This window comes from Ailuropoda melanoleuca, chromosome 12 (assembly GCF_002007445.2).
Source record: "Ailuropoda melanoleuca isolate Jingjing chromosome 12, ASM200744v2, whole genome shotgun sequence".
Classification (NCBI taxonomy): domain Eukaryota; kingdom Metazoa; phylum Chordata; class Mammalia; order Carnivora; family Ursidae; genus Ailuropoda; species Ailuropoda melanoleuca.
Genome location: NC_048229.1, coordinates 12,941,555 through 13,066,407, shown reverse-complemented (window position 1 = coordinate 13,066,407; position 124,853 = coordinate 12,941,555). Strand labels below are relative to the sequence as shown.

The 124,853-nt window shown below is 44.0% G+C and overlaps 1 protein-coding gene and 1 long non-coding RNA gene across 5 annotated transcripts; one reads left to right on the top strand and one right to left on the bottom strand.

The window, feature by feature from the left end:
- Positions 1-5,146: 5,146 nt before the first annotated feature.
- FBXW8 (F-box and WD repeat domain containing 8) lies at positions 5,147-118,761 on the bottom strand. Its single transcript, XM_034639303.1, is given in 12 exon segments — positions 5,147-6,385; positions 6,913-7,023; positions 8,463-8,636; positions 19,598-19,725; positions 39,346-39,552; positions 42,507-42,703; positions 71,286-71,443; positions 84,482-84,570; positions 87,385-87,549; positions 104,492-104,596; positions 118,360-118,591; positions 118,593-118,761. Coding segments are annotated over 12 exon segments (1,782 nt in total). The 5' UTR covers positions 118,676-118,761; the 3' UTR covers positions 5,147-6,252.
- On the top strand, positions 5,617-24,301 carry LOC117795275. Of its 4 annotated transcripts, none has more exons than XR_004619196.1 (3): positions 5,619-5,704; positions 8,924-9,006; positions 23,430-24,301. It is a non-coding gene; the product is annotated as an uncharacterized LOC117795275 (long non-coding RNA). The 4 variants fall into 4 exon arrangements; XR_004619197.1 differs by lacking the exon at positions 23,430-24,301 and adding an exon at positions 14,250-15,258; XR_004619195.1 differs by lacking the exon at positions 23,430-24,301 and adding an exon at positions 14,060-15,258.
- Positions 118,762-124,853: the final 6,092 nt, after the last annotated feature.

The following is a 124,853-nucleotide window of genomic DNA, read 5'->3' as shown; positions in this document are numbered from 1 at the left end:
GTCCACCAGGCCCTGGCTTGCCCTTTCCGGAGGCAGTCAGGTCAGCCCATTTCTTCGATGTCTTTCCGGGGCTGTTTGTGTGGACCCAGGCGACTACAGTGCTGACGATATGCTTTGTGTCACCGCCAAAGTGAGTAGTTGAAACCGAGCAGGGAGGCGGGTTGAAGGGGACCGTGGCCGTGTGTGGTGCAGGTGGTGTGCGCGGCACAAGTGCCGAGGCTGGCCCACCTTGGCGGTGGGGTGTGGCCAGTGCTCCTCATTCAGGACCTTGGCGGTGAAAGCAGACCCTTGCTGGTGTCCTGTCGGTAGTCGGCGTGCAATAGGACTGCCCAAGGGTGCTGACCTCCACTCTCCCAGGTCAGGGTGGACAGCTGTCAGGCAGTGTGGCCCCACCCGTGCAGAGGTAGAGAGCGGTCTGAAGTCACTTCCAGAACTCTGCTGCTTAGACTAGCACTTTCTCAACAAGTGTCTTGACGTTTCCAGAGCGGTAGGTGGGGAGCGAAGGCAGAGGCCTCAGCTTCCTCCCCCCCCCAGGTGCCAGCCATCTGGTGGGACGCGGAGCCCAGAAGCGGCCAGCCAGCAGTTTCCTGGCTGCTCGGCGATTGTCCTGCTCACACCCCTGGTTTCCTGCCAGTGAGAAGGATCTAGCATCGCTGGGATCCCAGCAGTGTCTCTGCTGGGGGAGCCTCCTGCAGCCTCGCGGAGGCGGACGTCCTCCCCTCCCCACCCCCCGCACATGGGATGGGGACTCACTGTGCCTTCGAGCAGCAGGACGGTTGGCACGGCCACCATAGGCCTGGATCTTCTGGGACTCTCCCAGTTTGCTTCCATGTTGTACTTCTCAACAGAGGCAGTTCACGAATGGAAAGTGTTTTCATAAATAATGACTCTTCCATCATCAGCCCCCATGCCCTGAGTTTTAGTCTGGGAGGCGTGGCCACAGTGGGCACACATCAGATGTTTCCTGTGCTCCGAGCGCTGAGGGCTGCAGCTTACCCAAACTGCTCAATGAGCTTGACTTGCCACCAGCCCAGTCCACGCTGCTCCAAAGAAAGCAGAGTTGTTCGCAGTCACCGAGGGTGTCCTCCGATGAGCAGGGTCAGGGCTGATGCTCACCAGACGGTGGCGGCCCAAGGAGTTGACCTGGGCCCCTTGCACGGGCTCCCAGGGTGCTAAGGGCACGAGGTGGTGGTTTTGCCCATTCGGTCATTTGGGGAATGATCAAGGCTGCCTGTCAGTTGGTGTAAACCTGCTTCTAGAAAGGGCAGGTAATTCCCCACAGCCTAGCAGGGCTGCTGCTGGCCTTTGGTTCACAGAGGCCGAGAGTCGCCACTCGGGCACAGGGGGACAGGTCTTGGGATGGCGGTTTGGGCAGTGCAGTCTGTGCAGGGAAAGGAGGCTCAGAAACTGCCCCTGGTGGCTGCTGGGCCAGTGAAGGTGCCTGGGGGCGGGGGCTTTCTGGCTGCACAGCCCCTGAGCAAGCGCCCCCCCCACCACCCCGGGGCCCTCGATGGGGCACCTCTTCTGAAGCAAGTGAGGTTTGTTTTGAAATTTGTTCTGGAACAGGCAGGTTGGTGAATTAACAGCTAAACTTGTTTAACAGCCCTCCCTCTAACAGGAGTGATACCCGCGACTAAGAGGAAATGGGCAGAAATCAATGCTAAGTCAAATATTTGAGGGAAGTGCGGTCGTGCGTGGAGGGCCTCGGGCGGTGGGTGGAGGGCGAGCTCGGGGAAGGCGCGTGCCAGCAGTCAGGTCACCAGTGGGGCCCAGTCCCCTGCCGCCGCGTCACCAGGGGGAAACGTTACCGGAACTCAGCTTTTGGATGTTAAAATATTCTGGCAATTTTGACACAAATGCATCAGTTCGGGAGGTTTGCCAAAGGGCTGTGTGATGGGAATCTAATAGGAGAAGCTCGGGGACACCTCGTGCAGCCACCCTAAACAGGAATTACGGTAAGGGAATAGCGTACGATCACAACAGTTTCCAGTTCTGGCCAAGCACCCTCTTGCTGGACTTGAACAAAGCAACTCCATTCTTCTCTGGTCCGAGGGACTAGAAAGTTCTTTTTGTGCTCTGCTCATGGGAGGCGGGGCACGCATGCCCCTGCCCCCACCTGCCTGCCGAAGCTAAGCCCCAGCGCTGGGAATGGCAGGGACTTCCGTGGGCTGACAGTTAAAAATACAAGTCGCCTTGGCAAGGGTTTTGCAAACACCTGCTTTGCAAGCTGTCCTCCCACACGGTGACCTTGGGAAGGCCTTGGAGAGGGGAGCCGGAGGAGCCAGGTTTGGTGTTTTTTGTTTTTTTTTTTTTTACTGCAACTTCCCAGGGCATCAGCACTGCCTGTGTCTCTGGGCTCTTCCGGAATCGGGAGGCGGGTGCCAGCCGGGGTTCGGTGGTGGATAATCTTGGCCCTGTGGGGGCTGCTCACCCCTCTAATCCCACCAAGTCAGCAAGGGACCAGGCTCCGTCTTCTGCCCCAGAGCAGCAGTCAGGGCGATGGATAGGCCAAGCAGCAGCTTCTGTCCCCCCTTTCTCTTAGAGGGGGGATAGGGCAGCATCTGTCCTGGCAGTGAGCAGGGGAAAAGATGGGCCAGGCTGTGGGGAACGGGAGCGTTCCCTCCCTCCCTAGGGAAGAAAAGGTCCTTGGTGCCGAGCCAAGCCGGCGTGGCAAGCGCGCACTGCTGGAAGCCCACGGCGAGCATCAGAGGCCGAAAGCCTGCCCTGCCTGGCAGCTGCCGGAGCCCAGCGAGAGGGACACTGCGGCCACACAGCGGCGGTGGCCCCGGGCAGACCGAGGCCGGCAGGGCCTGCCGCAGCAGCCAGGGGCGGGCCCGCCTCGAGGGCGAGGCGGGGGGGCCTGCGTGGCTCCCAGGCCCCATCAGCTCCTGGCCGCCGCAGCTGCTGCCCGAAGTGGAGGCCCCTAGTCGGGAGGCGAGACAGCACCTGCTGAAGCCCATTGCCACAGACCTGCCCATAATGGCAGGCCACCAGATGGTTTTAATGAGAAGGCTGTGCCCTCACGAGGGGAAGCCGTTTCTCCTCCACGGTGGCAGAGTCCGTCTGCAGTGGGCTGGTGTTTGTCATTTAAACGCAGAGGGGAAAGGGCCATCCGCCTAAATGTGGGGCCTCTAATTCTGAAGTGGGGGGCTGGGGTAGAGGACTTCAGCTTAAGGGCTGTCAAATTTCCCTTTCAGAACAGATTCTTGGGGGGCATTGTCAGCCAGGGTGCGATTTCTCCCTCTTGGGAAAGGTGATGCCATCCCCAGAATATCTTTTAAACACAAATTGGCTGGGCAATGGCCGCACCAAGTGGCTTGGCTTAAAAGGCACAATCTAGTAGCAGAGATGACATTTCTCTGCGGTGAGAGGGCTGCAGTCCCCTTCGAGAATCTGATGAAAGCCAACCTGACTTCTTCCCAGAAAATGCTCTTATGTACAATTTCGCATCTAATGTGGGTTTCTTGGATCCCGGGCCAGGAACCCCTGGACGTGGTGGTGCTGGGTGGTTCCACATGAAACAAGGCTGCTCTGTCACCTGAGCACTCCAGGCGGGGGGCGGGGGGCGGGGGGGGACAGAGCAGGTACCGTGGTAGGCGGGGCTCTGTCACAGGACCCCTGGACAGGGAAACCAGTAACTAAACAAGAAACAGATTTTAAAAATTTATTAGAACCAACAGACATTTTATAAAGTACAAGCAAAAGGCAGATGATGTTTTAAGATACGAGAGCTCTGATGCTGGGCCCTCTGGCTCTCCCAGTGACACGGGAGTTTCCTCTCTCTCTAGGGTGAGACAGAGGAGGGAGAGTGAGCAGCAGAAGAGCTGCAGAAGAAAAGGAAATGATACCTCTGCTCACCGCTCAGAACTTGCGGGAAAACTCCCTCAAACCAGCCAGTGGGGATGAAGGTAAGGTGGGATGACTGGAAGGGGTGGACGGGGGCCAAGCTGTTTGTCACTGGGTAAATGTTGATTTCTAGAGGAACTCTTGTCCTTTCCCCTCCTTCCGGGGTGTAAAGTTTGCAGCAGAAAACACTGCCTGATAAACCCTCCTTCACAAAACCGGGCAATTTTCCTTTAGGGGAGAGGTTATAAACGGGGAGGAAAGAAAACCCCTATGACTGTTGGCAGTGAATGATAATAGTTTAAAACTATTTCTAGTTTTGGTAAAATTTTCTGGGTTTTCAGTGACCTTTCATGGTTGGGAAGGGAGAACGTGTCTGTAAAATGAGTGGTGACATCAAACTGGAAGGGCCTGTTTCTTAAAAATGTGCTTCACTTAGTGGTCCAGTTGCACGATAGCTACGAGAGATGCAAACCTTACAGAGCGAGGTCACGAGGGGGTCAGAGCACCACATGACAACAGGAGTAAATAAAATACTTCATCTGCTGACTGCAGACTAGTTTCATTTAGGAAGTAATTTGGTTGAAAGGAAGCAGCAGACCGACCGTCTGAAAGCGAGAATTGCTCTGGGGGGTTGAGTGATGGTTCCCAGGTGCGGCTCTTTCTCTGGTTCCACTGTTCTATCGAGTTTCATGGAAGTTTGTGATGGACTGTCTTAAGCAATCTGAAAATACTTCCAAAAACTTCACAGCACTTCCCCATTTCATATACTCACGTAGAGTAGGAGAGCTTCGTTTCTCTCCCAGATCAGTGTGGGCATATCATCCCCACCCTGAAAATCCCATGTGCGTAATTACCTCCTTTTCCGTTTCTCAGAGCCTCTTGTGCCTTTTTGTATCAAGAGTTGTATATTTGAGGGGCACCTGGGTGGCTCAGTGGGTTAGGCACCTGCTCTTGATCTTGGGGTCGTGGGATTGAGCCCTGCATTGGGCTCGGTGCTCAGCAGGGAGTCTGCCTAGAATTCTCCCACTTATCCCTCTGCTTGCTTAAAAAAATAAATTTTAAAAAAATTGTATATTTTGGCTTTCCAAAAAAAAAAAAAAAAACTGGTCCAGTGTAAAATGGGGCGAACATAGGGTTTTGGTGGTTTTCTATTCCACCAATGGGTGTTTTTAACCCTCCTTTAATTCCTTCCTTTGGGGTCACTATGTGAGGTAACAGCTATCCATTTATCTTTGGTCTGTTTTCTATTCAAGCCCCATTTCTCTTTGTCTACTCTGGCCTCACCCCTGGGGTTTTGATATTGTTTTCATGGCCCAGAGGGTTCACATTTTCCATTTTTCTTTGTTATCTAATTTTATTGCATTAGGGGGTCAGTGACTTGGGCCTGGATCTATCTTTGTGCAATCTGAGATTGCCTTGTCTCAGTGGTCTTCAGACAGCCATTTTCTGTGCCTGGTCTATGGATATTTAAAAGGGCACAAAACTGTTGGATCATGCTTGTAACTTCTATTAAGTAAATCCTCTGAATCCTTCCATATTTTATTTTACCGGTTATATCTGTTGATCGCCCACTATGAGCGTGGACTTTGTAGTTCTGCGCTACTATTTTCAAGGGTATTAGTGGCTGCTGCTCAGAACAGCCTACATCAGGAGTAATGCAGGGGTTCCCCCTCTTAATCCCTTGGAAATGGGAGCTGGCTGGCATGCAGAAGAGCTCCCCCGGGGCTGCCCTGCTTTAGCCCAGTGGTTCAGGAGAACCGCTTCTCCCCCAGCTCTTCCGTCCTAGGTGCAACGAATAGGCAGAAAATAATCTACTTCGTATCACGCGTCGTGGACACACCAGTAAGTCTTTAATGCGGTAAGTGTATAAATATATAATTATAAATCGTGGTAAAAACTATGAGAAGACAGTTACTGCTCACCTGGGTTTATACTGGGCGGTGGTATGAATGGCCACCAGAGTGAATACGGGATCTCAGATCCAGGGGATGTGAGGGCCTTGTGAGCTCAGAGACCACAGCTCCCCTGAGAGGAAAGGGCCTGAAGACTGGAAAGATGGCCAGCGGGCCCTGCACGGTAGTGTACAAGACGGCAGGGGAGACCCACACTGCAGGCAGGAGAGAGCAGGTGCAGGAGGAAGGAGGGGTAGTGTGTCGCCAGTGTGTGGTACTTGGAGCAGAGGAACAGTGTGCAGGGAGAGAAAGCTCCAGAGGAGCGAACTGGCAATGGAGGAAAGCAAAAGCAGTTGCAGAACCCGGGGGGTCAGACAGGTGCACCCCAGGCTGGCTTCCTTCCCCCAGACCTTTAAAACCTGGGGCGAGCTCCTCGGGAGTTTTACAATTCATCGGCTTGGGTTTTTCCCCTTTTCCCCCTGCTCCCCCACGAGGCGCGCCTCTAACCACGGTCCTAGGGAAAGGCAAGTGCGAGATCGTAGTTGTAGCCTGGCACACTGTCACCGGACGCTCGGCAGATAGGAAGCGCGCTCTGGAAAGCCAGCCGGTCCACGGCAAACTCATAGGCGTGGATCAGCCCACGGTGTCTAGAGGAAGCACAGGGACAGCGAGTGTCAGTACAGCGCTGCTGGCATGCGCCCCACCCAGGACAGTGCTTCCTGTACCATGTGTGTCCCTTGGGCCCACGGGGTGCTGGACACTCAATCTCCGGACTTGAGCCCAGTCTGGCAGAGGGAACGGTATGCTGGGAGGCCCACAGGGGTGGAAAAGTGTCAGCATCAGGGAAGAGGCCAGGTCTACAGTCTAGAAGACCCACCAGGGTGGGAGCAGAGTCACCCCATAGACTAAGCGTGAGGACTCGGTTTTGCCACCAGCACCAGGAGTCCAGCCACAGTGGTTCCGGGTGCTCACGGCCAGGCCCCTGGGCGCCTACCCCACGCGCTATCCTGGAGAGGCCCTCACAACAGGCATGCTCCTGAACGGCCATGTAAGCTCACAATTTCTGTGAAAAGAACGGCCGTGCCTGAGAGAAGACCCTGGTGGGATTCTCTTCACAAACTCAAACTCAGATGGGCTGCTCGGAACCCCTGCAGCCCCAGCGCAGCCCACTGACCTCCTGTGAGTGGCGAAGTTGTCCAGGTCTGTGTTGCGCACCACCCTCTCATAGGGCACGTTGGCCGTGATGAGGCTGTGGCTGTTGAAGGACAGGTGACGAACGGGGTGCCTGGAACACGACAGGAGAGAGCCGTGGGCAAAGGAAGCCCCCTGAAACTGGGCAGACCCTAGTTTGGAAGTTTAGAGTACAAAGGACTCTAGAACCCTCGGCTAAGTTTCTCATTGACAGGACAAACCTGGGCCCACAGAGGGACGAAGTCTTGCCTCAGGTCTCTCCCCCGCCCATGCCCCCGGTTGACCACCCTGCGACAGGGTGTTTCAGACATCACGGAGGTGAGCAGCCCGCCGTGCGGAACAGCCCCATCACTGGCTGGCCGGCCTTGAGTAAGGTCTCTAAGTCAGGCTCCCCCACTGCAGGCTGTGGGGCTGACCCAGCAAGGCCCCCTCCTCCTCGGGTTGAGAGGGCGACCGTGGAGTAGCGCTCAGGACTGGTTGTAGGTTTACAAATGAGTTAGGAAGACGAGTGCTGGGACAGGAGAATTCTGGGGAAGGCTTCACCTGAATGATGAGGGAGCAGAGCTTTTCAGGGAGAGAAAAAGATCTGCTGGAGCGCTGGCCTAGTGAAGTAGCCAGAGCCGCAGGAGAGCGGGAGAGGGGATGGCCCACGGCTCCTTAAGGCAGTAAAAAGGCTTTCTTAACGAGCAGGTCTGGAATGGCTCCATGGAGGAGTTTTAGTTGCCTCTTGGCACCACCTGGTGGCAAGTCCACGCATCACCACAGAAAGCAGAAAAAAGGGGTTACACACCGACTTGCCGAATACGGCACGGCTGGACGGAGTCCCTGTAGACAGCACCCGGGGCTCAAGTCTGCGTTGAAGGGAGTGAGCACTGGCTCCCACTGCTTTCTAAGAAGCAGTCAGTTCCTCTTTTAACCTTGCCTGCTTTTGCACCTGACCTGGGCTGCCCTGCCTTCTCTTAGCCTGACTTGCAGGTCCTAACATCTGTCTATGTCTGTCTTTTATCAGGCTCAGTCCTCACAGGGTGTTTGTTGAGGAACATGAGGGACAGCTGTGAAGGCGGCTTCCTCCCCACCTTGCCCCAGGAACAGGGTGTCCGGCCGGAGGCATGCAGGGTGGGGTGAGGTGGAGAGACAGCCCCGGCCCCAGGCAAGATGGCCTCAAGTCTGTTCCAGGAGGGCTGCCTCTCCTGGTTTGGCCTCCTTAGCATCCTATGCCTGCGTCGGTGAGGCTGCCCACTGACACTCGGGATGATGACGTTGACATGACAAATCCTCCCTCCTCAGTGAACCAAAGCCTGAATACTTTCTGTCCTATGTGCCCTTCTCAACAGAGACATCAGGGTCATGCACGTTGGGGCCCTGGAGTGGGGGACCCGAGCTGTGCAGGAGTCATGGCCGCACTGACACTAAGAGAGTGACTGGGGTTCCTGGCCTGAGAAATGGAACCCCTGCAGCCAGCCCAGGGGCTGCACAGAGGACCATGCGGGGAGCTGGCTCAGAGGCAGCCTAGCACCATAAGTGCCCCGTTACCTGGAGTGCACTTCCCACAGCTTCTGGCTCATCCGATAATCCCACACAGAGACCAGGCCTTCCTCGCCTCCGCTGACGATTTTCCAGTCATCCATCTGCACTGCAGAGACTCCCAGTTGGTGAGCAGAGAGCGACAGGGCGATTTTGTCAGTGCGGAGGTCGTGGATCCGCACCCTGGAAGGCCCAAGATGAGCACAGAGAAGGGAAATGGGATGCGAGTTAAAGCCTGAAATGACACCTTCATCCTCAGTGGTGCTAGTCTATGCACAACAAACCCCTTTGGTTGCAAGCGTCTACACACCGGCAGAGAAGTTTATGCCCTTGTACACATCACAGGAGGCTAAGATGCACAAGGAATGCGCTTGCTTACAGTGCCTACAACTGTCTAGTCAGAATGACTTAAAAGCCCCTGGAACAAGACAGACTCAAAAGAAACATCCTGCTCTTTCTCTTCTTGACAGGAAAGACGTCTGCCCTGAGCACGAGTCCGCTCAGAGGGAAGGTGAGCCAGGACTGGCATCCGAGCGTGCGGGCTCTCCCGGTGGTAAGCGGGGCGCCCCTCTAGTGTTGCTGGCAGTCTGGGATTCTGCAAAGGGCCGGAGGTCAACCAGCCACACTTGTCAGCAACCCAGATCCACACCTGGTGGGGAAATTAACACTTTTCTGGTAGTTAACGCGACTCTCTGAGCTCATCACCCTCTTGCTGAAATGTGGAAAGGGATGTGGCTGTAGTTGACTGTGTGGGCACTTATCTGAAGTCTCAAAACAATTACTTGCTCTGTCAAGCTGAATTTAAGAACCTCTTTAAAAACTCAAGTATATGCTGAATTTCTACCTATGGACAAATTAGATAATGAGACAGAAACTTCTCCAGCAGAAACACCAACATAGTTCTGGAAATAAGCCACAAGAGCAAAAATTAAATGTAGTAAGATTTCAGTACAGGTGGGTTTAACAGCCCCTGTGCTGCAAGTCCAAAAGGGAAAGACTCTCCACCAGCCAGCAGGGGAGCCGGACCTACCCAAGGCTAACATGTTAAATGCGGTCCCGACAAGTGGTGAGGAGAGATGACCTGAAACACATTCTGTGTCCTAAACGCTCAGTTACGAGCATGCACACCCAGATCTGTTGTTTTTAGCGTTCTGAGAAACAAACAAGAATTTGAACCGAAACTTCTATACTCAGTGTGGCTACCCAGTTTAAATGCATAATTGTTTGTTTTAAAAAAGACAGGGATGTAGTACAATATTGGCAGCACACAGGCCACGGAGCGACGAGTAAAACGCTCAATGTAGCCCCAGCCCGCCGGCTCCAGACCTGACGTGCTTGCTGAGCCCCGGATGCACACAGCACAAACGCACCGAGTAACAGGAAGCGCTCTGAATGGATCACAGAGTAAAACCCAACGTACGTGACACAGGAAGGGTGGACTTCAGGACAAAAAGCTTTATAATGAAGGGGACAGTTTAGTAAATGTTTGGTAAAACTGCCCAGAAAAAAAAAACTTACATGGACCTAATTTTTGTAGATTTTTTTTTTAAGTCAGTTTCTTGGGTCATAATCTCAGGTTTAAGCTGATTTTTTTTTTTTTAAAGATTTTATTTATTTATTTGACAGAGACAGCCAGCGAGAGAGGGAACACAGCAGGGGGAGTGGGAGAGGAAGAAGCAGGCTCCCAGCGGAGCAGCCTGATGTGGGGCTCGATCCCAGAACGCCGGGATCACGCCCTGAGCCGAAGGCAGACGCTTAACGACTGCGCCACGCAGGCGCCCCAAAGCTGATTTTCTTAAGTCTCCAAATTTGAAAACCTAGATGAAATAAACAACTTTCTAGAAAAATGTGAACTACCCAAACTGACCCCCAAGTATAGAAAAGGTAACAATGAACAGACTGGGAAAGCTATCAAGAAAGCAACAGTCCCACAAACCAGCTAACCAGGCCCACGCTGGAGGGAAGAGCCCCCAGGGCTATGCACACCGCTCCACAGCCAGCCCAGCAAGGACGGACGACAGCTTCCCAGGTGTGTATGTGAAGCCAGCATTCTGTCCTCCCCAAAATTGACAGAGCAGAGTGTCAAAAACAACACTAGATCGGGATCTGTGCTCAGACCTGAGTAACATACAGCAGGACCCATCGAAGATGTCTATTGTTCACCAAATTACTACAACAAACCATGGATGCTGAAAAGAAATGGGATGAGATAGAACACTTATTTCTAATGAAGGCTTTAAAAACAGTGATCTACATTTACGGTTACTTCACATTGTTTTAAAAATTAGGTACAATTAGATACAAGAAAAAATGAAGTGGACAAGTTTATTAGAGATGACAGTCGAAGATAATTCAGTAATAACTCAGACTCAAATGAAATTAATATGTCAAAATCAATAGCTATCTTAGGTACAAACAACCACTAGTTTTAAAAAAATGTACTCAAAGAAAAGATCCCACTTAAAGACAATACCCTATAGTAATTTTTTCAACTTGGAGCTCTACCAGTTGGAGCTCTAGCATCAAAATAAATGCTAGATGGCTCAAAGAGTTAAATATAATTAGCTACAAGAATATTCAGAATAGGGAAGTCCCTTCTAAACAAAAAAACCCCCAGAAGTCAAAAAGGGGAGAACATCGATAAAAGTGTTTAAAATTTTCCCACGGTGGGGGGGAATCAAAGTCAAGGCAAATGATAAACTGGGGAAAATGTCTGCAACAGAGATAACTGGCTAATTTCTTGTAAAAACAAAATTCCTTCAAATTGAAAGATCTGCAACCCAATATTAAAATAAGAGAAAAGCTAAGGAAAAAAAAGTTCACAAGAAAATACTAATGGCTTTTAAACACGTGTCACGTGTGTTCACAGGCAATGAGAGAAATTATGAAATAAAATTACAGTTGGATAGCACCTGTCACCTATCTACCTGGTAAAGGTTAAGTTTGGCAGTAAACACCCTCCACGCTGGACAGCCTTGGACAGACAGGTACTTACGTACGCCTGACGAGAGCACAAACGCTTCTCTGGGGCGTGATCTGGAAATATCCAACAAACAGTATACTTTGACCTAGCAGTTTCTCTTCTAGGAATTTATCTAGGCTGTACCTACTATATGTATACAAAGGGCATACAAGGCCATTAGCCACAGCACTGTTTTTAGTAGCAAAGGATGGGGTTTCTGTTTCAGACAACTTACTGACCCTCCCACTGAAAATCACTTAATACTGCTGGGTCCACGAAGCAAGCGACTGTCCCAGGGCCCAAGCTGGAAAGCAGCCCGGACAACCTGGGGTGAGGCGAGGCTGCTGGCAGCTGCCAACCTCAGGAACCAGGGGCCAGATGTTAAGACTTGGGCCCACCCAAAAAGGAGTGGGGAGTGGGAGTCGAGACGCCTGCCTTAAAATAAAAGGCAGCCATATAAAACTTCCGTAAATGAAAACATGGCTCCTGAAATTAAAATCAGAAGAATTTGTGGATTAGACAGTAAATCTGAAAGATGACCTAAAATGCAGCACAGATAAACAGATGAAAAATGGGACTGAGGGGTTAAGAGATGCAAATGATAGAAGGGGACAGTTCAACATGTATCCAAAAGTTCCAGAAAGAGAAAACAGTGTATGGCAAGGAGGCAATATCCAAACAGTTAATGGCTGGTATTTTTCCTAGAATTCATGAAAGGCATGCACACTCACACTCTATGAGCACTAATCAAAAGAATTATGGGGGCGCCTGGGTGGCACAGCGGTTAAGCGTCTGCCTTCGGCTCAGGGCGTGATCCTGGCTTTGTGGGATCGAGCCCCACGTCAGGCTCCTCTGCTATGAGCCTGCTTCTTCCTCTCCCACTCCCCCTGCTTGTGTTCCCTCTCTCGCTGGCTGTCGTCTCTGTCTCTGTCAAATAAATAAAAAATAAAATCTTTAAAAAAAAAAAAAGAATTATGGGGGCGCCTGGGTGGCACAGCGGTTAAGCGTCTGCCTTCGGCTCAGGGCGTGATCCCGGTGTTATGGGATCGAGCCCCACATCAGGCTCCTCCGCTATGAGCCTGCTTCTTCCTCTCCCACTCCCCCTGCTTGTGTTCCCTCTCTCGCTGGCTGTCTCTATCTCTGTCAAATAAATAAATAAAATCTTTAAAAAAAAAATTATGGATTTAAGAGTATCCTACTGAAGTGAGAAAATGCAGAAGACAAAAGAGGTCTTAAAAGCAACCTGACAGAAAGATCAACCCCATCACCTATTGATGAATGGTAACCAGAGGGGCTGGAAACACTAGAGAGAGGGTCTGCTGAGTGCCCGTGAAGGCAGTGTGGGGGTCTTTACAGGAGGCAGAGCGGTGCAGGCTGATGGGCGGCGGCCACCAAGCCGCTGCTACACATCAAGGGCGCGGGCCGGTGGTGTGACAGGTGTGGGGGTGAAGAATCAGTGTGTCTGTGATGTATGCGTACAGATACCCTCTGGAGAATGCTAACAGGAAGTTCAGGAAGAGAAGTGCCCAGAAGCCTCGCTTCTCCGTTGTGCTTTTGAATTCAGTTTTGAATGTGTAGGTTACCTGTGTAAGTAAAGTTGAAAAATTTGAAGATTTTGGGGGCGAATGAGTGGCTCAGTTGATTAAGCGTCCGACTTGGTTTCAGCTCAGGTCTTGATCTCAGGGTCATGAGATCGAGCCCTGCGTTGGGCTCCGAGTGCTGGGTGTGGAGCCTGCTTAAGATTCTCTCTCTCCCTCCCCAGGCCCCACCCCCCACTCTCCTTGAAAGAAAAAAAATGGAAAAGAAAAATCTTACGATTCTCAAAGGACACACTTGAATTGGTAACAGCAGTTACCCTGGGGAAGAGTGGTGATAGCAGAGTGAAGGGGATAAAGGTGCCCTTTACTTTTAAGCATAGACACTGCCTTGTTGTTTCAGAAACAGGAACTCGTTCATGATGGGGGGGGCACCCCGAGGTCTTCAGAGGTACCAGCCGTCCTGTTCCTTAAGCTGGGGGGATGGGTGCACAGCCAATCCATGACAAAATTGTACACATAGCTAACATACACTCCTGGATGTATGCTTTGTTTCAAATAAAACTGGATTTGAGAAATACATAGTCCTAGAACACGGAAGAGAGATCCATTCATTCTTCCTGGCCAGCGCACGGAACCATTAGGCCACGCAGGGCGCTGACGAGCTCCGTGAATGGCCATGCAATCCTCCCTCCCCAGTGAGGGGTAGGGGGCTTCAGATGCAGGGAGAGCACAGAACAGGCTTGAAAAACAAAGGTCGACCCTCTCAGTATTTAGGGCCACTTGAGGCTTTTGTGCGAAAGCGAAAGCGAAGTGAGAAAAGGTGTAAATGCTGTGAAAGGAGTGATGCCCGTAGGCTGCAGCTACATTGCTCACTAACGGCAACTTGTAAAGGATGGGGAAGGGGGGGAGGAAGATTCTAGCCCAAGTACTTTCCAGCGCATATTTGGTTAATAAGGGTCTATTTTGCTGTGGTGATTTTCATAAAGAGCTCCTCTGTTGAATATTTATACTCCATAATTTACAGTTTGGCTGTTAGGAAGACAAAGGCAAACACAAATTTGGTCCAGAAGTTCAAAGTTTGCCATCTGTTTTCCTATTGTATTTAGATGATACCAGCATGGATAGTTCCAAACAAAACAAACAAATACACCAAAAGATACAGCATTTGTGAATTTTACGTCACTAAGGCAAACAAAAATGGGCCAAAAGAGACTTGAACTTCTCCCCCCAGGAAAAAAGAAAAGCATTTATATGACATCTCCTTAGAGAGGCATCACTCTGCTTTCCCGTCAACAGACAGAAATAGCACACCCCACGGTGCACGAAGTCCACACGAGCCATTCAAATCCACATTAAGAAACCGGTGTCTGCCTCGGACATCTGACAGCGCGCGGCACCAACCTGAACCGCGTCCCTTGGCCAAGCGTGCAACCTCAGCACTCCGATCAGAGACTCGATGCGGGGAAACAGGTAGCACGACAAATGGGTACAAAATCCTGCCTACACCATGGATTCCAGGGCCAGAAAGAAGCCAATGGAAGATATTGTGAATTCCTATCTATCGAGTATTCATCAACTTTGCCCGTTGAAAAGAAAAATCAGTCCGAGAGCTGTAATTGTATTATGTTTAATATTCATGGTTGGGTTTGGAGGGCTGTTCCAACACTCCCTCTCTCCAGCCCCTCTCTAATGAAAATCACACCACAGGAGTCGGCTCTAGCCCGCCAATTAAAATAAAAGACACCAGAACCTTCCAAAGCGTCCAGCAGAGGAGCATCCATCTGATGGGCAGGAAAACGTGCTGGAACTGAGAGGGAGGCACGCTCTGGTTGGTCCTGTGCTAAGAGCTTTGAATAACTTATTATAACACTTGCAGATGGAGCAAACACAACATTTACGCCCCACTCACACTCTCTGACAGCAGGCAGCAGCGCACCACAACCTCATATCTGTCGGGGCCAGAAGTAAGTGCCGAGACTCTATAACTGGGGGTCATCACTCAGGGCCTACCTCCCATTGGTTTGGATTCAAAAGTCCTGAATGGTAATAAGGCAAACTGTATTTGATGGCAAAGACGAAGCCTATTCAGACTCTGGCTCAGCAGTTTCATTTAGAAGGACCTGACCTAAAGCTGTATTTCTATCCAGGAAATAGAGGGAACAAATAAGAAAACATGAAACTTTTTTTTTAAAGACCAAATTAATCAAGAAAGTTTTGTGTTGTTTTTTTTTTTAAACAAATCAATACATGATTCTGTTTTGTCTTGCTGAACCTGGGCTCTTATATTAGAGAATCTTAAATATAACCTTACATGCTAAAATCAATAGCTTTATCTCTGTAGCACTGACGATGGCCTCTGGTGAAGGATTCGCTGTAAACAGCAACTAGAAGAATGTACAGTTTTAAGTAGAACGACCCAATTTAATGATCCAACTCTAGGCTCTGCTTGGAACACTGCGGTTTGAAGCTGCATCCTGAGGCTTGGAGTTCTCCCTGTGTTGCCCATAACGAGCAGGAGGCCCTCGGACTGATCACTCGACTTTTCTGGCGTTTCCTCAGTGGGGCCAGCGTCGGATGACCGTGAAGAGCTCTGTGAACATCCTGCCATCCCCAGCAAGCCAGCCCGTGATGCCACCTGCAGGCAATAATGGTGATGTACATAACACCCCTCCCCAAATGAGGCCCACGATCCCAAACTGGAAACACGGAAATATTTAGCTTACTTTAGTATCCTTTTCGATTTTAATTTTAATCAGACAACTATACCTAGAATAACCACTCTATTTTATGGTCAATTGATTTACACCAATGGTGCTGAACAGTTCAACGGGGCAAAAAATAGTCTTTTCAACAGATAGTGCTGGACCTCCACACAAAAGAATGCTGGGCTCCCACCTCACAACACACAAAAATCAACTGTAGCTGCATCGGGACCTCAATGGAACAGCCAAATGTAGAAAAATTCTTGGAAGAAAACAAAGAGTAAATCTTCATGACCCTGGGCTAGGAAATGGCCTCTTCAGTGTGACACCAACAGCACTAGTGACAGAACAAAACAGATAAACTGAACTTCATCGAAATCAAAAACTTCCATGCTTCAAAAGACACCACCAAGAGAATGGACAACCCACTGACTGGAAAAAAAATACTTACAAATCATATCTGATAAGGGACTGGTATCTGGAATCTATGAAAGCCTCTTACAACTCAATCAATAAACAGACAAGTAACCCAGCTAGAAGAACAGGCCGAGGATCCAACAAGGCCAAAGAGCACACGAAAGGATGTACGCCAGCGTCAGCCGCCAAGAGAATGAAAATCAAAACCACCATGAGCTGCCACTTCACACCCGTTAGGCTACAATTAGAGACAGGAGTGAGGACTGGCGAGGACGTGGAGAAATGAGAACTGTCGCCCACTGCCGGTGGGAATGTCACATGGCGCAGCCAACTTTGAAAAGAGTCTGAAGTTCCCGAAAAGGTTCAACAGAGTTACCATATAAGCCAGCAATTCCACTCCTCACTATATAGCCAAGAAAACTGGAAACCTACATCTACACAGAAATCTGTACTTGAATGATTCAGCAGTGTTCGTAAGAGTGAAAAAGTGGAAACAACCCAGATGTTCATTAGCTGATGAACGCATAAATGTGGTGTATTCATACAGTGGCATACCATTTGGCCATAGAAGGAATGAAGTAGGATTCACGCTACAGTGCAAGTTTGCCTTGGAAACATCATGCTAAGTGGAAGAAGCCAGTGATGAAAGGTCACATTTTATAGGATACCATTTATGGGAAATGTCCGAAACAGATTCATAGAGATAGAAAATAGAATAGTGGTTGCTTAGAGCTGGAGGGAAATGGGGAGTGGCTGCTAGCGGGTACAGGTTTCTTTTTGGGGTGATGGAGATGACTGCACAACCTTGTGAACATCATACAATTCAACCCTGTGAACTGTACAATTGGCAAATTGTAGCATGTGCATTTATGTCAATAAAGCTGCTAAAAATTTAAAAACTAATCTTGAGATTCCAGGGTGAGAAAGGCAGTGAGAATTGTTGGTGCAGTGACTGTTGCCTTGGCAACCCACTCCCATCCTGACAACCCACTCCCATCCTGACATAGGCCCTTACCACCAACTCCTATTTAGATTCTCCCTGCAGAGCACTGATGAGCTGCTCTGTTCCAGATCCCCAGTTTCATGGTGGGGAATGAGCAGGTCACCGATGAGGAGACTGAGAACAGACAGAGTGGAAAGGAGCCTCATTTACACAGCTCCCGACTGCCAACTATTCATTTATTTAAATCACTGAAGAGAAAGTGGGAGTTCTGGTTCTGGCCAAGAGGAATGGAGTCCATTACTGCCTGTCTCCTGCTGACCGCAACCAAATCCTCTGGACGAAACACAAAGCAAACACCAGAGGACGCTGAAGAGTCAACTCTGGATGGTGGGCTGTGGAGGCAGTGGCCACATGGGGAAAGGGTTTCCCATTTTCTCCCTCTTCCCTCCCACTTTTGAGATGAAACATAAGCTGTAAGAGCCTGCGTGTACAGCTCTAACAAGATCTGACTCCTAGCTATTAAGCCTTTGGGAAAACACACGCACACCCCTTCCCTCTACTAGATTTGAAAGTCTAGATTCCTTATTCTTTCCTTTTTCCAGACGTATAATTTTTTAACCCCCATGCTTCCAATTCATTTGGCTTACACTACTATTCTGATTCATAAGGACGACCTCTTATACGATGGTGAGCCCCTGATGTCCCAGCAGCGGTCAAATAGCTGGCTCAGATCGAGGACTGCCCTGATGGAACGCCACTCTGAATACCCTCTCTCAACTCCAAGCCACTAGTCTGTTCTTTACATCCACAGAGACAGAGGATTAAAAAACAACAAAACCAAAAACCCACACCATAGCATTGGTTTCTTAATGACACAGACTTCACATGGTCAGATCTGCACTTGAACATGACCAGAGAGCCGTTTTACACAGGGCCTTTAGCTCCTCTTCTGGCAGCCCTGCTCCCGAGGACAAAGTCAGCTTTACGGAGTTTGTAGGTCTGCTAAGACAGGACACTGTTGGGCTGACAAGGGTCAGGACGGTCTGGCTTTAACTGTCCCCCTGCAGCCGACTCTGGGGCTAAGTATTGCAGGCAGCAGAGGCCTCTCCCCTGGGACACCGCTGTGGTCGAACACCTAGATGCTCATGCTGTAAACAAACTCTGAAGCGTAAGCCACGATCCTAAACCCTTCCATTTGGATGCCCCCGAGAGCCCCTGCATTTGCTCTCCTGGAAAGAGAGTAGTAGCCGCTCGGTCCCGGGGCGCGGGGGGGGGGGGTGGGATCCTATCAGAGAAGCGTGGAGCCTTTCTACAGCTCAGTCTGGGAAGTACAACATGGGAATAAACTGCAAACTGACTGGATTCATTTGCTGTGCCACATGTGGGGCCACTTATCAAGCCTAGTTTTTGTTTTGTTTTGTTTTTAGGGAAAAAACTGGACATACACTGAGGAGTTCAATTCTCGAGTCAAAAATTATCAGCCATTTTAGGAAGCCTTGAGAAACAATTTTCTTTCAATAGTGCACACTCAAGCTATCTTTCTGCTCTAAGGGAAGGGGGCAGTAGAGGGGCGAAGGTCAGGAGTTGAGAATATTATTTGACACGATAATTATTTTTGCAAGCTGCCGCACTGGTGACTGGCGCGGCAGAGGTCTGAGACTTGGCACACAGGAGTGCCTGCCTCGCGATCTGATCCCCCCACCGAGCAGAGCAGCCCACCACCTGCAGCCCGGGACCGGGCCCGGGGGAGGGGGCGCCGGCAGACCCTGGCCTCCAGCCATGCTACCTCTCTTCGGGGCACTGGATCAGACAAGGCAGATAACCAGCNAAAAAAGGAAAAAAACCAGCAAAAAAAAAAAAAAAAAAGACAAGGAAAAGACAAGGGGGAGAGGGGATGGGGAGGGAAAAAGACCTAAAATTTGGACTCAGAGGGTCTTTTCAAACACTTTAATCCTTTCGTGCTGATGGTTCCTGGAGCGTCCGTGGTTGGCACTGGACCCTGTAGCAGGAAAATCCGACTCCCTAAGCCAAAGCGTTAAAGAGAAGACTGCTAATCAGCTAAATAGAAACGGGAATCTGTTCCCATCAAGTCCCTTCCCCGCCCCCCATCACCAGAGGGACACCATAGTGTTCTGAAATATACTCTTGACATCATTTGGCAGGCAACCCTATTCTGCTGAACATGATTCAGCCCTTAGGTTATTGTTTTTAATATTAGAAAGTGAGCTTTTAAATGCCAAACAAATTTTGCAGCAGGGGGACAAAAGATATTCCAAGTGGTCTCACTGGACCTTCTACCAACTGTGTCCACCAAATGGCTTAAAAGACCACCTTCCCATGGTGTTTCAGAAACGAGGCAGAGACATAGCTCTGTCCAACTATTACCTAATGCAGCACTTTGTTCTCCAAGTTCACAGAGACGGTATTTAAGGATCAGGCTGAACTGAGGCGGGCAAGGCTGTGGAGTGAGAACAGAGCTGTGTGAGCAGCAGAGGGAATGAGCGAGCACGGTGGAGGCAGAGGGGCAAAGCCCTGGCAGAAGTGGTTGTGCCTGCAAAACGTGGCTCTTCACTTACACCTACCTCCTGTCCATGTTGCCACTGACCATGAGGTTGGGAGGGCTGTCCCTGAGGTTGACGCAAGTGAAATCACCAAGTGCGTTGCCCAGCTTCGAGAGGCAGCGTTCTGCTTCCAGGCTGTACACCAGGATCTGGGAAGGAAGGAAGACACGTGGGTGTGCAGTTGCATACAGCAGGCCTCCATCCAACACTTCTCATTCTGGCATCGTCACCAGCTCCCCTTAAGGGAGATGTTCTGCCAGGTAATTTCCTGACCTTTTCCAGGATAGGGATATGGCTCTTAGAATGACAAAAGGAAATGCAAAAGAAAACAAAAGAACATCCAGAGAATTCCTCAGGCCAAGGTACAAAATCATAGGACACAAAGGAAAATGCCAAATGGGGACATTAAGTATCCCAACTTCCTAACCCAGAAAGAGCAGCATGGAAACTAAGGGTCGCTGACTGCGTCAGATTTGGAAGCTGCTTTCTGATTTTCTGATGTCCGCAGATGAGCTAGCCTGTGTTCTCTTATTTTTCCCCTCTCTCTATTGCTATCCCAGAAGGTAAAAAAAAAGAACGGTAAATATTTCCAGAAGGATAATCACTACATGACAGATGATTCCTTTAGACTAAACTACAAACCAGAACACAAAGTCTTATTCCCAAAGGTTTAAAAAAGTTTTTTAACTGAGGTATAATTGACATTCCCAAACATTTCTCTCTCCAGCCACTTTCCACTTGCTAATTTTAAGAGGTTCTGTTCTAAAAGGTATGGAAGCAAATAAAGTATCCTTGATCTCTAGACAACGTACTCATTATGATTGAACATTTCTGTGCTTTCTCTCCAGCAAAAAGGAAAAAAAAAGGATTTGTAAGGAACTTTCTAAAGATTATTTAAGTCATTTACTAAAAAAAAATCTTAGTAATTCAATTAATTAATGTTAAATGCTTGCTATGGGGGTGCATGGGTGGTTCAGTCGGTTGAGTATCTGCCTTCAGCTTGGGTCATTATCTCAGGGTCCAGGGATCGAGCCCCGCAGCAGGCTCTCTGCTCAGTGGGGAGTCTGCTTCTCCCTCTCCCTCTGCACTCTCTCTCTCTCTCTCAAATAAATAAGTAAAATCTTTAAAAAAAGAAATGCTTGCTATGGATTAGTCACTGTTGTAAATACTTAAGATACAGCCCCTGTGCCCCAAAACTCACAGTTCAAAAGCCCCCTCATTCTCTCTCTCCCTCCCCCCTTCTCTCTCACTCTCTCTGTCTCTCACTCACACACACACACACTTCTCAGCATGCATTCTGTTGATCATGTGGTTAAAATGACTGAACTCAAGTTTTAATGTTAATATTTTGTAGAGAGGTCCGCCTCCCTTCGCACACACATGAAAATGATGTGCTTTTTCTTCTCAACCTTACATTTATCAATTTATCACGATATAGATTCTTATTTCAGTATTGAGAGGTTGATGGTCTCCACCTTGAAAACCATGATCTTGTCAACACACGTTTCTAACAAGTGAATCTTCGGAAATGCTTCACAGTTAAAACACGACTATCACTTTTTTTTTTTTTTAAGATTTTTATTTTATTTATGTGACAGAGAGACAGCCAGTGAGAGAGGGAACACAGCAGGGGGAGTGGGAGAGGAAGAAGCAGGCTCCCAGCGGAGGAGCCCGATGTGGGACTATCCCGGAACGCCGGGATCACGCCCTGAGCCGAAGGCAGACGCTTAACGACTGCGCTACCCAGGCGCCCCACGACTATCACTTTAATTGACTGTTGCTAGCAGCACCTGAAAGGAAAATAAGCTATTTCAAATTTTAAAATGCCTTCCTAATCCGTTAAGACTACAGAAAACAAGCTAAATTTTATTTTTGTTTTCATGCAGTTGAAAAAAAGTTTGAAAAAATTCAAACAATTCTAATAATTCTGAAAAAATTTCAACAATTCTAAAATATCCAGAAAAAAAGTTATTCTACTAAGTAAGAACATAGAAATAATCAAATCTTCTATCTATAGTAAATAACCTAAAAGCTGCATAAAATCAGCTCCTGGAGGGAGAAAAAAAATTAACAGCAACCTCATGGTCTCTCATAAGGGTAATTTTCCTCGTTTCTGTATAATAATAGAGCTTTTGGTAGAGTTCTTGGACTCAATTTCTTTTTGTTTTCAACTTTCATAGTAGGAAGCCTCTAATGTGCAAATGTCCACAATAAACGTAAGAATTAAAATCTGATGCTGAGTCTGTCTTTACTTTTTCTCGTACTTTTTTGACAAGTGGATGGGTCACCTATGAGTGACACAGGGAAATCTGATTCCTCTTCAGAAAGACTGCAAATTCATCATAAAGGCATCAAAGTTCATAGTCAAAAGAGTCAAGTATTTTCTGAAATGTTTAATAATTCAATGAATCAGAATATCCGAAGAGTACCTTTACCATTAGGGTTAGTTAAAGACCACAGAGATTAGAAAACACATTACCCATCTCAGAGGCGGTTCTTTCCATGTTAAAAGTCCCTTAACGACCTTTACCATTTCTCCCTCCCTCCCTCCCACACTCTCTCTCTTTTAATAAGGTTGAGCAAATGGGACTTCATTTTATCTGATTGCCACAGACGAGTGAGATTAATTATTCATGCTCACACTCCCCCTCTTGTTAAGACCGTGCATTAGACTAATTTTTCTCTTTATTGCCCCAGTTGGGTGAGTATCAACCCATGGCCACTTGACTCCCTCTCAGAGGTGTATGGATACGCTGGAAAGAAGGAAAATACTACCCAGAGCTAAAATCTCAAAGAAAATGTTCTGCACTAATGTGACCGCCAAATCAATAGATATTGCTGGGGATTTTTCCCTTTAAGTACCAAGTGCATGTTACAAAAGAGCCTACATAAGTGATTACAGAGCAAAGTTTTATTTTAAGCATGATCTCAAGTGACAAGGTTAAGACCGGCGTCTATTGTGCAGAGAGAACTACAGGAGATGCGCGGGCCATCAGAGGACACTGGGTGCGCCTCGCTCTTTGGCTGCCAGGGAGAGATCTATCAAGAGCGCACCTGATGGAAACAAGCATTGTTTAAGAAGAACTTCAGCAGAAAGTTCCTTCTTTTTTTCCTTCTTAGAAACCTTAAAGTATTTTCATAAATCCTAGTCTTAGAATCCAAACTTTCGGGGCACCTGGGTGGCACAGCGGTTAAGCGTCTGCCTTCGGCTCAGGGCGTGATCCTGGCGTTATGGGATCGAGCCCCGTATCAGGCTCCTCTGCTATGAGCCTGCTTCTTCCTCTCCCACTCCCCCTGCTTGTGTTCCCTCTCTCGCTGGCTGTCTCTCTCTCTGTCCAATAAATAAATAAAATATTTTAAAAAAATATTTAAAAAGAATCCAAACTTTCCATTTCGGCAGCTATTCAGATTTCTTTGAAATCTTTTTCTTAAACATCTATTTTTTTTCCTTATTTCAAGCGTAATATAGCTTGTAACAAATTCTAACAGAATTACAAGAAGTGGTAACATTCTGTAGATCTCAGAAATAACCACACTTCAGCAGTTCAGCGTATATACTGCTAGACTTGTTTTCTGACGTAGGTTTGCCTTGTCTGTTTCTGTGTGTATAAATGTTTTTTTCCTCTGAATGGGATTATATTGTTTTACAACTTGTTTTTCCTAAACAACATGAGAGTCCTTTCTTCATTAGTATCTATAGATAGATCTTGTTCTTTTTAATGGCTGCACAGAATTTCTCTACGGACATGTAATTTCATACTGATGGCTACTTGGGTTCTTTCTAATTTTTTAGATCAGTAATGTAATTCGTTCAACAGTTAAGTCAACATATATTTATTAATCATCTTTGCAGTAGGTACTGGAATGACCAGGGATGGCAGACAATGTGCAGAAGCGTCAGCCTGCTGCCAAGCCAACTGAAACGACCAACCTCTTCACCAGCTGCTGCACGGCCCCCCGCTGTCTTGCTCCTCCATACGTGGGACTTGCCTCTCTGAGGAGAACCACCTTACAGCCGTGTCCTCGCATCTGGTGTTGTAACGGCAGGAGTGGCAGGGTATAATCAGGAAGGAGGTGGCAGCCACAGGGCCAGCATCGGGGATGCCCTCGTGCAGATGGGCCCTGTACCTTCCAGGGGTGACCCAGAATATTTAGTGTACCCAGGACTGGCTTTCCAACCAAAACATGAAGGAAAGAGCTGAGAAACGGCTACTGTTCCTGCAGTGGGGTGAGGTCCTTCGCCCACCCAGTGAGAACTGAATATCGCACTGCAAGTGTTTCCTAAATCTGGGACTGCTGTTACCTTCAAATGAAAGGACCCGGTTGCATATAGAAATCACTAAGAAGAGATTATAGAGCCTTGGAGTCCCAGACTTTTGGTCATTCACTGATGAATGAAGAAGGGAACTCCATTTCTGTTTTGATTTTAAACTTACCCGTCAGTAAGTCCTCCTCATACTCCTCTATCTGCCAAAGGCATCACACCAACAACCTGAGCAGCTGGCTCACCTCCTCAGGACCCCAGCACTGCCTTTCCAAAGGAGTAAGGAGTGGTCAGAAGGCTTCCTTAAAAGATGGTGGCATTTAAAAAAGCACGGTGGGGGACACCTGTGTGGCTCAGTTGATTAAGCATCTGTCTTCGGCTCAGGTCATGATCCTAGGGTCCTAGGATCAAGTCCCACATCGGGCTCCCTGCTCAGCGGGGAGCCGCCTCCTTCCTCTGCCTGCCACTCCCTCTGCTTGTGCTCTGACGAATAAATAAAATCTTAAAAAAAAAATAGAAAAGCACAGTGGTTTAAAGATGACTTGTCTGCTGCCATTTTAAAAAAGAGAAGTGACAAAGAGAGCTAAAGGTTGAGAGATACTGGGTTGAGAGAGTCAAAGATAAAAGGCATGGTGTGGGGGAGGATATCTGAAATCCTTAGAGATGACAAAATCTACCTATTTTCTTTCTGGATTCCCTAAGAAGCCACCCCCATCATTACCACACATACTTTGCTCTTCTGAGAGGGATAGTCATGGTAAGAAGCCAAATTCTAGAGAGTAAAGCGAATAATCCTCATGTTCTCTCCTTTTCCATCCCAATTAAGCTTATTTTGTGCTCTCTCTGCCCTTGGCTGAGTTCAATTTGACAAGTTCCCCTCTTGTCAGTACTGAAGGTATTTACTGTCTACACACTTCAACTGGTGTTCCCAAGGTGCCATCTTGAACTGCACATCAGGTTCTTTTACAGACCTGTGTTCTCAAACACTGGAGACAGCTTTGGGCAGGCCACCTGAGGCTCTGTTACTAACCAGCATGCTACATGCTATAAAACACTGCTCAGACTTAGACTTGAAGTTCCTTGGGGCAGAAATCCTATCGTTCATTCCTGCAGCACTGATCAAGGACCCATGTGCTTGGAGATTAACTGATCGGTACACGGTATCCGGAAAACCCAGAGCTCACCACAGTCTGGTTCATAATAAATACCCAGAGATGCCTTCTTTTGCTTGACACATTTTCCCCCCATTTCGGGATGCCTAATTTTGCTACTGGCTTATACAAAGAATCACTTCATCCTACTCAACATAGGAGGTTCCATAGATCTCTCTCCAGAACATCCAGATTCTAGAACACCCTAACTGTATACAGGCTAAGGTTTTACCCTGACAACACAGCAGACTAGAGTATGTGGGAAACCCTCCTATTTACAAACACTGAAAATGCTGGATAAGTTTCAGTCTATTAAACGTTCTTCAGACATTCTGTTTAACTCCTAAGAAATCAGAGAAATTCTGAGGAGCCAAAAATGAAGAGGGCGCTAAAACCAGAAAAGGAAGTGGCACTCATGTCAGGGGCTGCTCGGAGGACATCTGCCAATGTCAGGAGACTAGAACTGGGGAAAGAGGAGGCAAAGTTTCCAGCCAGCACCAAATGGAATACTAGAACCGAGATGTCTGCCTACAACTGGGGCCGTTGTATGGACAGGTACACTCAGTAAAAAGCAAAGCAGGGAAAAGGCCGATCTACTGGCAAAGAGAGCCTACCTGGAAACCTGCCTGCCTCAGGTTCAGCTCAGGATGAAAAATGTGGGCTCTGGGTCTGCCCTCGCACAGCTTCAGACTTTGGATTTATACTACCTGTAAGGCCAAAAATCCCCATGCCTAGTAATTAAGGTATTTTCAGGTTGGTAACATGTCTCCTGGTACCTGAGTTTTCTCAGGAGGAAGACGCTCTCAACCCAGGCCCCTTAGGAAACCTACAAATCAAGATCAGCCAAATATGAGCTCATAATAATAAAAAAAAAACCCAATACAGAAACAAATCATAAATGAGGTAGAAAACAAACAGAACAATTAGACTTCCAAGGATATCAGATATCTATTAGATAAAACAAAAAATGTATGCTGAAAATGTTTATAGAAATAGAAGAGGGTGAGGGATCAAAAGCAGCAAAGTAGCCTTGGGAAAAACAAAACAAATAGAATTTCTAGAAATTAAAAAGGCAATGGATGAGCTAAACAACTAATGAGAGTCCAAGAGAATTCTGTGAACCGAAGATAGATTTGAAGGCATCACTCAGAATGCAACACGGAGAGGCAGAGATGGGAGGTGTGAGCGAGCGGTGCACAGCACAGATGAGGAACAAGCTGGTCCAACATACACCCACCTGAGTTCCAGACGGGAAGAACAGACAGGACGAGGGAGACAAAGACTCTAACAATGGCTCCGAATGTTCTACAACTGGAATTGAGGAAGCACAAGAAATCCCAAACGGGAAAAATAAAAGTACATGCACACCTACAGACATCAGAGAGAAACCACAGACAAGTAAGGAAAAGATCTTCAAAGCAGACAAAAACAGAGAAAGAGTCCCGAGAGCAATGGCCATTAGACTGACAGCCAAGTGCCCAGTGGAGTCAAAACCAATAATCTCTTCAAAGGGATGAGAGAAAAGAACTGTCAGCCTACAATTAGAAAGGACCAGCAAAACTACCTCAGACTGAGGTGAAATAGAGAGACTTTTGGGATAAAAACACAGAGAACTCCTGTGCCTGAGAGACCCTCACTAAAGGAACTTCTAAAGAATGTACTCTTGGAAGATGGAAAATCATTCCAGAAAAAAGGCCTGAGATGCTGGAAGGAACAGTGAGCCAAGATTCAGGTAAATGTGCTTAAAAGTATGCCAATACTGACTATCTACCACAACAATGCCGATTTGGGGTTACATAGGTAAAACAGACCGAGTCCAGTCCTTATTCCAAACAGGGCAATGCACCACGACCACAGAGATGCCAGCAGCCCAGGGGACCCTCCAGCAGTACGGTCTGCAGTGGACAGGTATTTCCTGCAGACCTGTGCCGTGTTTGGCACATAGGAGGGACTCAGTACGTATCTGACGAAAGAATGAGTAAGTGCTACCCGTCTCTGCCTGTATCTATCGATCACAGGCCAACGGCAGGCCTACAGTAGAGATCCGCTCCACGCATACAGATGAACACATTAAGTCGATTTGCTTTTGCACTCATGGTACCGTATTTATCTGTTTCAGAAGTGGGAGGTACAGTTTCATTCTGTACAGATCTTGAAGTGCAAGACTAGTAATGCCCATTAAAAAAAAAAAAAAGATACAAAAGAAAAAGGCTTCTCCTTCTTTGGGGTAGAATTTACTCATATGAATGACCCAAGCTGCTCTTCTGACCCAACATAAACATGACCCGCAAAAATGTGGTTAAAAATTTCACTATAAAAAAATGCAGGGTCTGCATATTCATGTTCACATACAAAGCTAAGTGAACAGCCTCTATAAATTCACAGATGAGCTAAGATTTAAAAAAACGATGAGAAAGACAGACAATTGGGGAGGGAGGGGGAACCTAGTGAGAAAAGAGTAAATCATACACAAAACAGCCAATAAAAAAATAAAAAAGCAGTTAATATACATGAATAATGGATGTCTGATTTAAAAGCAGTTTACTCCGATATGATGTAATTTTTGACAATCAGCCAGAGAGACTATTTTCTAAGTCCTTGCCAGAGAGAAGTCCGAGCAGGAGGCTTGGTAACACGGCATGTCTGTGAACGTGTGCACAATGGCTCTCCCCACCAACCCAAAGGTGACTTTCTGTTGGCAAACAGAAACTTGCCTCCCAGGTGCACTCAGCAGCAGTGACCAGCAAGACGCAAGGCTTGAAGAAACAGAGCCCCGACACGAGCGCAGATCCCTGAAGTGTGGCACCCCCGCCACAGTCTCCATGACATGCTGCTGGCACAGGCCACACTCAAATGCAGCACAAAGGGAGCAGCAGCCTGGGCTGCTTTCATGTTTAAGTTTTAATTGGAGTGACAAGCCCACAAGGCCAAGATATTTCAGGGATGGGACGGTGTTGCTGAGTGTCGCCAGGCGCTGGGTAGGCAAAGCCCGTGTGCGCTCCCCACCAGCACGTGCCAATGCACCTGCAACCCCCGCTGTTCCAGGACTGGACTCTGCCTGGGAAGGCGCTGCCAATCACCGCGGTCCGTGCCAAATGTGGGGGCTTTGTGGTGTGGGCAGATGTCTACAAAGGACCAGAGCGAGGCCAAACCAACACCTATTGTGACCTAAACCTGAAAAGAACCCAGACAGCAAGAGCATGCTCGGGTGAAAATGCAGGCAGACGTAATCCCAATCCCTCTCCCGCTCTCTCAACCCTACATCCGGAGATGCTGGAAATAATAAAGGCCGGCAGGTCTGCTCTGTGGAGTGAGGCGAATAGGGCTCTCTGCTTTGCTGCAGGGCTCTCTCTAGACCATCTCTGTCCTCGGGCTAGAATAAGGAACAGAGATGTGACAAAGAACCCGTGAAGAGGTACCTAAAACCAAGAGGAAGTGTTCCTCATCAGAGCGCTCAGCCCAACGAAGAGATTATACTTATTATGCATACGCAGCACCGAAAGCTGAAAATCCTCCCATCCCCCTGGTAGGCTCCCAACACACCTCACGGTAACAAAGAGCACAGCGGGTCTCAAAGTGCTTCACCAACAATAACCACAGGTAACTGCTCACTGCTGCCACGAGAAAGTTCATCCATCGCTTTCATACAGGGAGGCGAACGGAGGCTGCAGACTGCGTGACGGTGTCTGCAAGCCTGCAGACTTAACACTGGACCTGACGCGCAGGCTGTCACGCTGGCCGGGCTCTTGGCTCCTGTTTGACAAGGCTGATGACTTTGAGCTTGGCCTCAGGTTAGACCGGACAAAGGCTTAGAAGAGGACAAAGTAAGGCTAAAATCAGACCACGGACACACAGAAGAGCTGACAGGGGAGAGTGAACAAATGCACTGAATAGTCAGGGCCTTTGGTGTCGGGCAGATGGTCCACCCTGCAGCTGTGGTTCATGACTGTACCCACACACACATGCACATGAACTCAGACATGCTTTTATAGAAAGAATACTATAAATAGTAGCTCTTAATAATCCTGATATTCCTTCACATAAGTCCTTTCAGAATATTCCATGTGATTCTCATACCCACCAAGTGGAAGACAAGTACTACTGCCTACATTTTATGCACGAAGAAGCAGAGGCCTAATAGCTTGCCCCAATTACATAGGTGACAAGAGTCGCCAAGGACACAGCAGGCAGAGCCCAGCCAGTCCCATCCCTATGTCAGTGTCTGCCACCATATCACAATGCCTTTCTGGTTTCCAAGAAAATGGTTCTTAGTAGTGGCTGATGTGTATAGTGTTCTCTTAGGTGCAAAAGACTACCATGATGCAGTCTCTCACCTGTTCCCCACAATCCCATATGGTGGGGGCACATCTGTTCCCCACAATCCCATATGGTGGGGGGCACGTGAATCTACTCACTGTGCACATGAGGAAATGGAAGTGTGGAGAGGCTGAAGCAGCACTGACACAGTGATGAGGTTTTGCAACCAGGATTCAAACCTGGGTGGTTGGCCTCCAAGCCCACGCTCTTTAAACCTCTACCCCATGGTGCGCACAGTGTGGCCCCAGGACGAGGAGCATCACAGCACCTGCCAGATATGCAGATTCTCAGGCCCACTCCAGACCCCCTGACTCAGAAACCTTGGGGCTAGGGTCCAGAGATCCACATTTTTCTATGCCCCCTGGCATTGGAGAACCCTCACTATACCAATACTGCCTCCCAAGCCAAAAATGAGTCTCCACCATGACAGAAGTATTACTCAGCTATAAATGCTCACTTCCTGCCTCCCAGTTAATGCTAATCTAGTTAGGAAGAGTCCTAGGCAGTAACACTACCAAAAGGTGAGATTTAGACCGTGTACCACACAAGTCAGAGAAGAAGGGTATTCACTGAGAGCCAGCGAGTCAGTAAGGCTCCTTCTGGTAAGCGGGACCTGGACAGACCTTTCCTGAAAGGATATGGAGAGACAGGAGGGAAAGAGGGAATGTTTCCACATTAGTTAGTAATAGACATGTCATATTGTGGACTGAGTCAGCCTGGCTGGAGGAAGGGACTCATTCTGGAGGTGTGGGATGGAGAGCAGGAATTTGACTGCCACAGGTCTTGAGGGCCAGGCTGAAGGCCAGCACCGGGGCCTTGCCCACAGTCCTCAGCATGGAGCCACTGCTCTGATAAAGCCAGATGGGACCATGAGGAGGTATGCTGACAGGTGGCATAAAAGCGCAGAGGTGGGGCAAGAGCAGGGACCACTGAGGGAGGGGGGACTGGGGAGCAATTATTTTCATGTCATTTTTGTGAACATAAGACAAGAGTTCACACCCCAGGGAAACACTGCAACGTGGCCACCCAGGGGAGTAGATGGAGCCTGAACCAGAGGTCCTAACCTAGAAAGATCCAAAGGATCTGGGTATTGAATTTGGTCCAGGTCCAGTCAGTTGGTCCTGTATCTGGAGCAGGAGAGGTGAGCAAGGGCTGGGGCCCAGGTCCCAGAAGACCTTTCTGCATGCCCCACAGTTCAGATTGCCCACCTCTTTTTTGTTTGTTCTTGTTTTGAAACAAACCATTATCATCTTACAATCCTGTAGATTGGAAGCTTACTCTGGGCCTCATTGGCTAACACCCAGGTGTCAGCTATGCTCCCTGCTGAAGACTAGGGAAGAATCCGTTTCCTTGCCTTGTCCAGCTTCTGGAAGTTGCCCGCATTCCCTGGCTCTTAGATCCCTTCCCTCCATCTCCCAGCCGTTGATAGGGCATCAGGAGTTTCTCACACGGCACCACCCTGGCCTCCTCTCCCGCCTCCCCTCTTCTACTTTGAAGGACCCTTGCGATCACACGGGGCTCACCCAGATAATCCAGGACAATCTCCCTATTTTAAGGTCAGGGGATTGGCAACCTTACTTCCTTCTACAACCTTCATTCCCCTCAGTCATGTAACCTAACCTGTTCACTGGTTCCAGTGACTGTGGACATTTGGTGAGGGGCACTCTGTTGGATTCCTGGCCTCATTGTGACACACTGTAAACCTCATTACTCATCTCAAACTCCTTAATCTGGAATATGATCGCTCAAACTTGGACTGAGCTGGAGTTTTCCTTTACCCTACAAATTAATAACACACGGAGAGAATGCTTAAAAGAGTAACTTTGTGTCCATTAGGACTCATCTGCAACTCAATAATTTATAATTATTAACCCACTCTAACGTGATGCCTCATCAAAACTGGAGTGCTGAGTAAATGAATAAATCATATTCCATCTATGTATTGAATAAAAAGCAAAGTTCTCTAACTTATAATATTTTGTCTAAGCTGCTACATGTATTTGAAAACAATAAAATGTCTTAAATACCCTGAAATTCCATTCACACAGGTCATTTTCGGTGTGCTTTCTTTCTCCTGCTCTCTGCCAAATTACCCATGTTTCAACTGTCTGGACATCTATATACCAGAGCATGGAGCCGATTCTATAGTGTTACTGTTTTTACTTCTAGAGCAAAGACAAACATTTCCCATAGGCCCGCCCCCTTGATTTTTATCAACTGAAAAACAAGCTAATTTTTAACCCTAACAAAACCTAGTTGCTGCTTGGGCCATATTGATTCCAAGACTCATCTGTCACAAAGAAACCAAAGCCATAACTATTTGTGAGGTGACACAAACAGAAAGGTCAACTCCAAGTTCACACTCTTCCATGGGTATGGAATGGTACACCAGGATGGAAATTCCACATAAATAATCAAAAAAGCCATTAGAAAAATTAGTCCCTATTAACAGGCCATCTGTAGATCTTCTTTGGATAGGTGAAGGGGATTAAGAGATACAAACTTCCAGTTATAAATAAGTCATGGGAATGAAAAGTACAGCATAGGGAATATAGTCAGTAACACTGTAATAACACTGTATGGTGACAGATGGTGACTACACTTACCATGGTGAGCGTAGCACAACGTATAGGACAGTCAAATCACTATGTCTGAAACTAATATAACATTGTATGTCAGCAATACTTTGATTAAAAAAGAGAGGGAAAAAAATAGGCCCTAAATAAAATCCTAAGCTAATTTAAGAGGCAAAAGAGAAGAAAAGCAATGATCATCATATACTTCAGTGTAATCGTCTTGTAATCTTGCTCAGAGCTTCAAGAATACGGGTCCATGTTTTTAAAAATTAGAAAATGACACAAATGTCATTGGTATACAAAAATCATGGAAATGTGAGTGAAGACAAAAGATGTTTAAGACACAGTGCCAGCCCTCTCCAGTAAGGCTTCTCGTGTCAGAGACTTTGACACAAAGTGACTCAGCATTCACATTAACTTACACTATGAGTTGTGCAAGAAGCTAAATTGACCCATCCCTTCTCTATTCTAAATGTATTCTTCCAAAACAATTCTAGGGAAAATGAATCTTGTGAAGCACCACAGACTGCTATCCCTACAAGCGTGGCTTTAGCCCTGCCCCACACTAGTCCCTGTGTTCCAGCTGGCCTGCTTCTCCGCACCCCCGCCCCCAACTTCCTCCCATCCAGGACTGCTGCCTCTGCCTGGGCTTGCCCCCTGTCCAGGCTTTCCGGATGAACTCCAACTTGACCTAAAGCTAGGGGGCGGGGAGGTGAAGGAGGAACCTTACAAGTGCTGAGCACCAGCCCTGTGCGAAACGCATGACTGGCCTTTCCCAGGTCCTCTCCCTTTCCAAATGGGGAGCCTGAGGCACGCAAGTAACCCACCTAAGGTTTATCTGACTCCAAAACCTACTTGACTGGAGCTGAAAATACTTTCCCCTATATCTCCTTCCTCTGACTTTGTCACTCCCTCTCAGGAGTGGTTCAGGACCGCCAGAGGCCCTACGGCCCTCTCAGCTTCCATAAGCAGCAGCGGTATTCCAAGAAATGCTCTTTGTGGAGTCACCCACTGTGACCACTGGCATATCAGAGGTGGTGGGGTCCTGAAAGGTCCCTAAAGTCAGAGTTTCCATGCTCTGCCCTGAGAGACCCTAGAGTCATGGAGGTGCTTCAGGGTTTCCACAGCATGTGAGAATTTATTATTATTCATGAACAATACAGAACGATTATCTCGCCTCCTGATACCATTTTAGTGCTAAAAGGCATACAAAATGCATTTGAATGTTCCATCATCACCTATTTACCTGTATAACTTTTCATTGCTCTGAAGTTCAGCAACTTCAGTAAGAAGGCCTCCACATGGCCTCAGGTCCATCTTGATGGGGAGAAAACCACTTTGGTGTTGCTAAGTTGCTGGTAAGGCCCATAAGGTAGTAAGCCCCACACAGGGGTTGTGTTTATCTCCAATTCCAATTCTGATCAGAAATTTGGCACACGGGGATGTCTGGGGGGCTCAGTCAGTTAAGTGTCCAACTCTTGGTTTCGGCTCAGGTCATGATCTCAGGGTTGTGAAAGTGAGCCCTGCATAGGTTCTGTGCTCAGCAGGGAGTCTGCTTAAGAATCTCTCTCCCACTCCTTCTGCCCCCCCCCCCACTTGTGCACTCTCTCAAATATTCTTTTTTTAAAGATTTTATTTATTTGACAGAGACACAGAGAGAGAGAGACAGCGATAGAGACAGAGAGAGAGAGTACAAGCAAGGGGATCAGCAGGCAGAGAAGCAGACTCCTCACTGAGCAGGGAGCCCAACATGGGGCTCAATCCCAAGACTCCAGGATCACAGCCTGAGCTGAAGGCAGACGATTAACCACTAAGCCACCTAGGTGCTCCAATAAATAAATCTTAAAAAAAAAAAATAGTATACAGCATGTGTTCAATAAGGAGTCACTAACAATGGCAGCAACCTCAGCAGCAAAAATGGATCTTTTTCGTAGTCCACATCAACTCAGTAACACAAGAAAACTGGTCTCTAAGAGCTATTTTCCTAAATTTCTCCAAGAACAAAGAATATATAAAATTTTAAAGGTTTATGGTGAGAGTAAAAAGGAAATTAGCCGTTTACTTTGTGAACTTTCAATTTTAAATTAGTCATCCTGCTTGTAAAATACCAAGTTTTTGTGTTCTGGAATAGAACCTTGAGCAAAAGATGGAGTTCATATTCTGGTGTAGGTATGGGGGGGGGCAAACTCACAGGTGCTGCGTTTCTGATTCCAAAGGCTCTCTCTGACTGATATTTCAACTCGTGACGAGCACAAGCCACCAATCCAGAGTCCTTTCACGTTCATGTATAGGGAGTGATTATCATAGGAGACGTTAGCAATTATTTTCCAGCGTGATGTAAGCTGAGGCAGCAGCGCCAAGCAAGCGTCCTTGTCAAACACATTCCAGCCTTCTGGATTACTTCACTCACATCTCCCTGATTAGGATGCATGCCGCGTGCTGCTTAATACAATCTGCCATCGAATGCCAAGTACTTCAGAACTAAATTAGGAAATATGTCCAAATACATAGAATGATGCTGAGAGCCCTAAGTGGGTCTCTCCTCTTTCCTTTATGAGGCATGAGACTTATCGTCAACATAATGCTCTTAAATGAGGCAATTCTATCTTCTAACCCTCTACCTCTGAGAGCAAAATTTAATTCAAGCAGCAAAAGAATTAATAAAGATAATACGGTATCATAAATACCATTTTCATGGATGAAGTGCCTTTGACAGATTCAGGAAATGTGAGACATAAAAACACATTTTAGAGGGTTGGTCACAGAGCTGACACTGATCTCCGCACTGCGGCACAGTGCAGGCGGGAGTAACTGCAATTACATTGCTTTCCCTCACCAGCACATGCCACTCAACAGCGGCCACTACTCAGGTCATTTATGCCACTGAAGTCCAGAGCCCAAGAAGGCAATATCAAAACTCTGGAACCTGTAAGCCTGGGGATCCCTGCACACAGGCAAACCAAGAGGCACCAGAGCTCGCCTTCTCTGATCCTTCCTACCTGAGCTGGAAACAGCTGAACCACCAGCTGTATTTGCAAGCCTTTTCTTAAGACTAAATACATTTCTTTTCTTTTTTGAGAGAGAGAGGGAGAGAGAAAACATGCGTCCACACATGAGGTGGGGGAGGGAGAGAGAGAATCATGAGTAGGCTCTATGCCCAGCACGGAGACTGACACGGGGCTTGATCTCACGAACCTTATTCATGACCTGAGCAGAAATCAAGAGTCGGATGCTTAACCGACTGAGCCACCCAGGTGCCCGGAGATTAAATACATTTGTGCTATATCCTTGGCTTCATTTCCTTAGGAGACTATGTGTATTAAAAGGGCTAGGTTCTGACAAGTGCCAGTTTGCTGAAGTCTATGCAGAATGGTGTTGTAATGCTCCAGTGCCAGAAACACAACTGGTGTCTTGTAACTCTGCACCGAACACACGTCTGGCTGGCTGGCTAGATGTATGAACGGATGGATTCGAAACCATTATTACTCGATGCTCAGATAGCTGTGGTGCCTATAAAATGCTAACGTGAATCATATGATGCAAGGATATTCTCCACCTAAACACACAGAACACCTCTGGACTACTTCTGCAGGTGAGGGAAATTTTGGTTGCTGACTCAAATTCTGTATCAACATTTTGACTTCACTGTCTGCTTTGATCACAGTTCATCAATAACGGATTATAACTAAACCCCAGTTCTGTATCAGTACAAACGAAGATAAACCAAACTCTCTCTTCTCATAAAGCCTTCATCTGAATCCTAAATACACAGGCCAGAGGCACAGACACAAACCCCCACGTGTACATAGCTGCAGGCAAACTCTCCTGCTAATAGTCTCACACCAACCTAATAAAACGTGCTGGGCAACATGCTGCTGGGTCAAAGCGGATATGGCCAAAACATGGTATTCACAAGCACAGTGACACTGAGCACCGCACATGAGACTGGGAATTATGATGTTACATTATAGGATAGCGGGATGATACTAAAATCTTATAGAGCCACCCACGACATGGCTTTATTCGCCCAGAAATGTTACAGGACAATTATATTTCCTAAAAATGCAGGTTTTTCTCAAACAAGCAGAACTGAACACAATCAGATGGAAAGTGGTGCCTCCTCAAAACCGAGGGAAGTTTCATAGATAGAGCTTGGCCTCCCTCACGTTCCAGTGGGTGGCATTCATGTTGGAGAAACATTTCAGTGCAAAGTTATCACTGCACTACTAACAACAACCAGACATCCACCCACAAAAGTGTTGGAGGGTTTGGAGCTGCACTCACAAAATATCTGGATGACTAATGGTACTGTCAGATTCACAGAGATCATGAAACACATGCTTGTAGCAAATTAACTTCCACTCCTCATTTTAAAACACCAATGAGAAATACCAGGGAACGACTTATTTGAGGGAGAATAAACTTTTAAAAGTGAATTTTCATAAAATCAGCGGATTAATCACCTGATTCTAATAATTAATGCTTTTAATTGCATTGAAAACGCAAGAGACATCCAAAACAGCACTTCTTTTTTTTGTTTTTGTTTTTTTATTTTATTTTATTTTATTATATTATGTTAATCACCATACAGTACATCCCCGGATTCCGATGTAAAGTTTGATGCTTCATTAGTTGCGTATTAACACCCAGTGCACCATGCAATACGTGCCCTCCTTACTACCCATCACCAGTCTATCCCATTCCCCCACCCCCTCCCCTCTGAAGTCTTCAGTTTGTTTCTCATAGTCCATAGTCTCTCATGTTTCATTCCCCCTTCTGATTACCCCCCTTTTCTTTATCCCTTTCTTCCCCTACCGATCCTCCTAGTTCTTATGTTCCATAGATGAGAGAAATCATATGATAATTGTCTTTCTCTGCTTGACTTATTTCACTTAGCATTATCTCCTCCAGTGCCGTCCATGTTGCAGCAAATGTTGAGAATTCGTTCTTTCTGATAGCTGAGTAATATTCCATTGTATATATGGACCACAGCTTCTTAATCCAGTCATCTGTTGAAGGGCATCTCGGCTCCTTCCATGATTTGGCTATTGTGGACAATGCAGCTATGAACATTGGGGTGCATATGGCCCTTCTCTTTACTACGTCTGTATCTTTGGGGTAAACACCCAGTAGTGCAATGGCTGGGTCATAGGGTAGTTCAATTTTTAACTTTTTAAGGGACCTCCACACTGTTTTCCAGAGTGGCTGTACCAACTTGCATTCCCACCAACAATGTAGGAGGGATCCCCTTTCTCCACATCCTCTCCAACAATTGTTGTTTCTTGCCTTGTCTATTTTTGCCATTCTAACTGGCGTAAGGTGGTATCTCAGTGTGGTTTTGATTTGAATTTCCCTGATGGCTAATGATTTTGAACATTTTTTCATGTGTCTGTTAGCCATTTGTATGTCTTCATTGGAAGAGTGTCTGTTCATATCTTCTGCCCATTTTATGATTTGTTTATTTGTTTCTCGTGTATTGAGCAAAACAGCACTTCTTTGCATCAATATCTAAAGGATGCACCCAGTCTAATTTTGTGCTGACCTATCCCTTTACTGGTTTCTCAAATACATCCACTCAGGTAAGTCAAAGAGAAAGAAGACTAGCCTATGAAAAATTTATTAAAATAGGACAAGTATAAGTCAGACTAGCGTTAAGTATAACTATCACCTCACTACACTGAGAACTTGAAACATAAAGGAGATAACCAAAACTTGAAAGTATGATGGATGAAAACTTAGAAAGCAAACAGTCTCTCTTCTCTCAACAAATGAGCTCACTGGGGACCAGAAAAGAAGGTTTTCTCAAAGCCCGAGAAAGGAAACTGCCTTAGGAAACCAACTGCTCTCCCTTCCCCCACCTCCCAGGAAGGCACAACACAGGACTTAAATCATCCTAAGTCTATCTTTCCAGTTAAGCTGTGCTGAATGTGCTCCCACAAAACAGGTCAACTAGAGCACAAAGGGGGTCCATTGTCACAGTGAGGATGCAAAAAGCCTCATGTATTTTTGACTGCTTTATGCATCTTCCTGAACGAAGAATAGGTCACTGCAATCCACAATGCTTCAATTCTTTGCGCACTTATACTAAGTCACAAAACCAGTGAACACCATCATGAATGAGATTTGATCTTAGAGGGCACTATACATAGGGGAAACCAGGTGTAAAAATCACAACCAGAAGCCAGACTTAAACTATGAGTGGAGGAAATAAACAGGAAGCGCAATCATGGTAACACTCCCAGGCCGGGCACTATGCTTTAAGCTTTACAGATTTTCATCGAACCCTACGATTTTATGAAGTAGGTATTATTTGGAACTCCTTTTACCAATGAGGAAACTGAGGCATGAAAGGGTTGAGCAACCTGCTTAAGGTCACACAGGGCCGTAGGTTACTACTGAGCTGGGTGTGAAACTTGGGCCGCGTGCATTCAGAGCCTGGCTCTTCTCCAGGTTACAATGCTGCTCTGTGGAAGAGGGCCTCCTTCCTGAAGGAGACGCGTGTTGTCAGAGGAGCCACTGGCTCAGGGAAGTTCCTTCCCAAGGACTGCACCCACTGCCAGCAGGGTCAAAAGCAGGCAAATTGGAGAAAAACGAAACAAAACTTGATCCCTTTCTCCCCTGATTCCAGTGCAAAAGAAAGAGATAAATCAGCTTTAAGACTAAGTACTTGGCCTATAGTCACGATAGTACAATGCGAGGTAGTGATAAAATGTTGTCATAGTGGAAAGAATTTCAATTAAAAACATGTCTCCTTACTTCTGACTCAAAGATTATCAGAAGGCACTTTTATGCACTATTGGTGAGAAAATAAATTTTGCTGCAGCCCTTTAAGAGGGCAATTTGGCAATGTCCATTACCATCTTAAGTGCACATACCCTCTGACCAAGCAACATAACTGCTAGGAATTTATCCTAGAGATCTACTACACAAGGACTTTCAGAAGTTGCAATGCACATTGTAGCATGGTCTGTAAGAGCCCAAACAGTGAAAGTGACCTAACTGCCCACCAGTGAGGGGCCTGGATAAACAGACTATAGGTCATAAGCATATAGGGGAATCCTAGTGAGAAGAAGCATGGTACATGCTGACAGGGAGTGCTCTCCAAGGCATATTACTGAATAAAAATGTTGAGTACAGACTAGTATGTCTACTATGATCTCATTTCTACAAAGATAGGTTTTTTAGTGTATAAATATACCTATAAACACATTAAATTTTTCTAGATGGGTACCTAAAAAATGTTTAATAGTTTCTTCTGCAGAGTAGGGCTGGGGGAAGGGAGGAGAAAGGAAACAATTACTTTTCATTTTATATCCTTTGGAAGTGTTTGAGGTTTCTTTTTTTTACCATTCTGAATACACCTTAAAAAATATATCAGAGAGCTTTAATGTTTTAATTGCCTTCTAAAAAATAAAAATCGATATTCTTTTTTGTTCCTTATACATCTTACTATTTTTGTACCTTGTTTCCTTCGTATACCCATCCTAGGCTCTTCACACCGAAAGCAGCCTGGCTGGCTGAGACATCCAGACACGTGACCGGCTGGCCGTAGACATAATGGAGGGTTCTGGCAGAGTCTTCAGCTTTTAGCAGGTATACCAGATCTCCAGCTGTGGCCACTGCCACAGGGTACCTTCCAGTATCTGGAACTATTTCAAGGTAGTCAACCTGCGAAAGGATAAGAGTCATGTAGTCCATTAGGTCTCACTTACAGTTCATCCTGACTTGGCCAAAAATACACAATTCCTCCTAAACGTCAATAAGACCAGCAACCTAACAGAGAAAGATAGGCAAAGGTCACAGTTCGCAGGAAATGAGAACATAGTTCTTATACTAATAAAAAGTTGCTCTTTGTAAAAGAAGCATGATATATTCCTGATAGGAGAAATATGAACTAAAAATTTACTGAGATACCATTTTCACCAGTCATATCAGAAGATCAATTAGCTTGATAGGACGCTGGTCTGGAAGTGGAGGGGGGACACCCATATTTGCAGATCCCACTTATGGTTGGTGGGATGTAATCTGGTCCAACCTCTCTAGAGGGGCATCTGGCAATACAATCACAAAGTCAAATGCACATATGCTCTGAACCAGCAAGTCGGCCCTAGGAATTTACTTACAAGTGAACTCACCCACATGCAAAACAACTGCGTACAAGGTTATTTACTGTAGCACTATGCCATCTTAGCTAAAAACTAGAAAAACCTAAACACGGCTTAGCAAGGGACTAGTTAACAGTACATCTATGCATTGGAATACTATGCAGCCACAGAAAAAAGCATGAAGCATTCTTTATAAACTGATACAGATGGAATCATCTCCAAGATATATCTGGGGGGAAAAAAGGCAAGGAGGCAAGGTGACAGGGTTCACAGTGTACTATTGTGCGTGAAGGGGGGCCAGAGGGACCACGGGACATATGTGGCTTATGCAAGTATAAATCTGCTAACGGTGGCTGCCTTCAAAAAGGGAACAGAGTTCTTTGATGGGGTGGAAGAGAGATTTCTCCCCATAAACCTTACTGTATCTTTTAAATTCTGAACCATAAGGGTATAATAACTCTTCAGAAAATTAAAAGATTTTTTTTTTTGCAAGAAACTGAACAAAATCCACTCAATTCCAAATTAGCACCATTCACATTTTAACATTTGTGCGAATACCAAAAATGTGTTGCTAAAAGGCTAAAAGTACTTGAGGTGTCTGTCCTCTGCTGGCTTTGATGTCGTCGAGGGGAGAAAGGCTCCCATGGTACTCCTGACTGCATTACTGCAACCACGTTCTCAAATCTGCACGGGAATGAGGAGCTCCCTTCAGGAATAATTTGCTTTTATATGTCCCTAAGTGGCACATGTCTCCCAAGCACAGTTTACACCAGGTTTTCACCTTGAGTAAACTCCAAGTACAAAAGCAGGTGTGCCACGCTGTGCAATTATGAAAACCACTGTGTAAAAGGACAGCACTGCCCTGACAATAAGCCAGATGAGTTCAAAAGCCTGCATCCCGAGGACTGTCCAGAAGAGCTTGAGAGAGAGTAAACATTCGGGTGACTCTGCTAATCCTCCGACCCAAGAGTGTGAGTGGTGGCCCCACATCCCCAGCCAAGAACTCATCACAAAGGACAGACATTCTAGGCCAGTAGTACCAACCGGGGAACACTGCCATTGTGATTCAGGGAGCCTACCTGGGGAAGACAAAAATGGCCCGGCCCTCACGGGCCAGGAGGTGCCTCTTTCAGTGGCAGCACATTCTGTGGCAACCCCTCATCCAGGATGAGAAATAACACATAAAAAGCATAGTAACACATGCCTCCAGCACTGGTTGCCTGCTTCCTCTGTCCCCTATTCTAAAATTCATTTCTTCTTTTCCTAAAATCAATATCCTCAGTCTGGCCATTTAATTTCACTTTACTGTTGGATTTTTGACAGACCAAGAGGCTCAGATCGACTGTGGGTGTGCCATTTGCCAGGAGCTGTAAACTACTTCAAAAAGCGTCCAGTCTGTGCCAGGATGCCACCTTATTGCCAAGGCAGAATTTACACTTTACAGAGGAACTCACATCTCAAGTAGTTGTCTGAATTCATAGAATTATTGCTCATCTAGAATGTTCTTTAGGCAGAGACCAAATAATAAGCACTATGGTACTTTTGAGAACAAACAGAAAGTGGATACTTCCACATTTTTCTAATAAAACTCCAAGAGGAGCGTCCGGCAGTTTGGGGGAACCACCACCCACACGGCAGAAATTGCTCACTAAAGAAACAAGAAGCTTACGAAGTGGTGACGCCATGGCTTTTTAGTTACTCAAGCCTAACAAGATTTCCACCAGGGGGAAAAAGGGAGAAGAACAGGATCTGTTCCAGGTCAGACCACCAATTCATTATTCAATATTGGCTTTTCTGTTCGCTCTCCCACTAGTGCCAAAATCAGGTTTGTTTAAATTAAATCCAACTTTAGCACAGATTTGAGCTCTTCTTACCACAAAATCCTCTCCCGCCATATAAACATGGAGGCTCACATGCAACTGGACTTGGAGATGGGCTGTACGTGAAGAGGTCTTAAGGTTGGCTGAGCTGCACGCATGACATCCTGGAACACCGCTACCCAATTAACACTGACTTAAATTTATTTTCACTCAGGAGTGAAAATTCCTTCTTAATTCCACGTGAGAAAATCTTAGGTGGAAGAAAGTGCAGGATGGAAATCTTCCTTCCCATATGGACTAAGATAGTACCACTGAATTCATTTTCACTTATATGATAGGCCAGAAACTGAGCTCAGATTTCCAGGGGTGAATGTCCTATTAACATGCAGGAAGATGAGGACCCCGGTGACGAGAAACCCTGGCCTTGAAGTCAGCCCTGAGGTCTGAAGCGTAGCTTCTTCACGCTGAGATCTGGGGCAGGTCAATCCACTGCTCTAAGCCTCTGTTGGTTTTTTGGTAAATGGGGAAAAGAATACTATCTATTTTGCAAGGCTGCTGTGAGATTTAGAAGTGGAAGGCCCGCGGGAAGGCCCGTGGGAAGCCCCGAATGAATGGGAGCTGCCCACATGATTACGATCTATATGACACCCGGAGATTCCAAGAATGGAGAATACAGTGACCAGATTAAAAAACTTACCAGTTTCTGAACTTCAAATTCGGCAGTGATTTGCCAATACCCCTCCTCATTGGGGTGCAACATCACAACGTCAAAAGCAGAAGCTGTGGCCACAGTTGCGTCTTCCTGGCTGAGGGCTAGTGCCTGTATTCTTGCGTCATGCTCAAAACGGTGGACAGGATACTTTCCAGTCCTTAGATCCCAAATATTAAGAAATCCTATGTAGAAAAAAACGATGCAGATAACAATTGTAAATTCACTTAAAATACACAATTTTATTTTATTTTTATTTTTAAGATTTTATTTGACAGAGACAGCCAGTGAGAGAGGGAACACAAGCAGGGGGAGTGGGAGAGGAAGAAGTAGGCTCCCAGAAGAGCAGGGAGCCCGACCTGGGGTTCGATCCCAGGACCCTGGGATCATGCCCTGAGCTGAAGGCAGACACTTAATGACTGAGCCACCCAGGCGCCCCTAAACCACACAATTTTAAAAACAGTTGTGCACTATAAGGAAAACTAAAAGGTAAATGATAAGTTTGCCAATTTCCTTAATAAAGAGCTTCTAAGATTCAATAAGAAAAAAGAGCAATTAAGTGAGCAAAGCACATAAGCAAGCTGGTCATAGAAAAAAGAAATACGATTGATATGTAAACATAAAAATGCAAAAATTCACTCAGAAAAATACAAATAAAAATGATAATAGATTATTTTTCATCAAATTGACAAAGATGGAAAATTTCATCAAACATTTTGTTGTTGAGGATATGGGAAAATAGGCTCTATCTTAAATTGTTGCTGGGGATGGAAACTAATTCGCCCAACTTTGGAGGCAATTAGATAATGTTTACCAAATTACAAATGTATATATGACAGTCACTGTAATGTTTTTAATTATGCCAAAAGATTAGAAGCTATCTAGATGACCACCACAGTTTGGAATTTAAATAAAATGAGTAGTTAAACAAGACTGAGTCTGCCTTATATATAAGCTATTTGAAATGATCAACAGAATATATTACTAAGCGAAGAGTAAAGGACAGAATAGTGGTACAGTATGCCATACTACTTTCATGTTTTAAAAAATTTACACACACACACATTTATGCAGACTATCCTTGTGTATGGAAGGATACACAAGAAACTTTATTAATGTCTGGCCCTGAAAGAAAGAAAAAAGAAGAGACAAGCATAGGAGGGCATTTTGTTGTGTATCATTTGTATATTCTTTTTTTTTTTTTAAAGATTTTATTTATTTATTTGACAGAGAGAAAGACAGCCAGCGAGAGAGGGAACACAGGCAAGGGGAGTGGGAGAGGAAGAAGCAGGCTTCCCAGTGGAGGAGCCCGATGCAGGGCTCGATCCCAGGACTCCGGGACCATGCCCTGAGCCGAAGGCAGACACCCAATGACAGAGCCACCCAGGCGCCCCTATCATTTGTATATTCTGAAGATTTTCCCCAAAATTATTTTTACCAAAAATATAATTTTTAGAAAGCGTTTTTATGAGAGACTTAAAAAGAATGGGAGGACATATATCAATTGCTGAATTTTTTAAAAAAGATTTATTTTTTTATTTATTTGACAGAGAACACAAGCAGGGGGAGCGGCAGGCAGAGGGAGAGGCAGAAGCAGGCTCCCAGAGGAGGAGGGAGCCCAACGTGGGGCTCGATCCCAGGAGCCTGGGATCATGACCTGAGCCAAAGGCAGATGCTTAACCAACTGAGCCACACAGGCACCCCTATCACATGGAACTCTTAATTCATTCTCCTAATTGTCCATTCACACAACAAATATTTCCCAGTTTTATTGGTACAACTAACATATAACATCGTATCAGTTCAAGTTATACAACAATGATTTGATATATGCATATATTGTGAAATGATCAAAGTTTAGTTAACATCCATTACCTTGCATAGTTAACAAATTTCTCTTTCCTTATAAGAACTTTTAAAATCTACTCTTGGCAACTTTCAAATATACATACAGTATTAATGATAGTCATCTTATTGTATACTAGATCCCCAGAGCTTATTCATCTTATTAACTGGAAGTTTGTATACCTTTTGACCACCTTTACCCATCTCCCTTACCTCTACCCCAGGAATCACAAATCTGTTCTGAGTTTGTGGGTTTTTTGTTTTGTTTTGTTTTTTTAGATTCCACACGAGTGAGATGATATGGTATTTGTTTTTCCTCTGACTTATTTCACTTAGCATAATGATAATGCCCTCAGGGTTCACCCATATTGTTGCAAATAGCAGGATTTCCTTCTTTTTATGGCCAAATAGTATTCCATTGTATATGAATACCAAATTTTCTTTATCCATCAGTCAACAGACATTTAGGTTGTTCCCATGTCTCTGCTATGGTAAGTAACGCTGCAGTGAACATGGGGGTATAGATAGCTCTTTGGGATAGTGATTTCATTTCCTTTGGATAAATACCCAGAAGTGGAATTACTGGCTCATCTGGTAGTTGTATATTTTTTTTGAGGAACCTGTATGTTCTTTTCCACAGTGACTGCACCAATTTCCATTCCCACCAGCAGTGCATCAGGGATCCTTTCTCTCCACATTCTCACCAGCATTTGTCATCACGTTTTCGATGACAGCCACTCTAACAGGCGTGAGACATCGTGCAATTACTGCACATGTTATAGACAGGGCACTGCTCTAGATGCTAGCCAGATCTGAAAACAGCCATTAACCTACACTCTACGAGGTTCTTGTAGTTCATCCTTCCGCACACCACCCTCTTCCAGCCACAGGGAGCAGGGGTGCTCTCTTTTGCATCGTTATAAAACCTGAGCTTGACTATCCGACCTTGTTAAAAACCTTGATTCCCCACTTATATACCCTTCTCACCAGCTCCCTGAATACTGCTACCCAGATGAATTCCTCTTAACACACACTCTCCATGTCTCCACTTTCCTCAAATGGTTTAAAGTAGTGTAATCCAAGTGTGGTCCCCAGGCCAGTAGCAAGAGCAGTAGCTGCAGCATCACCTGGGGGCTTGTTAGAAATGCAGTTGGGGGGGGCAACAGAAACTCTAGGGATATGCTCGAGCCTGACAACCAGTCCTCTGCAGGAACTTACACTCGTCTATCAGAAATACAAACTTCTGGGGCACCTGGGTGGCTCAGATGGTTAAGTGTCTACCTTCAGCTCAGGTCCTGATCCTGGGGTCCTGGGATAGGTGGGGAGTTTGCTTCTCCCTCTGCCTTTCCCCTAGCTTGTGCTCTCTCAAAGAAATAATTTTTAAATAAAAAGAAATATAAACTTTTGGGGCACCTGGATGGCTCAGTCAGTTAAGCATCGGACTTGATTTCAGCTCAGGTCGTGATCTCAGTCAGGGCTGCGAGATCGAGCCTGGTGTTGGGCTCCGTGCTTGCTGGGGAGTCTGCTTAAGATTCTCTCTCCCGGGGGCGCCTGGGTGGCACAGCGGTTAATCGTCTGCCTTCGGCTCACGGCGTGATCCCGGCGTTACGGGATCGAGCCCCACGTCAGGCTCCTCTGCTGGGAGCCTGCTTCTTCCTCTCCCACTCCCCCTGCTTGTGTTCCCTCTCTCACTGGCTGTCTCTATCTCTGTCAAATAAATAAATAAAATCTTTAAAAAAAAAAAAAAAGATTCTCTCTCCCTCTTCCCCTCCTCCCGCTCATGCTCTAAAATAATCAATCTTAAAAAAAAAAAAGAATTATAAACGCTTCTGTATTTGGGGTGCCATTTATTCTTTTCTCACCAAAAAATTTCTTTTTATCATTCCTACCCACCTCTTTCCCCTCAAAGATTTACCCAAGATAAGAATTACTGTCTGTGTCATGCTGGATAATGTCCTGTTCTAATTCCCACTAATTTTTCAGAATTCACTGACAAACAGTTGTACGGAAATAACACGTTCTGAGCTTATCTGATTTCAGATCTAGCTCTGTCAGCTCCTAGCTGAAGGCCTTGGGCAAGATTCTTGAAGCTGTGAGCCTGTCTCCGCATCTGTAAAACTGAGGAGAACACTACCTGCTGCATCGGACTGTTGTGCAGATGAAAGGAGAAAAACCATGCAAAAGGCTGGAGATAGGCTGACCAGTTTTACCTTTTATGAGTTCTATAGGGCCTGCCATGTTGTTAAGTGTAATCTATTAATAATGCAAATTTCCTGTTGGTCCTCCAAAAAATCCAGTCCTAGTTCTTATAACTGCCTATTACCTAAAACAGATAAAAGCTTTTTCACTTTTCTTCTCTTTGCAATCCATCTTCCCATCTTTCTTGTTTCTTGCCTTGTGCTTTGTCTGTAAATGGCGTATGCTTCGAACTTAGGATCTTACTGTAAAGCATCATTCAGCACTAGATAAATACAGGCAGAAGAAAATACATGTGGGCTGCTTTGCAAGACTTTTGAACTGCCAGTAGGCTAAGTAGGTGATTCCAAACAAAAGCAGAGCTTTCTTCAAGTTAAATGTTGCTTCAGACATGAAACAGTGTTCTTTTCTAAGAATTGTGATAAACTCAGGGGATAAGCAGATCACAAAAGACTCCACGACACATTCCCCTGGTGAATATTTTGGCAAATTCTTTCCACTCTGACTCAGAAGAAACAGATATGCTCCAGAAAATGCCAATGGCTCTACCCATTAAATAGGAGATAGGCACATTCCGAGAGGTGCCTCCTCCAAATACTTCTGCATTACCTTTGTTTGCATTTGTTCGGAGGCATCACAATAATCAGGAATGAGAAATAAAAACTGTAATTTGCATAGAGCTTTTGAGTATTCGGACGCTTTCATTTGTCTCCTCTCACTTTCATTTTGGAAGGAGCATCGTTACCTCATTTTACAAAAGAGAGCAGAAGCTCCGAGTGGTTAAACAACTGGTCCAAAGCCACTTGGTTTGTGATGAGCTGGGCTGGGATTTAGCTGGGAAAGTGAACGATGTGCGGCTGCAACTACAGTGCATAAAAGAACCCTGAGCTCCACGAGGAAATGACACAGGCTTGCCGGGATTCTGCCAAATGTGGAAGTTCTTCAACCACAGCTCACTCTAAGCACACATGGAGTTTATCTATAAACACATTTTTCATTATTAATCAACTACTCGGTTTTGTTGGCATCATTATTCCAACAGAATCATACATGAATAGCCTTTGCTGCAAGGTTGAGTTTCACAGAGCTATTCTAAGAAGGGTCTTTCTGGAAAACGGATTCTAGGCTTCCCTAAATTTATTGGCCACATTCTTCTTTTCTGAACGCCTACAGGTCGTCGTCTGTGTCAATTCTCTCTACTTTCTTCAACTACGAAGTGTAAAATCCGTTAGCCCTTCCCTTGTCAATGCACAGTCCTCTGAGACCACTTTTAGATGCATAAACATTTAAGGTTGTTATGTCCTGTGGATGAATTGACCCTTTGTTGTATGAAGTGTCCCTTTTTACCCATGGTTCTATTCTTTGCTCTGAGATCTACTTTGTCTGACATGGATACAGGCACTCTAGCTTTCTTCTGATTAGTGTTAGCACAGTATACTTTTCTGTCCTCTTTGCCATGTGTCTTCGTATTTGAAATGCAGACAGTACATAGTTGGTCTTTTTTTTTTTTTTAAGATTTTATTTATTTATTTGACAGAGAGACAGCCAGCGAGAGAGGGAACACAAGCAGGGGGAGTGGGAGAGGAAGAAGCAGGCCTCCAGTGGAGGAGCCTGATGTGGGGCTATCCCATAACGCCGGGATCACGCCCTGAGCCGAAGGCAGACGCTTAACGACTGCGCTACCCAGGCGCCCCTAGTTGGTCTTACTTTTAACTAGAGTATTTAGACTATTTACCTTTAATGTGGCTATGGGCAGGAATGGATTTAGCATACCATTTTGCTATTTATCCCACTTGTTCTTTGCTCCCATTTTCTCTTGTTCTGCCTTCTTTTAGACTATTTGGATTAACTGAGTATGTGTTTATTCCATTTTAATTCCCTTATTGGCTCACTAGCCAGAACTCTCTGTGTGTTATTTTAGTGGCCGCTTTAGGATTTTAGCATTCATCTTTAACTTACTGGTCTAGCTCCCAATGATATTGGCCCACTTTACAGGAGGCATGAGAGCTTCACCTCAGTGTCCTGCCAGCCAGCCCCTGTGCAACTGTTGTCATACTTTTTATTTCTGTGTTATGAACCCCATGTACATTATTACTTTTGCATAAGCGGCAATTATCTTTAAAAGAGACTTAAATAGTAAGAAAAAAAGCCCTGTATATTTACCCATGTAATTACCGCCTCTAGTGCTCTTCCAATATCACTTTTAACATTAAATTGTGCTGCTTTTGCAAGATTTGCAACTTCACTTTGCAACTGTGTTGCTGGACACTTGAACCAAAAACACATGGGCAAGGTGGGCAGGAACAGATACAGCAGCAGATAGGGAGAAATTTTTGAGTGGAAGCTGATTTTATAGATGATCTATTAGTTCAGATAGTTACATCACAGCTACTTGTATAACCTCAAAACCGCAGGGACTTGAACAACGAACGCCGGAATTATAAGAATGTCTTGTGATATTGTAGCTGATCATCAACCCCGTTAACCCACATTTAGTCAAAGGGAATTGACACAACAATACATTCAACAAACGTTTGCTAAGCCCCTGCTTTGGGCCAGCCACTGTTCGAGGCACCAGGGAAGCTACAGCAAACAAGATAAAATAAAGCAAGAAAGTCACTGAGTGCATGGAGCGAACATTCTCGTGGCATCTACCAAGCATCTTGTTTGGGGGCAAATAGAGAGGATGTGTTCCCTATTCTCACAAAACCCACATTTGAGTGAAACAAACACACAGCAGGTAAGACAAAGTGCAATGGGAAAATGGATAGGCTTAACTTTTTGTCACGTCATCACATTATTTTAATATCCCCAAAGAAGGGGCAGCTCATTTTTCCAGACATTTCGGTTGACCTGTGTGCACAGGACATTACATAACATTAAGGAATAAGTAGTCGATGCCTGTCACAGCCAAACATATTCACTTGTCAAGTAGGTGGTAATTTTTTAAAGATCTGATATAAATTCATTTGAAAGGCCAAGTTTTATATTGCAGAAACAGCAATGATAGGGATTTGGCTCTTGATATTGTGCGGACTTTTGAAGTGGCAGGATTGTGTCCTTTTTCTCCCATATTCCCTGTGTCGGTGAATTCAGAGCATCACTGATGATGTGGCTGATGAAAGTGGCTGACTGTCAATAAGGGTTTGCCGAACGTTTGTCTTGGGTTTTAACGAGGGACATTTGGTTCTAAGAAACAGAAATCTATGGAAACTTGCTTAAATACCAAAGGGAAACCAACTGGACAGGAACGGGGCTAGTTCATGGAACGCAAGGGCAAGAAGGAGAGCTGGGAGACTGTAAGGAATCCGAACCAGGGACCAGGAAGACATGCAGAAGCAGGGCAGTGTATGTCTTGTGTGTACACCACAGTTCTTGCCTTCGCTTCCCTCTGCAACTGTTTCATTCTTTCCTTTCTCCCCACGAGCCGGCTTTCGCTCCTCCCCACTCTGTGGGGTCTTCTATTCCAAGCACATAACTAAGACTAAAAGTGTGAGCCCCAAATGGCTCATCCAAGAATTAGTTGCCCCCAGGACAACGGTCCCCACCCCTGTCCAACCAACCGACTCACATACTATGAACATGCTCACCCTACAGGGGCTAAAGGCTCAGTGGAGTGAGGAGATAACCCAAAAAGTGCCGGCTACATTTATCCTGCAAACTAGGCCACAGTAAAACTAAAGGTCTCAGCAAATGTAAACGGAGGTTCTGCGGAGTTCCTCAGTAGTGACTTAAAAAGCAGGTCATTGCTATCATTTCCTGAATGAAGCATAATCCCTAAGAGCCAGAGTTTACAGCCCCCATTTCCCCCACACTGGGAAAACTAAAAGGAGAGCAGGTGTCTTTTTTTCTCCCTGACGAGACCTCAATAGCTGGATAAAAGATGTTTAACTCTGAGCTAGTGCTGAGCTCACAACAATATAGCTTCATTCATGAGAAATATGAAAAAGGTGCAGACGAAAGAAAAAGGGTCTCTCAAAAAATCTGGAAAGCACAATGAGTGAGGGCCACCAGCCCAACCAAGGAGACAGGAGTGGGGCTTGGCAGTCCCACCTGCTCGATGGGCTCAGCACCCTCCACTCTGACAAGCAGCAGCAGGGCTGAAGGAACTCCGCGTTCACCCTAGACTAGGAACAGTCGTTAACAATGACATGAGTAACGATGGCCAGTCTTCTGAGGAGACATAATGCCTGCTCAGCAGCTGTGGATGGGCACCCATGCCAGTTTGCAACATGCCCCTCCCACCTCCCAGAGGAGGCCAGCCAGAGTGTGGTAATGAAACTGCACATAGTGGAAATGGGATCTAAATGAGTTTAAACTGATTTATGTTAGCTTTTGTAAAGATTACTCGATATCAGGAAAGTGCTACCACTGTGAAATAATGTCGACAATCCTTAAGACCTCTGCCTAATGGTACTTGCACAGAATATTTATATTCCTCGTCATGGGAACAAGGACCATAATGGATACCATTTTTGTTTTATTAGGGATGCATATTTAAATTAATCTGCTATTTGCCTAAACAATTAGCTGCTTATGTTTGTGTGCACAAAGCCAAAATTGCAATTAGGCTTCCATCAAAAAGATAAGTCCCAACTAAAACTGTCCCGGTGGAGTCATAAGAGCTCAGGGCAGAACTTTCCAAAATTACTTTTTAGCATAATGGTAATTATGTTAATTGCTTGAAAGGTAAATAACTACTGAACTGGTTTTGGGGGGGAAAAAACAAATACCACACACAATTGGCACTGCCCCTCCCCTTTGATCTTTTTCACACACCATAAAATTTAAAACAGGTTAACAGTTTGGAAAGTCACAGACTGGTCACCTCTTGAACCAGAGTGTCTTGTGGTCTTTAGTACTTCCTTGATTAGAGCTTATCTTAGCCATGAGCTCCCATCCTCATGAGCTTGCACAGTAAACACCTGAGGCTTGGGTCAGCTTCTTACCACAGCAGTCCCCCCCTTATCTGTGGGGGATACGTTCCAAGATCCCCCAGGAGATGTCGGACCACGGATAGTTCCAAACCCACCATGTACTATGTTTTTCCTTTACATACATACCTCTAATAAAGTTTAATTTATTGAAAAGAAAAAAAAAAGCACGGTAAGAGAGCAATGATACTAAAATTGTAACAAATGTAACAATGTGCTGTGACAAGTTATGTGAATGTGGTCTCTCTCTCAACACATCTTCCTGTACTGAACTCACCCCTCTTCCTGCGACAGTGTGAGATGATAACATGCCTATGTGAGGAGATGCAGAGAGGTTAGGGTGTTGTGATGGAGCGTTAGGCTACTCTTGCCCTGCTGACGCATCAGGAGGAGGACCACCTGCTTCCAGACCGCTGTGGACTGTGGGTAACTGAAGCTGTCCAAGGGGAAATCGCGGATAAGGGGGCACTGTTGTAGGCAAGCAGGCAGGATCACTTACCCGCCATTCCGAGACAGTGAATGAAACTACAAAAACAGCTGGTAACTTAAATTTCCACCACAAAAACCCTTGCCTATTAATAAACTGGAGTCAAAAGAAATTCCTCAACAAGAGAAAAAGCATTTTAACAAAGATTTAAGATCCACCCATTGCATTCACTAAATGGTCAATTCCTCATTCATTAAGTCCATATGCCATCACTGTGAAAGGAGGGCCAGAGATGTAAAGGTGGCTGCAGGTCTGAAAGGACAAAACAACTTTTGCTTTTATGGAAGAGGCGGCTGGGGGGGGGGGCGAGGGTTAATATCAGTGCAAACAAGGGTCACAATGAGGAGCTAAATTACAGAAGGTCTTGAAAAAGGAAAAGCATCTACCGTGCATGTCCATCCTCAATACTGCAGCTGAGCACAACCTTAAAGCTGAACTCTGCTGCTTACGGAGAAAAACAATAAATGTGAAGCATTCTGGAAGCTGTACTTTAGACTGACAAGAGCATCCAAATGGGCTCCTGGACCAATAAAGTGACTGGTTAGCAAGAAGTGAACCAGCGACCAGACAGATCACCGAAGTGCTGAGTCAAGAAGCAAGCAAGCTCAATGTGTTTAGTAGTCTCAAGGTCAAAGCAGAAGAAAAATATTTAAAAAATAAAAAATAAAAAGAGACAGTAAATTGAAAAGGAGTCAAATAACATACTGTAAGATGAGGACAATGTGACTAAATAGAAGAATTTACAGTTAACAAACTCAAAAGAAAAACAGATTCATGGGGAAGCATCTGGACCAGCTCTTGTACAAGGCAAAGTGCCAAGAAGGCAGAGAATGTGAAAGAGACATCACTGTGCATGCAGCCACTAACTCCAGCCAATTTTTTCCTACAATAGAACTGAGCAACATAAACATAATATAGAATATATCTTGGAAGAGTCTATCAGACACTGGTAGTAGGTGATGCCCCTAGAGAAGAGACTGTGGTACTGGGGGATTTAGGGGGCAGGTGGTGGTAGGTAGAGAAACACTTACTCTTTACTGCACATCCTTTGGTACAATTTGAATTTTTTCTACATGTAATACTGTATCAAAAATTGTATTATAATTTGTATATACATCTTTATAGATATTAATATGATTAGTGACAAGTTTGGTTTTTTTTTTTTTTACTTTTTCCAATCACAATCCACATAACTTTGTAATACTTAACTCTGATATAGAAATTCTACTGCTGACTCAATGATGGGTTAAGATGAATTAAACTCCAAAGGAGTCCATAACATTGCCACCACTTCTCTGTCCAGACAGGTGCATGAGAGCCCAACACCAGGTCTAGGCCAAGAGAGGTATTTGGTAAGTCTTAGCTTCCTTGCTCTTTTTCTCTCTTTTTTTTTTTTTTTTAAGATTTTATTTATTTATTTATTTATTTGACAGAGATAGAGACAGCCAGCGAGAGAGGGAACACAAGCAGGGGGAGTGGGAGAGGAAGAAGCAGGCTCATAGCGGAGGAGCCTGATATGGGGCTCGATCCATAACGCCGGGATCATGCCCTGAGCCGAAGGCAGACGCTTAACCGCTGTGCCACCCAGGCGCCCCCTTTTTCTCTTCTTTTTAAGAATGCTATTTGTTACTAAAAGGAAAATATGTCTATCTTCAAAAATAGTTCCACTTACATGTTGAGTGATATAACTACATAATATTTAGAAACGGGTAATTACAATAATACTGATGACTACTGAAGCTGAGGGATGGGTATATGGGGATTGATCACACTATTCTCTCCAAGTTTGTATATTTTGAATTTTCCATAATAATAGAATTTTTAAAAATAATAATTTCAAAAGCCATCACTAATAAGAGTAGAGATGCAGAACTTGTGTTTCACAAATGTCTTCAGTAGCTACACTGCAAACTAAGTGCACTCTCACAAAAGATTTACAATGAAAACTCCAGCGATGACATTTTGCAACTTTTGGAAATCCCATTCCAAATCCTCAAAATATTCTGAAATCATACTATCAATTAATTCCCTTTCAATAAAAGTATTAAATGGCTCAAATGGAAAGTAGAAAAAAACATACGTAGATTTAGATTATGGCACAACCACAGTCAGCTTTGGGTTACACCAAATGAGAAGGAGAAGAGGGAACAGCAGATGATCTCACATCTCACTTAGGTGTCAAATCTGAATGCAGTTCTCCCCCACATGTGGATGGGTTCTGCCAGGAGGGTCCTAATGTTTAAGCTGGGGCTCTCCCTTTTCCTTCTGTGTTCCCTGGGGTGGGAGATTACAACAGCCCAATACAGGTTTCTCCTTTGAACTCTAGACCCACAGATCCACCTGCCTTTAAAACTAGTGGCCTTCAGGGGTGCCTGGGTGGCACAGGGTGTGATCCCAGCGTTATGGGATCGAGCCCCACATCAGGCTCCTCTGCTATGAGCCTGCTTCTTCCTCTCCCACTCCCCCTGCTTGTGTTCCCTCTCTCGCTGGCTGTCTCTATCTCTGTCAAATAAATAAAAATCTTAAAAAAAAAAAAAAACTAGTGGCCTTCAGACTTTGTTTACCCCCTAAAGTTATTTTAGCAAACCAGATCTCCCTTTCATATCTTTTAAGAATTTTTTTTATTTCAGGGGCGCCTGGGTGGCACAGCGGTTGAGCGTCTGCCTTCGGCTCAGGGCGTGATACCAGCGTTATGGGATCGAGCCCCACATCAGGCTCCTCTGCTATGAGCCTGCTTCTTCCTCTCCCACTCCCCCTGCTTGTGTTCCCTCTCTCGCTGGCTGTCTCTATCTCTGTCGAATAAATAAATAAATAAATCTTTAAAAAAAATTTTTTTTATTTCAATTATTTAACATATAGTGTACTATTAATTTCAGAGGTAGAGGTCAGTGATTCATCAGTCTTCTATAACACCCAGTGCTCATTACATCTCATGCCCTCTGTAGTATCCATCACCCAGTTACCCTATCCCCTCCCCTCCAGCAACCCTCACTCTGTTTCCTAGGATTAAGAGTTTCATGGTTTGCCTCCCTTTCTGATTTCATCATTTTTCGCTCCCTTCCCTTATGCTCCTCTGGTTTCTTAACTTCCACATGAGTGAAATCATATGTCCTTTTCACATCTTATACATAAAACTGACAAAACTTGTTTATCATAAGTTTTAAGTAGCGACCAAAAAAACTAATTTCTGTCATATTGCTAAATATTGACATTTTATTTATTTATTTATTTATTTAGATTTTATTCATTTATTCGACAGAGATAGAGACAGCCAGCGAGAGAGGGAACACAAGCAGGGGGAGTGGGAGAGGAAGAAGCAGGCTCATAGTGGAGGAGCCTGATGTGGGGCGATCCCACAACGCCGGGACCACGCCCTGAGCCGAAGGCAGACGCTTAACCGCTGTGCCACCCAGGCGCCCCTAAATATTGACATTTTAAAATAAAATGGCTACATCATTCTTTAAAAAGTATTCTTTGGAAATGAAATACCATTTCATACCATCATGCATTAAAGAAAAGGGGGAGGGAAGAGCCCAAAGATAAACAGCAAGATACAGAAACAAAGTGTGTGGAGAATCTCTAATTGTATAACCACCACCAGAAGAACAAGGACCCTAATGTCATCTAATTCAGTTTTCCCAATTCAGCCAAACAGAAAAGGGACAGGCACATTTTTTTCTGAATAATTATTTAACATATAAAAACATGGCATTAAATCACTAGGAGAAAAAGAATCTAATCTTGTTTAACATTTTAAAAATTTTGAAATATTTCAGACTTATAAAAAAGCCCTACAAATTACACAAAAGAGTTACAGTATACCCTTCACCCAGCTTCCTCATGTGTTAATGTATTACATAAGCACAGGAGCATGATGAAAGTCAGGAAATTAACATTGATACAAGGTATTTAATCTACAGACCTTATTCCCATTTCACCAAATGGCCCACCAACATCTTCCTGGTCCAGAATCTAATCCAGAATTCCAAGTTGCATATAATTGTCACGTCTCCTTCCTCTCATCGGAGACCATTCCTCAGTCTGTCTTGTCCTTCCTGCCCCTGACCATGTATCTTGTAGAAGATCTCTCAGTTGTCTGATGTTTAGTCATGTTTAAGATCAGGTTATACATTTTTGGCAAAGATGCACAGAAGTAACGTTGTGCCTTTTCAGTGTATCAGGAGGTAAATGATGTCAATTTCTCATTAGTGGTAATGGTAACTTTCACTGCTTAGTTTAGGTGGTATAGTCAGGTTTCTCCACTATAAAGTTACTATTTTTCTCTTCTGGAGAAATAATTTGAAACTATGCAAATATCCTCTTTCTCATCCTACTAATTTTAGCATCCATGGATGATTCTTGCCTGCAACAATTATTGTGGTGCTTGCCAAATGAATTTCTATTTTCATCACCCTTGTCCACATACAAATTCATTAACTGAAATGCTACTGTAAGGAAGAGCTGTCTCTTCTCCCTTATTCAAGTATTTATTTACATCAGCATGGTCTTGTAAATATTTACTTCTTTATTCTATAGGTTATAATCTATTACTATCCTATTTTGTTGCTCAAATTGTCCCTGATTTTGCTGTTGGGAAGGAACTCCAGTCTGGTTCCACTGTCCTATAAATAGAACCTCCCCCTTCCCTCTGCTATCCATTTTTTTTTTTTTAACATCCTTACTTCCTGGCCCCACAAGATGTTCAGACTCATCCTGTATTTGCCTCCCCTAGCACTGGTTCCTTTTACTGAAGAAAAAATGATATTTAGAAACCAAGATATGGGCACTAGCTATATTTAATGTTACCAGGGTAGCACAAAATACACTTCCAGCTCTTAGGAAAGAGAATAAGCTAGTCCAGGTCTTTGCATCAAAGGTCATATGCTCTTAAAAATTTGCAGAAAATCCTGCCATAGCCTTGGAATGAAGGGTGGGGGAAAGCTGCTTATCCAGGAATTTCTTTTTGTAATACTGCACGATCCTGGGTTTTAAGTCCTATAGGGGAGCAGAGTTAAAAGCAAGGAAGGAGGAACAATTCAAGAGTCCACAGAGCTACTATATTTGGCCATGCCTACTGCCACCATGATCCCATGTATACAATATCCACTACCACTATGATCCCATACTATAATATCCATTTTTGGATCTCTTTGAAAATAGGTCCAGATTTCTTCATGAAGAATTATTTTAGAATTAAAAATATAGGGGCGCCTGGGTGGCACAGCGGTTAAGTGTCTGCCTTCGGCTCAGGGCGTGATCCTGCCGTTATGGGATCGAGCCCCACATCGGGCTCTTCTGCTATGAGCCTGCTTCTTCCTCTCCCACTCCCCCTGCTTGTGTTCCCTCTCTCGCTGGCTGTCTCTATCTCTGTCGAATAAATAAAATAAAATCTTTAAAAAAATTAAAAATATAGGAAAACCTTCAATCACTAAATGTATTCCAGTAGCCATGGAGCCACCAGAGGAATTCCCTGTTCTTGATGATCATCCACTCAAATATAAACATGGGCAGGAAAGCACTCTTATCCTCCTACCTAATACACCTCAGAGACCCTGTCCTTTCCTGATGAGCAAAACCCAACAAAACTTTGCAAGAGTAGCACCAACTACATTGTAGAAGATATTGAGATGATACTTTCTGGTCTTTAAAAAAAATGTTTTATTGGGGTATAAGCTACACACAAACTCTACTTTAAGTGCACAATCTGATGGGAAGAGACCAATCTATACAGTCCCGTAACCACCACAGTCGTAACAGAGTATTTCCATCACAGCTTTACAGACAGTCAACTTCCCTTGGTCGCAGCTCCTGGCAACTACTCACTTGCTTTCTGTCCTAGTTTTGCTTCCTCTAGAATTCCACATAAACAATTATATAGCATACGCTCTTTTGTGTCTGGCTTCTTCTACTCAGCATTAATGCTACTGAGATTTGTCTATATTGTTGCATAGATCTGTAGCCTGTTTACTGCTACTGATGTGTAATGTCCCATTGTATGGATGTACCACAACTATATTCATTTACCAATGAGTACATACCTAGGCTGCTTCCAGTTTGGAGTGATCATGAATAAAATTCTATAAATACTCAAGTATAAGTTTTTGTATGAACACAGGTTTTCATTCCCTTGGATAATATATGAGCGGGAGTGATTGGGTCACCTGGTGAGTTTGTGCTTTATAAGAAACTGCCAACCTGTTTTCCAGTATGGCTGCATCATTTTGCATCCCACCAGCAAGGAATGAAAGTGCTGACTTCTCCATAGTTTCACCTTCGCTCTGCATTATTAGTCTTTTTAAGCTAGTGTGGTGTGTGTAACAGTATATTTCATAATGGTTTTAATTTACCTTTCCCTAATGACTAATGATGCTAAGCATCCTTCCATGTGTTTACTCAACATTTAATAGGTCTTCTCTGGTGAAGGGTCTATTCAAACCTTCAGCCACTTTTAATTGGTTGTCAATTTATGTTTGAATTGTGAATGTTCTTTATATATTCTAGATACAAGTCCTATATATGTGTTTTGCTAATATTTTCTGCCAGTCTATGGCTTGCCTTTTCATTTTCTTAGTATCTTCCATGATCAAAGGTTTTTACCTTTGATGAAATCTAACATTTTTCTTTTATAATTTGTGTTTTCTGTGTCCTAAGAAATCTTTGTCCAACCCAAGGTCACAAAGATTTTGTTTTGTTTTTGTCTAGAAGTTTTTTGGTTTTTTTTTTTTTTTAAGATTTTATTTATGTGACAGAGAGACAGCCAGCGAGAGAGGGAACACAGTAGGCGGAGTGGGAGAGGAAGAAGCAGGCTCCCAGCAGAGGAGCCCGATGTGGGACTCGATCCCGGAAGGCCGGGATCACTCCCTGAGCCGAAGGCGGACGATTAACGACTGTGCTACCCAGGCGCCCCTTGTCTAGAAGTTTTATACTTAAGCCTATAATCCATTTGAGTTAACCTGTAGATGGCATGAAGTAAGAGTAGAGGTTCATAGGCAGGAATGAAAAATATAGATATCTGTTTCAACACCATTTGTTGAAAAGATGATCATTTCTCCATTGAATGGCCTTGGCACTTTTATAAAAAAATCAGTGGGTGGATTTTTCTGGACTTTATTCTCTTCCACTGGTCTATCCTCAGGCCAGTATCACAGTTTTGACGACTACAGTTTCACAGTAAATCTTGAAGTTGGTTATGTAACTCTACCAACTTTATAATTCTTTTTCAAAATCATTCTTCACTATTCTTGGTCCTATGCATTTTCTTTTAGATTTCAGATTATAAATTCTTTTAGATTTTAAATTTCAGGATCAGCTTATCAATTTTCACAAAAGAAAAAAAAAAAAAAAGAAAAAGCCTGTAGGGATTCTGACTGGGTGGGTTTGGATTGAATCTCTAGGTCAATGAGGGGATAGCTGACATCTCAACAGCATTCAATCTTCCAATCCACAAATATAACTCTCCATTTATTTGGGCTTTAATTTCTCTCAGTATTTTAGTTTTCAGCACATAGGTCTTACACATATTTTGCTGAGTATTCGCTGAATTAATCACCAATTATATTTTTCCAACAGTCTGTTGCTAACTTGAAGAAATACAATTGTTTCTTGCATACGGACCTCATACACAGTAACACTACCAAAGATACTTTTTAGTTCTAGTAACATTTTTGTTGATGGTTTAGGATTTCATGCATAGACAATTTATCCACAATTATACTTTTTCCTTTCTTATCTGTATGCCTTTTTTCTTGCATTAGTGCACTAAGGAGGCCTTCCTAACAATGCTTAAAATAACAGTAGTAAAAGTGGACACCCTTGCCTTGTTTCCAATTTTGAGAAAGCATGGTCTTTTACCATTACATATGAAGTTAGCTGTAGGTTTTTCATAGAAAGGTTCTTTTTTATATTAATCAGCTAAGAGTTTTTAATCATCAATACAAATTGGTTTTTGCCAATTTTTATTTTTGTTTCATTGAGTTAACCATCAGGTTTTTCTTTTATAGTTTATAGTCTGTTAATATGATGAACTGATTTCCAAATGTTAAACTAACCTTGAATTCCTTGGATGAATCCTAAGTGGCTATTATTTACTATCTTTTTAACATAGGATTGAGTTTTACAGTATTTTGTTAAGGATTTTTACATCTATGTTCATATGGAATATTGATCCATAGTTTCCTTGTTTTCATACACTAGACATTCTTTTTTCTTCTTTATCTGGTTTTGGTATGAGGGTAATGCTGGTCTCATTAGTTGAGTTGAAAAGTGTTCCCTCCTAGCCTATTTTATGGAAGTATACAGAATTAGTACTTCCTTAAATGCTTGGTAGAATTCACCAGTAAAGCCATTGGGCTTGTGGGTTTCCTTGAGGGAAAATTCTACATTGCAAATTCCATTTCTTTCTTTTTTTTTTTTTTTTAAGATTTTATTTATTTATTTGACACACAGAGAGACAGCCAGCGAGAGAGGAAACACAGGCAGGGGGAGTGGGAGAGGAAGAAGCAGGCTCCCAGCGGAGGAGCCTGACGTGGGGCTCGATCCCAGGACTCCGGGATCACGCCCTGAGCTGAAGGCAGACGCTTAACGACTGAGCCACCCAGGCGCCCCAACAAATTCCATTTCTTTAATGGAAACAGAGCCATTCAAGTTTTCTAGTTCTTAGGTGAATTTTGGTGATGTGTATCTTTCAAAAAAAAATCAATTTATCTACTTCACCTAAGAGGCCAAATTTACTAGGACAAACTTATTCATAATTTTTCACTGTAGTCTTCTTCACATCCGTAGGATCTATAATGATGTCCCCTCTGTTGCATTCCTGACATTTTTTTTCCCTAATCACTCTAGTACTTGTCACCTTGATTTTTTTTTTAAAGGAATGAGTTTTGATTTTCCTGTATTTTTTCTCAATTTCAGTGATTCCTGTTCTTTATTATTGTATTTCTCCTTAATTTGCTCTTTTTCTATTTAAGGCGAAAAGGTATATCATTGATTTGAGACTTTTTCTCTTTTATGACATAAGCGTTTATTGCTTTAAATTTCCCTCTAAGCACTGCTTTAGCTACATTCTATACATTTTAATATATGGTTTTTCATTTTCATTCAGTTCAAAATATTTCCGGATTTAACTTATGGGTTATTCCTAAGTGTGTTGTTTAATTTCCAAATATTTGGAGATTTCACAGAGCTGTTATTTTTACTTTAATTTCATGGTTGTTGGAAAATGTACTTTCAGTGAACATATTTTGCAGGATTTCAATCCTCTAAAATTCACTGAAATTAATTTTATGGCTCAGAACATACTCCATCTTGGTCAACATTCTGAGTTTACTTGAAAAGAATGTATTTTGTAGTTGTGTGGAAAGTTCTAGAAATGTCAACTGGGTAAAGTTGGCTGACAATGTTGTTCAATCTTACACGACCTTACCAATTACTTAGACCAATTATGGGGGGGAAAAGTGCCTGAAATTTCCACTATAATTATGAATTTGTCTATTTCCCCTTTCACTTATCAGCTTTTTTTTTTTTTTTAAGAATTTATTTATTTTAGAGAGGGAGACAGTGTGAGCAGGGGGAGAGGCAGCAGGGGAGAGGGAATCTCAAGCAGACTCCCCACTGAGCATGGAGCCCTGAGGTCACATGACCTGAGCCGAAATCAAGAATTGGACGCTTAACTGACTGAGCTACCCAGGCATCTCTGAAGTTGTATTAGATGCATATTTAGGATTACTATGCCCATTTGATAAACTGACAACTTTATCATTATTAAAGTCCCTTTTTATCCCTAACATTCCTTGTTCTAAAATTATTTTATCTGGGGCACCTGGGTGGCACAGCGGTTAAGCGTCTGCCTTCGGCTCAGGGCGTGATCCCGGCGTTGTGGGATCGAGCCCCACATCAGGCTCCTCCGCTATGAGCCTGCTTCTTCCTCTCCCACTCCCCTTGCTTGTGTTCCCTCTCTCGCTGGCTGTCTCTATCTCTGTCGAATAAATAAATAAAATCTTTAAAAAATAAAATAAAATAAAATAAAATAATTTTATCTGAATATAGCCACTCCAGCTTTCATTTGTTTTATGTTTGCATTGTATAACTTCCCATCCTTTTACTTTTAACCCTATTCATATATTCATATTTAAAATGCCTTTCGGGGAGCCTGGGTGGCTCTGTTAAGCCTCCGACTCTTGGTTTTTGGCTCAGATCATCATCTCAGGGTTCTGGGATCGAGCCCCATATCAGACTCTGAGCTCAGCGTGGAATCTTCTGGAGATTTTCTCCCTCTGCTCCTCCCCGATTGCAAGCTCTCGCTCACTCTCTAAAATAAATAAAATCTTTGGGGCGCCTGGGTGGCTCAGTCGTTAAGCGTCTGCCTTCGGCTCAGGGCGTGATCCCGGCGTTCTGGGATCGAGCCCCATGTCAGGCTCCTCCGCTGGAAGCCTGCTTCTTCCTCTCCCACTCCCCCTGCTTGTGTTCCCTCTTTCACTGGCTGTCTCTATCTCTGTCAAATAAATAAATAAAATCTTTAAAAAAATAAAATCTTTAAAAAGAATTAAAATGGTTTTAGTATTAGTTTTATGCACTAAGTGTCTGTGTCTCCCCCCCAAAATTCACAGGTTGAAACTTTAATCCGTGATGCTGTTTGGAGATGGGACCTTTGGGAGGTAATTAGGGTGAGATTAAGTCTTGAGTGGGGGCCCTGAGGATGGGATCAGTGGCCTTATAAGAGAGGTCTTTCCATTCTGGTTGGTGGGAATACAAACTATTCCTAACCCTGTGTGAGCTTCAGAAATTGTTCTGCCCTCTCCTTTCGGGTGGTTCTATCCCTGGTCTCAGGTATTTCTTCTCACACATGAGCAAATCAGTACTCAAAGACAGCGGGGTCCCTTTAGGTCTGTAGAGTTCTCTGTGTAGCTCCCTCCTCCTCGATACTCTGGTCCATAAATTCTTTCCGCCTTGGCTTCCCTAACCTCTTGTGTCTCCTCAACATGAGGTCCAGGCTCTGCTCAGGTTCCCTTTCCCTGTACTGGTTTGTTTCCAGCTGGTAAGCTGGTGTAATTGTAAGATTCATCTTGTTTGAAAAACAGATAGCCCAAGACTCTGATCCCTTACAGAGGAAGATTAATGTCTGAAAACCATTATTTAATATATTCTGTCAGGTTTTCCAGTTGTTTAAGGCAGAAGGATAAATCTAGTCCCTGTTATTTCATCTTAATCAGAAACAAAAGTTTTAACTTATTTTGAAACAATTTGAAATTACAGAAAAGTTGCAAGAACTTCTATATACCCATTATTCAGGTCCACTGCCAATTGTCCCAGTAATGTCCTTTATAGCAAAAGAACCCAATCCAGGATGATACATGGCATTCAGCTGTCTTATGTTCTTCACCCTGCAATAGTTCCTTAATTTTTTTTTTTTAACACCTTCATGAGTTTGATAACTGGCCAAATCTGGGACAATTTGAGCAGCAAACTATTGACAGTAACAAAGGTACATACTTACAGTAGAATGTCACCTAACAAATATAGAAGGAACGATGGAATTAGAAAATCACTAATTGGCAGTTATAATGGTAATAATTGAGTCAAAAAAAAAATCAATTCATGCTAAAACTAGCTGACGAGAAGAAGGGGATTTTACATCTCAATTTCCCTACAGAGCACTAATTAATTACCGAATGAGGGGAAAAAAGTAACTTTGTAGTCAAGAAGCCTGGCAGATGCCAAATTAATAAAGTGGTCAAATTTAACATCAGTAATGGGACAAATTGACATCCTGTGCTACGTAATAGAATGCATTGAGACGAACACAGAATTGCTTCTGTTATAGTCCAGCTAAAAATGCATAACCCAGTTGAATCATGAGAAACTATCAGAAAACCCAAATTGAAGGCCATCCCACAAAGACTAGCCTGACCTCTTTAAAGCTACCTTCAAGGTAGCTTCTGTATTCTTTTGACATGTCACCATTATTCCTTAAGCACTTCCATATTTCCTTGTACAGTAAGATGTTCCAGTATTATTTTGTTCTTTCCCTACCCTGGAGTCAGCCTCTTTGCCAAGGAGCCCGGATTCCTTTTAGTGGAGATTGGTATTTTAAGATCTGAGCACTAGGTATGCTTACTGCTACTGGACTATTGCTGCTTTTCTACACCTTCACAGCAAACGAGGCTAGGACATAATGAACATATTTCCATACAAACACATAGATATCTCTATTTACTTACCTAAATTGAAAACCAGGAATTCCACACCAACACCACCCATTCCAATCCAGCCCCACAGGATTCACCTGGATATCTCTTTTCCATACCTGTAACTCCCTTCTCCAATAGTGAGAAAACAGGTTTTCATTATCCTTAATATACTTTACCTGCTCAATCTCCCTGGATGTTGCCAACCTCCCACAACCCGCCAGGCCACTGTTCCACTCAGACTCCCTCCCCCACCTGTCCTGCGTCCCACGGGGCTGCCTTTCTACTCCACTGTAGCTTGTGTAATGACTTTTTGACTGAAATGGCAGACAGGCAGGCACATCTTGCTTTTAAAACTAATACGCTCCACAGATATATTTACTTCTGCTTTAGCACAGCCCTACTGTTTAGTATAGAATAAATGCTATAATCAAAATTCCAAGTATTAAAAGGGAAATTAAATTCTTACACTTAAAATTTGATTTATCAGCCTCAAAAAAAAATTCATGTGTGGATTTCATTAGATACATTTAAGAACATGATCAATTTATTTCTCTAAACTATCCCCCAACAAAGATACCCTGTGCTATTTATTGTTCCTTTCCATTTTTAACTTCAACTCTAATAACACAGGACAGCTACTTTGAATTTATGCATCATACTGTGTATTAAAAATCAGTTTTCAGTAAAACCACCCCAGTAAACAAGATTAACACCAAATCTCATGCTACAAATTTAATGTGCCACTGTCTGCATGAGAAAAATAATTTCATTTTCACTAGTAACTTCAAAAATTTGTAGTTATTGTAGAAATTGATCGAGAACTTCCCTCCCCAGTGTTTCTTAAATCTGAGAGCTCACAGACCTCTATAAAAAGTCATCCGTGGACCCCTCAGCATGAAAACCAATCACAAGGCATGTAGGTAATCACTTGGTGCCAACAGCCTGTGAACAGAAAATGCAAATTCAAATACTGAGATCATGAAGCATGGTTTAATTACAAGGTCAAAGGATCCAGGTTTTTTTTTTTTTTCTTAGATTACTATAAAAATACAGATTAAAAAAAAAAAAACCAAGAAGTTTCCTAGAGATCTCACAGCTCCTGCTCAAGATTTTCTCTCTAGACTCCCAAATGAGGAACACTGCCCTAATACTTACAATGCATATTTAGTCCAAAGCATACATAAGCAAGTGTGAAATAGAATTTCAAACTCTTCTCACTGAAAAACGGGAAAACTTTTAGTTTTTATTCAAAAACTTCCTCCATCACATAAGCATAATCCCAATGGTTTGTCTATGGAACACAGTCTAGCACTCTAGACCATGCCAAATGGCAGTCAACTTTAAAGTTCAATTCCTCAAATCCTTCAATACCAAAAGAACCATCTCTGTTCGGAAGTCTGTATTTCAGTGTTGAATTCCACTCTGCGTACCTTTAAAAGGTGAGCGTCCCTACTGTTCACTGTTCATGTTATAAAAGTAGCCTATCTTTTACAAGGACTATACCTGGTATTTGGGGTTATCAGAAAGTTGTTTCATTTTGTTTTGTCAAATACCTAAGTCCCCTAGACCTAAGGATAGGCAACAGTTTCAAGCAAAAACTGGTTGTTGAAACTTTTAAGAGAACAATGACCAGAAGCAGGCCTTGGCAAAGTGGAAAAAAAAAATCATCTCCACAACCCACACCCAGCTGTCTTAGCAATCTCCCAAGCAATGCTTCAGCATGTTAATGCTCTACTTCTAAAACTTCTATCTTGATTGGGGGGTGGGGAATATTGTTTATTGTATAGTATTACATTCAAAGGTTATGTCATTACATTCTAATGTCACCATCATATAAAGAGACATAAGCAAAACTATCAAAGAACTGATTTTAATTAAACATAAAATTATAAATAAAGTTTTAAAAGCACATACTCTTCATCTCAGCTGTCTAATAAAAACATGGTCCTACTGTTCTCTGCTAAAAAGCAGCCTGGAGAGACCCACTCGCATCCATTGTTACTACACCAGTAAATGAGAAATCATAGCTGCTCGGGCCCAGGGCGGGCACAGCCCCGGACAATGGAGCATGTGTGAGTTCAGACAATTGCACTGGGAGTGCAGAAGTGGATAAGCCACTTTGCCCTGCTTGATGGCAGCACATAAAGACGACTGTTGGCTATCCTATCTCAGCTTCCGCATGCTAATATGCACTGGGTCTGGTCTCTCTTCTCCACTTGGGGGGACAAATGAGAACTTCTTTGCATCTAAGAACTGTGTAATCTCATTTCTCACCAAACAGTGAGTTTTCAAGACAAACTCTGTGAACGGGGAGTGGGTTTCGAGTACACCGCCTTCCCTAATGCTGTGGCTTGGGGCCAGAGGCAGGCAAGCATGGAGCAGATGGAGTCCTGGCAAGGTCTCCACTGTCCCTGCATTAGCAGCATCTGCTCATTACTCAGAACCTTCGCCTGCTTTATCTAATGCTCCAGGAAAAGCATTTTGATTTGATTCATTTCGGTACGGTAACGTGCAACACAATTAGTGGTAAAATCAAACTGGAGGACGGCCAGTGCTGACAATCGGAAACAAGGCAGAAGAAATATGAGGCCAGTGGGTTGGAATTCAAAAAATCACAACTGTGGATCACCTTGCCAAATCTCAACACCCCAGGTGGGTGTACAGTGTTCCTACAGGGCGAGGAGGCGAAAAAGGATGTAGGGATGACTTAGACTTTCTCCCACGGAGGCTTGCATCTCCCCTCTGGAGCGGACTCCTTCTGCAGAGGATGTGTGTGTAGGCCATCAATGGGGCCCCAGTGACTACAGAGCTTCCCTTTGGCACAGCCAGGGAACTGAAGTTCATTAACTCATTTTATCATCTTATTCTTCTCTTCTGTCGGGCACAGTCACAAATTTTATACAGCAGACCCCACAAGGTACATTTCCTTTTTGCCATGCTTTGCCTAAGAAGTGCCTGTTCACTACTCCTGAAAAGGAGAAATAGAAAAATATGTGTTTGATGGTTTCAATCTGTCTTTGCCTCAGAAGTAGCTACTCATGAATATGTTGGTATAAATATCACAGTGTCAATCTGTTAAAATGAAGGGAGACCAAAGACAATGCCACCTGAGCTCTGGGAGAAAAAGGAAAAGTTGTTGGGTATCCCAGAAATAGTAAAGCCCCAATCAGACTGGTAAAACAAGATCAGAGTGAGAAGAGAAGTAAAAATGCAAGAGTTCTCACCAAAGACACAATCCTAATACCAAAATGAATTTGAGACCAAAGATTTCAACATAAACGATGTAAGTACTATGGATTTTAACCTTATCTCAGAGTAGGGGAGATTCCCCCTGAGCATGCCACAGAACCCAGAAAGACAACACCAGCGTGATGGTATAAACAGAAGCAACTAGACAGAGCGTAACATCCAGAAACAGAGCTGAGTACTAAGAGAATCTCACATCTAAAAACCAATAAGGGCAGCACCTTGAACCAGTGAGGTAGGGAGTGATGGGCTCTCTAATAGGAGATGCTGGAAAAAATATTCTCAGATTCATATTTTATACTGTCACAGGATAAACTCTATATTGGTCAAGATTCAAGTGTGAAAAATAGGCCATAGCTTATTAGAAGAAAGAAGTACAAGTAGCAGGTACAAATATGAAAAAATTCTTAGGCTAAGAGAAATGTAAATTGAAACTACATTTGGATACCATTTCTAATCTAACAAATTGACAAATACCTAGAAGTCTGAAACACACTTTGCTGGCAAATCTGTGAGGAAATGGGCATACCTAAATACTTTGCTGGTGAGAGTGCAAAATTGTATAACCCCATCTGCATTTACCCTTTGATTCATAACTTTTATAGGAAACTACCACTCCTGTACTCACATGAAACGTCTTGTAGGTAAGGTTTTTTGCTATACTGTAATAGCAAAAGGTCTGAAACAACACAACTATTTCTCAATAAGGGGGTGTGTAAATGAACCACAGTCCTTGTACACACGGAATACTGTGCAGGTATGGGGGGAGACAAAAAGGAGGCTGTTTTTCTATATACACATAAAGACATGGACAAGCTTTCAAGACAGATCATTAAGTGAAAAAAGCCAATGTGTGGAATAATATAAAGTAACATGCTATCTTTCATTTAAGAAAAAGAGGGGGAGAATACGAATATTCATATTTGCAATATATAAATACTGGAAGGATAGACAGAACTAAAACATACGGTTGCTTTAGAACAGAGTGGACAAAAGTGGGTAAAAGAGAGACTTCTCAGGGCGCCTGGGAGGCTCAGTCCGTTAAGCACCTGCCTTTGGCTCAAGTCATAATCCCAGGGTCTTGGGATCGAGCCACGCATCAGGCTCCCTGCTCAGTGGGGAGCCTGCTTCTCCCTCAAGACTTCTCAATGCGTAACTGTTTCTATTGGTTTGATCTTACATCCCTAAAAACGTAGTACTTAGTCAAAAACATTATATTACAAAATAAAACCCACTCAGTTATGGATTAAAAAACTAAAATTACACACACCTACAACTACTACCTAGAAAAACAAACCATAAACAAAGTTCATTGAAGAGTAACTGACCAACCGAAAAAACATTAAGATAGGTATGGCAAGGACTATTTCCCTTTCCAACCAGAAAAGGTAACCCAGAGAAAAATGAGGACAGGAACAAGCAATTTTCAGAGAAATAGGAGGGGAAAAGAAAAAAAAAAAAGACCATGGAAAGGTGCTCACATATCCATATAAAGAAAGGCTAACGCAGACAATAGTGAAATACCATTTCTACCCACCAGACCAGCGTGAGGAAGCCACCACTCTCACATATATGGTGGTGCAACCATTCACTGGTAGAACCTTAGTGGATGGCAATTTGGTAATATTTATCAAAACATAAAGCGTGTGTAGCCTCCAACCCAGTAATTACTAGTAATTTACCCCATAGCTATACTTGCACAAGTCCATCATGGTATTTGAGGATATTGCTCGCGGCAGTGTTTTTAATAACAAAAATAAGCCGTCCAAGTGTGCGTCATTAAGGGCTCTAGCAAATTATAAATACAGCCACATCATGCCATAGTACTCAGGCTGAAAAAGAATAAGGTTTACCTGTAAGTGCCAATACGGAAAGATACCAAGATGTGTCACTGTGTTAAAAATAAAAACAAAGGGCAAAGTGCAGAGAAGTACATAGCGTAGGACCCGTGTATCTGACCTGCCAGGGGAGGGACAGAGGCAGGAGGCAAGGGAGGAGCGCTTCAGCTTCTTTTTGGATATATTTTCTTTTACGTTTTATGGGGTTTTTTTGTTTTTTTTTTCTCTGCTTGAATGTTAACTATAATTTTTTAAAAATCAAGTTTTAAAAATACTTTTTGGGGGCGCCTGGGTGGCACAGCGGTTGGGCGTCTGCCTTCGGCTCAGGGCGTGATCCCGGTGTTATGGGATCGAGCCCCACATCAGGCTCTTCCGCTATGAGCCTGCTTCTTCCTCTCCCACTCCCCCTGCTTGTGTCCCCTCTCTCGCTGGCTGTCTCTATCTCTGTCGAATAAAGAAATAAAATCTTTAAAAAAAAAAACTTTTTGGCCATTATTTACCAAGTATTTCCCAAAGAAAGTAGTTTCTCTCCCCCATCTACAGGGTTTCCCGATGTTTCTGTGCAGCAAGAGGGATGAGGGGGACAAACACACTTCTGACCAACGATGGGAAACTGGTGGCACACTAGCCCATCTCCTCAAGCTGTGTTTTCAAGCTCCCAAGACAGGAGACACGAGGGTGCCAATCAATCGGGTGCACATCTCTGTAGATGTCTGTGTTAAGCAGCACATAAAGCGTGCACTCCTACCCCGGAGCGGCCTGGGACAGTCACATTTCTGGATTCACTACTGGACTCACAACTTGGCCTCAAGCAAATCACCTAGCTGGTCTTTTTGGGCCCCAGTTTCCCCCATCTGGAAGAAGAATGTGCACACAGGCATGTGTGTGGCAGGGGGAGGCTAGGAGAGGATGCTAAAACTGTAGGATTCTAATTGTACTACAACCTTTGTATACTCGGTTTTTAGAGAAACTCAATGGCAATTTGGAAAGTAGCAAACACACTCAAGCCGATCTTATGTTATCTGCCCAGGAGCTCAACAAACATAGAGGAAATACTGTATACCACAAAAAGAGCTTAGCTAAATTTCTAGAGGCTGAAAAGAAAATCTACCAATGGGGTCTACTAATGTCAAACTAAAAGAACAGAGTTCATGTTGTTAAAGGAATATATTGAAAATATTAAGATTTCAGCCCTATTTTTTTTTAAGTGACATATAGATATAAAATTCCCCCTTAGCTACTTTACTACAGCTTTGTCCCTCTGAGCCAACCACGGACCCTGTGGTTGTTCCACTGACCCTGAAGATGTGCAAAAGTGCCATGACATGAAGACTAAGATTCCAAAATATTTCGCGGTCCAACTCGGGCAAGTGGGGAAACAAAGCTTTTAGAGATTCCAATGTCACAACATAATGAAACTTAGGGGCATAGGATATCATGGCCATCAAAATTACTATTCCTATTAGGTAAATATAATATTAGATTTTCCTCACCTAGTAAATCCATGGCTGCTCATGCACAAAAAGAATTCTATCAATCCCAGAGAGACAACACATCACCATAAATTATTTTGTATGGTATGTAAGCACCGGGAAAAGGGAGGCACAGACTTATTTTTCTATTTCCATATTTGTCAACAGTTTATCTGTCTATCCCCCGTTTTCCCTGTTCCCTTTGGACTGAGCAGAGACTAAAGGAAAAGTAGGCCAAGTATATTTAATATTTTATACCAAACAAGCTATTTGCTTAAGATGGCTTGGCCAGCCTCGTGTCTGGCACTGACACCCAGCCCGCCAGTTCCAGTAGGAATTAAACACCAGTCTTACTGGGTGCTGTGCTCCATTGCTTACTAATGCATGGAGGGGTTATTGGCCAACTTCTTCACATAAAGGCAAGAGTGAGTATATGTGTGTGAACATGTGTGTGTGCCCACGTGTATGTATGGAGGGATTACAGGGGGGAGCCGGCCACAGCTGCTTAATTTTTGTAAAGCTTTTTTTTTTTCCTTAATAGGGAGGAGGGTTGCGGTTACTTACCATCCTCATAAGCCGCCACCGCCAGCGAGCTGTTTATCCTCACAAAGGAGACATATGGCTGCATTCCAGGCTCGTCCTCCTCATACTCTGATTCCAGGAAAGGGGCTGTGTAGTCCCAGGTGCGGGTGTCCCACACCCTCACGTCCCCTGATGTATATCTGGAAAAGAAGGGCACACTTGGTTCCAAACGGGGACTAGAGAGCAGGGCCACGGTAGAGAAAATGGGGAGAGCCTTAAAACAAGGGAGAAATAAGATTTGGTCAGTGGGGAACCACTCCTGTAATGCTGTTTCGATGAGTAATTCCACCAGGAGAAAATGTCACTTAGATGACAGAAGGCTGTGAAAATGGTTCATGCTCTCACACGGCACGATGATGACAATTCAAATGAGAACGCGATACTACGACCCTGGATATCAAGATCTCCCTTGCGTTATCATAACCCATCTACTACCTTGTGTTCTCCCAGCAAAGGGATCACTAGCAGGAATCTATAGAAGCCACGGTATTTACACACATACACCAAAGACAGACCGAGAGAGAAATGCTAAGGACTAATGGTCTTACAGGCATGAGCTTTCTAATGCCTCATCCATGCATCAGATTTGAGTGATTAAAGTCCCTAAAGACTAATTGATTTGCTGAAACAATTAAATCTTGCCTTTAGCAGCCAGACAATGCTGCCTTCTCATGAAAAGCTCTTGCCGAAATGCATGACACTGCCCGGTTTTGCCCACTTAGAAAATAGGAGCACTCCTCTCTCCTATTACTACTGCCACTCCAACAAATGACTCTCTCCATCAAAGCCAAGGCAGGGCCAGAACCTGCTCAGACATGAGGCCCCTCAGACACGAGGATAATGGAATGACCAGATGACGAGGTGGTGTGCTGCCTGCCATCGAGGTATTTATGCTAAGTTCCTTACATCTGCTACAGAGGGTTTGGTTCAACATGTAAATCAACTAACCGTGCGGAGGCATGTTAGAAATGCTTTAAGAGTCTAATGATGTACCACACAAACACAAAGATAGGCACCCAGTTTTAAGCAGACTCACAGTCTTGAGGCCCTGGCCATAGTTCCTTGATCCCACATTAAAACTATAAAGACTCAGGTATATCTCAGAGATGATCTTAACTACTGAAATCTATCACATGATACATCTATGAAATAGTTACAGATCACCTTCTCATGTCACATTTCTTAAAGAAACTAAGGGGGGGGGCACCTGGGTGGCTCAGTCAGTTAAGCATCTGCCTTTGGCTCAGGTCCTGAACCCAGGGTCCTGCGATTGAGCCCCGCATTGGTTACCGGCTCAGCGGAGAGACTGCTTCTCCCTTTGCCCCTCCCCCTGTTCATGCATGCGCTCTCTCAAATAAAATCTTTAAAAAATATATATATCTAGAAAAAACTAGGAACATTCTGATAAAGGAGTGAGTGCTTCATTTACTGAATGTAGCAGAACCTCCCTCAAATTGTTGACAGTAAATATATACACTATTTGATTCGAAGGTGATTCTGTCTCACGAATTCCCTCGGTCGGAGAATTCGGCTGTCCCCCTCCAGGACAGTGCCTGGAGAGTGCGCGTGTGGTGTAAAGAGCCAGTAGGAGAGATGTGTTTTCTAAAATTGGACTGGAGGAACTCTGCATGACCACTGATCCCCCAGTAAATAGGAACGCTCACTCCACGAGTGTTGTTCAGCCTGGCGATGCACAAACAAGGGTGGATATTGATATCACCATGGCCAAAGCACAGCCGCTGGCTCCTAGGTCCTCCGGGCAGCATTCCAGATCACCCTTCTTAATGAGGAACCCTATACAAGAACACACACCACTACGCCAAATCTACCAGGCTCACCTTGACACCCCAGAAAACAACTCAGGCATTCCCTGGAGTAAGGCCACTTGCTCAGCTATAGAGACACTGAAGAGAGATAACATGCTTGAATGTCTAGACTGTGCATGATTAGATTCTAAGTTCTACGTGAAAGGAAAGAGCCATTTCAGAAAAGAAAGGTGAGAGGGATGGGTACCCCATCAGAAATACAGAGACGGCGAGTCAAAGGAAGACACATAAAGCGAATGTGGGGGTGTGAGAACTGCAGGACTTGGAAACGTATTTCCTCGGATGAGCAGCATCGCGGCCGCGCACGCTCTCGCAGGGCCTTTTCTGCGCCCCATCAGGGGCCCCCACGGCCAGCAGAGGGGTACAGAGGAGAGCATTTCAGGGGCCGAAGCTCCAGCCCCAAAGCCCCTTCACACAGCTCCGAGGCAAGACGACAAAACCAGAACCTGACGAACTGCCGGGCCACACGCGGCAGGGAGCGGGGAGATACATGCCGTGCTCGCTCTCACCCCTGGCAGGGCTCCCACAGAGAAGGACACTCTACCAGCGTCTACCGGGTCCTCACACGGCTTTCCCTCCACAAAAAAATGTTGTCCCATTCACCCGGAGACGCCGCATGTCTAGAATTAAACCCATGCTCCCCTTGAAAGTCTTCAGTTTACCACAAACAAGCCCATTGCGGAATTCCTGCCTTTCCTCAGCGACCGCATCAGTCCCAGTCCCTGGTGCAAAACCAAGTGGCTCGCCCGCACCCCCCCAGCCCCACCCACACTGCCCTCTGCGTTCCTTTCCCCAGGGATGCGGCCCTGGTCCAAACCCCTCAGCGCCTCAGGGTCCCATCACCCTGCATAAGCCAAGCCCTCAAAAGTACTTGAAGACACGATCATTCTCCCTTCCTCCCTTCCCCTTCACACTGGACCATGTACCCCTGTGATCTAGCCTACGTGACAGCAGCCTAGACTCCTCTCACAGCAACTGTGTGTGTGTGTGTGCGTATCTGTCAAGCTCCCCCGAGAACCTATGAGCTTCTAAGGTCAGGGGCTGGGTCTTGCTCACAGCTATGGGCCCAACAACTAGAAGAGTCAGACTAGGGGCGCCTGGGTGGCACAGCGGTTAAGCGTCTGCCTTCGGCTCAGGGCGTGATCCCGGCGTTATGGGATCGAGCCCCATATCAGGCTCCTCCGCTATGAGCCTGCTTCTTCCTCTCCCACTCCCCCTGCTTGTGCTCCCTCTCTCGCTGGCTGTCTCTATCTCTGTAGAATAAACAAATAAAAATCTTTAAAAAAAAAAAAAGACTAGAATAGCACTTGACACTTAGAAAGCCCTCTAGCTGCTCAGGCCTTAACATCTTAGTGACGACGTTTTAATTACTGGGCCTAGCACAGAGATCCTTCCACAAACTAGCTTCGATCCCTCTCCCCAGTCTCATTTTCTGCTCTTCCTTAGCATGAATCAGCCTCTGGCAAGTCTGCCCTTCCTGGCTTCCATATACTCTTGCTTCTGCATCTTTGCCCATATTATCCACTTTTCTGGAGTGTTTTCCCTCCTGGCGACCCAGCCCAGTGGATCCCAACATTGGCTGCACATTGAGAATCACTTGGGATGTTTTCCAAACTCCTGATACCCAAAGCACACCCAGACCACTGAAATCGGACTCTGGGAGTGGAACGAGGCATCAGCGTTTCCAAAGTTTAGGCAAGACTGAGAACCACAGGCCTAGCACAAGCCTACCAAACGTTCAATATTTATTAGCACAGACCCTCTTCCTCTATGAAGCTTTCTCTGGCTCCACTACCACTGTATCAACTGCTCTGTATCTGAAGAAATGCTGTTCATTGTTACATTCCACATCTCAACTTGATTGTCAAGTCCCTGAGAAGGCCGTATCTCAGTGCTGTGTCTCCATCACAGTGCCTTATGCATAGCTAATAACATACAGTGACTGGAAGGGGGTGCCCACAATTAACAACCTGACTAGTTTGAGTGGCGCCTTTTACTTCTATTGCCCACCTTCCACTGCTGATGATCAGTGAAACACTCAGAACACACATATCAAGAGATGTTAAAATTGCATTTACTTCCAAACTGATTAAAATATCTATAAAAACACAGGATAAGCTAAATTATTTTGGTAAAGAACAATTTCAAAGATATCCATTTAAAAAAACAAAACAAAAAAAACAAAAAACAAAGATATCCATTTAAATTAACTCCATTCTTCATGGCCAAAGAGCAGGAGAACGGCATAATGCAAATGACTCAGGAAGCAAAATATAAAAGACTCCGTGTCTCCTTTTTGAGGGAAACAGAATAAATCCCGTTTCAGCAGGTACCTCATGACAACCCAGCGCCAGGCTCTAGAATCTAATGCAAGTTTGAGCAGCCACAGCAATGGAGATCAGACTCCATGCTAATGAACTTGTGCTAAAGAAACAGACATTTTCGTGAGGGTAAAACAATGGCTGGAGCAGAGGGAACTGGACCAAACCCTAAATATGATCTAAAAGTGCTTAACAACATTGGCCAGGAGAAGCAAGAACAGATATCGAAGGGAGGTAGGAAAAAAAGCTGATTTTTCTCCAGAGCTCCAGATGTCTTTATCGCTGCCTAATGACAATTACACTCAACCAATTAAGACGCCACTATGACAGTTGCATTGTCAGTAAGCCTTTGGACCCCAATGTTGATGGCTCTCTAATTAGTGTCTGTGCAAAGTACAACTGCAACTAATATATTAGCTGATGTAAGAGCACTAAAGGAAAACGGAAGGAGAAAGAAGCCTTTTCCAAATGAATGAGGATGTCCCAGTCCAAGACACAGACCAATGAAACTGTATGCTTTCCCAATCTTTTGTATGCTTGGCAGGGTTACCTCCAAAAAAATAGGTCAGAGACCACAGCTGATTTTTTGTTGAAAGAAGGGGACTAGAGCCTCTCAAGCTCGGCAGGCCAGAGCAGTTGCCAATTTACAATGATTTACCACCAAAGAGCTTCCATTAACTACTAAGTTTCCACTAAAAAAGACTACTCATTTGGACTAAGAGACCCGAAGAAAAAGGAAGAAAGGCTGTACAGCTAAAAACAAAACAAAACCCCACCTTTAACCTTTCTTGTGGGGGAGACAGAAGGGGGTGTTTGCATTTTGCTTCCAGAGGCCTGAGCTTACTTGCTAAAAACATTTTTCCCCCAAGGCTCTTCATGACAACCTCGGGAGTTGTTTTGATTTAAGAATGCTATAAGTAAGGTTAAGTGACTTACCCAAGGTCACAAAAAACATTTTAGTGGCACAGCTGGGATCCAAACAAGTCCCCAAGCTTTCCTCAAACTGCTGCTTAGCCAACAAGCCAGGCTGCCTCCTCAGATGACAGTGTCTTTAAACAAATACGGCTTTTAAGGACCATCCCCGTTTAAGTGCAATATAAGGAATTTATCGTTTTCAATATTGTGACTCAGGCTTGCAGGACACAGCCCGTGAACCTAGCCCATCAATTCTACCACTGTTTTTAACTAGACGGCAAGAAGCCAACAAAAAAGGCTCAGTATGCTGGCAAGGAGTGTGAGGCCGGGCAGATGCAACGGTGCGTCCCACATGCGCTCCGCAGGTGATGTGGGAGGACATACAGGACGGTGGATACGACTTCAGCCTCTATAGAGCCATAGTCATACAACCGCCCCCACACGAAACCACAATTCTATTCTGATCAAGTACTCCCAGTAGCCAAAAGGAGCCTCGTTATGAGGACTTAGGCCATGACTAGCAAATGGTCTGTGTGTCAAATCCAGTACCTTGGTAGTAGCTGCCTGTGTTGAGAAGGATTCTGAAGCTATATTCCACGAGTTTACCAGAAAAATAAATACTGTGCTGGATTATTAATGCCCACCATTGGTTTGGGACTGAGGAGTGGCAGCCGGTAAGCAAGTTATTTGCATCCCTACCCCATACAAAACTCTACCTGGCCAACTGCTCATCCTTCCACACTCAGCCGAGAAGTCACTTTCCAGGAGAACCCGGCCTGGCTAAGCCCATACCAGGTGACTTTGCCTAGGGTCTTACAGTGGATCCCTTGCTCTTTCTCCTCCCCCAACATTCCCCATGTTGCTCTGCCACCGGCTGGGCTTGTACCTCTTGCCGGCCTGGGAGGAAGGGAGGGGTCTGCAATATGCGTCTGTGCTTAGTAAACGTTCAATGAACGACTCTACCAACTTAAACTCAGAGGACAGAACTGGTTTAAAGCCTATAAAGCAATTGGGCAGAGGTCCCTAAAAATGCAGCACCTACATTTCAAAAAACATTTTTGCCCTTACCACGTAGAGGCTTTAAGAACTATTCACGTACTCCATACTTTATTTAGTAATAACCAAAGAATACCAATCAATGAAATCAAGAGTATTTACTGTTTTCTATGAAACATGACTGTGTTGTATTATGCAATTAACAAAATGAACTCAATCCCACAGTGCAGTCTTTCTGCGGAAAAGCACTACTACAGACATCAAGTGCAGCTTAAGACGCATCAATTGAAAAATAATGAACATCTTAATGGACGTTACGAGATACATGCACTACACACTTAAACCTGTTTTCCATACATCTTGGTTAATCACAATCAATAGAGTCAGAGTCAATGATGGTTATGCAGAGTTATTGTAGCTGTGGCCCTTCCCATTATTCCTCGGAGAACTAGAGATGGATAAATGCAGTCATGAGTTCACCAGTATTTATTAAGGATATTCTGGAGCTCCTTCATTAGGGATATAATAAATGTAATGCTCTCCTCCAGTCTCTTATCCATACCTTACCTCAGACTTATTTACCAGAAGAGCATGTATACCTCACAGCAGAAAATAAATAAATTTAGAAGTATTTTTAAAAAGAGGTCCCTAACGGGTAATGATCGAATTCCTTATGGGAAATAGTCCAATGTCATAATGAGCAGCAGCACAAAATCTATATAAACAAAGGCTGAAAGAAAAACCGTCAAGAGAAAAAGTTCTTTAAGGAGAAAGATAGAAGGCCCTAAGTGAGGTATATTTTGTCTAACACAACTTTATCACCTGTCTCTATTTATAAAGCATGTTATCTTAAGAGTCTCAAAGCAATCCACAGGTATTATCCATTTTTTATACCTTCACCTGAAACTAGCCAAGTATTAAAACCCATCTTTGCCATCTTTAGCTCCTAGGTAGAATATATTTTAAAATTCGGGGCAAATACACACAATTTCACAGCAAAGCCATATTGTGGCATGGTATGGTCAAGGAAGAGGCACATTTTTAATTACTGGACACAAGTGGAGAAAAAATGGCTAAAAGCAGGGGATTTCAAGTTACCTTAGATGCAGGACTGTGTTTGAACTGTTGTTTTCCTACAGTTCTTAATTACAAATAATGGAAAAATTCCACTGCAAGTGCAAACTGAACCAGAGACTCAGACGTTAGATTTTACATATATATATAAACTGGAAACTCAAAGCGTTGCTTCCAGCCTACAGAGGACTGGAAACCCTGACGTCCGGGTTGTGTGGACAGACAGAGTTAATAAAGATAAAAGTCGGAACAACAGCCAGAAGTCCCCTGGCTGCTAGAGGGAGGCGTCGGCACTTCTGTCGCACGTCTGCTTGGGCACAATTGCCTGAAAGGGAACAGAGGTGGATGGAAATGTAGGAGACCAAATGGGACAACGATATTTTAAGGGAAAGAAGAGAGCTAATATTTTGCAACATTAAATGATAATTTTCCCTCCAACCATTCTTGGCAGAGGAGAAACACTGATACACAGTCACTGTTCCTTCTAGTAAAGGTGGAAACCGGACCTCAAAAAGGCAAGATCACAGCAGTAGGAAACGAGGTAGAAACACATTTAGGAGTGTTGAGAAAAACCTCAACACAAAGAGGGTGCTTGATATTTTTTAAACCAAAAGGGAGGAAAGGGTCCTAACGTGAATAGAGAAGTATGCTCTCTTATGCAAACTGAAACGCTTCAGACTTATGAATCTTAAGTAACAGTAAGGAGGGAGTTTATTGCACACCACCACCATACTCCTGGGCATCTGATAAAAGCTTCTGGTGAGCTAACAGCTTAATGGTTAGCAGAGCTGGCACGGGCCTCCAGGGAGCCCCAGCTGGACTTTCTCCTGCAAGTCTTACCTGAGACACTCTCCTTCACTAGGTGGCGGTAAAGCAAATCTACTTCTAGCCGATTATACCTAGACCTACAGCTCAGGTTTAGAATGTGGCCTTTCTGAACTCATGATGTCATCTGTTTTCAACACGCTTAGCTTCCAGAGTGCAACTGGGGACAAGAACAGTCTCAGCATCACAAAACAGGACAGGGATGTTTTCATATGCTCCTTTCTTCTGTTCTTTTTCTTTAATGATAAGCATACTTTGAGAAACATTTCAAAATCCTCAGAGCTGTTATCACCCAAACAAAAACCAAAACCACACTTCCTAATCACTTATTATCAACAAATTTTTTCCCGATAATCTCTCTTCTTCTAAATACTCAGGAAAGCACAAGTCGACACTCACTGAGTTTCAGGAGTGCGACCCCACCACAGAAAAAATGCAGCCGGAGGCTGAGCTCTGAGACAGGGTGCTAACAGTATGGAGATTGTTGGCTTCTGAACACAAATTTTTCTCAGGTTAAAGAAATCGGAAATTTTGGCTGAGAGACCAAAGTAAAGGTTGTGTCTGAATTACTTTGTCACAGTTGAAGGAACTTATCTACCCGGCAAAGACAACAACTGCTTCAGGTATTTTCTGGAACGCTGCACATCACTGCTAGGTGGCCAAGTGAGAGCACAGAAAGGCAAGAAGGGCCACAGGAGGAGCCTGGGCAGGTCAAAGATGCAGTAAAGAGGCTCAGAAAGTACAGGGTCTCAGGAGCGTGAGGAGTTTTCATTCTGTACACACTTTCCTCAAAGTGTGAGTCCTGGGTCCAGTGCTAGGCTCCGAGGGTACAGAGCTGCTCAGTGCACCACCTCCACCATCTGAAGAGGGATACAGTTAACAAGACCCAACACTGCTGACCTGTGAGAGAGTGTAGCTTGGCTTTTTAAAAATAATTTCTTAATCTGGAAAATATGAAAATTCATTCCCCTAAATCCAGTAATTCCACTAATGGGACTCTAGCCTAAGAATATAATCACACTAAGGGATAAAGAAAGATGTATGACTCTTTATTCTACACATTTATATGCAATTTAAAGTTTCTATAGTTAGCATGTGTTTAATTTTTTTCATTTATGCGAGAGCGACAGCACACATTGAGTGGGGGAGAGGGAGACGGAGAAGCAGATTCCCTGCTGAGCAGGGAGCCAGACGTGGGGCTCCACCCCAGGACCCTGAGATCATGACCTGAGCAGAAGGCCGATGCTTAACTGACTGAGCCACCCAGGCACCCCAATAAGCATGTGTTTTATAATTTTTAAAGACTGGCAGTACTGAAAAGGGGAAAAAATCTGCAAACCTCTATGTAAAATATTCACATCATATACTAACAAAACCCAGGAAATGACTTTAATGTCCAATACTTGGGGAATGAATAAAACATTAGGATATAATTATATCATAGGAATTTCTGTAACAAATCAAAGAAAATAATGAAAAGCATGTAATAACATGAAAAAAATCTGTTTAGCAAGGAATAAGGGCCACAATAGAAGGTAGGTTAGGATTATGTAAAAACGTGCATAAAAAACAATAACTCATGTATACAAAAACCATAACACGGGCTGTGTTAGCATGCTGGGATTTAGGTGGCTTTTTCTCTTCTCTGCTTTCTAACAGTTTTGCAGGAACGTGGTTTTACTACCACTTTTTCATTTTTAAGAATGATGTATGCCACAAAAGAAACCCAAAATGAAGATGATGAACTGTTGGAGTAGCAAATGAGGGCTGAGGAAGGCAGCCCTACCACCTGGCTCTCCATGTGGACACTGCAGAAGAATGGTGCAGTGGTGCAGTGCACACCTGCCACTCCCGGCTCGCCAGCCCTCCGAGCCTCAGGCAGCCATGCAAAAGGAGGGTTTCAGAACAGTTAACCTCTATGGTTCCTTCCATGTTGAAAATGATATGATTCTAAGTGGAAACGACTAAGAAATCAAGGATCAGATAAATTAGGGATTTCTCCAGTTTTCCACGTAACAGCAGCATCCAGGTGGGAGGGGGTTCTGCCTATTAAATTGCAACGCTTCTTTCAGACAAAATAATGTACAAGCACTGTGGGGCATTTCATTTTGCATACTACCTTTAGCTTTAAAAAAAAAAGATCCTTACAAATTAACTGCACAGAAAATATATGGCTGTGAAGTTAATTATTTCAAAGTAAAGCCACAACAGAAAACAAAAATGTTAATTAAGGCAAAGTTACACTATACGCTGCAGTCACTTCTCTGGGAGTTAAGAAGCAGGCAGATGTTGGGGTGGGGCTTAGTAGGCCAGGGGGCTATAGACATCCCGGGGAGGAGACAAGACTGGAGCTGGACCTTAAAGGAGGAAGACTGTTTCTTTTTGGGGTGATGAAAATGTTCTGGGATTAGAGAGTGGTAGTTACACAGCCTTGTGAATATACTAGAAATTACTGATTTTGACAATTTAAAAGGGTACATTTTATGGTATATGAATTATATCTCGATTTAAAAAAAAAAAGAGAGAGAGAGAGAGAGACGTGGCCAGAGACAATCAGGAGCTGTGGAAAAAGCCAAAGGTACCCGGAGGAGCGTAATCAGGAGAAAGTTACGTTGGAAACAAATTTCAAAGGGCTGGGAACATAAGGAAAAGTAACTAGAAGTTACTATCTGTGAGACCATAAGGGAAACAAAGACTCATGGGAAAATAGAGCAAAAGATCAAAAGTTCTAACAATATCTGCTTCCTCTGCTAAAAGAGAAGCCTAGGGTAAGAGGCGTCAGTCATCCAGGTCCTGGTCAATTGATGAATACTCTGGGTCTTGGGTGAGCTTGAGTGAATGAGTATTTGGAAGGTCACTCTGGTTTGAGTGAAAAGAAAAGTAAGGCAGACCCAAGCCGGGGTCAACTGCAAGGCTAATTGTAATAAAAATTACTCTAGGTGACTCCAAACCAGAAACTTTTTACACAAAGGCATGAAAAGACGCAGAATGTCTTTTTTTTTTTTTTTTTAAGATTTTACTTATTTGACAGAGAAAGAGAGAGAGAGCCAGAGAGCACAAACGGGGAATGGCAGAGGGAGAGGGAGAAGCAGGCTCCCTGTTGAGCAGGGAGCCCAATGTGGGGCTCAATCCCAGGACCCTGGGATCATGACCTAAGCTGAAGGCAGATACTTAACCAACTGAGCCACCCTGGTGCTCCCCTCTTGCTTCTTTCCAATAGCCTTTGCTGTCAGCTAAGGAAATAATAGGTTTCAATGCGAAAATGTTACACAGTTTAGTTCTAGGCACATAAAACTTAAGCCCCTGAACAAATTCTGCCTATGTTCAAAGGGAGAAAAAGGAAACGAAGAAGGAAAATCAGAGAAACAGGCTAAGTAGATGCGAGAGAGATGGTGAAGTGGTCAGTGTCTCTGTAAGCAGCTCCTTGGAGATATAAAGCTGCAGAAAGTCGGGTGAATACAACATTGATTGGGAATGAGGTAACCACAAACACCACTGTCTCAAATGAAAAGGGATTCAGATCTGACCTAGAAAACAAGCATCGTAACCACCGGATAAAATTTTAATGATAAACACAAGATGCTCTACACACAAGCAAGATTGAAGTGTCCGATGCTAGGCCATAAACATAAGGTTCTCTTAGAAAGAGGAGCCGGGAGGAGCCTCTCTGACCCACAGATCACGTTTCATCCTATCGATCCACGAAACTCTGCCATCGCTTTGTGTTGTGCTGGCATCATCTGTAATGTTGAGCAGACCTCAGGGGAATGGAAAGGCAGGAAAAGAAGGGCTGGCATCTGGACTCGTGGCCAGTCTGCCTTTGTGAGGTCCATGTCCAGATAAATTCATACGTGGCTTTGGAGATTAAAATCGCCTTTATCTCTAATTTCCTTTATGACTCTCAGTCCAATCTCAACATTCTATCCTCAAAGGCCTCCTGACACACCGGGAGACCCCTTTAAGCTAGAAGGACAGAAGTCCTTTCTGAGTTGCCACGGAGTCTTAGAATTTGTAGGAAGAATGGACCTTATGTAGCATGAGCTCTTTGGCCCACATTTTAGCAATGAGAGGCAAAAGCCTAAAGCCGCACTGATATCTGAATGGACAGAATTTTGGAGTTCAGGTCCATTCATCTTTCTAAAAACAGTGTTCTACAGCACACCCAAGAAGGGCATTAATCTCTAAATTGTGGCCAGCAAAACGAAAGCTAAGGGAAAGTGTTCTTTCTGAGCATATCTACTTTAAAGCAAAAATACTTTTTCTAGGCATTGTAGATCACAAAACATTAAAATAATCTGTTCGGAGTTTTAACTCCAATGGTGCCCTTTAAAGAATGCTTCTTAAGCAAAGAGTCTTCTTTAAAGAAAAAGACTCATCTACTACCAAGCTGTTGAGGCCAAGATTCGTTTTTGGTTTCCTCCAGATAGGAACCTCTCCTGGGGGGGGCCTCACCCCAAAGACAATCCAGACTCAGGGAATTAAGTGTCCTGGTCTCTACTTAGGGCATTAAGTATACAATTTGAGACTGTAGTTCAAGACCGCTTCTCAATCCAAAGATGAAACTGGTCTTCTCATTGTGGAAAGAGAAAGAAAGACCAGTCTCATTAAAGAAATACACAAACTGTTTTTGCATCTCTGTTAGTAAAATAGGAAGAATTCATGAAAGGGGTTTTTGGAACAGAAGCCACAGGAATTTACAGAAGCTAAAATTAAATTTCTTGGTGATGAAGACAACTAAAAAGCCTATTTCAGGACAAGGTAAGCAGCAAATACATACTGTGTGGTGGGGAAGGAAGATTATGTGTGGCCACGGCCCTTTTCATAATAACGGCTTCAGAACAAGAGAAAAGAACAGGCTGTTTGTGTCAACACATATTATTCTTGCTTGACTTTTTTATGTCTTCATAAAATACAGACTGTTTGCCTTAATGAAAATCTAACCTAACATGCCACAAGAGTGATTTAAAAGCTAGGAAAGACATATTGAGACAAATGGATTACAGCTCTACATTCTACACCACTCACTTCTCACCGCTAACTTCAGACTTGAATACTGGACAACAGAATCATGGAGATTTTCCATCTCAAACCCGGGCTATCATGGGAAGGAACGTGCTCTCAGAGGAAGATAACGTCACTGGGACTCAGAGGGTGGCACATGAAAAATGAAAGACCTTAAGATGAAGAGTTAATCATTAAGTGAAAAATTGCGTTTGCTTACCCGGCAATGACAACGCCGTCATGGGAATGCACATCGCACAAAACTGCATCAGGAATGTGTTCTAGTTCACTCACGGCGCCTTTGCGATTCTGCGTAAGGAAAAGGGGGATGCAGTTTATACTGTTCTTGGGATCCCTGGAAGCCAGCATTTTGCCTCCAGCTACGTTTCCCAGCCATTTCTTCCTGCATGATTGTGCTCAAAGTTGGGGCATTCCAAAGGACAAAGAGGACAACTAACACGATCAGTTGTTAGCATTTAGGAGTTACCACACACAGGAAACCCGGGGGGGGGGGGCATGGGACGCGTGAGCAGCTGCGCCTGCGCTCAAGGGGGTTACAGGATATTAAGGCAATGTGTGATCGCACACCTACGATCCACAGAAGACTAGCAGGGACAGGTATCTGAAGAAATGCATCCAGTGTATTTAGAAAGTTCAGTTGACAGGACAGAAGGTATTTAATGATATTTTACCTGTCAATAACCCTTATGAACACTCAGAGGATAAAACGAGCAAGGACATACAAAGAGATAAAAATCAGGATGGGGAAACAAAGATGACTGCAAGGTCAGAGGTTCAGGGAAATGGTAAATTTTTTTTAGATTATTTATGTATTTATTTGAGAGTGAGCAAGAGAGAGAGAGAGAGAGAGAGAGACAACACAAGCTGGGGGAGAAGCAGAGGAAAGAGGGAGTAGCGCACTCCCCGCTGAGCAGCTGTTTAACGGGCTGAGCCACCCCGTTTCCAGGCACCCCGGAAACGGTACTTTTGAAGGGAATCCTAAAGCCCATGACAAATGTTGCTCCTGAGGGGACCAGGTGGCTGGTGGAGAGACAAGAGACAGATGTGCTTCCCACTATATGGCCCTTTGTGATATTGTCCAAAGCTCATTACACTGGACACAGGCCATGCTGCACAGGAGGCGCGTTCGTCACCCTCACCACAACCCGACAAGCGGGCTTCTGTTAGCCACACTTAGGAGAAAATGGGGGTGTCCGAAGGGAAAACAACTTGCTCTAACACTACTCTTCAAGCTTTGAAAGGGCTTCCTTTCTAGAATCACAGTAAGAATTCCATCACTACAGTTAGCGCGTGATCTGTCATTTCACACTTCACTTTTGGAGTCCTCACGGCTAACAGGGCCGGGAAATGGGCCGAGACGCTCCAAAGAGTCTGACTCCAGTTCACCGAATCAACAACCATTTATCGAATGCTTACCAAACGGCTTTGTGCTTGTCAGAGAAAAAACAACTGGACGTTTTGTTCAACTGCATGTAACCTGCAATAGTTATGAAGGGCCAGGTGCCTACAGGGGGGTCTCTGAACACCCTCGCTGCTGCCGCCTCCAGCCGGATGAGGAGGACGTACCAGCCTCCCTCCGTGGCTTTCTCTATCACCCAAGGAGAAGCAGAAACTTAGCTGCTGTGCTCTCTCAGGGTCTGACATCTCTGAATTCGAGCCGGTGGTCACTGGCACTCCAGCTCCCCTGCGCATGAAAGTCTCCCTCCTTTCAGGAGGCAGAGGCCCCTTTAATGCCCAACTTGCCAGCTCACCTTAAATTCCAGCACCACTAGCAGGGTTGGACCTAGCTTATCTAAGTAGCACCGTCGAACCTTCGTGGCTGCCTCTCACTGACGTCCCTCATGTAGGCCCAACTGAGCACACGAGCAAGAGGACTGGGGGCCTCTGCATGAGTTTATTACTTGGTGAGCACACAGCTGTGGGGCCCGGGTGCTTCTTCTTTAGCGGGGGTGTCTTAATGGTCTAAGAAAGCATGGCTATGCTAGCTCTCCTTGGCCAAATAGTTCTCAACCAGGGGCGATTTTGCCCCCCCAGGGGACATCTGACACATCTGAAGACATGTGTGGTTGTCATGACTGGGGGCAGGTAGAGAAGGCTACTGGCATCTACTAGGTAGAGGTTAGGGAAGCTGTTCAACATCCTGCCACACACAGGACAGTCCTCACCAAAAAGAATTATCCGGCTCCAAACACTGCTGGTGCTGCGGTCAAGAAACCCGGAATTCAAGAAACACTGCTCTCATTAACTCTGCTAGAAACTGCGGGAGTTCGCCCAGATCGAGTGTATCCGTCACTAATCAGGTTATGAGGTGACCAGGGACGGACAAGCACACAGACCATCTATCACCATCAGTAATGATCAAAAGCTTGTTGATCTCAAAGTCTATTAGGATTGACCTTTACAGGAGTGGAGAGAGTATGTACGGCTCTACCCTTCCCATACAAGGGACCATCCAGCTCCCAGGTGGGAGGAAGCCCCGCCACCGCACTGGTGCCTGTCATGCCTCAAAACAGCTTTATGGAAGGCTATTCTTGACAGTTATGTCCTATAGAAACACCCCACTGTGCAAATTCTTAGCTGTGATCTAATATTTCTGTAGAGATTTTGAAGTGATAAATGCTATGGAAGCAAGCCGGTGGGTTATGTGAGAGGAGAGAAGACGGTACTGAGACACCTTTAAAATCTCCCTCTTATATAGTTACTGGAAACAGCATTTTCAGCTCCTCTTTTGCATTCAGGTGGTGCTTTGGATTTCTTGGTCCACCAGCGTTGGCCGAAATGAAAGGAGGCTGCACTGAGCACAACTCCAAAGATCCTAACCATCAGAATGGAGGTGACTGACACCCGATCCCGCCCCTCCTCTCCTAGAGAACAGGATGCTCCCAAGAAGTGTGGTTGAAAATGGGGGCAGATACTCTAACGGCGAACAAAATGGGCAACAAATCACGAGCAGCTGACAGGACTCTCACCACACTCCTCTCTTTGCTTTTGGCAGTTAACCTCCGGCTGTAATTGGAGGGATTCCGGATTTCAGCCAGAGCCTGGATTCCTGTGTCCTTGTAGGCTATTCTTCTACAGGTAATGATATTGGCCACTGCCTACCTTCCAGTTGGTTCTTAACATGTGTTCCTTGGCTCGGCACTCTTGGAAGATGAGCTTCCAGCAAGAATAATCAGAGATGCTGCTCTCGGGAAGGTGCCCTTCCTGCTGGCACAGCCTGTACCAGAGCACTTCGTCTTCTGCAATCACCTTCCACGTCTTGCTCACCTAAAACACAAGTGACACAAATGTCAAATTCTGCAATTAGAGAAGCCCCTTGTCATCCAAAAATCAATCAACACCTTTATTATTGCCCTGAGTTTATGGCAGTATAAAATGTCTCATTAACAAAACACTCTGAGGTGAAAAAAAAATACAAGCAAATGTTTCCAGTTTTATTTTTCAAGATTTCAAAACTGTTGTTCTACCGTTTCATATCACATTTTAAATGACTTGGTTAAATTTTTATATAACATGTAAGAAAAAGATACACAAATACATAAAAGGCAAAAAATGCAAACTGCAACATAGCTATACAATCATACACAGCTTTTCCGACAAGAATCTCTTTATTTTTTACCAATAGGCACTTGTATTTCTTCTCATACAATTGGAGACTGATGGCCTCTGAAATAAAAGGCTGTAACAAAATAAATATCCATAACTCAACAGTTCTGGTCATATGAGAAATTTAAATTGATATTATGTACAAAAACTTAGACTTTAAATGTATAGATTTCAAAAATTTTTAACAGAAAACTCAAGCTGTTCACCAGGACTCTAAGATCTGATATAGAGAAATTAATGTGTCTGGACAGAATTTCAAATCCCAACAGTATACAGAGGAAATGGCCATTTTCACTACTAGTATTTTGTCCTTCAAGCCTAACTTAGGGGGATTTGATGGGTTTACTTCCTCATAGGACAGTGAACAAACTTGGCTAGAGTGCAATAGCTAGAGTGCAAAAGATGGACTCTTGGCAAGAGGAGAAAAATGATCCAACAGATCAACATGATCCTGGGTCTACAGCACATTCTGGTAATGTGGGATTAAGTGCTCAACCCCTGCTGCCCATCTAAAGGTTAAGACTCATTCCTAATAAAGGGAAAATGGTGACCACTGGTTTACAGTAACCTGTGCTCCTTAACACTCCCTTGGGGCCACTTCAAGACCCTGAATACAGACAAGGAAAGGGAACATGAGGCAAAGTAGGCGAGAGTGCACATAGCATGTGCATAGCAGACTCTCATTACACCAGGGTTCCTCATTTGATGAGGTACTGATAGGTAGTTAACTTTCAGGATGACAGAGTAAAGATCTCCAAAAATCTGCTCCTACATACAAGCAACAACAGTACTGCCAAAAATTGTCAAAAATCAACTTTTTCAGGACTTTCGCAATTAACTATAGGCTTTCAACATTCTGAGGAGCATTTATTCAAGAAAAATGGCCGAATCTTGGTAAGAACAACAACTTTCATGTTGTTTTAACTTGCACTAATCCCATCTTCCTCCTCCAGGACCCTAGGTAACTCCATAGTAGCCTTGAAAACCAATCGCCTGCAACTATGGTAGCTGTAAAAACCAGCAGCCTAACAGTCACCAGTAGGGCCAGATGGCTTTACAGGTGCCCAAGTGTGCTATCCCCAGAAAACTGTCACCATTTTACCTGTCTGACAGCTTGCTGGAAAGGTCTGTTCTAGAGGCTTGTCTTTATCTGACCTGACTCAAAGTTTCCTCTGTCTTATCTCCAGTGCATTTGTCAGAAACAATAAGGGAGAACTGTTTAGCATTGTGGCGGCCTGAGGTAACATTACCAGCTAGGGCTAAAAAGCTTTTAAAAGGAAAACCTGGGGAATGGGACGTCCATAAGGGGCTTTGAAAGGTAACAATGTATTTCTGGCACTCAAGAATGCCACGTACATGTGTAGGACTGTGTGTTTGCCAAGACCTGAGAAGGCCCTAATCTCTCAGTCTGGCTAACCCTGAAGCTTTACACATGCACAAAATGAAGGCTAAAGCAGAGTTGTGAATTGTTGGCATATTGACGGCATGCCCCTACATACAGACAGCACTTCAGCAAAAACTGGGAGATTTATCGCTTCAACATATTTAAGGAAATCTCTAGCTAACCATTAAGCTAAATGAGCAGAGAACTCAGTGGTCACAAATGACAAAAAATATAAACTAGAGCATCAGTCGAGAAAAGTCACTAATAAACAGCAGCAGCAACAACAAAAACAACAACAATAACAAACTAACCCTTCCAAAGGGTGAGAATCTGATTCAGAGTTGCCCATTATTTAAAAAGTCCAGTTTTTAACAAAAAAGGTTGAGACATGCAAAGAAGCAGTAAAATATGAACCATATACAGGAAGAAAAAGCAGCCAACAGAAACTGTCCCTGAAAAAGTCCAGACTTTGGATTTAGTAAACAAAGACTTTAGATCAGGTATTATAAATAAGTTCAAAATATTAAAGAAAAGCATGTCTAGGAAAGTAAAGTTATGAGTACGTTTCATTAAGTACAAAATACTGATAGAGAAATTTTTAAAAAATAGGAGTTTTAAAGTTGAAAAGTAGAGTAATAAACAAAAAATTCAGATCTGAACTAGCAGAAAAATCAGCAAACTTAAGGTTAATTAAGATTATCCAGTCTAAGAAAAAGAAAAGAAAAAAAAAAAAACAGAAACCCCTCCTCCCCAAGATGAACAAAATTAACAGAGCCTCAGAGGCCTATGGAATACCATCTGCGTGGACCAACACAGGCATTATGGAAGTCCCATAAGAGAAAGAGAGAAAAAGAGGTAGAAGGAATATCTAAAGAAATAATGGCTAAAAACTTCCCAAATACAATGAAAAACATTGATCTGCACGCTAAAGCAGTTCACCAAACTCCATGAAGTATAAGCTTATAGAGATTCACATCTAGACATACCATAAACTGTTGAAAACCAGATAGAATCATGAAAGTATAAGAGAAAAAGACTCATTGTCTGTACGTCTCATCAGAAACCAAGGAGGTCAGAAAGCAGTAGGCTGGCATATTCAAAGTGCTAAAGGAAGAGACTGCCAACCAGTAACTCTATATCTAGAGAAACTATCCTTCAAAAATAAGAAATTATGGGTATTAAGGAGGGCACGTGTTGTGATGAGCCCTGGGTGTTATTCACAACTAATGAATCATTGAACACTACATAAAAAACTAGTGATGTACTATATGTTGGCTAACTGATAATAAAAACTGAGAAATTAAATTATTCCAAGATAAACAAAAATAATTCATCACTAGTAGACTTGTCCTATAAGAAATGCTGAGGCTTAAATACAAGGACACTAGACAGTAACTCAATCCACGGAAAATAAAGTAAATCAGTAAAGATCATTACAAGGGTAAATATAAGTGACAGTATAAATGTATTTTTGCTTGCCTCATTTTTCTTCTGATTAAAGACAACTGCCTAAAGTAAAAAATCGTGTTGATACACTTATAACAATAAAGACATAATTTGTATGAAATAGTACAAAGAAGGGAGAGAGAAGTTATATTGTAGTAGTTTTGGTATACTACTAAAATTAATTTGGCATTAATATAAACTAAATCATTTTAAGATGTCAATTTAATCCCTGGGCAATCATTAAGAAAAGAACTTTAAAATGTGTACTAAAAGAAACAAAGGAATTAAAATGCTAGAAAAAGATTTAAACACAAAAGGTGGCAGTAATGAAGAAAAAGTACAAAAAAGGCTTAAGACATTCAGAAAATAGCAAAATGGCAGATAAAAATGCTCATCAGTAATTATATTAAATATAAATGGACTAAGCACTCCAATCAAAAGATAGGAAAGTTTAGGAAAAAAAAATAGTTACCAGAGACAAAGGATATTTTTATAAAGAGGGCCAACCTTTCACAAAGACCTAACAATTGTAAACACATATCTAAAAACAGAGCCCCCAAATACAAGAAGCAAAAAGTGATAAAACTGAAGAAGAAATGGACAATTCAACAATACTGGGAGACTCCAATACCCACTTTCAATAATGGATGGAATAAGTAGAATGTCAACAAGGAAATAAGAATTAACAACACTATGAATAAACTAGACATAAGAGACATCCATAGAACATTTTACGCAATTTGAGCATTATTCTCAAGTGCAATGGAATATTCTCGAGGATAGACCATATACTAGGCTATAAAAAATCACTAAGTTCAAAAGAACCAAAAATTATACGAAGTATGTTCTCTGACCACAATGAAGTGAAATCAGAAATTGGTAAGAGAAGGAAATCTGGGAAATTCACAAATGTGTGGAAATTAAACAACTAACAAATATCAGCATGTTAAACCACCAATGGGTCAAAGAAGTTGCAGAAGAAACTAGAAAATACTCCGCAATGAGTGAAAAGGAAAATGGAACATGCAAAACCTATGAGGCCCAGAGACAGCAGTGCTTACAGGGAAGTATATAGCTATAAACTTCAATGTTTTAAAAAATCTAAAATCCATAACCTAGCCTTCCAACTTAAACTAGAAAGAGAAAACTAAACCCAAAGCAAGCATTAAGAAAAAGTTACAACAGAAACGAGTGAAATAGAGAAAATGAAGCAAATAAAAGCTGGTTATTTGAAAAGATGACCAAAATTGACAAACCTTCAGCTAGATTGACCAAAGAGGAGGGCAAAGGTTGGGGAGAAGACTCAAATTATTAAAACCAAGAGGGAAGGGGGCCATCACTATCAACCACAAAAATGAAAATTATTATAAAGGAATACTATGAACAATTATATGCCAACAAATTAGATAAACTAGATGAAATGGACAAATGCTTAGAAAAAGACACAAAGTACTGAAGTTAACTTATGAGGAAATAGAAAATCTGAATAGTTCTATAACAAGTAAAGAGGTTACATTACCGATAAAACTTTGCACAAAGAAAAGCCGAGGCCTAGATGACATCACTGGTGAATTCTAAATGTTTAAAAAGAATTTTTAAAATGGTTAAAACTAAATTAAAATAAGTTTTTAAAAAATTCTACCAAATCTTTAAAAAGATTAATGAATAACCAATCATTCACAAACTCTTCTAAAAAAAAAAAAAATAGAAGAGACAACACATTCCAACTAATTCTATGAGGCCAGTATTTCTCTGATACCCAAACCAGACAAAGACCTCACAAGAAAACTACAAACCAATATCCCTGATGAATATACACAAAACTGAATCCAGCAATGTACAAAAAAGGGTTATGTTATGACCACATGCAATTTGTCACAGAAATGCAGGGTCAGTGGAACATACAAACATCAAGGTGATATCCTGGTACTAGGATGAAGGACAAAAACCACATGTAGTTCTTAGAGATTAACAAAACACTTTAAAGTAAGTGAGTTCTTTATATTCAAAATAAATCTATACTGTAGAAAAGTTTAAAGTGGAGTTCCTTTATATAATGATGTCCCCAAGGAGACCTAAAGTGATAGGGATACATATATAAAAATTTGGTCAATTTTTTAGGAACATGCTTCAAGATCACCTGCATTATCCAAAGAGCAGCATATGATAAAAAACCAGTCACAGGGGTGCCTGGGTGGCTCATTTGGTTTAACATCTGCCTTCAGCTCAGGTCATGATCCCAGGGTCCTGGGATCGAGCCCCACGTCTCCCTACTCAGCAGGGAGTCTGCTTCTCCCTCTGCCTCTGCCCTGCTCTCTCTCACTCTCTCCTGTGCACACTCTAATAAAGAAATAAAATCTTTCAAAAAAAATAAAAATTTTAAAAAAAGTTACACTTATGAAAAAAAAAATACGAAAACCAAAACCTCAGATTCTATTGTCTGGTCTTTCACTAGTTAGCCGTGGTATCATGACAGTCACTAAGCTTCTCTGTACCTCTTTCCTCCTCACTGGTGGGGAGGAATCAGACATCCTGAAATGTCCCTCACAACTCCAAATTCTATGACCTTGGGGACATTGTTTTCTCACCCTTAAGAAGTGAATCATCATAGCCCACCAGCAGCAGAGCTGTTGTGTGTCTCAAAGAGCTCAAGAAAAGGACCTTGCCGATGTAATTCTCTACACACGTCACACGATACTACAGATCACTACCAAAACACTGCAGGAGGCACATGTTCATTATAAGATCCTGCTGCTCCAGCGGCGCCTGGGTGGCTCCGTCAGTTAGGCATCCAACTGGATTTCGGTTCAGGTCGTGATCTCAGCGTTGTAAGACAGCCCTGCATCCCTACTCCGTGGTGTGTCTGCTTGGATTCTTTCTGTCTGCCACTCCCCGCCCCCGCCCTGACTCACTCGCCAGTGCTGTCTCTCTCAAATAAATCTTAAAAAAAAAAAAAAAATTATGCTGCTCCAATTATTACTTTGAGAAGGCCATTAACTTCCTTGTATTTTTAAAAATAACTTTTGTTAAATCTACAGTGGGTTTCTACTTGATCCATGGTAGCAGGAAGAGGCTAGCATTTGGGAAGTAAAAATTAGAATCCAAGAATTCAGATTGTTTCAGTGTCAAAAGTTCTGATTTGCATCTCAAGCAAATTATATGAAGAACAATTATTAGTACAATACCTTATTCGACCAGAAGTATGTCAAAGCAAAACTGACCCACAGAACATTCTAATGGCACATGAAAATTCTGGCTTCCTGTGGGCATGCAAGTTCTAGGTACAACAAACCATCACATCAGCCAAGTCCTCTTGCCTGTAGGCATGGATACTTTGCACGGCAGCTGCAGCCTAAGTTAGGGCAGGTAGCATAAAGAAGTGCAAGGCTTCAATCACTTTGCTAACCAAAGTGCCAACCTGTAATGCTGAAGGTGTCACACTGGCTCAAGTCTTCAATGGTTTAGAAATTGAAGAAGAAAGAGGGGTCTTGGAGATCAACCAGGAGCAGCTCCCCATCACAGGAGGGCTCCTCCTAACAGCCCTGGTTGGTGAGGGGCTTCTGCAGGGAGCTGACCTTCCAAATCAGCCTGATCCACTGCAAAGCAGCCTGGCTGTTAAAAAGGGCTTCCTCCCTTTGGTTAGTAAAGGGATTCCACCCATGGTCCTAATTTTGCCTTTCTGAAGGAATCTCTATTCCTTCTTCTACCTGACAGCTTCTCAAGAGGCTGAAGACAGCCTAATTCCCTTTCGTCATTTCATGGGCCTAAATATCACCCATTTCCCTCAACTAACTGTCCTACGACTAGACTAGTTCCCATACCCCTGATCTCGGAACGTACCCTAATATTTGTGCACATACAGTGTCCCTCTTCAAATGTACTCAGGACAAAACACCACCCCAAATGTGAGCTGTCAAGTGCCATGGACAGAGGAATTTTATCAGACGCTAATTTGCTGCTTCAATTGTTGTAAATACCCCATCATGGCTACTAAACGAACAGTCCACCAAAGCTTCTGAGTCTGTTTATTAACGGTTTAAGGCGAACAAAAATAAATATTACAAACACGCATGGACTCGTCACCCCATTTAATAAGATATTACTAGTAAGTTTGAACTCCTGTGGGTCTCTGGGTCCACACCCTCTCCCCGGCCGCAAGGGTAACCTGGATTTGGTGTCCATCATTCTTCAGAGTTGTTTGTTTTAAGGGGGGGTTGGGGAGAGGGGGAGGCGAGGGGGAGGCGAGGGGAAGAAGGATGGGCAGAGAGAATATTAAGCAGGCTCCACACCCAGCATGGAGCCCCACACAGGGCTTGATCTCACAACTGTGAGATCATGACCTGAGCCAAAAAACTGACTAAGCCACCCAGGTGTCCCCATTCTTCAGAGTTTTTTAAAACAAACTGCAATTAAATTAAAAAAAAAAAAGTCCCCACTTCTTACTTTCACTGTATTGTTTTTTTAAATCTAAGTTCCATTTTAAACCCCAGCTCACTGCACATCATTTTAGAGCATCTTTGAAACCCAATTCTGTCATCTGTTGCATTAGCTACCTATCCCATAAGTCATCTGCAAAATATGGTCTGTGGGTCTTTGCATCTTATTTAAAAAAAAAAAAAGTTAACCAGGATGGGACTGAGGACAGAGCCCATGGCAAACCACTAGAGCCTTCCCCGTCCCACCCCCCCTTCGGCTGACACAGATCCATTAAGCCGCCCACCCTGGGCATGGCCACAGCATCAGTTACAAATCCACTTAACCACACTGTCATCCCACACTTCTCCATCTTAGCCATAAGGGCATCAGGGAAACAAACCCTCATCTGATCACAAGTGGTCAGGCAATAAAGAGCAGGATAACGACTCAGTAACACAGGAGCTCTGGTTCTGACTAGACAGAACACCATGGTTTTATTTTTGGCATGTTTGGGCCGCAGCTGAGCCTACCCCAGACATGAGTGGTGTCTGTCCATCTGTCTGTGCCAGAGTGAGTCTGAGAACTAGGCAATCATGAAGAGCAGACAGGGACAGACCAACATCAGCTGTGATGGAGCCAGGCCACAACTCAAATAGTTCCAGAGCAGAGTACCTCCCTAACAGACCTCTGGAATTCAGGGTTAAAGTAGAAGAGAATCCTACAGGGACCCTAATGGGTCCTCAAAGGCATAAAGTACTCACTAAACCCAGGGCAGCTTACTCTGATCTTGGGACACCATGAGTTTTGGTAAAAATTATGAAATGTAAAATTCTGTAAAAACTATGAAATGGAACTGGATGGAAGGCTCAGAGTAGCTAAGAGATCATCTAATTGGTAGGCTTTATTACACAGACCAGCACTTCCCAAAGCATGTGCAGAACAGGATCTCCTCAGGGGGTTAATAAATTGTCTTAAAAAAAGGATTCCAAGGTCAAATGAGTTTGGGGAACACCGGTTTCAACAAAACCAAGCAGGGTTATTTGCTGAAGAACTTCTGAGAACTTTTTATAGACGGACATGTGTTGTAGATCTCTCGGAAGGACAAGAGATACTGCATTCCCCAAACTTATTTGGCTCCTGAACGCTTCTTGCGAGTGTGGTCTAAAAGCCTTTGTGCTCTGCAGAAGACACTTGAAAGAACAGCAATATGGCCTACTGGTGAACGGATGAAGGTATGTGTTGGACATGAAGACCAGCAATTCTCATCTACCTGCCAAACAGATGCCTTGCGCATGACGCCTCTCCCTCGTGGTAGGGAAGCTACAGGTTGGGTCCCAAGCCCTCTCCCAAGTACTAGGCAATAGCTTTAATTCGGGAGTCCAAAAATTAGCTACAACGTTGTTTTGTACTAAATGGAGCCACTCAATCAGCAGCAACATTTTAAGAAAAGCGAAATCCAAGGCTCGGTGACTACAAACTAGAAGATCCCAATTAAATTAAACATTCTGGATGAGTTTTCATGAGATCCACTAAACTCTACAGTTCTCAGCCACTTTAAAACGGAAACTTTTCAGTGAGACTTTCAAGAAGTCCCAAATATATCAGACCTTGAAAACACTGGAAGCAGAAAACAGATTTTTCTATCAGCTTCAAAGAAAATGCCAAGTCACTTGAAATAACATGATCTGAAATTTGTATAACAGGGTTACAGGATGAAAAATAGAGAACAAAAAGTTGATGTTTCAGTGCATCATTCCCACTGCTAACCCCTAGATCACAGGGCTTATTCTGTGGAAAGTAATATTCAGGATAAAGTTTAAACCCTGGATAACAAACAATAATCTCTTTGAGGGATTTATAAAAGCTAGAGGTGAGAATTACTTCCAAAAAGGGATCAGGACTGTACCTACAATTAGGTATTAAACACAGAAGTGTGCCAACAATTTCTTTGGCAAACTGTAAATGGTGGGTGCCTTTTCTCTCTCCTTTTAAAGGAACACGAAAATGACAGGCCCTAAGAAGGTCTTTTAATCCTGGGGAAAAAAAACCAAAAACCAAAACAAGACCAAGATAAACTTTCACAATTTTAAAGAGTCACATCAAAAGGAAAGCTAATAGTTCTGATTTCTTACATTATATTAAATCTAGCAAGTTTACAAGCCTGAATTTTCCACAAGCCTAATGGTCTTTCTTTAATACACTAGGATTGGAATGGCCCTGCCCAGTAAAAGCCCCACTGAGTGAGCCTCAGCTGTGAGAATTTGCTAATAAAAGTGTCTCCAGCATTTTGCTTTATAGCACCACTGTGAATTGCAGGAAAAAAAAAAAAAAAAAGCGCGCTTGGCTCAAAAACTAGCTTTATTAACTCTGCCTGGATTAGGGTTACCAGTGAGGCCCACAACAGGGGGAAACACATCATTGTTCCAGTTACATGTTCAGAAATCAAGTCTATCTGGAGAGGACATATCACATATAGACAGTTCCACATACACTCATTATCTCGATTTCCTTATTGCCTTTCTCCCCATTCACTCTTGAACCAGCTCACTTTTGCCCCCCACCATGCCATGGATTCTGGTCAAGGTCACCAGTGACCTCCAAGTTGCTAAACCCAACGGTCATTTCTCAGTCCTCCTATTTGACTAACGGTGACACTTAATACCTCTGATCACTTTCTCCTCCTTGTAAAGGTTATGCCTTGGTTCCAGGGGACCATGTGTTCTGGGTTTCTTCCCACATCACAGGGAACACCTTCTCCAACTCCTTGTCCTCACTGTGATAGGGCTCAATCCCTAAATCCCCCTCCATCTACACTCACTTCCCTAATGATCTCATCCAGTATCCTGCTTTAAATACCAATGATATGGGGCACCTGGGGGGCTCAGTCAGTTAAGTGTCCAGCTCTTTGCTCTTGCTTTCAGCTCAGGTCATGATCTCAGGGCTCTGAGATCAAGCCCCACATCGGGATCTGTGCTCAGTGAGGAGTCTACTTGAGGTTCTCTCTCCCTCTGCTCCTTCCCCTCCCCTCAGAAATAAATTTTTTAAAATACAGACATACCACCGATGTCCTGCCAACTCCCAAATTCATATCTCTAGCCTCACATCCCACTACTGATCTTCCCCCAAAACTTTCTCATCTCACTGTCTTCCCTTGTCAGTAACAATCTCGTCTGCTCAGTTGTTCAGGCAAAATACCCCAGAGTCCCTGTTGACTCCTCTTTCTCTCCCTACACCCAGCCCATCAGCAGTCCTGACTCTACCCACTTCTACTGGTTCAATGCACTCCAAGCCACCATCTTCTCTTGTCTGTCTTAGTTCAGTAGTTTTCTCACTGGTCTCCCTGCTGCATCCTTATCCCCCTTCATTCTAGTCTCCACATAGCCCCCAAAATGATCCCTCTCAAAAGGTAAGTCAGACCTGGTCACTTCTCCGCTCAAAACACTTGAATGGCTTCTGACCTCTCTCAGAATAAAAGTTCAAGTTCTTTTAATGGATTTAAGTGCCTTTTCACATTTTAACTATTTTATCTTCCTTTTATCCCGATCTGCTCATTATACCCTCCCTGTATTGGTTTCCTATTGATGCTCTAACGAATTACCACAAACAGTGGCTAAGAACAATATAGATGTATTCTCTTATGATTCTGTAGACCAGAAGTCTAAAAATCAAAGTATAGGTAGCAGGGCTGCATTCCTTCTGGAGGCTTCAGGGAAAAATCTGTTTCCTTCTCTTTTCCAGCTTCTGTAGGCCACCTGACATTCCTCGGCTTTGTGGTCCCTTCCTCCATTTTCATAGCCAGCAACACAGCATCTTACCTTCGACCTCCAGCCTCCCGCTCATAAGTTTTGTAATTACATTGAGCCCCCCTGGATCAGCCAAGATAACCACCCCATCTCAAGATCCTGAACTTCCTCACATCCGCAAAGGCCCATTACCGAAAGAGAGAACACACCCACAGGTTCTGACGACTAGGGCGTGGACATCCTGGGGAAGGGGCATTATTCCATCTACCACATCCTAGGCACTCTGACCTTCCTGCTGGTGCTCAAGCACAACAGGTGCACTCCACCTCTAGGCCTCTGCGCTTACTACTCGCCTCTGCCAGAGACCTGCACAGATCCTTCCTCTTCCTTCAGGTCTTTGCCCAAAGGTCACCCTCTCTGTGTGAGGTCTTCCCTGGCCAAGTCACCTCTGTGTGCTTATATTTTCTCCATAGTACTTTCCACCATCTGGAATACACTCTACTTAACTGGGTGCCTCCTCCACAGAAAGTAAGCTCTGAGAGGTGAGTTTTAGGTTCTGTTCTCTGCTGTACTGTCTAGACAAGTACATGACCCATAGTAGGCCCTATGAATAACTGAAGGAGACGAAAAAGTCCAACTTTTAAAAATTCAACACTTAAAAAAACAGCCTTGCTTTAATTTTCACTGGTCAGCTTCTTGCATGTACTGCCCTCAAGAGGCTTGGACTTTCTTATTAAATACAAGCTCTTGCTTTGTTTTTTCTTATAAACTTTTTAATTATAGACAACTTCAAACACAAAAAATGAAGCGGGCAGTATAAAGAACCTCAAGTCCCCAGGACTCAGTTCAAATAATTATCGATGCTCTGCCATTCTCTTTCACCTAGCTCCCCATCTTTCCTCCCAGAGTGGCTGCTTTTCTGTCACCCATTTCTTAAATAAATGAATCTTTTTAAAAAAAACTTATTTGAGAGAACGTATGAGGGAGCACAAGCCAATGAACAGGAGGGGCAGAGGGAGAGAGAATCTCAAGCAGACTCCCCACCAAGTGCGGAGCCCAACGAGAGGCTCGATCTCATAATCTGGAGACCATGACTGAGCCGAAACAAGAGTCGGACGCTCAACCAACTGTGCCACCCAGGTGTCACCCCCCAACCCCCTTTTTCTTAAAAATTGTTTTAATATTTTTTATTATATACCATACAGTACATCCCTAGTTTTTGATGAAAAGTTCCATGATTCATTACTTGCATATAACACCCAGTGCACCGTTCAATACGTGCCCTCCTTAATACCCACCACCAGCCTATCCCATTCCCCCACCCTCCTCCCCTCTGAAGCCCTCAGTTTGTAGCCACGACAACCTGGTGAATTAAAAGAAAACCCCTGAGGGTGCTGGAGTCCTGGGCAGGCACGTGTCTCCCTTGGAGATGGAGTCCGATGGCAAAGGTGAAAGTGAAGAACGAAAGAAACTCTGCCAGCAGTTACAGGTTTTCAGAGTTAGGTCTGCTATGGGGGGAGGAAATCGATCCAGCAGCACTTGGCTGGGGATTCCCAACTTTAAAGACTTCATGAAGAAGATCTTTAGCTAAATAAAACCTCAGATTTTAGTTGCTCCTATTTGGATATCTAAGATCATAAGATCACATTTTCCTTAAAACCTGAGGTATCCGGGGCACACAGCTGGCTCAGCGCTAAAGAAGCGACTCCTGTCTCAGGGTCATGGGTTCGTACTCCATGTTGGACGTAGAGCCTACTCAAAAACCTGAAATATGGAGGTGCCTGGGTGGCTCAGTTGATTAAGCCTCTGACTCTTGATTTAAGCTCAGGTTTTGAGCTCAGGGTCATGAGTTCAAGCCCTGCATTGGGCTCTACATGCATGGAGCCTACTTAAAAAATTTGAAATATCCTAATCTAATATAGTGGGCTTTAAGCTCTAGATTTGTTTATTTTGGTAACACCTACTTCTTGTTTGCCAATTTCATCATACATCTTAAATTTTTAACCTCCATCTCTACCTTCTTTTTCTCTATTGCTTCCTTTATGCATATTTGTCTACTTTTTACTTGAAAAATGTGACATTGTTACCTATGCAGCTAGATTACTAAAATTACACTTTAGGAAATACACAAATAAAATGTGATAATGAAAATTAAAAAGAAAATTATAGAGATGAAAACAGACTGGTGGTTGTGAGGGCTAGGGATGGGGAGGGGCAGCAGTGGCTGGCCCATAAAAGGTAGCACAAAATATCTTTGCGATGAATGTTGTATACTCTTACTGTGTGGTCACACAAATCCACACCTGTGATAAAACTGGAGAACTAAATACACTCACAAATAAGTGTACATAAAACTGACGGAATCTGAGTTAAGCTTTATGGGCTGTACTAATGTCAGTTTCCTGGCTTTGCTATTACTCTACATGCAAGATATTGCCACTGAAGGAAACTAGGGAAAGAGAACACAAGACCTCTCCATACTATCTTTTGCAACTACCCACGAATTCATAATTATTTTGAAAGTTTTAGAAATGAATGTTAGTAAATCCTAAACCATTACTTCTCAGAATTACAATTCCTATTGTAATATAACAGATTTACTCTTTCCGTTAAAAAAAATTTTGTATTTTGAATTCAACAATTTTGTAATTGTTATCCATTTAAAACACTGTCTTTTAGAGAGCCAGGAATCCTGTAGGCGGGCGTGTGTGTGCACGTGTGCACACACACACAGACAACCATAAAATTATAAGTAGCAAAATGATAAAGCTGTTCAATGAATCGCCCAATGCATAATTTTGCTTACTAAAAGCCACACTGTTTTCAAGACATTTCAGCATGAAACACTCCCACAGGGACACTAAATCCCTCAAGAGACAACTATTGATAGCAAGCAGCTAGAAAGGTCAGCATCAGAAGTACACAAGGATCACAAACAAATGTAGTGGGACTTTAGTTCTGAAAGCTTTAAACCTACAAAGCAGAAAACGAGGGGAGGCAAAAGGAGACAAAGTCAGAGCAAAATCACTCTCTAGCGTACTTTGCGGCATAATTAAATCTCAAGAAGTCCTTCCCAATCCGGGTTCCTTACTGTTAGTTACCAATTTGGCATAAAGATCTAAGCAAACAGGTTTTCTCCAAGGGCACACATATAGTTCATGGTGCCAATTCCACTATAACTGGCCCAATTTCACTACAATCCCAAGGCGGCTTGATTAAAAGAGAAAAGAGAGAGAGAGAGAGAAGGACAGAGCGAGGCCCCTCTAAAATCAAATCATAAAGCAGCAGGACATTCCACTTAACAGAAGGACTTTTTCCCCCGGTTTCAAAAATAAAAACACCACAAGAAACAAATGAAAATGCTACGTATCTTTATTATTTTGTGGTTGTATTTTAATGCTTGAAAAAACAAAGCCAATTCTAAATATCACTGGCCATCCATTGTCATCTTCATGCAAAGGCACTATTAAAAAAAAAAATCCTGGGGGCGCCTGGGTGGCACAGCGGTTAAGCGTCTGCCTTCGGCTCAGGGCGTCATCCCGGCGTTATGGGATCGAGCCCCACATCAGGCTCCTCTGCTATGAGCCTGCTTCTTCCTCTCCCACTCCCCCTGCTTGTGTTCCCTCTCTCGCTGGCTGTTATCTCTGTCGAATAAATAAATAAAATCTTTAAAAAAAAAAAAATCCTGGCTTCATAGACCAGAGCCACCTTAGGGGTTCTGTTTAAGAATATTTTCTATGCTTATATGTGTGCTCTAAAAATTACGTTGAAACGAAAAACAAAAAACAAATCCAACTGGCCAAAGAGGGAAGAATTCTGGTGGACAATTGGACCACTGTGTTGCAAATTAAACCGTTCACACCTGCAGAATAATCTGACCAGCATAACCAATCTATTCTGAAATGCAGCCCCCTTGTACCAAAAGGGGGATCTCTTCTTCCACTAGATCCTATCTTTCACTGATAAACTCTTTGGATGAGAAAACCAGCAGCAGATGTGAAAGCCACATGGCCCTCTACAAAGCAGGACAGCAAAAAGCAGTGTTAAAAGAAAGGATTCCTTAAACAGCAGCTCCCTATCAAGAATGAAGATGTTATCATCTAATGCTGACTTTGTGGAAAGCAGCTAGCTGTTAGACCCTGTTCCAAGACTTCAGCTAACAGCATCAGGCTGATATCCAGGAGTTGGACTCATTTAGATACACCCCTGTTTTCGACTCTTGGGAATAGAGCCAAAGTGTAAAGTTAGAATAGAACAAATCCAATTTCCAAGGGAAAGAAGAAGACAATATAGGTACTTTTGCTTAATGTAACTGATAGGCTCTGAGCACGGTTTACATTTCAGTACATTTCTATTTAGTCAATTTTAGCCTTGGAATAATTTTTTTCCATCATTTCCTGAAGATTCCAGACTCTGCATCAAAAAATATTTGCCAACACCCCCCCACTTAATATTGTGGCAATCGAGAACACTGAAAACCTTTTCAAATTCATATCTAGGTAGAAAATTTTGATTAAGCAAACTGCTTCATATAGTGTAAAACCAGACACTTTTTAAATTGTCCTGTATTTCATGTGATTTCATTGAACTGCCAGAGGTAGCAAGCTCTATAATCTAAATTTGGCTACAGTTTGCACCTCCCCTTTCTTTTAAGGGTGTAGACACATGTGTAAAATGCAGTCTAGAAACCAGGAATAGGAAATGGTAGCCACTAGACAAATTGAGTCTTTGGGAGTTATAGACAATGAATACTCTAGTGTCTTCTGGGGAATATAGTTGTCCATGAAAGCCAAATAGTCAGCAATCATATACTCAACTTACGAGAAATTATACACTTCACCCATTATACTCTTCACCAAAAAGAAGTGAACAAGAAATCTAATTTAATGGCATAAACCCTTGCCTCTCAAAGTGTGGTCAAAGCCACATGGGTAGTACCTGGTTAGAAATGCAGAATATCAGGCCCTACCCCAGACCTCCTAAGTCTGAATTTGCATTTTATCAAGATCTCCTGTGATTCATGTACACAGTCAAGTGTGGCCTGGACGATACGGGCCACCATGTTGCCCCATGGGCATATGCCCCAGAACAAGCAGGAGATGGGTGACACAGATCTGCAATTCTCTCAGGGGGTGTCTGTTCTCACGTGGCTTGCACCTCACTGAGTGGAATTCTAGTGTTTAAAGGCTCATTTGGATGATACGCCTAACACATGACTTCACTGTTTTGTCCCCAGGCTAACCCTCAGCTCCCCACCTAACAACTGGCTTGATTTAACCAAGGGCTGGCATCTTTGCATTAATGGTGAGGATGTTAACAGCTAAGGCTAGCTCTATAAAGGCCGAGCAGAGTTGTCAGCCACAGGTCGACCATAACTCAGACTGCAGGGAGAACAAAGCTCTGGAACAGATGGCCACAAAAAGATAAACACCAAGTGGTGATGTGGAGCCCAATCCTTCCAGCTCAAGGTTGCTTTCCAAGGAAAGTTGCTATACACTTCATTAATTCTTTAAACTCTGCAATTCTGTTAAGTAAATCTCTGTTACCCAAGAGCTGCCTATCCTTGCGTTATAAGCCAAAGGAAATATTGAACGTTAGTTTAATAATCGCTTACCTGTGCGCACCTTCCTAGTTCTTTCCTGTCCAGATACTGAAATATATTGATTGCCAGTTCATAAGGCAGTTGGATATCAAAGAAGGGCACATCATCCATTTCATTCTGAGAAAGAGAAAAGGGAAATAAGTTTACAACTCGGAAGTATGAAAATGCTCCTTTAAAAAATGGCAAGAGATATTCTTGGGTGCAAATGAGAGAGGTGCTGTTGTCCCAGGAGGAGCCAGCCACGCATTCTCACTACTCCACGGAGCAGTCACAGAACCTGAGCCACTATGAATTCACATTGCCACAAGCCCACCCTCCTCACATTCACTCAGAAAATCCACAAGACTATTTCCCATAATGTTTCAAAAAGCAGCAAGGGTGCCTGCTCACAATCTGGGCATACCCCAGGAATCTGTGCAAAGGTTGTGGAAAGCCACTTGGCCTCTGAGGAAAGCTGAGTGGTGGGCAGCTGAGAAAGTGAGCCTTGAAATCAGAGGGGCCACCGGTCCCCTCAGGACAACTCCTCCTACAACCCGACTTGGGAGGGCAGTGAGCCCCCACAGCCAGAGAAATGCTGACCTAGGTCACTAAAGTGTTTTCATCAGGAAAAGAACAGGGCTATGAAGAGGAGCAAGAAGTAAACGAAATGCTGCTCTTGAATGAGGTGAGCACCACCTCCCCTTGGCCACTGGAGAAACACAAGGTTTCCTAATGCACTCGGGGGCCTACACTGGTTAACCTGAGTGAGCCGGTGCAAACAAAGCAGTTCTTCTTCGGTGTCATTTATTAATGTGGAGAAATTAGAGCTCGCCTGCCTCTGGATAAGCAATTAGGGATGAGGTAACAGGCTTTATTTGAGAGATAAGGCTGTCATGACGATCCTGGTTGCACAAAGAAATAGAAGTGTGAAGGAGAAAGAAAGCCAAGTGTGTATGTGCCCCTCAGCCGGTTCCCAAATCCACCAGCTAACGCTCACTTTTGTATGGGTTTCTGCAAAGCTGGGGAAAGAGGGCTGTTTGTCTCAATGGAACTTAATAAAATTCATTTTTGATAAGCTTTGGCTGACATCAGTGACTTACAGGTTGCAAATTATTAATTCACCACTCAAATACAACAGCACCATACTGCAAGGCTGCAGTCTGAAAACTGAAAATAGTCTCAGCATTTTTAAGGGAGCTGTGAGCACTGATTTAGCCTCTACCAAGACCAGGGTAAAGATTTTTCTGGAACAATGTTTCCATTCATCTAGGAGTCTCAGAGTTAAAAGATAATGCAAGGCATAAGAAGGAAATGTATTCAACTTTGCGAAAATAGCGCAAGGCTAAGTATGAGAGCCAGAAAGGATCTCTGGAGGGAAAAAGATCAAGAGTTGACGGTTCTCTGTGGGCAAAGTACAGAATGTTAAATCGGCAGAGAAATGTTGGCCATACAGTAGGGGACAAAAAACAAAAAAAATCTGCAAGTGTAATCAGAAGGCAAAGGGGTCCCTGCCCCCAAAAATAATGGAAAGTCTTAGTCTAATGTCAGGCTAGGTACCCTTTTACAACTCATTGGCTTCACTCACGGAGGAAAAGAGGCAGCACTTTCTCACTTGGTCCAGATAGAACCTGAGACTCCTTAACACAATCAGGGCAGGGGAGGGGGGTGTCACCCACCAGCAGCTGAGGAAAGCCACACACAAAACCAGACTATCGTGTGTGACCTTTCTCTTTTGGATTATTTGACTATGATGAGGTGAAGAAGCCTACTTTACCAGCATGGTAGAGAAATAAGAATGTTCCGTATCCTCATACAAGCAGAATGAGGGCAAAGAAAAGCCTGCACTAGTGCAAAGTGAACTCAGATCTAGCTTTTACACTGTTTGGGACACCAGGCTTTGCTTTCTTCAATCAGTCCCCGCTTTAGGACTATCAACTAGTTTCTGGACGTGACACTACTATAACGAAGCAAGAGAAATCACCTTTATTTCTAGTTATTCTGGTGTAGAAAAGTCACATTTGCGGTGACAGAAGCCTTCCCTGTTTTGCCCATTCGGATGGCCGATTCTCTATTCTCATCTTGGAACACAGTGCCTCTACCCCAGCAGAACCACAACCCTGCCACCATCCTCTTTGATCCCAACCACCATGACCGGTGGGCTGGACGTTCAGAACAAAGATGCAAACTGATAATCCTGGTTCTGCCACCTGACTAGCCATGTGACCAGGCTAAATATCCAAGTCTCTGCTTCCTCATCTGTGAAAGAGAATGCATACCTACTCAAAGGGTAGTTGCAAGAATAAAATGAAATAATACATGGAAAGCGCATGGGGCAAGTACCAGGGCAAAGCACAAAATAACTGATACTGCTATAGTCTTTCCCGGAGTGGCACGTCGGCTCCCTTTTCTTCCTCCCTCCAACAAATATTTGTTGATTAGGTCCACATTCCAGGTGACTCCTCTATCAGCTTGTTTACACGGTTCTGTCTCCCCTTGTCCTACCACAAGCAGCGGATAGCTGGTGACAGCAGAGAGGGGGTGGCACGGTAAATGCAGTTCCTCAGGAGTCTGAACAATGGGAGTGTCCATACCATAGGTTTTTTTTGAAACAACTTTTCAAAGAGAGTCATCAATTTTAAGAGGCTATACCATGGTGACTAAAGAAGGATTTGTTCTAGTGCACAGTGGAGGAAAAGGATGCAGCCACCAGGGGGGCAAATGACCAGTCGGTGGGGGGGGTTGTGGCCCCCATACCAACAAATGATCACAAATGCCATGATTGTCTCATTGTTAATGTACCAGTTGTGATGGATCTTGAGAATTTTTAAGTTCTGGGGGACAACAACTATTTCAAAGCATTGAATTATGTGAACACCAACATTACAAAGCCAAACTTTTACATCATTATGCCCTTAGAATTACTACATCTAAACTCCAAAATGATTGTTGATCCCTAACAAATCAAGTTCCAGACTCCTATAAATGACCTTCCCTGTTGCTACCACTGGTTGGGGAATGGCAGGGGGAAAAAAGAAACCCATGTGTTAAAGGAAGGTCCACATCTTCAGACCTATGTAGACCTCCAAGGTCAGGAAACCAAAGGCTGAAGTTTCATGCTGCACACGTGGAATCTCTTCAGCAAGACCTGTGATCACTGGTTCTTACAGCAGATGCTGCAGTGGATCACTCTGATTCCCCCACTGGGTCCATGACACTCATTGCCCCGAATGCTCAGAATGCTGCCTGCTCTTGGGTCATTGGCTCAGCTTGAGAGCTGAGCCCCTTCCTAGGCACTAGCCTTGGTCAAACAAGCTACCTCGTCCAAGGTTACATCCTCTACTGGAGGGCAGCCTGCACATCCAGTGGTCAGTCAATACCTATGTCCAAAGGCTTGCTCCCTTGCCTCAATTTGGGACTTTTTGGGAAAGCCAACCTGCTAACCCACCTGCAGGCAAATCTCCATCCCAGAGCCTGATTTCCTGAAGCAGTGGATGTGTTGAATATAGGACTGTCCTGCATCACGGTCCCAAAGGTTCTGATGCACGACTCTGGAGAGTCTAGCTAACCTACTTCCCTTTCCTCCACTCAAGGAGCGGGAATGACGTTAGAGTGACAGGATTAAATCAAGACACAGAGCAAACTAGATTCAAAGTTAAATAAGTCATTCATAAACTTCACTTTGTTTTTAGTAACAGATCACTTGAGAAACACCTTATAAAAGATTTGAGAGTCAGGAGCATGTTTGACCCTGTGGTTGAAAATATAATTCTCGTGCAGGTACCCAGGTTTGACAAGGGTGTGGAGCCACATCCTGGACGGAGGTGCTAGCCCAATAACCACGCAAACGTGAAGAGCAGGGCTTGAGTACTCCCACTTGGCCCTTCCCGCAGCTCATAAAAAGAAGTAAACAATACCAGCTGCTGCAAGTGTGCAGAGAAGTTCCTTATCATCTAAAGGCTGCTATCTGACTTCCACCTAGGCCATTCTGAAGCACAAAGCCATCTGAAAAGTTCTAGGCCACGTGAACCAATTCTGTATTTATGGATTTAAAAACATGGAAACGGACAAGTGGACATTTCAGAAACAAAGATATTCCAAGAATGAAGGAAAGAAATTAGACACTGGAAATATTAACATAGGGAAACCTGGTCACACTATAAAAATATCAAAAGGACTACAATGTTTAGAGAGAATCACTTTCCATTAATTTTATGGCCCAAGCAATGTGAGACTGGCCAATAAGGCTACAGAAAACCAACACACTAAAGTATTAACATGGCTTCAAATGTGAGGAAAAACACCGTTTTGATAAAATACAACCGCGCCTTTAATTTTTCAGTGGCTCAAATATTGATTCTTTACCACTATGGTGACTCTTGTCCTGTATTATACAACAAGACTATCTATGGAGTTAAAAAATCCCCCAATTGCCTGTTACCCCAATTTTTCAGGGGTGAGGCTCAAGCATGTCTTCCTCAGGCACACTAGAAATCGAGGACCACAACCCTAAATCATAGGTGGAATAAAAAAAAAAAAAGCAAAACATAAAAAAAAAAAAAAACACCACACAAACCCCACAAAGGGGTCATGTTACTTTGTTAATTCAAAGTCAGTGAATACTAGATTTTCCCAAAGTCTGCTGGACTTACTCCAAAAATGCTAAAAGAAATTGCGAATAGATCCATCCCCAGGGAGGCTGATTTGTACTCCTATGTGCTAATGTAAGACTAATTCTGTAAATGGATTGGTTTTGTGCCTTAGTGTTAGAAATTTAATCTTTCTGCTCTTGTTTGTAGAAGCAGGGATAATTACTAAGAGCCAAATCAGTGAAAAGTGAAGAAACGGCCTCAAGGTTTGTTCCCAATGTACATCTCCAGGACAAACAGAACATGAAAGCTCTCTCTAGGTGGGGTTTTAAGAAACCGAGAAAAGCACCTTGAACATACAATAGACACGCAATAGTATTTCTGCTGTATCTGTGGCTGAAAGGAGACTGTTTTCTAAAGGAATTTATCTCAATTCTCTACATACTGCCAACACGGGGTAAAGTAGACCCCCACCATCTCAATCAGAAAAAATGAATTCCAGTTTCACCTGGGTCTCAAGAAAAAAAAAAAAACTGGTTGATTGGGGGAGCAAAAAAAGTCTGAAACACTCAAGATAAATAGGCATTCATTCACAATCCCAAATTCGTCTCAAAATACGTATTTTTTTAAAAAATGACAGAAGAGCCCCAAAATGTTAACAGCATAGCCTCTGAGCAATGGCATTACCAGATTTTTTTTTTCTTCTGAATTCCTTAAGTATTTTTACCGTAAGTAGGGGATATTTTCACAGACACAGAAGAGCAAAACATTTTTGAAATAAGGTGTTTTATGTTCAAAACGCTATCTGAAATCAGGGCCATTCCAGACGCCAGGGGGGAGAAGAGGTGCTGTTGGCAAATGTGTAAGAAATGAGGTCTATGCTGAAAGAGCTAAAATCTTTTCTAGAGATAAGTCATCATCACATAAAACAGCATAAAGACGGGAGACTACAAAATGCAACATACACAGTCCCGTAAGGTATCCCAAAGTTCATTAGTAAGTCAGCTATTTAGAACTTGGAAATCATTTCTGCAGAGAAGCAATGCTGTGAAGAGTGAAGCTCCAAAACAGTCCACAAAAAGCCAAGTTATCGCTTCACATTTAACCTAATCTCTGNCTGTGCCTTGTGATAAAAAAAAAAAAAAAAAAAAAAGCAAAAACTATGTGGTAAGTTTCTGTAGATTGCTTGCGTGGATGATATAACACTATACAATCTAACCAGCACAGTGCCTTGCACACAGTGGATGCACAATAAATGTACACTTTTTTTAAAAAAAAGTTTTATTTGTGAGAGAGAGAGAGAGAGAGCAAGTACAAGCATGGAGAGCGGGAGGTGGAAGCAGGCTTCCCGCTAAGGGACCCGATGCAATACTCCATCCCAGGACCCTAGGATCATGACCTGAGCTGAAGGCAGACACTTAACCATCTGAGCCACCCAGGTGTCCCTTTTTGTTTTTAAAAACAGGCTTTCCAATTTCAAGAACCATTCTCATTCACCACCTACTGGTGGGATTGCTTGGGCACTTTGTCAAGGAATGGAGGCCCAAAACGCCCATCTAAAGGACTGGGGGTGAGTGCTGGGTGTGACAGTGAAAGCAGTCGGTGTGAGGCAGAAGACGCTGGCCCTCTGCCTTCAAAATCCCTTTTAGTTTAAACTGGGATCAGAGCTTAAGGACCCAGAAAAGAGGTAAGGCAGGTGAAGGGGGTGCTCCTGAGTCAGAAGCCTGGACCTGTGTGGGTATGGGTTTATTTGTGAAAAGAGTGAACAGTTTCATGTCAAGGGTCCTAAACACATTCCTATCATCAGGATCACCTATAGAATTTGTAAAGCCCCGTGTAAAACAAAACAGGGGGGCCCCTTGTTTAAAAAAGGATAAAGAATTTTACGTCCCATGGGTCACACAGGCCCACAAGGCCAGCGGGCCCTGGCCAGCACAGAACGGGCACATTTGCTGTTCTCTGACTAGATCCCCCTCCCCCAGATCTCTGCACGCTTGCCTCCTTATCTCCTTCCATGAAGGCCTTCTCGAACAGCACTATTTAAAATTATAGCCTCTCCCCCAACACATACACACTACCCCTTCTATCTACTGTGTCTTCTCCAGACCATTACCTGAAAACGATTTGTCTACCTCCCTCCAGAATTTAAGTTCTGTAAGGGCACAGATCTTTTCTGTCTTGTTCGCTGCTACAGCCTCAGAGTCTAGAACAGTACCTAGAACTAAAAAGCCATTTAATCAATATTTGTGGAATGAATGACGCCCAAGCTGCTTCAACCAGCAGAAGCTTCCAATGAAGAGATGGCGACCTAAGTTACAAGTTGTTCTGGTATACATAGAGAGCATTTCAAAATGTGCCTAAGTAGAGACCTGCTAATTCATAACAGGAAAAAAGTGAATCACCCTGAGAGTGAGAACTTTCCACGGAGGAAAAGGAAGAAGGAAGAGAACTCAGAGCTGGAGGGATTGGGGGTGGGGGGGTGTAGTTAACATAAGAGACAGATTTCAAGTTGATCATTAAAGAGAAGGCAGAGGACAGCAAAGAGGAAGGCAAGTTGGGCCAGCTAAGCCAGTTCATGAGTTCACATTTTACCGTTTGCTGTAGTTCATATTAGCAAGTTTCCTCACTCATCTCTAACTTAAAAACAGAAGTAAGTTACACCATCAAATTGACCTTATTTGACAGCACAAATGCAGGTTCTGACAAATTAAATACTGACATAGTGGACAATGCATGTTAGTCAGCCCTAAGAAAACTTTATCAGGCCTGAAAACCCAAATCCTAACTGGAGGGATGTTTATAACACTGCTGTTGGGAGCAGTAATTCTGCCTATCTCAACTCCACAAATGTCAATAGGGCCCCTACTGCTTGGAGTGCTATAGGTAAGGGAGCAAGGGAAAGACAGGAGACCCTGCCCTCCAGGGACTCCCCATCCCAGGAGTAGGGCAGCAAGGGGCTTATCAGTGATAAACCTTAGCAAAGAGCAAGTGAGTATAGTGAACTCTACACAATACTACAACAAGAATAGGACCAGTTTTAATTTATTGGCTGGTTACTGTATGCCAGGCTTTGTGCTAGGAACATTCCATGCTTTATTTCACGGTCTCTTCACAAGACAGACATTAGCATCATCCTCATTTTTGGTAAGTAAGGCAGGATAAGTTACCTTGCCCAAGGTCAAACAGCTAGTTAAGCAGGGTCTCAATTTGAACTTGAGTCTGCCTAACTCGAGCCTAGACTCCTAACTAGGAGTTATTTTGCTTCCATTAACATCCTTTTAGTTAAAAGAAGGATTGTGGGCTTCTGAGGTCAGGGACTATGTCCATTCTGTTTACTACAGATTCCCCAGCACCCAGCTGATGAATAAATATGGTTGATTAGAAAACACACACATTCCCATCGTTAGGGCTGCTTCAAACACCCACTGAAGGTGGACATCTGTTGTTCCTGTCGTTTCCTGCTCAACACGCACTCCCTCTACTTTTATGGAAACCACCCACTCATACTCTCAATCACCTTGGTTTAATGAGACTGACACCTCCCCCTTTATCAGGAGTGGGAGTGGATATAAGCCTGGCCAACCTGAGTCAGTGACTGGCCCAAGGATGAACACATAACCCACTCTGGACCCATGGGAATTTAAGTTCATAACTTCTGCTACAGAGGACAGATGCTGTCTTTCTCCTGGCTGGAAACAGACAGAAAGACTGGAGGGTGCCTTGGTGGCTCAGTCGGTTAAGCAGCTGCCTTCTGCTCAGGTCATGATCCCAGAGTGAGTCCTGAGTCAGGCTCCCTGCTCCACAGGGAGTCTGCTTCTCCCTCTGCTCCTCCCCCCACTCATTCTCAGATAAAAATCTAAAAAAACAACAACAACAACAACAAAAAACAACCCAGAGCTGCTGGTAGCCATTTTAACCCAAAGAGGGGGGTCTGCCTGTGAATAAAGACAGCAAAAGGAAAGCAGGATGAGAACACGGAGAGATTTCTAGTTGCAGGATTTAAGCACCCACACCCGGAATCTTCAGTAGATTCCAGTTTGGGCTTAAGCCAGTTTGAGTGGGGTGCTGATTGCTTGCGGCTGGGAGTCCTGATCCACCACCTAAATAAAAGGGGGACCTTGCAACTGGACAGCACACATACCAAGCAAAGAAAGCAGCACACTTGCCATGATGCTCAAGTGCCCCCTGCCCCACCTCGGAGAAGCGGCAGTTATAGAGAGAAGGAAATGTAAGAAGAAACATGCCTACTGCCTCTGAAAATCTGCCTGGGTCTATAGAAATTCTTTCACAAGTTAAAACCATATACTAAAAAGACAGTGTAGGTGCCCCCACTCACCACCTAAAACCACACAGCTTCTCAGCACTACTCTTAAAACTTCCCAAGAAGAGTCACTTCTAAGTTTTCATCTCAGCTGGGCTTGTCCATCGAAGGTCTGGCCTGCACCCAGCTGGAGGACACCCCAACCCAGTGCTGTTCACCTAGGCCTCGAAAGGCAAATTAACACCTGACGGCCAACTTACTAGCTGGATCTCACTGTAGGGAGGATACTGCAGGCTCGGAGGTGAAAGAGGTTGCAAACACAACACAACAGGACACACTGGCACAACAGAGCACACCAAGGGCTGGAGGGGAATCACCCAAAAGAGAGGGAATGTTGGGAGGTGGGACCAGATTTGTATTTCTCCCTCATGTCAAGTGGATCAGACTGTCAGAGTTTCTGTGAAGTCTCAGGTGGAACACAATTTTCCTTCTTGGGAGTCAGCCATGGATCAAATAAGGATTCTTGGGAAAACAAACTCAAGATTACAAACTCATGATCCAAGGCAGACCTGGCCCACAGATTTCGTTTAACCCCCAGTGTTAGTACTTAAAAATATTTTTTTTCTTGCATTAGTTAGCAACAATTAAAAATGGGAGGAATTAAGGGCACCTCGGTGGCTCAGCCAATTAAGCATCTGCCTTCGGCTCAGGTCATGATCCTGGGATCCAGCCCTGCATTGGGCTCCCTGCTTAGCGGGGAGCCTGCTTCTCCCTCTCCTGATCCCCCCTCTCCTGCTCCCCCTGCTTGTATGCTTGCTCTGTGTCAAATAAAATCTTAAAAAAAAAGGGGGGGGGAATTTGAGTGATAGATGGTATTAACGGCCACTATTTTGTTCATTCCTCCCTGTACCCAGGCAGTGGGTGAGTCCACCCTAACTCTAGGCTTGGCCATCTGGCTTGCTCTGGCAGATGTGGACAGTAACAAACACAACCTGGGCAGACTCTGAAAGCACTTGGGCATTAGAGCTTGCCCTCCCTGCCACTTTCGTAGCCCTGAGAAAGGCCCATTCAGAACTCACCTGTTGGATGATGAGACATACAGCAAGCACACACACACCCCCAGAAACCAGCCAGCCCCCAGAAGCAGGCTGCCTAGTTGACCAGCAGCTAACCTCAGACATCTGAGTGAACCCACCCAGGTCCAGCCCAAACTACCACCCTGCAAAATGCTGCACTCAATAGTGGTGGGTTAATTTTGAGAGAGAGAAAGAGAGAGAGCGCGCGCGTGAGCAGGAACATGCACACGAGCTGAAGGAGGGCCAGAGGGAGAGGGAGAAGCAGATTCCCCGCTGAGCAGGGAACCCAACCCTGGGATCATGACCTGAACCGAAGGCAGACACTTAACCGACTGAGCCACCCAGGCACCCCTAAATGGTGTTTTAAGCCAAAGTCCTGGGTGTTTTCTGTGTGGCAAAAACTGATGGAGTCCACATAAAAACAAACATTCCCAATTACAAAACAAAAACCTAAAGACTCTGCCACACTGGGACCACATTCCTACAAGGCAACAACCAGCTGACATGGGCAGTGACTGCCCCGTTAGCCCACCTACCATGTGTGTCCTCCAATTTATCACCTTCTCATCTTGCCCATGCTGAAGTCGAGTTCAGTTGCCATAGGTCATCTCAGTTAGATGCTGTTATATTTGCGGCAAAGAAAAATGTGAAATACTGTACTCTACATACTTGAGTTACTAGCAGGTAGGAAAGCCATTATAACCACCATGGAAAACTGTTAGGATCTACTAAGGCTGAACATCTACACACTTATGACCCAGCAATTCCACAGCTACCTATATACCTAAGAAAAATAAGTCCACAGGTTCCAAAATATGTGCAAAGCGTTCACAGCACTATGCCCAATAGTCCCAAAGCAGCTGTTAAAACTAGTTATCAGGAATGTCCGGGGTGCCTGAGTGGCTCAGTCAGTTAAGCATCTGCCTTCAGCTCAGGTCATGATCTCAGGATCCTGGATCAAGCCCCACTTCGGGCTCCCTGCTCAGCAGGGAATCTGCTTCTCCCCCATCTTCCCCCTCTCATGGTGTGCACGCTCTCAAATCTTTAGAAAAGTTTAAAAAAAAAAAAAAGGAATGTCCATCAACAGAATAAAACGTGACATTCACAGAGATGAATCTCACACATGTCAGCACCCAGACACAAGCAAGTACATGCTGTATGATTCCACTTATAGTTCAAAAACAGACAAAATTAAAATAAGGTGTTAGAAGTCAGGTGAGAACACATGGGGGTTCTGACAAGCTGAGAACGCTGTTCTGAAATCTGGGTGCTATTTACATGGATGTGTACACTGGTGAAAACTCACCAACCTGGACATTTATGATTTTATACAGGGTTTGATTTAAAGAAACTTTTAAAAATAGAAAAATAAGACCAAGAGGGCAGGGTTTCAAAAAAAAAAAAGTTAAGTATTTTTAGGGATATCATGAAGGCAATTTCTACACTACCTGTCATGTTTAATATTTAACGTGACAAAAAGTATAATAGCCATCATAGGGCACCCAGCTGGCTCAGTCAGTGGAGCATGTGACTCTTGATCTCAGGGTTGTGAGTTCAAGCCCCAAGTTGGGTGTAGAGAGTACTTAAAAAAGAAATGATAAACATGAGTTAAAGCACTGCAGATGTATGGCTGGAATCTGGGAAGACACTTAACACCTGATGAACCAGGAAGGAGGACAGAATGAGCCACTCTGAGCCCACCTCACTCATTTGCATGATCTGCCTGACCTCTGGGCTCTGGGGCTTACAACCACTGACATGGGAATCCAAGCCTTTTCTGTAAAAGTTACCATCGTTTGTCACACCTAGGACAGTGAGTAGGTTGATTGCCTCTAAAAACAAAACAAAAAATCAATTACTTTCTTAACGCTCATCTGTCAAATGGGGCGAATAGCAGCCACTGGAGAGGGTTGTTAATAGAACTGAAGATAAGGTCTTGAAACCCTTAATGCAGTACCAAGGAGATTGAGAGTAATTTTATTTATAGCCGTGTTGACGATTGCAAAGTACTAAAAAAAAATTTTTTTTAAAGGCCCCAAATGTTGGATACTGTTCATAGGATGCAGAGCCCAGCAGCACCTAACGTGGTGATGCTGCAGACAGGGGAGATCATGGGCACGCATTCCAGAGCAGGCTTTTCCTAACTCTAATCTGATGTGCCTCTTGGATCCTACGGTAGGCAGGCCTCTTCCATTTCTAGAAGACTTCATTTAGGGCTCCACTATTTTTGGTTTCAATGTCAGCCCTCAGGAGTATTAGGACCAAAAAGCCTTGAAGAGTCAAGACAGCAAGCCAAAGGAAGCTGTACAGCAGAGAACAAGGTCTCAAATTTGCTTGACCATCCCAACCACGACATGTCTAAGTGCTTCCTCAGGATATTAAGCAGATCTAGGGACACACCAGAACCCATCTTTTAATAAGGCTTAAGGGGATTTTTACACCAAGTTCGCAAACTACCTGGTAAAATTTACAGTCCAACAGACCTGGATCCAAATTCAACCTGCAGAACTTACCAGCTAAGCATCCCTGGGGGCAGTTATAGAAAAACCTCTTTGAATATCCTCATTCATAAAAGGAGACCAACAATATGGACTTCCCAGGATTGTTGTGAAGCCTGAAGACACTGCCACACTTAGCAGGTTGGATTTTCTCCGTGAGGCTCCAAGTACGCCTTTGTCCTAACAATCCACTTTGCTGTTTCCCTCTACCACTGTGAGCCGGTCTTGCCTTAGCCTACTAATCTACTTCCATGGGAGTAACTTCTGCATAGATCTGGACCCGCCTGAGCAACTTATCCGGTGCTAAGCCACCTTCCCAAGGCATTGAAAGATTTTTACATCCGCCAGACCTCCTCAGTGATGACCCACTTTTCACAGAAGCAGACATGATGCCAGCACGAATTTTCACACATATAATTATCACATTAAATGAGTTTATTATACACATGCACAGAAAAAGGTTCTAACCCTAGAAGTAGGCCAGAAACTTGATGGAAACTTCTATAGCTATTAGTGTTGTTTGAATAAAACTACATGTGAAATAAGCCATTATTTCTGGAAACAACTTGCTAATTATAGAATTACTCTCAACTGGGAAGCTGTAGAAGCCTTCTTTAAGCCTAATTTAAATCGAACCAGGGGCACGTGGGTGGCTCAGTCATTACAGCAGATGACCCTCTGACTTTTGACCTGGGCTCAGGTCACGGGATTTAGTCCAGCATGGGGCTCCATGCTCCCTGGCGCTGCAGGGGGGCGGGGGGTCTGCTTGAGGATTCTCTCCCTCTGCCCCTCCCCACTCTCTAAAATAAACCATTAAAACCTGCTGTATTGTCCTACCCCTTAACCATGGATGTGTTTTAGATGATCCTGACTGTGCCAACTTCGTAAAAAGAATTTGGGGGGGGGGTCCTCCAGATTCTCTAAACGATCCATGCTCATGAAGTGATAAGAACCTCCATGCTAATGATAGTGCCCAAAGGATTTTGCTTTCCCTGGTTTTTGAATACATGCAGTTGGAAAAGGNAAAAAAAAAAAAAAAAAAAAAACAACCACACACACCCAAAACTGAGTAGTACAAACATTATACAGAATAAAGTTAAAATTGCTTCCTATCCCTGTCCTAAGAAGGCAAACCTTGTTAGAAGGGTTCAAGAGCCAGATTTCTCAAACTGATACTGACATTTTGGGCTAGATAATGTTTTCTGGGTACTGTCCATGCACTGTAGGATGTTCAGGAGTAACCCAACTTCTGCCCACTAGACTCCAGTAGCAACTCCCCCAACCCAGTGGTGGCATCCTAAAAAGGTCTGCAGACACTGCCAAGATGCGGGAACAAAGTCACCCCAGGGTGGGAAGCACCCCTTCCAGAGACACTCTATGCCTGCAAAGACATAGGGTGGCACACACTTTCCGATTCATGTCGAGTGGGGGGGAGGGCTGAGGCAGGTCCGGACCTCGGCAGGAGGCGACGGCCACTCACCAGGTCTCGGATGAGCTGGTCCACCAGCTGCTCCCCGCCCCCAGCGCCCTCGCGAGCCGGAGGGGAGCGGGAACGGCTCGCCGCGTCCTGCCTCTCGGCCCGGGTCGCCCGCGCCGCCGGGGGCCGCCCCGCACCCTCCAAGAGGCCCTGTGCCAGCGCCAGGTACCCCGAGGCCTGCTCGCCGCGCCCCGGGGCCACTTCGGCCCGCCGCGGCCGCCTCTCGGCAGCTTCGGCGCCGCCGCTTTCTGAGAGCCTGGGCCTGCGCCAGCTCCTCCTGCCAGCGCCGGCGGAACTCGTCCAGGCTGTGGTCGTCCATCGCCGCCGGTCCGGCCCCCCGCGTCCTCCTCGGCCCGCCGGCCGCCACGGGACAGTCCCTCCGCGGGAAGTGTCCGCCGCGGCCGGAAACCCGCGCCTCAGCCGCACTCGGGTTCCGGGTGGGCGGCCCCGCCCCCGGCGCGCCTCTCCAGCGGTTCCCCGCTTGACTTGGCGCCAAGCACCGTTTCTTGGGTCAAAATAGGCCACTGGTTAAATAAATTTTGCCCCGTTAGAGTGTAAGAAAGATCCTAACTAGAACGTCAGCAACTGAAGAGCTGAGACGGGATCTGTTTGTCCATTGCTAGGTCTTTAGCCCTCAAAACAGTGCCTGGGACATAGGAGCTGCTCTATACGTAATGAATCCATGAAATACTGTGTAGCTATTAAATATTACATGTAGAAAATTTAATCACATGAAAATATAACCCAGCAAGAGAAAGCCAGGGTACATCAACATCCAGTCCGATGGCAGCACTGTTTTTTCGAGTACATATGCAGAAGAGCTCTCTAGAGAGGGCTGGATTATGGCTTAGAATATACAGATATAAGCAAAAAGAACACTAATTTTCTACAGTGAAAGTTAGCCTAACCCCGATACCCCCAGAAAGCAGAGCCTGAGACCTGGGCTTGCAGGTAGCTAGTGTATCAGTGATCATGGAGAATAGGGGTGGAGTACCAAGAGAGGAGTAGGGTGGGAGGGACAGCTAATCCAAAGTCCATCTTGAGTTGGTCTTGCTGTAGGCAACTTACACTCCAACCCACAGAGACCTTCCAAGCAGCCTTGAAGGAGATACCACAGGATTGTCCTCCCAAGAGATCAGAAATGGAAGAAAGGAGACTTTATTCACTCACCCATCCTCCATTAGAAAAAGGTTAAGGAAGTTTTTCACAATCTCCTACTTCCAAGTTGAGGTTAAGTAAAGGAGCTGCATGTACAAAGCCAGTTACTACAGCAATGGTGAAGTAAAAAGGGGAGTCAAGAGGATGGGATGTGGGGCATACTAAGAGACCAAGAAGTATTCCTTTTGTAATAAAAGCAATGACCTGTTTTCCTCAGAATATTTAGCTTACATTCTGCTTCATACTATGTTTTCTGAATGGAATTCCAAAGATCAAATTTGTTTTGATTATCTACTTGTGAGTCAAAAATCCAAATATGGCTTTTCTGATAACTCTGCAGTTTGCAGAACATCTAATATTTAAGACAAAATTTTTAAAACACATATTTAAGATGTTCAAAAAAAAAAAAAAAGAAAGCCATTGTTTTCTCTGGTTCTTTTAAAAGGATTGTTACAGGGGCAATGCAGGCAAGCAAACGCGGCCATTCCTCACCCAGTGAAAGTGGGGGGGAAAAAAAAAAGGAAAATATGTCAAAAGGAAGGAAGATACTATTCTCTATTCAGTACTGCCTACCATTCACTGACAATATTTATGCTGATTTTTTATCTAATAGTAAATTCCTGGGCCTCCCATTTCCTCAAATGAAAAAATTTTAAAAAAATACCTTCCCTTCAGAGTGACTAAGGCTGACAGAGGTTTATAAAACTCCTAGCACCTGTAAGGCACACAGTAGGCATTCAGTAAATGCTGGCTAGGAACCATACTAATAAGTCTTGGCTGGTAGAGATTACATCCAAAACGGGCTCTAGAAGTCTGGTGTTCTATGAGACCTACCTTTTTTCTAGATCATGGGTTCCTTCCAAGTTCAAGCCTTGCTAATTTAAGCAAGAAGCAACTGAACTCAGAATGGCTCACAAAGTTAAAATAAAAAATAACCAGATCCTCCAAATGCCCAGAATCAGATCAGATTCAGGAATTTCATTATAGAAAATCATGAACCATCTGTTTTGGATGATGTCACCACCTGTCTTCTATCTTCTAAGACTCAAATTCCCAGAGCAGGGCTTCTCAGTGTGGCCTCCTGACCAGCAACACCTGGGAACCTGTTAGGAACCCAAATCCTCAGCCGAGACCACAGAGTCAAACACTGGGGGTGCAGACCCAACAATTTGTGTTTTAAGAATCCCTCTTGCTGCTTCTGATGCACAATCCAGTTTGAGAACCAGTACCCCAGAGAATCATCAGGATGGCCTGGTTCCTTGAAGAGTGGGGAGTTGTAATGGGCTCAGTTTCCAGGACTACATGAAATGGGGAGGCAGAGTTCCCCAAAACAGAAGAGGTAGGGAGGAATACTGGGACAAACTAAAACATCTACAAGGCTATCACAGGAGGGAGACTGGAAATTCGGTCTTCAGGTGTCCCATACCATCAGTTTTCTACTGCCCACTGGGGATGTGTTGTGTATCCCCCTCAAAACCCAAGCTCAGGTCTGCCGAAGCCCCAGAAGGAGGACTGAAAAATGGCCACCATCTTCCCCCCACCCATACTTCCTATCTCATTCACCCTCCTCAGGCTAGTCACCAGACTGCCAAGGAGGAAGGACTTCCTTACCTCTAGGTCAGGGAAGTCTCAGAAAAGTAGAGAGGGCAGGGGACAAAAGCAGAAATTATTGTTTGTTCTCAGGTACAGAAAAGTGTGTTAAGTTCCTAATGCTACTGTGAACAAGGGGCTTATTCTCCTACAGTTGTAGAGGCCGGCAGTCCAAACGCAGTTTCGCTGTGCTGAAACCAAGGTGTTGGCAGGATCATGCTTCCTCCAAAAGAGACTGTTTCCTGCTTTTTCCAGCTTCTAGAGCGGCATTCCTGGGCCTATGGTTTCCGTCTCCACGTTCCAAGCCAGCAGCATTGCGTTTCACTTCAGTTACTGCCTACCTTCTCTCCTTAGGCTCAGGGCACCCTCTTCCTCCCTCTTATAAGGATACCTGTGATTACATAAGGCACACCTGGATAACCCAGGATCCTCTCCTCAGCAGCCTTAATTTAGACACACCTGCAAAAGCTTGTTTTGCCATCTAAGGTAACATTCACAGGTTCCAGGGATTAAGACCTGGCTATCTTTGCGGGCCATCATTCAGCCTACTGCAGAAAGCCTTCAGTGACCACAGACTCAAATGCCTACAGGTGACTCCAGGAAACAAAAATGAGGCACATGGGCCAGGTGTATGCCGTCCCAGGCTGGACCGTGGATGCCCATCTAGACAATACTCTGCTCCACCCACCTGTTGGATCTCAATCCAGAGCACTTGAAAATAAATATCTTCATTTTTACTTATTAGCAACAAATTTCACTTTTTTAAAGAAGAAAGATTTTTGTTTAAAGCGTACCTTGCACTCGGTGGGCTTCAAACAACAGGAGTTCATTCTTGAACAATCCACGAGGTAGGACAAAACTTCCTTCAACTTACATTAAGATACCATATCCTTAGCTCTTGTGAGTGGGACGGGAGAATCATACCTCATTCGGGATCATTAATGTGTGAGGAACACCAAGAGATTAATATAAAAATGTAATACAAGGGGGGCGCCTGGGTGGCACAGCGGTTAAGCGTCTGCCTTCGGCTCAGGGCGTGATCCCGGTGTTATGGGATTGAGCCCCACATCAGGCTCCTCTGCTATGAGCCTGCTTCTTCCTCTCCCACTCCCCCTGCTTGTGTTCCCTCTCTCGCTGGCTGTCTCTATCTCTGTCAAATAAATAAATAAAATCTTTTAAAAAAATGTAATACAAGGAAATGATTATGATTTTAAAGTGCATTGTTTGAACACACCAACAAAAACATCACAATGATATGTAGCCATTTTGAACACCCACATGACCCCGCGTATCCCTCTGGGTATTATTGCCTTTATTGCTATTTTATGCCTTCATAATCAACAAAATATAAAAATCCTGTGGGGGAAAAATAAAGCTGTGGTCTTTCAAGAAAAAAAAAGAAAAGCTATCTGTAGCAAGAAACAATTGGCTTGTTCTTGAGAATTCCCCCATCAATAATTCCTTTTTTTTTTAAAATGCTGCACAGACGGGACTCAGTGTCATCTGCCAGCTACAGACTTAGTCATTCAAAAGAAAGTTGTCCCATATGGACATCACTCCCTGTCTCTCTCTCTCCTCCATCTCACCCCGCTTTTATTGAAGCCCCCCTCCAATCTGCCCCTTTAATCTCCACAACCTGGTTCCAAAGCCCCTCCCTCTGGAAGTTTACCTTCTCTCAGAGAAGAAGCAGGTTGTGTCCTTGGGTCCCTTTTATTTCTCTGGAGAATTCAGCTCCAGCCCAATGCTCATCAGAGATGCTTCGCTCAGGCACACAAGGAGGAGAGGATGATGTTGGTCCACAGGATGGCTGTTCTCACTCCAGCCCAGACTCTGAGACTCCAAGAGCTGATTTCCTTGCCTGCCCGTTTAGAAAGCAATGCTCAAGGACAAGCGTGAGTTTTTCCTGGACCTCCATTCTCTGGGTGCACATGAAGATATTCTTGTTCTTTTTTTTTTTTAAGATTTTATTTGTAAGTAATTTCTATACCCAACATGGAGCTTGAATCCACAACCCCAAGATCAAGAGTCACATGCTCCACAGACTGAGCCAGCCAGGCACCCCAAGATATTCTTGTTCTTAGCTTGACTTTGACCCTGACTCCTCCAATGAAAGAAATTCCCCCACATTTTTTTTTGAGATTTTATTTAGAGAGAGAGAGTGTGTGTGTGTGTGCAAGTAGGGGATGGGGCAGAGAGAGAGAGGGAGAAAATCTCCAGCAGACTCCATGCTGAGTGGAGAGCCCAACCTGGGGCTCGATACCATGATCCTAAGATACAACCTAAGCTGAAATCAAGAGTTGGATGCTTAACAGATTAAGCCACCCAGGTGCCCCTTTTTTTTTTTTTAAGTTTTACTTATTTAAGTAATCTCTACACCCAATGTGGGGCTTGAACTCACAACCTGAGATCAAGGGTCACGTGCTTTTCCAACTGAGCCAGCCAGGTGCCCCACTAACATTTTTTTTAATTCCAAATAATTTCTCCCAACTTGTTTCTTTGCAACTCCAATCAAGTTTTTCCTATCTCAGCAAACTGCACCACTACCTGGTTCTCACACCTGCAAATCCTGACAAGTTTACCTCTACAATATATCTGGAATCTGTCTGCTTCTCTCCATCTCCCCCCACCATCCTAGTCCAAGTAAGGATACCACATAAAATACAGGGTGCCCAATTACATTGAAATATCAGATAGACATTAATTTTTTGTATAAGTATGCCTGTGCAATATTTAAATTTGAGATAAGCAAAGAATAACTTTTTATTATAAATATGTCCTATGCAATATTTGGGGGGCATACTTATACTAAAAGTAATCCTTTGCTTATCTGAAATTAGAATTTAACTAGATGTCCTGTATTTTTATTCACTAAATCTGGCAGCCCCAAGTCCAAGGCACTGACATTGCACCTGGACCACAGCAGTTACTCCTAACTGGCCTCCCCACCTCCATTCTTGCTCCTGGCAATGAATTACTCAGCTGCCAGAAGCCTTTTGTAAAAGTGAATCAAATCAGGACACCTCCATTTAAAAACACCTTGAGGTGCCTCCATGTTCTTGAAATCACAAATGAGATCACTTTTGAAAACAGCTTTATTGAGATCCTATTCACATGCTGTACAATTTAATGGCTTTTATGGTATGTATACCCATCACCACATTTTATTTTCTTGAGATTTTTATTTTTAAGTCCTCTCTACACCCAATGTGGGGCTCACACTCACAACCCGGAGATCAAGAGTTGCGTGCTCTTCCAACTGAGCCAGCCAAGTGCCCCCATCACTATATTTTATAACATTTTCACCATCCCAGAGAGAAACCCCACCTTGCTTTGGCCATCATCCCTAATCCTTTCCTAGACAAGCGTAATTCCATTTTCTGTATAGATTTCTCTATTATTCTGGACATTTCATAGAAATGGACTCATGGGGCGCCTGGGTGGCGCCGCGGTTAAGCATCTGCCTTCGGCTCAGGGCGTGATCCCGGTGTTGCAGGATCGAGCCCCACATCAGGCTCCTCAGCTGGGAGCCTGCTTCTTCCTCTCCCACTCCCCCTGCTTGTGTTCCCTCTCTCACTGGCTGTCTCTATCTCTGTCAAGTAAATAAATAAAATCTTTAAAAATAAAAATAAAATAAAAAAATAAAAAGAAATGGACTCCTGATATGGGGTCATTTTGTGACTGGTCTCGTTCCCTCAGATCACGTTCGGACGTGCATCCATGTTGTAGCATTATTAGCACTCTGCTTCTTT